Source organism: Paramacrobiotus metropolitanus, unplaced genomic scaffold (genome assembly GCF_019649055.1).
Source record: "Paramacrobiotus metropolitanus isolate TYO unplaced genomic scaffold, Prichtersi_v1.0 Parri_scaffold0000131, whole genome shotgun sequence".
NCBI classification, from domain to species: domain Eukaryota; kingdom Metazoa; phylum Tardigrada; class Eutardigrada; order Parachela; family Macrobiotidae; genus Paramacrobiotus; species Paramacrobiotus metropolitanus.
Window position 1 is genome coordinate 75,166 of NW_026570351.1, and position 133,266 is coordinate 208,431.

The window sequence follows — 133,266 nt, forward strand, 5'->3', positions numbered from 1 at the left end:
GGAACCAGGCGTACGAGCAGTCGCAGTGGATGCGGCGCACTTCCTCGATGTCCGCTTCCGTCAGTGTGACCATTAATTTCCGGCTCTCTGGAGTCGCAAATCTCTTGAATCTGGACAATTCATAAATAATTCCCTCCTCCAGCACCAGACTATTCAGATGGACCAGATCGGGAGGGTATATGGCTCCAGCGTTTCGATGTTGACCATGCAGAAATTGACCACCATACTTGCGGGATGCGTTCAAAGTCACGCTTCATGATCACCATACTGAAGCAGTCTTCCATGCGCAATGTCACTAGATTCGGCAACTGCCTGGCATCGTAGAGTTCAGCGGTGGTGATCTTGGTGATGCATTGCTCTATCGACAACTCGATCACCTAATGCCGCACCGGTTCCATTACGTCATAGTGGAAAGGATCTACCTCATCCGCCAACTCTGCTACTTCCAAGGTCACAGCGCGGTCAGGACTGACTATCTTAATGTTCTGGGTTGCTTGAACAAAGAGTGTGCTGTTTGCCAACGAACACCGCGCCTTCAGAGGTTCGGGCCAGCAGCTGGACGCTGACGGCGAAAATCGAGTTCTCGTTACTTTCTTCCAGCAGTTGAACCGGACCGCAGCGAATTGTCTTCTTTGTAGGTAGAGCAAGATACGTTAAACACTCCGTTTTGGGCAGATTGCCCGTGGGAAAGACGAATTGTGCCGGTTCAGCTGTTGTTTCGGGAGAAATACTGAGTTGCGGTGCTTGGTGACAGTAGTATCTCCAGCTTCCCTGAAAAGATATTATAGTCGTTTTACGGCAGTCGGGGTTCTATTGGTTTTTTACCTGGAAGCGCAGCACACAACGCAGCGAAGGGGAACAGCAGCAGTTATAAGGTACAGCAACTGAACTGTCAGAAATTCTTGTGACTGCTGCTGTAGTAAAAAGACCGGAAGTGTTCCGCGCTTCTGTAACTCTCTTTCAGAAAACCCTTATTTATTGTGGTTCCAGCCTAGCGAGTCTTAGTGTAATTGCTCTGTGAGTTTGATAGAGTCCGGATTTTATTTCTTAGGTTTGTGGAAAACGCAGCCATATCTGTTTTATCTTTACACATTCTATGCTGATACGATTTATTCTATTCTGACAGTGTACACGTACGTACAGAGCTAATGTATGACATAATGTTTCTGTAAGTATTATTGCGAGCTAGAGATGGCAACGGCTGGCTTAATGGCTTATCGGCTGGCTGCGGCTGGCTAAAATAGCGAGCCGGCTCGAAAGTATCAGCTCACCTACCTGAGCCGGCTCTCGGCTCGGCTCTGAGCGCGAGCCGGCTAAGCCGGCTCCGAGCCGGCTTAGCCGATAGTTTTTTAGCGCGGGAAAACACAAGTACTTTTTCACTGAAAAGCACTTTTTCCTGTTCTCTTTTAAGCAAAAACTGTTTTTGATCAGTTTTTATTGGAAAAAGTGGTCTCCGAAACAAAAATTCAGAATTTTTTTATAAGATCATCGATTTTTCAAGTCTCTAAATCGGCTTTGAACGGGTCAAAAGAGCTAAAATTAAACTTTCCAACACATTTTCGCACACAATGCGCAAGCCGTTAGCCGACATCGGCTTACGGCTGGCTCGCGGCTGGCTGAGACTCCGAGCCGGCTCAATCGGCTCGGCTAGCATCGGCTACGGCTTCAATTTTGGGTCGAGCCGGCTCAGCCGAAGCCGGCTTAGCCGCGGCTCAAACGGCTTCGGCTGAGCCGTTGCCATCTCTATTGCGAGCAGACTTTGCCCATCTTCGACTTTTCCCATCCCCATCTGTCGTGCGCAACTCCCAGCCCATCTCCAACCACCCTAGTTCACCAGCCCTGTCCAGCTTTGAGGCCCCATTTTCGGCCCATTTTTAAAAAAATTTTCAGTACTGTAAATTGTTAAAGATTAAGCAAAGTGAAAAAATTAACGCGTAAAAATCAACCCGTAGCGCAGAAATTCCAGGCGAATTTAGAATCTTAAACAGCAAACAGCTCAAAATCCGCGCCGAGCGCGGACATTTTTTATTTTTTCGACTGAAAAGATGAATTTCCATGAGTTTTTAGCTAAGAAAATCATGAAAATTTTAGAAATTTATTTAAAAATCGTTTTTCTTGATCCCATCCCATCTTCCAACATTATCAGCCCATCTCAGCCCATCCGCTGCTTGTCTTCATCCCATCCCCATTTCATCTAAAAAAATGGGATGGGCTGGAAAAGATGGGGAAATTTTCAGCCCAACCAAAAGATGGGCAAAGTCTGATTGCGAGCAGTCTGCAGTGGTATGTATTAATTGCAAGGAGCAGTTGTTCACAGTACTTCGTACCTAAGTTTTACTGCCGTTGTAAGGCTAAACAATGCCGGCATGGCATTATGCGTGTATTATGCATGCTTGTACTGCACTAGAAAACTCGCACTACTGATATTCGTAGCCTTTTTATGTTTTTGTGGTGAATGCCGGTCAGTCGCGGTGCACCGCTCTTGTTTCAACCGCCGCGTTTAGAATAAAAAAAATTTGTTCGGATAAAATCCTAATTTTTTCCAGTATGAATGGCGAGGCGGTCTTTGGACTATTGAAAAATTAATTACTCTTATTTGAAAGGGATCATTCAAGTTGGCCTTCCTCGATACCGGTGTTCAAAAGTAATTAATGTTGTGTGTGGTAATGGGTTTGTTGAACTATAGACAGGGATGTTCCACCGGTCGAGTTCGAAAACTTAGTTTTCACTGAACGAAATGAGGTGCTGCAATTCAGATGGTGCGAGACACAAGAGCTTTAGTTCTATCGTCGCGAGTGTGCCGCGTAACACTTTCTTACTTCTGAAAATTCAGTACCGTTGTGCCAGTGTCTAGCGCGCTCGGTGAAAGTACCTTGTTTAGCTGCCATTTCTGCCTTCGGTTTGAAACTGTTTTACCACCGCACAGCTTATCACACTCGCGTGCGCTAAGCAAATTTACTCTAGCCTTCGGTGGAAAACCGAAAGTGCAGAATAAACGCAGATAGTAAACAAAAGAGATTAGAAACCAAACAGTATTACAAAAGCGGGTGGAGTGTATTCAGAGTCCGTACGCGCTCTGCAGTTGATGTCGGCGAATCGGCAATGAGTACCGAGTACACATACTATTAGATTGTAATATTAAGTACTCTTAATTGCATTTTATGCCGCAATCTCGTTTTTGCGGGCACTGCACGTCCCGTGGATCCTTCCACATGCCGAGCGTCGATGTCGAAGCCCCCCCATTGGATATTTTTTCAAAAGTTCTTCTCAGTGGGTCAAATAAGCGTCCAAGCAAAGTGTTTTAGGGAACAAGGTAGGACAAAATGATTTTTCCTTCGTTGTAACAAAAACTATTCTTAACCAGGTACAGATACATCAGCTACTTAATCCTAACACGCTAGCCATAGCCGTAATGTGCTTCATGAAAGCCGCTTGCGCAGAGTAATAACGACGTTTCTTTATTTTACGCCTAAGAAATACAGACTGTAGACAATACACTTGTACTAAACTTCTTCATTCACATGACACACGTACATCAACTTTTAACAATCTATTACATGTTTTTTTATCATGTAGCAAAAAATATCCCCATTCCAGAAAACATATTAATATAAAGTTGCTCTGCAGGCAGCGCGCAGATTACACTAGCAATGACCCTGAAATATGCAGCCTGGATGCACGGCAACGCCATCCGGCATTCCAACAACTGGAACACTACGTACACGGAGACATCAGCGGTGCTGCGTCTGGGCAGTGGCAGTCGGACCGGTGTTGTCCACCTTCCGGTGCCGGCGCCCGTGATCATCGATGATAGACGCCTGCGTTTTATGTCGGTGCTGCTGCGTTACCGGTCACGCGGCGGAGCCACCGTCACCGGCTTAAGTGTCTACGACGGAGAACGCTGTGTGACCAGCGCCTGTCTCAGCCACCAAGCGGCCAACTACGACTGCATCCGGGTGGAAGTCAAGGACCAACCGCAAGTCTTGTGGGGACCCAGTCTGACGGTGCGCATTGATTTCGGGAATAACAGTGATGCGGCGGTGGAGATCGTCTCGGCTGGAATTGATTTTAGGTGGTAATTTTACACCAGTTCCTAGTTTACTGGTTTACCAATAAACACACATTATGTACAATATTGTTTGTATGTTGTCGCCGTACCGCTTGACTCGGCATTTCAGATAAAGTTTGCTTATGCGGAGCAGGCAACTTACTGGTCATTGATAAGCGATAACTCACTTCCTTATAATTCGGTTAATATACGATACAGCACTAATACTACAGTATTGTGGCTGGTAATGAATAAATATTACAAATTTTATGTATGATTGTGCGAACTAACGAACTCTGGTTCGCTAATTCCCGTGGGCTCATGTTACTAATGCGTTTCCATCACGGGATAAAAACGTCGTTTTGGCTGATCCGACTTATCCCCAATATTTATCGTGGCAGCGTGAGTAGAATCAACTTTCTTCATACTAGTACAATTGGCGGCTAAAAGATTCTGTTTCGTCGTGACTATGTATACTTCGATAAGCGCTAGACGTTAACGTTACAGATAAAAAGCAGCGCGCTTAGACCGCACTCATTGTTCCTGCACTTCAAACACCAATCCAGCGGTACCGACACAATCATCGTTTGTTCGAAGACAAACAGAATTTGATAAAGATACAAAGCGACGGCAAAATGGTGGTTGCCATACGGTGCCGACTCTACCTGTCTTACTTCGTTTTACCAGCAACCCACGACTATGAGTGCTCAGTGAGCTTTGAATTCTTACCATCTTTTGCTCGGTTATGGCTGCTTTTGTTTGTCTTTTCATCTGTTACGGAATTGGTCGAAATTTTTATTTGGCAGTCGTAAACTGGGTTGTTTACTAAACACTGTGACACTCTTCATTGCCGACAATGCCGTATCGAGTCACGGTTATACCATATTTGGAGAAAGGTACCGAATACCCGATGATTTTTTACAGCCAGCTTGTAAGACGGTGGTTACCGGTATTTGCAATGGTATAAACATTTAGGTCACTTTTCATCCCAGTTTAAATTTTCGAAATCAGTATGTGAAACGGCGAACCCCACAGAACGTATCCGCTTAGCGGTAGTTAGCATTACCATCTGCAGGAAGAAATGTGCATTAATTTGGTGTTGAGGCCCTCTTGCTTCGCTCCGTAAAGTGCTCTGCAAGCTAAAGTGCGATTTCAGTTTAGATAAACTAGCCAACAGAATCGAATTTAAAGGTACTTTTTAAGTTAAACGAGCTCCCTGCGTTTCTTTAAGATGCAGAACATCCATACAGCTTAGGACAAAAAAGACGCATAATCCCACCCACAGCAGTCCGAACGCATGCAGCGCAGTGCGCTGTACGGCTCAGCTAAAATATCCGGTTGTCGTACAAGTGCACTTGCCACGTGCGTACGGATATCTGGGTGTGGGGTTATGCGTCTTTTTTGTCCTAAGCTGTAACTTTATACGCAGCTACAAACACTATAAGCTGAAAACAAACGTGTTACAGAGCACTTTAAGGCATGCATCAAGAGGGCCTAATACATGAACACTGTACGAGGATGCACGCAGTCAAACCGACAGTACAGTTTTTCAGCGAGACCAACCGACAACCGTGCATACAGTGCAAGCGACTGCCAACCAACCACGGATGGCTGTCACCTGTTCCCCGCATACAGTGCAAACGATACCTCCCTTTCACGGGTGACTGTTATGTGAAAAAATAATTTGCCTGGTGCGCGTGGTTGTCGGTTGGTCTGACTGAAAACATTTACAGTACTGTCGATTTGACTGCGTGCATCCTCGTACAGTACGAGTCGTTAAAGAGACTAGTCGGTGAAATAACGAATAACCACTCGTGTTCTATAGCCATCGGACGCATCGACGAGTATAACAGCTCAGTGTCCCGGGTAACAACATCCACAATACCCCCCATAGCAGCAGGCTCCGCCGCGACGGAGATAGGCAACGGGTCCATTACCGTCATTGTCATTGCCTCCTTTATTTTGGGATGCTGTCTGGTCGGGTTAGTGGCCGTGGGTTGCCGGCACATTTTCTGTCGGCGCCAGACAACCGTTAAACACCGCCGCTTTCCGTCCATTTCCAAAACGAACTCCTCCGCGGATTATGTTGTATGCTTTCCTCAGGATTGACACGTGGCCAGTTGCAAATTTGTTGTAACTGTTTTCATAAAACTAACAAAAATGTAAGAGTTTTGCACCAAGGCGGATGTGAATGATGACTGATCAGAATAGAAAGTATCTATGTTGTATGCGTGCTAGTGAAAAGATTGGTTGTCGGGAATTACCTTTGTCAGGTTCTTAAAGCAGCCACGGTCATGAGATTCCTCACTGGGTCAGTTTTTGGTTACGAAATCACTATTGCGACCCCTTTTCACCCCCGTTTTATATAGCCACCCGTATCCACACCCCGTTAAATACAGGCACCCTTTTTTACAATCAGCTGAATAAGACCACCCAGTTTTGGGTTATTATAGGCACTCTTCTCATTGCCCATTTTTATGCATCTATTTTTACTCGTAGGTATATATAAATTATATATTTCACCGATGCGATAGAAGTTCATAAACTGATCTTATTTACGACCTTTCCAGCAGGCAGAATGACAATATCAACTAAAACGTTTGGATCTTTGATATGAATTTCGTTGAGTACTGTACGTGGTCCAGTATTTCAACCTCAGCTCTGCAACCTCGGTGCGTTATTTCCGCTTTGATACGAATGTTGCAATATCATCAACACTCAACAGCAATACCTTGCCCGTTTCACTTCCCATTCGAAGTTGTACGGTTGTTATACCTGTAGCGACATCCGGACTGATAGTTATTGATCCATTGTTTTTTCTCCACTGAGCTTACAGCTATCCGTCGATTTTCTGGAATCTTCTTCCAATCTTTCCTGAATGAGCGGGTAGTTGTGACCCACAACCGTGGCGTTAATGCTTAGAACTTTCGTACGCGCACTAAATTACGCATTTCGACTACAGTATCGAACAGCTACATTGCGCATGTATTAACCGCCAAAAAGGCGCCTATAAAATACTGACTGTCTGTCCTCTTTAAGGAAATTAATTACTTAAAAAAGAGTGACGTTGTAACGGGGTGTGGAAAAAGGGTGACTATAAAAACAGGGGTGTATGGAGTGGCTATAGTGTCACACATTTAATTAAACCTTGCATTTCTTCAATTTTCTTGGTGCCGATAGCAGCTGATAAAATAGATGTTATGACATTCACCGAATATTCTATTTGTATATTACCCGGCGCGCATACTTCCTTGAGCACTGCTGTGTATGTTGTTTCAAGCACAGCCCGCAGATTTCTCGTCACGATTTCTCAAAATAATGTCCCTTACGCTATTGTGAGTATTGTAGCCGTACAAATGAGATCTGTAGTGAAGATGTCCATCTCATTGGTGCTAGTTCAACCGGAAACATCTGGATGTGTACTTGTACGAAATGATCAGTTCAACATGGATTTTCTAGACTTCCGAGATTGTCTGAATGTTCTGAAATCATTCTTGCTCTTGCCCTTGCCCTTGCTCTTCCCCAATGACTTTTCAGCTGATTAAAAATGTTTGTGCACTTTGACAATCGCGCCGGTATCGGTTAACATGTTCGCAATTGCATAATTGATTTTCGGGTAATTCGCTAACTCGTAACATCACCGACGGTCACCGACGAACCATCAAACCTCGTTTTATGATGGTACGGGTGTGTAACCCACTCCACTAGTGGCAGCTTAGAAGTTGCCGTTGCAGTATGTATTATGTACAATAATCTAACCAACCGGTAGCTTATGTGGCATTTTAAATGGTGATGGAATGCAAATCACAGTTGATTTTACATCTTCTTGTGAATCAGTTTTGCTGCCATAGTCGGCTGTACAGCTCTATGAGAGAATCGGAAGAGAAACAGAGCATTGCTAACGCAAGTAAGTACTGCTAAACAATCAGGGTGACCAATGGCTTACAATAAACAGTTTAAAAGGTAGACGTGGCCGGTTGTTAAAAAATCTCAAAGGATGGAGCCATAAAAATGACAATTAACAACGTTAATTGATGTTAATGTTAGCTGGAGGATGTGTCTCCCGCTTTTCCCCTTTCCGCCGTGTGTAGGCAGCTACCTGTGTTGGTGGCGCTGCGAGTCGCTGTGGCCGCTTAGATCAAAGCGGCCGCCGGCACTCACGCGCCTGCTTTGCTCTCGGCACTGTTTCTGTGCCCGCGTCGGGTTTTGCATTTCTTGTTCGTGTGCGCGCGAGTGATTTTGAGAACCGAGATCTTCGTCTTCCTTTATCTGCATCTTGGATTTCGGAATATTGCGCTGCTACGCACACGGGTTTTCGCGCATCTGCGATAGCTGTCGTCTAGCTACTATCTGTGCGATGGCTCAGCTCAGATGCTGCCGTCTATCGATATCTAGGTTCTGTTACCATCAGAACTGGCTATATCCTCACACGAATTTCAGACTAGCTCCTTATGCGTCATCTAAATCCGACTATATCCGAAGAGCGAAGCCAGCAGCTCGCACTAGCAGCCCTACAGAGAATCATCGGTGCGAAGGGAACAGCGGACAAGATCAACCATTGCTCAGCGAAAAAGTTACATCCGTCAACAATTATGCAAGCACCACAATCTTCTTAACTCACAGCAGTGACCACGTCCAATGGCGAGATCGGTCCATAAGCTGCAGTGGCTGCGCCTAACGAGAAGACAGGCCACCAAGGAAAGCTGCACCACTTCTGCTGACGGGAGCCTTCACTGGACGGCAGGCAAAGCAGGCCTACAGGCTACAACTATGACAGCTGTACCTCGGACAGCGAAATGCCCCTACCAACGGCGGCGCTCATTTCCGACGGGAAGTTAGGCCACTGGCGAGAGCTGCACCTTCCTCTGACGGCAACATAGGCCTCCAGTTGCAGCCGCCCCTTCCTCGGACGGCTGATAGGCCCTTACCCTCGGCGGCGCACACCTCCGTCAGCAAGCGAGAGATACACCTCCCGCGGACGGCAGTTAGGTACCCTATAAATGGCTGGCGCGCACCTTCGACGGCAAGCAGGCACAGCATCAGCGGCCGGACCTTCCTCGGATGGCAGACAGGCCCCCTCGCAACGGCGGCGCCCTCCTCTGACGGCAAGCAGGCACAGCATCAGCGGCCGGACCTTCCTCGGATGGCAGACAGGCCCCCTCGCAACGGCGGCGCCCTCCTCCGACGGCAAGCAGGCACAGCGTCAGCGGCCGGACCTTCCTTGGATGGCAGACAGGCCCCCTCGCAACGGCGGCGCACTCCTCCGACGGCAAGCAGGCACAGCATCAGCGGCCGGACCTTCCTCGGATGGCAGACAGGCCCCCTCGCAACGGCGGCGACCTCCTCCGACGGCAAGCAGGCACAGCATCAGCGGCCGGACCTTCCTCGGATGGCAGACAGGCCCCCTTGCAACGGCGGCGCCCTCCTCCGACGGCAAGCAGGCACAGCGTCAGCGGCCGGACCTTCCTCGGATGGCAGACAGGCCCCCTCGCAACGGCGGCGCCCTCCTCCGACGGCAAGCAGGCACAGCATCAGCGGCCGGACCTTCCTCGGATGGCAGACAGGCCCCCTCGCAACGGCGGCGCCCTCCTCCGACGGCAAGCAGGCACAGCATCAACGGCCGCACCTTCCTCGGACGGCAGACATGCCCTCTCGCAACGGCGGCGCCCTCCTCCGACGGCAGGCTGGCCACCAGAGACGGGTCACGGCCGCACCGTCCTCGAACCGCATCGCACCAAGACGGCCCACCAGGAACGACTGTGACCTTCGACAGCAGCAGACGACCAGCGACGACTGCACCTCCTTCGGGCGGCAGGACCCCAAAAGTCACGGCGTCGCTCTGGTCTGACGGCAAAAAGAACCACGAACGACAGCGGCGCCTTCATCGAACGGCAGATAGGCCACTTGGCAACGGCGGTGCTATCCTCCGACGGCAAGCAGGCACACCAACAACGGCGCACCTACCTCGAACGGCAAAGAGGCCCCTTGCATCTTTGCCGCTCTCTTCTGACGGTAAGCAGGCGCAGCAACGACGGTCGCAATTTCTCGGATGGCAGACAGGCCCCAACGGTCGCGCTCTCCTTCGAGGAAAAAAGGGGGCTCGCTATGAATGGGGGCGCCTTCATCGGACGGCAAGCAGGTCCCCTAACAACGGCGGCTCCCTACATTTGATGGCACTGTAGGCCTTCTACTACGGCTGCACCTTCCTGGCACGGCTAGAGAAGCCCCCAATGGCCATTGCTCCACCTTTCGGGCGGCAAGGCGGCCCACCAACTACGGCTACACGTCAAGACCGGCCTCTAACTACGGCCGCACCTACCTCCGACGGCAAAGGTAGACCTTAGCGACACGCCGACAGCTCCGCGGACGGTATGGTAGTATTTCAACTACGGCTGCACCTTCTCTTAATGCCACTTGGTGGCAAGGTATGCCACTAAGGAACGCCTGCACCTTCCTTGGGCGCCAGAGCTGATTCTTTACTGAGGCTGCGTCTACCTCTGACGTCAAGATGGAGCTGCAGTGACGGCTGCACATTTCAAGGACGGCAGACAGGCCCCATAGCACCGGCGGCGCCTGCCTCCGATGGTAAACTGCGCTGTTTCGTTGGCAAAGAAGGCACCCAACTACGCCTGTACCTCCTACGAGCAGCAAGGCGGTTCCTCCATCTTCGGCTGCACCCACTTCAGCCGGCAAGATAAGCCTCCAGCAACGGCTGTATCAACCTTCGCCGGCAAGGCGATCTTCCAACTTCGGCCACACCTAATTAGGACAACAAGGCAGGCTGCCATTGACTGCGGCAGTAACTTCAACTATACAAAGCAAGACACCAACGACAAACTGCACCATTTCTGACGATAAGGTGGACGGTCCCGTTATCTAGCATGAACAAGAATCTCCCTTCGCGACATCTGTACAGCGCAGCTCACCTGCAGCACGAACGGCTTCGGACATCCTTAACATTGACTAACAGTAAGGCCGATCAGTACAGTCACGGTTACAAGCTTTCACTGCGTAAGACAGGGCGCTCAGTCAGTCCAGTTCATGCTCTTACGATATACTCGCGCATAAGACTTGAACTCGAAAGCAAGCACGAGCAGCTTTTATACTGTTTAGCAGAGCTTACCTGACTCGTCAACGCGTTGAACGCACGCTGGATCATCTTCTGCGCCTCCTGCGCCTCCTGCGCGCCATCTGCTAAAAACTGTAGAAATGTTTTTGGAATTGTTCTCCATGTATAGTTAGCTGTCTCAGCGAATGTTTTCATAGGAAAATACGTACATACGGTAAACATACTGCCCTGTGGTTCGGCTTATTATGACCAGTATTATGTGTTTGCTCATATAATATACTGTACATATTTGGCATTACTTCTATTGCAATATCGAGACTTTGGGTAGGAGAATCTGAAGAATTTTAAAATCACGGCGAAATCTATTTGGAGTGTTCCACAAAATCATGTAAAACTTTCTTAAAAGCTAAGTGGTGCTTTACTGGAACCTTGTTCCTCGTTTATGCTGCGCACGCATAATTCCTCTTTGGTGGCGACACTGAGCTCGCCTACCACTTGAGACCCAAGAAGTCTTCAAGCTTGAAACTGCCTGCTGATGTTCTTCCATGTAGTCGAATAATATTCGGACAGCTCAGACACTTATCAGGCTAATATAAATAACAGATTTTGCAGCGCAATCAGCGTTAGCTATCGCGTTTGTCTTAAATAAACCTCTTTAGTGAGAAAAATGGTATTTATCTGGCTTGTATTGTTATTCTCCATAATCCATGCAGAAGCATGCCGGGAATCCACCGTTTACAGTTATGAGGTAGGAAAGTCACACTGTATTGGCAGTAAAAAGGCAGCAGACCATGATATATACACTATACGTTCAACAAGTTCTGGTAATCGCGTTAAGGCCAAAGTCCTTCCTCATAATTTTGTAATTATAAAGTTCGTTTAAAAAGCATTTAGGGCAGTCGATGCGCTGTGAGGCAGAAGCCATAAAGTTTATTTACGTCCACCAAAATTTTCGCAGTCACTCTACTGTCGAATGACCGTATACGTTACGCTGCCCCAAAAAACTTTTGCGCGTGTAAGATGCAGTACTTCTAGACTATGGAGAATGGGGTGGTGGTTTGGTTGACCTTTTACAGAATTTTAAGGACTTTCGCGTGCATCAAAACTCGGGCTAGTTTGGGATTTTTGTTTTCATTTTCCGTAAAGGTCAAATGTTTAAGAACTATAACATCGGATAATTCTGGGCAGAACGGGTTCACTGCATTTTTTTCACAGTTTCAAACTGTAAAGGACACAGGGTTACGAATATGTTTAATCGTATTTAGGGTTTTGAAATTCATTTATAAATTTTTGATAAAGGCTGCATACGGATATTCAAATCATTTTACTGTAACGCAAAACGATACAATATGTTGAGACTGTGGAATTTTATTTGATGTTTAATTTCACTGAATATGAATTTCACTGAATATTCATATTCAATAACAGCTTTGTCCCTTTCCTTAATGCTGCATCGACTTCTAGAATTTAGGCTAATCGGCATACTATGTTTTAGTGCATGGTTAACGCTTCGTCACTCCGCTTCGGCAGCGATAACATCCGTTTGGTCGGGGCTTTGCTTGGCCATGGCGACTGTGGCCAATCGGAGCCAAAAGTGGTAGAAACCCGGGGTGACTTGCGGGTCTTCACCGAAGCCGATATCGCGGCATCAGCAATAGTTTACCAGAAAACTTTCACGGTAAGGATTCGCTGGCGTGATTTATTTTGCTTTTGTAGCTTTTATACTAATATTAAAGATGGAGAAGTAACTTTCATTGTCACAAGAAGTGTTAAAACCTAGGAAAGAATCATGACGAGAGAGTACATTATTCCACCTTAACTACTAACCCTGTCAGCAAAACATTATTTTGCTACAGCGATGCTTGCTTGCTGTGCTGTAGTATGACAGACTGTATGTTACGGTAACTCATTGATTATTTAATTAATTATAACATTATCCTTTTCACATTCATAATTCTGGTATAATAATGTTTCGTACTACATATAAATAGTGCCGTGTTTGCCAATGCGCAAATGGAGGTGATGCGCGACGGGACTGGCCGGATAAGCTGGATTGCATGTCCCATAACCATCCTTTGAAAAACCAAAATGTTTCCGATCTGTGCCAAAAATATGCCATCGTTATACAGCCAGATGGTTTGACTTTGACGGCAGACACCACTACCGCTGCCATAACCACCGCCATAACGGCTGCCACAATCACAACGGCCAGTACTGTTACTCCTACTTGTGCTACTGTTGCTACCACAACAGTACCCCCCAAATCGCACAAGTCAGGTAAAGCGTTTAATTGGTCCCGGGTAGGCACTCGTATCACGCTCGCTGTCATACCTTGCAGGCAGGCCATACTGCCAAGGAATAATGGACATCGAAAACTACTGCTGTTGGCCTAGTCTGGCTGTGCTGGTCGACCTCGGTAAATGTATCCAGAAAACAGGCTGTCAAGAATGGAGATGGGAATACGGTTTTCAGAATTACACGGTGCGCAGCGGGGAAATCCAAGTGGGCGATGTCCCTTCTGCTTTCTGGGACAACCTTGATCCCGTTCTCCCATTATATTTTTATCAAGCACTAGACGGTTTCAGCAAGTGCAGTGGTGACTACAATCATTACCGTACCGGTATCAACGATGAGCGAGGTCACCATTGTTGGGAATGCCGTGGAAAACCAAATTTCCAGGACCTGTTCAAGAAGGGATTGACGCTCCACCCTGACTCTAATCGCTACGTGCCGGGATACACGTGCCTTCCCGATCAATGTTAAACTTAAGCTCCAAAACAACGCAGCCTCTGTTAACATTAAATTTACTGCAATTTTCAGTTGTACAACGCCTCCTTTTTTGCGTACGAGGACACGCTAAGTATGCGTGATAGACAAAAAAACCAGCGAGAATTAATCGAACACAATCTAATAGATTGTGTTCGCCATACACCGACGATAGACGGTCCGGTGTACGATACGATGGAACACCGTACCGTAATCATATCGTCGGTAATTTAGTGTTCGCTCTCATCACAGCCGACAAACGATAAACGTTATACGGTCAAATGTTGCCTCCGAAGTGAATCAGTTTTGGCAGTGGCAGCTGGCACTTTTGATGTGCTAAACTGCTTTTAGCTGTGAACCCGATGAAAACTAAAATTATAAATTTTTTTTCACACCAAAGCTGCTAGATTTGAGCACTGATGAGCGTTGTTATGAACATTTGAAGTTAAAAGCAGGCGTCTACGGAGTTCGAGTAAAAAGTTCGCGCTTAGTACTCCAACGACGCCGTAAGCTTTGCATGGTAAATTCAAATGGTTGCAAAACCGTTGGTTTTTGGACAAACTGCCCTCACTTGGTATCAAAAAACTTATTTTAACCTTGTCTTTCTTCTGATTCACTCCGTTCGTTAATCAAAACCATTCGAACTTATTCTGACACCTCAAAAGTTTCGTGATTTGGCACCTGTAGTCGTTCCAATCGATGCAATCGCCACCAAGAGCGGTTGCTATTTCGCAAGACTTAACGGTAAGCTTGACGATAGCTATGCTTTCTATCGTCAATCCTATCGTCAAACGGTCCGATAAGGGTACGCCATGATGACGTGCAAGAGCCTATCGTATATCGTACCGTATATCGTAAGCATTTTTGTGCTTGCGAACACAATCTAATATGATAACCATGCCCGGTTCGTGCAACGCGGGCAACCTCCCAGGTTTGCAGTTGCTTGTAAACACAGTAAAAATAACTGACTGAAAATTATGCAAACTTCCAACGCTCATTTCTCGTGTACTCTGGAATAGGACCATTCAACCAATATACCAGAAGACGCAGCAAAAAATAACGCGATTTTTGATACCAAATAAGTGAGAATATGCGCCAATCCAAACAGATTACAGCTATTTTCGTTTTCTCATAGACTTAGCATAGAATCCACGCTCAAGGGTAACGTGTTCCCCACACAGACTCCTGTGCTAAGTCTACGAGAAACTCAAAAAGGCTATCATATGTCTTAATCGCTATGAACTGCAACTTGTTGGGTATCAAAAATCTTGTAGATTTTTTCTGCATCTTTTGCTACATTGGTCAAATAGTTTCGTTCCATAGCACACGAAGAATTAGAGCTGGAAGTTAGCATACGCGTCTATGAAGACGAGCTGTTTACTACACAGTACGTGGACCGCCAACCCTTGGTGGCTGGGTGTGCTGCACAACACGTGATTGGTTATCATTAATTCTCGCTGGTTTTTTGGTCTATCACGTACAGATATACTTAGCGTGTCCTCGTACTCATAATAAAAATACGCACGTTATAAAGTTTTACTCTTTTACTGCTCGTTTACAGCGAACACACCCGGTAAAACGTAAATTTGGAACCGCGGATAACCGTTTGACGCCATACAACCATATTTTAAACATACGGAGGCTGAAACTTCATTTGAACAAGGTTATCGTTAAGTGACGAGCCCAGCCAAAATGTTCACGAAATTTAATTTCCTAATAATGTACGAAAAGGCAGTTCAGAGTTGCGGATAGGTGTATGAGTACTCTACTGTGCAGTAAATGGTTATAAAGTTCTGACAAACTTTTCAAATGTCTTTGCATCATGAGGACGGGATGCTTTGCGCCTTTGATGAGAGCAGTCGCAATGAAGACACAGATTTCAAGATATTTTTAGCAACAAACAGTGCAATGGTAGAAGGGTACCGCTGTATCGGTACCATAGAAAGAACCCACGGTTGCCACAAGCCGCAAGTCTAAACGGGCACTGCGCTTTTTACCGATGCAGCCAGATACAGACAGTCTGTAAGTATGATTCTTTGTGCATCACTTTCCAACAGTTCGGCTTAATTATTATGGCTTGCATTGTTTTTAATGCTCAGTTACTTGCACTGTCGGCAGTTTTTGGTTATAGAAATCGCCGAATTATAAATACACAATGAAATCTACTTGGAGTGTTCCCCAAATTATATCAGTTATAAGTGGGAAATTACTGGAATCTGCTAGGTCATTTGTGCTACACACACAGGAATCCCCCTTTCTAGCGAATGGATTTCTCTAGCCACTTGAGATCCCGGAAGATTTTAAGTGTAAAACTGGAAAGTACCGACATTCTTCCACGAAGTCGACTAAGAATCCGGCTGCTTACTGTAGATATTCCGAAATTTTGTTGAGTTCAGGATCGGCGACAGCACTTCATACCAGTTTAGTCTCTCTATAATTGCAAGTGAATCAATTTTCATATAATTATCTGTATTTATTACTAGAAATTGTATATTTTCTCCTTCGCGTACGATTTTAAATATCTGTATTATAACTTGCCTCCAGTGCTTTACAACTTTACATTATGCTGTTCTACTGCTGGTGTTGTGTGGCTAAAGGATGACATGTTGTGCCAGCATGATTGTTTGTGCAGAATGTAGGAAGTACTGTGAAGTATGAACACACTAGCAATATTCCATGTTATCTCGCAAGGTGGTGCTTTTTCTTATTGCTGTATCGTGAAAAACAAACGCTTCAAATATGAGAACCACCACAAAAGCATCCTGGATGTTCTTTTTTAAAACTTCAACCTTTCAGCGTCGTTGCAGTGTTGGAATGTCCCAGAATGTGTGTAGAGGGCCTTATCTTTTGTAAAATTGTTAGTTAGCCTTCTTATGACCATCAAATATGCCGCATTGGACAAAATTACTTGTAAAATGTACAAGCAAAACTCGTGAAAAGTCTTTATAATGAAAATACTTTCGGATGATTCGGATAATTATGCCCTGTATTAATAGTATGCTTTGATTTATTTTATTATTTTTATATCGAGCATTCTTTTGCGGTATCAGCATTCGCAGTTTCAACAAAAATAAGGCAGAATTATAAGCATACAACGAAATTTATTTGGAGTGTTCTGCAAATTGCGTACAGTTCCAAGAGGTGTAACTGGCAGTTTAGTGGAAATTTAGAGGACATTTGTGCTGCAACGGCAAAATTCTATTTTAGTAGTGGCGATCGAAACACTTAACACTTGAGATCTGTAAGTTATACAGTAGGTATGCAGTAAAGTAAATGCGTTCCGCCAGGAATTATGTGAAAGGCTTAAGGGGATCACTAGCAGTAGAAAGCGGGTTTGGGAAAACGGGAATGGTTTGAAAACGATGGCCAGATATGTATTTTCACAACTTTGACTGAACGCAGAGATGATTTAGCTACACAATGGTGTGACGCGATCCTCTCTGGCCTGTGTCTAGACCGGGCTATTCATCAAACAAAGAAAAAACTTTGAAACCAACAGCTGAATGGGAAAGTTTCTTTGTTTATGATGTAATGTACACTGTTGTGTGTGTTTCTACTAAAGCTTATATACCGAAACATGTAAAGGAAAAGTTCAAAATGTAATGTTTCAAATAAAACGCAAAAAACACTTTTCGAAAAATGTTTTTTGCAGTTATTGGGAGTTCTATCTGTTGTGCAGCATTGGAGTTCGGTATATAAGCTTTCTAGTAGAAAACACACACATCAGTGTACATTACATCATAAACAAAGAAACGTTTCCTTTCAGCTTTTGGTTTCAAAGTTTTTCTTTGTTTGATGAATAGCTCGGTCTAGACACAGGCCAGAGAGGATCGCGTCACACCATTGTGTAGCTAAATCCTCTCTGCGTTCAGTCAAAGTTGTGAAAATACATATCTGGCCATCGTTTTCAAACCAGCATGCGGTAGTAGTAGCATTATTTTCTTTGCATCCTGTATGAAATATTTTCTCATTATACTGTAGAAGGAAGAATGGGATTTATCTGGCTTTTTTTGCTGTTATCGCTAACGTATCTGGGCATCACAACACAGCAGTCCATAACGCATAAATCAGGAAAGTCGTTTAACTTGTCGGTGATCTACGTTTGAATCTGTATTGTTAAGTGTGTTTTTACTGGTGGCCTATGACAAAATACAGGGTTTTCTCAACGTACTGAATGTTTTGTTCTTCGTAGTTTGTACTTCTAATATTTGATACTTCATTAAGTAAATCGAATCGTATTTTCTTCTCATCCGGTGTGCTCATCGGTTTGTTTAACAGATAGTTATTATATCTTGCAGGTCTACCATACTGCGAGGGAATAACGGACATCGACAACTACTGCTGTGTGTCTCTGGCCGTGCTGGTCAACAAAACTGAATGCCTGCAGAAAGCAGGCTGTAAAGGGTTCAACTGGGACGTGGATCCTGATTTACCTGAATATCCAAAGGTTACCGCTGCGCAAGTGGAAGTGAGTGATGTCTCACCGGCTGCTTGGGACGCTCTGGACGCAGTTTCCCTGTCACTTTTCGAGGACGGAAGGAGAGCTCTGGATGGATGCAGTGGAGACTTCAGTCCACCACTTCGGTACAAGGAGCGCTGTGAGCGTTGTCGTAATAATCAGTTCAATTTCCTGAGGCTTTTCCACAGAGGGCTTACGAAGCTGGGTAGAGGATACGGAGACTACGCGAAAGCACGCAAGTGCCATCCGAATATTGACTACTGTCCTTAGCCTTAACCAAGCCGAATGCAATTTAGCGCGAGTTTGTATTAGAACGTATTAAAGCTGCTATTCACGGTACTGAGTGTATAGTGTATACATGTACCATCCGCGACGCCGCGATGGCCACCATGCTGTAAACCCGACTGCGCCTTCGTGGCTCTACGCAGCCTTTTTCAAACTATTTTATACCTGAGAATTGTGAAAAATGATATCATTAGAAATTAAATGCCACCGGTTGAAAAGCAACAGAGGGGCTCTATGGACGTTCTATGTGTAGATTGTTCACGAGACCTGTCAGCGGCTAATGATCTCACGGTTTCTATAACCATACAACATATGCGGCACCGTTTTATATGCCCGAACCAGTAGAATAGTGTTTAATACGCGCATAACAGCACATAACAGCGTTTACTGCATAACATTCTCGTACTGTCGTACAAAACAGCTTTTAGTGCAGCTCTGCAAAAGATCCTCAAAACGTTTGCAGCTGCATCTGCTAGTTACGGTTTGTCTTTATGCAAGGTACAGCCGGCAATCATATCTATAATCTATGTAATCGTGTCCATACTAGATTCTTAACAGTATCTAATGAAATTATACGTCGCTTCTATTAGTACGTAGTGGGGTCGCTAGGAATGAAAACATATTTGTGAGTCATGGACCATGGTAGCACCCCAGTGTCAACATTAACAGGCACAAGACAATGACTACCGTATTGATGCCATAACACAGAATTCTGCTAGCATGGTCCATAGCAAGATGTGTTATAAGAAAACACCGAACCCACGCGTGCGCTATTGTACGTCAAATTACGGGCACAATCCACACTGAGCACTGCGGGCGCCAGTTTGATGGTATTAACAATCGGTGTGCGATAGTTCCCCACAACCGACACCTCGCCTTCCTCTTTACCGTCCGTAAGATAAGGTCTCCGCTTGAGAAAATTGCGGAACCACGCCAACGAGCAGTCACAGTGGATGCGGCGCACTTTCTCAATGTCCGCATCGGTCAGTGTGACCATCTGTTGCCGTCTCGGCGGGTTCGGATATTCCTGGATTCTGCGTAGTTCGTACACAATTCCATCTTCCAGTACCAGGCTATCCAGGTGCAGCAAATCGGTGAAAGTGTACTCTTCCAATGTTTCGATAGTAAACATGTAGAACGTGATCATCCGGACCGCCGGGATGCGTGCGAAGTCCCGCTTTTTAATTACCATATTGAAGCAGTTCTCCATGCGCAGCCGCACTAGATTTGGCAGCGGTCCGGCATCGTACAGTTTAGCGGTGGTGATCGTTGTGGCGCATTTTTCTATCACCAGGTCGATCACCTGGTGACGCACAGGATCCATGACGTCATGATGCAGAAGATCTTCCATATCCGCGAACTCCCTTACTTCCAAGGTTACAGCGCGGTTGGGACTGGTGATCTTGATGTTCTTGGTTACTTGAGCAAAGTTTGTGCGGTTCGCCCACGCACACCCAGCTCTTAGATACGTTCGCGAAAACAATGGGTAACTTAGGGAGTGGTCCTCGTCGCATTCTTGCACCATAAAAACCGGATTGCAAAGAATTGTCGAGTTCTTACTAAAAGCAAGATACGCCAGACACTCCGCTTTGGTCAGGTTGTCCGTGCGAAAAGCGAATGGGGCCGGCACAACCGATGCGTCAAGAGAAGCACTGGGTTGCGTTACTTTGTGGCAGTCCACTTCAAGATCCCCAACATTAGTGGCAACTTCTCTGAAAAACATTGTCTTTTTACGGCAGTCATGCTACAGTTAATGGTTTTCTTACCTGAAACTACGGCACCAGGCAAAGCAAAACGAAGCAATAACAGCAGAAATATGCAATAAATTCATTGTACCGATTTTCTACGAGTATAACTACTGTATTCGTATAACTACTGTTTACTGTATTAATAAAAAAAACTTGAAGAAGTGCTTCTCTTTTCAGGTGCCGTTTCTTAATACTTGTCGCTACCTTTCTCTCTTCTAAGCTAACGCGCCAGTCTTAATGAGTTAGAATGACTTCGGCGTAAGTAAAACATACTTGCTGATGTTTTGATAAAGCCAATAAAATTTGTTCTTCAGATCAAATGCAGTCTTCACATTCAATGTATAAAGATTTAGCAGATAGGGCTAGGCTGCACAGCCATATCTGTTCGATCCGTTACATTTCAGGCAGACGCGATTTAATCGATTTTGACAGTTTTCTCGAACATATTAGCTGTTCGTCTGCTTCCACTGGAACTTTTAAACCTAAAATGCTGTTCCACCGCTTGAACCTTCAGTTCTGTAGCTGTATACTGGCAGTTGTGTAGTTGCTAAAAGCAGATACCTACTGACAAAATGCACGTTCCGGGTTTGACCACTCACAGCTATTTTACCTGGTAGCACGACAACTCTGTGACCTTCATTTCGCTGCCCGACAGTTTGATGACCGACTTGTTGCTGACTACCACAACTTGCTGACCGACAAATCGCTGACCGACAGTTCGCTTTTTTACAAACTGGCTGACCGACATCTTGCTGAAACTAATTTGCTGAACGACATCTTACTTGTCGGTCAGCGAAATGTCGGTAATCGACAACTCGCTGACCGACAACTTGTAGAAGACGAAAACTTGCTGAGCGACAATTCGCTGACCAGTTCAACGCACATTAGCGATATTTACGCGAAAACTAGAATCTTCGTTGGTTTCGCAAAAAGGAAGCAATAGTATGATAGTTATGACTGAAATATAACCTTTTTTGCCATTTATTACGGCGTATTAAGTTAACGAGTATGTTATCGTCTCAGCCAGTATTAATTATTTATTAATAACTGTTGAAATGTTTTAATAATTACACCCATTTCTTAGGTTTCCTAGGTTTCTTAGGTTTCTTTGGTTTCTTAATTTTCTAAGGTTCTTTTAGGTTTCTTAGGTTTCTTAGGTTTCTTAGGTTTCTTAGGTTTCTTAGGTTTCTTAGGTTTCTTAGGTTTCTTAGGTTTCTTAGGTTTCTTAGGTTTCTTAGGTTTCTTAGGTTTCTTAGGTTTCTTAGGTTTCTTAGGTTTCTTAGGTTTCTCAGGTTTCTTAGGTTTCTTAGGTTTCTTAGGTTTCTTAGGTTTCTCAGGTTTCTCAGGTTTTTTTGGTTTCTTAGGTTTCTTTGGTTTCTTAGGTTTTCAGGTTTTTGAGGTTTCTTAGGTTCCTAAGTTTTTTTCTGTTTCATAGGTGTTTTATGAAATTCAATCGTACGCGCTCACAGAAAAAAGGAGAAATGGACGACTGGAATGGTCAGATTGCTGCATATGCCGGCAGCTGTTAATAACAGGAGAATTGGTTGTGGTATCCGATCATAATCACCCAAATTGAGGGTACCGTTGAGAGAGCGGAAATGTTTAATCGACTATTGTTTCTTAAAATGTTTTTAAAACGTGTTTAGGTGAAGGTATGAAATAAAAAACGCGTGATTAAAAAATTGAGTTTCACAAGGATTTGATGGGTAACAAATTAAATTTGTGGTCAGCGAGTTGTCGGTATTTTCATAAAACGTCTGCCAGTAAAACGTCGGTCAACAATTTAGTAAGGAAGCAAATTGTCGGGTAAGCATTCTGTCAGTCAGCAAAATGTCGTCAGCAAATCGTCGGTGTCAGCGAACTGTCGTTCAGCAAAATGTCGTTCAGCGATTTGTTGTTTCAACAAACTGTCGGGTCAACATTTTGTCGGTCAGCAAATAGTCGTCAGCAAGTTGTCGGTCAGCAAGATGACCGTCAGCGAGTTGTCGGTGTGCCATTTTACCTTTGGTTTTCATCGCCTCTTTATTTTTTCAATGAAGACCGGCCAGTTGTCATGCGACAATTCTATTTCAAACCGACTCATTCAGAGTTAAATTTGGACTGCTTGCACTTTAATTGACTCGTTATTTGTCGATAGAAGCATGAAGGAAAGAACACTCTGTAGGAGAAGGTTCAAAAACAGATCGGGAATTTCGGTAAACCTTTTTAGAAAGAATTAGAAAACGCATTTCGCTGCCATTGCGTGTGGTTGCAGTAATCCATGCGCCGAAATATGGTTTGCTTTTATATCATATTTCCCAAATCGTTTAAGTTTGACTTTTTCGTTTCACTTTGCTTTTATGTTTTATCACTGATGTTTGACATTTATGTTACCCGCACTTCATTGTTCCACAGTGAAATGTAGAGGAAATGCCTTATGAAATGAAGGTCGACTTATTATGAGTTATGACCAGTAACGCAGTTTTGCTCACGTAATCGATTTTTAATATCACCACCTTTCGTTGCAAAATTCTTTGAAATAATAATACAGCGAAATCAGTTTGGAAGTGTTCTGTAAATCCTACGAAACTTCCATGAAGAGCAAGCGGTAGCTCATTGGACGTATGTAGCATATTTAAGCGGCACCAGCAAAGTTCTTCCTTAGTGGCGACAACACGACTTTCACTTGAGATCCGATACGTGGCCAAGTGCTTATTCCAGAAATTCGTACTTGCATTCCACCGCGAGTTCTAGTAACAACCGAACACTTGAAACATTTAACGGACTGCAATATCAATGGTACATTTTGCAGAGGAAAAGCTCGCTGTCTTTTGCTTCTACTCTTAATATTAAATTGCTGCTTTTGCCGCTAACGCATGTGACCATCACAGTGGGGCAGCACGTGTCAGGTAAGTAAGGCTTGTAACTTGTAAAAAACTTTGGAATCTCTAGCTGCATGGACTTTGGCTTCCAGCCCATGGTCGGAACTGGGGAATATTATAGACACTTAGCACAGTAGAACCTGAAGACTCTGACTAGAACTGTGTGAGATGCTACGGCGCGCTATGCCGGGTGTACCGGCGAGTTTTGGCCCAAAAAATACTAAACTTCGACCACCAGTATTAAGTAAGTTGTGTCATTATGTCATTAATGACACAAAGACAAACCGGGCTGCACATTGAAGCAACTAATTACATGCTATAAAGGAGCGAGCTGCCGTATCTGGTGTCATTATGTCACTAAATCATTAATGACATAATGACGGGCCGGACTGGGGGCAACTAGTACACGCAATAAAGGAGCAAACTGCCGTCTCTGGTGGCATTATGTCAGTGATGACATAGCATTATGTCAGTAATGACATAATGACTGGATACTATTAAGGGTCACCCCGGTAGGTGCCGCGCTGATCCCAGAACAACTAGCCGCAAATGTTGTCATTAAGTAGGTTGCGTTTTGCACGGCCATACGATTAACGGCAAAATTAACGACGATCTTGGTGTTGTTAATTTAACGTTCCGTTGATTCGAACAGGAGGTTGCGTTATGAACTAAACAATTTACTGCTCCTGATATTAACGTGAGGAACTACTGTAGGTATCAAACATTCTCCGTCCAATATTTGTACAATTTCAAAAGAATTTCGTTTACCCGAATAAAAATTAACAACAAAGTAGATCTTTTTTATATGGTATACGCACGTTAGAAAGAAGTGAGGACAAAGTTTTCACGCAGACGTTCTAAAGAACTGTCATTTTCCATTCTAGAATATAAGCAGGTTGCGGTATCAACGAAGGGGTACGATTGACGATAGAATTAACGACGGGGTACGATTAACGAACGTTTAAACGGAATTACCCGTCGTTATTAACGAAACGAAGGGGGTATCGTTTCGTTAATGACGACGTTGAAATTCAGTAATGAACGACCGGGCTTACATAGACCATTGAGCACGAAGACTGCATAGGTGAGACAGTCAACCCAGTGAATTTCTGCCTGGGCACTCAATCCTAAGTTGCCCACTCGACTCGAATTTTTCAAAACTCGTACCAGTCTCGACAGTTGCTCTGCTGTCAGTTACTTAGCATTTTGCCAGCTACTTTGAAAGCAGAATAATTTACGTTTTCATAAGTGTGACAAAATATTGTTCCAAAAATCAAAACACAGTTGCACAAATACTTCTTTCAGGAACTAATGTTCTACAGCAACTTTGTAACCATCTTTCAAGTGTAACTGCAAGTTACGCATTCTAGAATGGAAAATGACAGTTCTTTAGAACGTCTGCGTGAAAACTTTGTCCTCATTTCTTTCTAACGTGCGTATACCATATAAAAAAGATCTACTTTGTTGTTAATTTTTATTCGGGTAAACGAAATTCTTTTGAAATTGTACAAATATTGGACGGAGAATGTTTGATACCTACAGTAGTTCCTCACGTTAATATCAGGAGCAGTAAATTGTTTAGTTCATCGAAGTGGCTATGCGCAGGAGTTTCGTACTGCGGTGCTGTACTGCGCATTGTACGTTACATAGCAACCATAATACGTATGACTATTTCCGTACTTGTACAACCCTGGTTACGAAGTGATAAGTACGAGTACCATGCATGGATGGTTGTATTGCTTACATGGTAAAGTTTTTTTTTTACCTTCCCTGAAATTTGTTTGGCCCCTGGGGGCCGGGGGGTTCTCCCATCGGAGTTAACATAAGCATCATTAGCACACGCAAAAAATGAGGTGCAATGGCAGAAAGAGTCCAAACCTCAGTTTCGCTACTACATACAGCCCTGCCCAGCCAAGTTGGGGCAGTTTCTTCAAAAAATTAGAACAAGTCAGCCGTCCTAAAATATCCTTATCTAATTGTTTCTTAGTTGCCGTGTATATCCGACATCTTTTTCAATTGGAGATTCTACGCTGAGACCGCCTTCCTAATAATAGTGAGGTCAAAATTAGAGTACACCAGTGGAAAAAAGCTGCTCGACCCACCCAGCGTGGTAGCAGTATTCGTGTTTGAAATTTGCTTACAAATTCTGACGACGTCGTTGTCCAAAAGCAATATCTCTGAGCTGTTGATCATTCATTGCTCTTGCGGAAGATACCATACATCAGCCGATTTCGGTCAAGCCTTGGTGACCTTTGCAGAGTGACTGCAAGCATTTTTGAATTGGGGGGTGGCCTAGCTCCCTTGCACGCTCCCGGTGCACGGGATGCGACAGGTAACCACTTTCGCCGAAGTCGTATTTGCGAAGCCCTGAGTGTCAATAAAAAGTTCTCCAATCGTAAAATATGCCTTAAACACTCCATCACGAGACACCGTAAGAGCAACCATACGTACTTTTTGCAACCACTTTGTTGATTTTTTGTTCTGTTCATCCGGCCACTGCATTTCTCCGCCTGGACAGTTTATGTCTGTTCAAACCTCAAAATCGCTTCAAGTGATCCACGTTTTATTCATGGAAAATATAAACTTGAAGTTACTTAGGTCTGTGCGCTAGGCAGCCGCATTCTGCGGAAGGTACGTCTTAACATACAAGCCTATGGGATGTGCACATTGCTTCGCGATCTGCCCGAGCACTGATCGCGCTAGATTTTTTGCTGACCCATAACGGACAGGCTTCGGTTAGCTTAGGAGTATCCAGAAAAGTTTACGTAAACATATCTGTTGGTATATTTTTTAGAGGGACCGTTACAGGCATCATAAAAATGGCCACTACCCTACCCCCAAAACTTGTGCTCGGCTCCCTACTGGCACACCAAGAGGTACCGGTTTTGAAATAAACGAATTCACAGTAAACATTTACACTAGATAACTGTGAATTCAAAAGCGTAACAGTGTGTCCATTTATTTTATAATTATTTAGCAAAACTGCCCCAACTTGGCTGAGCAGAGCACTTATAATAAATTATTGCATGAGTTTCTAATTTTCTTCTTGCAGCTGCCAACTGTTCGGATTTTTATTTCTATTTCGGTGCCGGTAGTGCACACCGCACTGCTCAACGAAAGGCCTAGCTGTGGTTACGACTCCCTTGTTCGAAGCCTGTGTCGTATGCTCAGATGTAGCATCCATTCCTCATTAATATTGCAAAATTTATTATTAAGTAATAACGAACAAATTTACGAGTTTTTTTATTCCGAAATTTACGAAGAGTTTATCGTTTGTGTAAGTAGTTCTTTACTGCAGCCGTTAGATGAAGGTTCACCACTTTAAGATCCGGCCGCTGCAGCTGCGTGCTCCCTGTCAGGCATCGCACACATTAAGTAGGTCGAGAGCGTGTGTTCCATTTTCCTTGTTTTTCCGACTCTGTAACACAACTTTACTGAATCCTTCTGCACCGCCGCACTTGATGCTTTTGTACCACCGGCTGACTGGCCGATTTCAAATCATTTCTGCCTTACATTGTGCCATAATATGAATCATACGTTGTGCTTAGAATCTTCAAAATTCTGTTATTACCCGGGTGGCTGAACAAAATGGCCCTCTGATTTAGCGAGGTGCGCTGAACCCGCCCAAAGTTGGACTGACTTCCTGTTAGTTTCATTTGAAAGAACAACCTTTATACTATACAAAAATTAGGTTAACCGATCAGTTTATACAGATTTGAATTTTAAACAACTTTTTTGAAAAAACGGGTAGAGTTGGAGGGTGTCCCAAAACGAAAATTTCTAATTTCTCTAATCCTACACTAAAAATTCCCATTATTCAGCGGTGCTGGTTAATGAATGTAATCTTACAATTTCTGATAGAGGAGTTGTCCCGGGTTTATTTACTGTTTAGACCTGCATTTTTTAAGGAACCGTGTTCGGCTAAGAAATGATAGAATTAAAACCTTACGATTAAAATTGTCAAGAAATCCGCGAACTGATCTTCTGAAAATAAATCTCTTAATAATGCTTAACGGAATGACCTGGGACAAACTCGTTTCTGTAAAGACAATTCCTTGGGTGCATTATTCCGTTAAGCCGACAGTTCATGTTGCTGCCTGTCGCGCAGCAAAAAATCGTAACTAAAATAGCGGAGTAGAACCAAATAAAAAACTGCATTTTTTTCGTAAAGTCACGAAACGTGCTGACGGTATAGCTCAACCGGCGCAAGCATCATGCCAACAAAATTTTTTTCTCTTGGTTAAAGAGGCTATTGTCTTGTTAAAACAGTTTGAAATATTTAAATATCACGTTTTGGAAAGAATTGCCACGAGAATTTCTCTCCAGCGAGCTGGGACACAATAATTATTCACACCATTTCAATTGGCATTATTTTTAGCAAACACAGTTTATTTCTCTAAAAGCAATTTTGTAGTTTCGAATAGTCAATAAAATTGTCTATCGAACGAGTGTTAAATGTTTGCGATGCGATAAGTGGTTCATGAGAGACGAAACGAGAACGGAGAGGGGCATTTTGTTCGGCCACCCGGTATACAGGTATAAATATATTCGGTCACCCGTCTGAAAAATAAGAACTAAAAAAAATTAAGAAGGGTAAACTGTGGTGGCTCAAGTGTCAGGTGGCCCAAGTGGCGGGACACTGTTAACAAATACAGCACGTAGATACCGATTAATTTTACGAAAATGGTTGTGCGCCCCGATTGTCGACTGTCGAGGCGCATAACACTGACCTTAATTCTAACGGAGTTGTCATGGAGATATTTGCTGTACTATACTTCCCCGTTTCCGTTATTGTATGCTCCAGTAACAGTAAATTAAATACTTAATAAAATAGGAAACCGTTAAAGGCACCCCTTAAAACCCCCGTTTATTATAGGCACCCCTTTTCGCACCGTTTTTTAAAGGCACCCATTTTGAATCAATATGGTATTATTGGTATATAATATCAAATATTAATTACATATTCTAACATTAATTTATTATTGTCTTTGACAGTTGGTGTGAACGTAAAAACTTACTATAAACAAAAGGTCAATATGGTTAGCAGTTTACAACCATATCAGGAATGCATAAGTAATTAAGTTGTGCTCATTACCGGCAAATATCATATTATGGCGGGTTCAAGCAGCCCTCCGGCGCCGGGGCCAAGGGGGAAGCTCGGGAGCCTTCCCCATAATACAATAACCTTTTTTACGAACATGTGCACCAATATTAAGAATATGAAAAGAAGGGCGTTAGCCCTTAGACTCATGGCCGACGAAACCCGTACCCAGCTCGCTTCAGGCTTGTAGGCAGCATTCGTGGCCTCGTCCTTATGCATATTATACCGGGATTTTGCGGGAAATGGTCCATAATCATTTCTCACTAACACAAGAAAGGTGGAATAATCTACCGGAAAATCGACCGCCTTAGCCAACCGAGAACCGACCGTCATTAGGGCGACTGAAGATAAAACGTCAGCGAAAAAACAGCCGTCTTAAAATTTTGTGCTTTTAATATGGCGGACTTTGAATGCTGCAGTCGTACGGTTTAATAGTTAGATAATAAGCACATTAACTTATAATGATTAGGAGCACTATCACAATTACTATATAAGCTCACTGAGAGAAGTGGAGAGAATTTGAAATCTTGACAGAGATGATTAGTATTCAACGGCAACTTCTAAGCTGCTCTCAGTGAAGTTGATTAAAACAGACGAGATAAAACGAAATTTGATGGTTCATCGGTGGCAGTCATCGATTTTAGTGAACTTCGCGAATTACCCAAAATTCAATTATGCAACTACGAACATGTTAGCCAACGCCTGTGCGATCTTTAAATGTGCACATGAGATGGTCAGTAATCAATGAGCCATTTACTCAGTTAAAAAGTCGTTGGGAAGAACAACGGCAAGAGCAACATCTCATTTGTACAAATCTCATTAGCACAACTACAAATGGCGTTGCGTTGGCAGTTGGCAGCGTGCACGGATGACCTTTATGGCTCCGCACGGGTGCTGTCTGCGTGCACGGGAAGTTGCCATGGGTTTTCGCTGTTGTACACAGAATCACAGATACTTGTATTGTAGCAGTGAGCCTGTATGACAGTGTACTAAGGGGGCATCCATAAATTAAGTACGCAAAAAACCACGTTTTCTTCACCCCTCCCTCCCCCTTCGTAGCGGTCCGTCACGTTTGCTTGACCCCTCATCCCTGGTTCGCTCAATCGTAATACATGGAGCTGACCACCCCCTCCCCCTGGGTTCGCAGGGGCCGTTACAGATTGTCACATTTTTTGGACCGTCCCTCCCTGGTTTGCTGCGTACATAATTTATGGATCCCCCCTAACTAAATTTTTCAAGGTCGTTTTGAGAAAACATTTCCCGTTCCGCTGACTGCTAGACCCGAACATGTGTAAATTTTGCAGGAACATGCCCCTTTGATTTGCAGCTTTAAAACAAATTTTCTAAGTTTTTCCCAAATCAGTCAGCAGCAAATATCGGTCAGTTGCTACATATGAGAAGCACAATTAATCGGACCACAATTATTGGAACTTTTTGTCCCCGTATCACCTCTACTATCTGTAGTTCAGATACCGTTTTGAGCTTCGTTAATTTCAGTCTGTCCGTCGTAAACACTTCGTGAACTTTAACATTAATTAACGTCGAAAACTTTTGCGCAGTGCCTTGCTTCGCCTACGCTTCCGCTTTCTGTTACTGAAGGATAAAATTTATTTCAAGTTTGGCAGAAATCCAGCTGTTAATAATAACAATATGCGTCCGCCAAGTATTAATTTCACCACTTTAGTTGTACCCAGGCGCGCCGGGGATGGTATTCCATCGCGTTTTTGAATTTTGACCTGTGATGGGTGATGACGGGTCGGATTGTACAGAATATCTGTATTTTATCCGGCGGGAAGTCAGCCCCCAAGGGCGCTATACGTTTCGTTTTTTACCGGATTTTTTATCTTTTCAATCAATCTTAGAAATATTCTCCTTTTGTTAATTTTTTGTTTCCGTAATTTTAGTAATTTGTTTTCAATTTTTAATAGCGTTTTCGATTTTTCTGAAATCCTTTTCTCGACGTTACTCCGGGTCTTTCTGACAGGGAGAAATATTGTGACCCCACTCTCTGCGGACATCCAAAATACGCGTTCCTCCCTTCCCGGCCCCCGGAAAGGAATTAGCGCCCCCTGGAAATTTAATTTCAAGCAATTTGAAAGAAAGAATTCACAAATGCACGCAGCCAAAACCGGCGCACGGACAACTTCTGACGACTTTCTATTAACCGATAAAGTGCTTATCCGACAATTTGCTTAACCGACAGCTCGATGATCGGTTGCTGACTTGCTGAACGTCAATTTGCTGAACCCTACAGTCTGCTGACTTCAAAAAACAAGATAAACGAAACAGATCATAACGGAACATATGACAGGAGACGCGTGCAAGAAAACACCAGAAAACAGAGAAAAAAATAGAAAATCGTTAGCAAGCACAGGAAAAACATATCGAGTAAAAACCATAAGAAAACAGAAGTAAGCAAACATCAAAATAAGAAAATCTGAGAAAACAAAATGTCGGCAGCAAAACTGTTGAAAAGCAAATCTGTCGGTTAGCAGGTTGTGTGAATCAGCAATACTTCGCTTTTACCATTATTTCGAACGGTTGCACTTTGCGAATTAATTATTCTAACATTCGGCCGAGTTAACAGCAGCTCTGGCGGGCAACTGTGATCAACTTAAACTGTATTATGAACTGTAGTAATATGTAAAATATTGCAGTCTGTAACTCTGTATTATGAACAGAACATGTTCATAATACAGAGTACAGACTGCTAATTTTTCGTTTTTTGTTGCACTGGCTTTTTTATTAACAGCCGCAGGAGTTGAAAGATTTACCTAGTAAATGTATAAAATTATTTTTCGTATAGACCAACACGGGCAAATGTGTGTGGTGATTCTAACAAATATTGATTCGGACAGTGCAACCGTTGGGAATAATGGTAAAATCGAAGTTTGCCGGTCAGTGAACTGCCAGGAAGCAAAACGGTGGTCGGAGAATTGACTTGCTACTGCCAAAAATAAAACCCGTTCCCGAACCCCGTGCACGCAGCCAAACCCCGTATAAACACCCGTGCCCACAGCCAACGCCCGTGTTTTCCTATGAAGGCAGCATTAACTGAATGGTAAGAATTATTATATTAATGGGCAAGTGTAACCACCGTATTTTGTATGAACAAATGACTGAAATCCAAATTACAAGATAAAGCTGGGAAGCAAAAGCCAGTCCTCATTTTGTATTACGGAGTAGTGAACACTGGTTGACGTGGTTTTGGCTAAACAAAAATGGCTATCTGCTCAGATCGCTCACATTCTGTTTCTCGTAAGCCTGGCAGTACAGATACTTTACGTAAAGTACTGGCTTTTCACCGATTCACGGAAATAGGTATACGTGGATAGATACACAAAATGTGCAGTACTTTACACAAAGTACTGACTTTTCACCGATTCAAGGAATTAGGTATATGTGGATAGATACACAAACTGTGCAGTACTTTACACAAAGTACTGACTTTTCACCGATTCACGGAATTAGGTATATGTGGACAGATACACAAACTGTGCAGTACTTTACACAAAGTACTGACTTTTCACCGATTCACGGAATTAGGTAGATGTGGATAGATACACGAACTGTGCAGTACTTTACACAAAGTACGGACTTCTTACCAATTAACGGATTCACGGCATGCGGGAAGTACAGTCTGTATTAACTAATGTGCAGTACTTTAAATAAAGTAAGGTGTAAAGTGCAACAAGTTAAGTACAAGATCGTACGACGAATTGCTTTGAACCCGAGCTTACTTTATTCGTACAATATTTCTTAGATTTTTAGTACAAATCGTTGACGTACAAGATTTCTTTAAAAATGAAAAACTCCTGCGCATAGCATTGACCTTAGTTCATAACGCAACCTCCTGTTCGAATCAACGGAACGTTAAATTAACAACACCAAGATCGTCGTTAATTTTGCCGTTAATCGTATGGCCGTGCAAAACGCAACCTACTTAATGACAAATGCACAAGTACCGCTAGTGGTAAGGCTGGTATCTGCCACGCGAGTACCCACGATAGCTGGTGGCAATGCGTCATTAGTGACATAATGACAAAGTGACCACATGCAGGTCTGCGCTGCATCTCACATATTAAGCCGTGTCACTAATGACATATTGACTAGTGCAATCAAGTGCTTCCGCAATATGAAACTGAATTCTATCAGCTATTGTAATCTAGAAGCAAATACCCAACTGTCAATAAAAATTTTTGGCAGCCGTTATGATTTTGTAGATTATAGCACAGAAATTAAAAAGGCAAAGCATGGTAAACATAAACCGCTTCTCTGTTTGAACTGCTTGAAAATTGACAAATACTTTTCGACCATCTAAAGACTCCCCGATGCCTTTTGGGCCAATACTCGCCAAGCCTCTATGCCGGTGACGGTATTATGGTGATTAGGTAACGGTGATGCGTTGGCTCTCTTCAGTTTTTTTTTTCTCACAGCGATCTGGTTTTGTTGCTGCTTTCAGCTAAAAAGATAAAGATCAAGTAAAGAAAGTGCCACAGGCTTCCTGGGACACACTTGATCCAGTTTCCTCTGATCTTCTTGATCTAGCAGTAGAAAATTTGGATCAGTGCGCTGCGGAATATCATCGGAACAGTACCGGTATCAACAATGACGAAAATACCCATTGCCGGGGTTGCCGCGGTAAATCGACTTTTCTGCACTTGTTCAGAAAAGGATTGACGTTCCGTCCTGACTCTCATAGCTTCGTGCCAGGAAACACGTCACTTCCCGATACATATTTTTCACTGACTTAAATTCAATAAAAGTTCAATAAAAGTTGTAAACAGCATTCAGTACATTATGAATTTCTGTTCTAATTGTAAGGCGCACCTTGTTTCACCATACTGAAAATAACATCTCACCCGCTGCAAAAATTGTGTCTAAAGAAAGGCAGAAGCAAGACTATTTATGGATGCTAAGGAGATGTGAACAGTGAACGTGCTGCAAAGTTATATTCTTAATGCATAGGTATTTAAATGCTGATAGCTGTGCCTTCTTTTAGTCTGATTCGAACAAAAAACGCAAAATCTGCTTAGAAGCAGAAATTATGGTAATATTTTGGCTCTTGTTGCTGTTCTTGTTAGCGTATGCGGAAGCATGCCAGACATCCACCGCTTACCGTTACGAAGTAAGTCATCAGTCTGATTCTGTCATAATAAATACACCCTGAACATTTTGTCCTGTATCCCGTTATCCCGTTGAGCTTAAAGTGTGCTCTGACACGTTTATATCATGGAGTTTATTCAGATTTCCTTTTTGCTAACTTACACTTGCGAAGGGCCATTAGCATAAGTACTGCCTGGATATATAATATGGTATTTTATTGCGTAATGTTGTAGTGTATGGTTCACAACAATGAAAAATACGACAGCGACATGGCCCGTGTGCTTTCGCCTTCGTTCAGCAGTCCAGGCTGCGTTTTACGGGATGCAACACCGGTAGTACAGAACGATGAACGGCGGGTTTTCACCGACGTGGATATCGAGCACTCTACAGAGACCACACTCCATCACATCAATTACACCGTAAGATATCTTTTGACTATCGTTTGTACTCGAGCCTTAGAAACTCAGGAATTCCAAAATTCCCAGGCATTACGTAACATAACACCGCCGCTAAAATGGTTAGTTCAGAACATTATTGTATAAACGCTAAAGAAACGGCGCAAGTAGGGCACTAATGAGTTTTCGAAAATTTCTTAGCTACACGGTTTTTCGCTTTGCGAGATTTTGTACTTTAATAATTCGAGCTTTACCAAACATTAGTGTCATTTTTTGCGCCTTGATGACCTTTGCGACAGTTTCATACTGATAATAGTGTCCAGTTTGCCACTGCCTATATGGAGACAATGCACCTCGACACCCACAAGAGAAATTGGATTGCTTGTCAAAGAAACACGCCTTGACCAATTTGACCGATCTGTGTCAACAGTATGACCTCGTTCTGCCGACAGTCCATTTGTCGACAGACAACACTGCCACCGAAACTTCCACTACGACTACGACCACCACGCCTGCCACTACCACAACTGCGGGCACTGTTACCTCGACTTGTGCCACAGTGGCCGCCACAACTGTGCCCACTAGAAAGCACCGTTTAGGTATGCAAGCGTTTAATTTGCTCTCAGGCTGACACTATTATCACGCTAACTATCATATCTTACAGGCAAACTCTACTGTGAAGGAATATTGACATTGAAGACTACTGCTGTTGGCCAAGTTTAGCCGTGCTGGTTGACCTCGGTAAATGTATCCAGAAAGCAGGCTGCCAAGGTTGGATATGGGATAACCAATTTCAGAATTATTCGGTGCACAGCGCGCAAAATGAACTGAGCGAACTCCCACGTGCTTCATGGGACAACCTGGACCCAGTTTCCCCTTTATTTTTCTATCAAGCAGTGGACGGATTTAGTCAGTGCAGTGGAGATTACCATCAGTACAACGGTACGGGCGGTACCCACAGTGAGCGCAGCACCCATTGTCGGGTTTGCCGTGGTCAATCGAGTTTTCGGAACTTGTTCAAAAAAGGATTAACTTTTGATCTTAACACTGGCCGCTACGTGCCAGGATACATGAGTCTTCCTGATCATGTTAAAACAAATTCAACACAATTTTAATCATCACTCTGTCCGCCATCAATTTGTATTGCGAAGCTATGTGGAAATGTATATGTGAATGCTGTCAGCCCTGTCTCCCTTTGTTCTAAAGCGAATAGAATTATGTACAAAATTTCTGTATATTGCAGTCTTCACCGATCTTGGGACGATAACATTTAAAACAGCTGTATAAACTCAATAAAATAGTTACAAAACCAAAAAAAAACTCGCATTTAAATATTAATGCGAGTGTGCGAGACAGTAGATAGCAGCCCGTCTTAAACTTCACAGCAGCGTGATGGCGCTCGGCTACCGCCAGCATAAACATACTTTTCCATATACTGAAACCAACCATTAAAAACTAGCCAGCCGATGAACAAAAAAATAAAAAAAGGTCCAAAAATGAGTCTACGCACTTGAAAGCGATCGATACGTAACCACACATCGCCAGTATAACACGTAAACGCACGCCTAACATGTACGCACGAATATATTGGAGATGCTGCACTAACTTTATCTGGAATGCTCAATCGGATTATGGGTCTTCCATAACACAAAATACGATCCTATCGTTAACAGCCCACACAACGAAACAACTGGGAAACGCACAGGAGCAAAACGCTACGAATATCCGACAAAACTAATATTCTCGATGGTCAGTTAAATTTAGGTGCGCAGCGCAGCGACTCTTCTTTGCTGAATTCAACTGAATGGAAAACTGAAGATGATGCGTTGGATGCAACTTCCACTTGCACAGCCAAAAAGGCTTTGTGGTAAGGAGTGACAATAGCCAATTTCTAATTTTTATCATAAAGCGCGGAAACTTTTTTGCTTTTGAAAGCTCGAACGGTGCGCTTTCCCGTGATCCTGACCTGGAAAAAAAAAGTAAAAATATTACTTTTAAATTTTATTCAATTTTCTGGTCCCTAATAATTTCCGGTAACACTACAACCGGTGGCAGTATTGTGATCGCTACCACTACCATTATTAGTACCATGGCATGGTACCACTACCAGTAGCACTTAGCAGTACCAGTAAGATTAACTAGTACTACCCTATTATCGCCACCCGAGCCGCATTATGAAATCCACTTTTCCCACCCAATCTTATCGCTTGGAACACTGCAAACAGGAAGAAGTCTACATTTACGAATGGCTGTCTTCCAGATTCGTAATTAACGGCTCCGCTCATAACGTCGTACAAGCCTTTTTTGCTCAAGCAACCAGTCTGCAATATCAACACCTACCAATGTTAAATTCTTTGAAGTAAGGGAGACAAGAGCGAAATCATCTATCTGTAGTGTTCTGTAAATCCTGTATCGATTAAACTTGACTTCGGATTAATGATCTGTTGTGATACTTTGCGTTTCGAATTCGTTTTGTTAATTACGGCACTTTTAGTCTTGTAGACATTCAAGACTCAAGAGTACTTAGTTACTTTAAGGAAAATTACCCGGTACATAGCGTCAAAAATGGGATACATACACTAAAACGTTCGATTTCGCGCACTCCGAATAAACTTTTTTGTGATACCTACTTTATATCATTTTAAAGCTAAATGATCTCTATACTCGTACATTGTTCTAAAAACCGTTTGCGCGCGCAATATCCGGTTGCCGAGATATGGCGTATTAAAATGGGTGAACAGTTTAAATGCATTGTTGTGTACCAAAAGCGATTTTCAGAGCAATGTATACAAATCATTTAGCTTTTGAATGATACGATGTATTACAAAAACATTATTCGTGGTTCGCGAAAGCGAAAGTTATAGTGTATGTATCCCATTTCTGACGCTATGTACCGGGCCATTTTCCTTAACGTTACGTATTGAAACATAGATATATACAACTGGCTAATAATATTCTGCTTTGCTACCATACGTAATGTAACCAAAACAGCAGGAAAGTAAAACACCGGAAATGGTTAGGACACTGGTTGAACGGTACTTGAAAACTACGCTGAGTCTGGTTGGCATCTCCATGAGGCTTTCCTTAGAAGAATAAGTTTTCGGCTAATTTTTACCAGTAGCGCATTTTTGCTCAGGTAATCGATTCGTGATCTGATATTAATGCTGTCCGTCGCGAAATTCGTTGAACCAATAATACACAGGGAAATCGATGTGGAGTGTTTTTGTAAATCCAGTGAAATTTCCTTGAAGTGCAAGCGGCAGCTTATAGGAATTATGTCGCACATTTATGCGACACCGGCAAAATTTTCCTTTAGTGGTGACTGGACCACTTTTTTCACTTGAGATCCGTACGTGGTTAAGTACTTGTTCCAGAAATTACATGCATTCCACCACGAATTCTCGTAACCATCGGGCACTTCAAACGTTTAACGTACTGCAATATAAATGGCACATTTTCCAAGGGAAAAAACTTACTGTTTTGCTTCTTCTCTAAATAATAAACCACTGTAGCAGTAAGCATGGTGTTTATTTGGGGATTTCTGCTTTTGTCGCTAACGCATGTGACCACCACAATGGGCCAGCCTGGCAGGCACCCGTCAGGTAAGGTTTTACCTTGTTGAAACATTCGAATAACCTTTAATGACAACGATACTGTATTATGTTATGTATTGCTTGCGAATCGGTGATCATGATAATGTTGTAGGTGGTCTACAGTGCGAGTGTTTCTTTAAATTACTATTCGTTATGCTGGAGCAATTAATTTTGGTGTTAATGCGACTTAATACAGTATGATCAGTAAATGTTATTATGATGATCAGTGATCAATGATATATTATTAATTATATTACGGTGCTTTGTATCAATGTCCCCTGTGGCTGTACAAGCCACCGGCTGCATTTGAAACACAATACTATTGCCAATACACAGCAATTCAACCCACTCGTTAATAAACCGGTTGGATGGCTATGTACTCGCTGGCCAGTTTGTCTTTGTAAAACAGTATAATTAGCGACTACCACTCCTTTCAGGTAAACCATATTGTGATGAGATACATGATATCAATAACCATTGCTGTGTGAGTCTGGCCCTGCTGGTCAACTTTGGCCCTGAAGCATGTATCCGGAAAATTGGCTGTAAAGGGTACCATTGGCCAATCGAGAATCACCTTAGCAATCTTGGACTACCATCGGTTACCACTGCCGAACAAGAAGTGGGCAAAATCCCGCAGGTTTCCTGGGATTCTCTGGAGCCAGTGCACTATTTGGTTTTTCAAAAAGCTGTAAATGCTTTCAAGCAATGCAGTGGAGAACTCGAGGCTGACCGTCGCTGGGATCTAAAATGGCAATGTATCCCATGCAGAGAAGAATCAAGTTTCGTGAACTTATTCCACAAAGGGTTAACGTTGTCTAGCAACGAGTCTGCTGGCTTTGTGCCAGCAAGGACATGCGACCCGAATTACGGATGTTCAGTGCCATAATACTCGTATCCAGTGCATATGTCCGTAGCTCTTTCCCACATGCTTTCCTTTGCGAATTCTTTTTTCATCGTATTCAAACTGTTCCACGATACCGAGAGACCAGAATCGGTCACAAAACCGATGAATTTTATGACTAACGAGTTTGTATTAACACGTACTTGTGTCCTACTTGAACGCCACTTTTTTTCCCTCAAATTTTTACTTCATGTACTTACATTTAGAATAGCTCCTATAAACTCCGTCGATATTATTGTGATTTGAAATAAAACAATAAGAATGACGCTTCTCTCTTAACACTTATTGTCGCTTTTTTACCAGATTTTGCAGCACGTGCTGGCAACGTTACGAATAATATATAACACCGTTCCATTTTCAATCTGCGGTATTACACATACATTGAAATTGTTCAATATTTAAGCGAACTTCGAATGAAACATCATGGGCAGTAATTAGTAGTCTCACCAACTTCTCCGTCAGCTGTGCCAAGTTTTGTTAATCTGCTGAGCAATCAAATTTCCTAAACAGCTTGTATCAAATGGCCAGGGTGAAAGTGCGTAACAAAATTTAATAAGGTCACTGGTCATAAATAAGAATTTGCATAAACCTTGCATAAAAAGTTGCATGAACTGCGGGATAATTATTTACATGCATAAAAGATAATGCATACAAATTTGCCTGAAATGTAGTTTTTAATAAATTTGAAGATTCTTCCATTCACGGTAGGTCAACATCACTACTATACACACTTCTGTATTAAGACCTACTAACTACTACACACGCAACACTACTATACACACTGCTGTATTAAGATACTACTAACTACCATACACGCAATACTGCTATACACTGCTATACACACTGCTGTTTGACTGAATGACTGCATAAAAAATTGCAAAAAGTGCAGCAAAAGCACCTGAATGTTAGAGAGAACACAACAAAGAGAAACTATAGCACTTTTAACAAAAAACTATCTGTAGCTGCATGCCGCATAATTTATAACTGCATGACTTTTGTACAGCAAAGGTGCGCAGCAGATTTGCGACTGATACAGCATGTGGACAACTTGACATCGACATTGTCCTAAAGTTAACGGTACTGCTAGTCTGCTACCCACCGCTTTTCTATTTATTTTATAGTGCAGGCACACGACTGACACAAACGTTCTATGAGCTTAATTACTATAAAAATGCACAGCGGCTGCAACTGCGTCCGGCTGCGTCCGGCTGACTTAACGTGTTCGGCTTATTGTTTGCTCTGACTCGCCTCCAATGCCCGTGCAGCGCTATTCGGCAGTGACCGACGGGTCTTGACCGACGTGCGTGAGATATCAGCACTCTACGGGGACCAGTCTCCATCACATCAGATACACCGTAAGACACTGCCACCGAACCTACTAGTACGACCACCACTACCGCAGCTGCCACTGCCACAACTGTAAGTATTACTGCTCCTTGTGCCACTGTGGTCACCATATAGTGCCGGCCAAAACGCACAAATTAGGTAAAGCGTTTAGCTGGTACCAAGTTGGCACTGGTACCCTCCTCGATATCCTACCTTGCAGACAAACCCTGCTGTCAGGGAATAATGGACTTCGAAGACTACTGTTGCTGGATAGTGCATGATCAGTGCATGACTGACGTGCGTTCTGGAAGTATCCAGAACGATCTGGATATGTGATGTCAGACTATTGATTTTTGCGCAGCTGCGCTGCGCTGTGGCAGTATATATGGTGTCGGTTGTGCTAGCGCAGAGGAGGCTCCTCTGATCATTTGAATAAAATGCCGGCGCCGAGTCCCGTTGTGTAGAGCGTATATACATACGTTGATTTATATGGGGCGAGCCGCCCGCACTGGCCAAGTTTAGCTGTGCTGGTTGACCTCGGTAGATGTATCAAGGCGACCCGCCAGGCGTCTACGAAAATTCGTCGACCGTCACTTGTTGAACAGACACAATGTCGACCCGTCACGACGTCGAACTAACGTTTAACTAATCCACCTCAGTTTTCTTAGCTTCCTTAGGTTTCTTAGGTTTTTTAGCTTTCCTATGTTTTTGACATTCTTAAATTTCTTAGTTTTCTTAGGTTTTTTATTGTCGCCCTCGTGACGATCGACGAAGTGCGGTCGACGAAGTGTTAGTCGACGAAATGTCGGTGAGCTGTATCCAGAAAACAGGCTGCCAAGAACGGCTCTGGAATAGTCCGTCTCTGATTTATTCGGTGCGCAGCGCGGGAAGTGAACTCATCGGCGTCCTACGTGCTTGTGGGGACAATCTGAATCCATTTTCCCCTTAATTTTTCTATCGAGCAGTGGACGGTTTTAGTCAGTGCAGTAGAGATTACCATCAGTACAATCCCGGTACGGGCGGTACCCACAATGAACGCAGCCCCCATTGTCAGGTTTGCCGTGGTCGATCGAGTTTCCGGGCCTTGTTCAAAAAAGGATTAACGTTTGATCTTAACTCTGGCCGCTACGTGCTAGGCTACATGAGTCTTCTTGATTATGTTAAAACAAATTCAACACAGTATTAGTCTGCACTCTGTTGGCCGTCCATGTGTACTGCAAAGCTACATATGTATGAATGTATGAACATATGTATAAATGAATATTTGAATGCCGTTAGCCCTGTCTACCTTTGTTCTAAAACGAATAGAAACACAAACTTACCATATACTGTAGTCTTCACCGATCTTGGGACGATAACAATCAAAACAACTGAGTTCACTAAACAACACTTACTGTATTTAGTGTTACGTTCCCTGACAACAACTGAGACAGTGTATATGAGAACTGTTAGGTTTATAATTCGGTGTATCGTAGGGCTTACGTTTAATTTTTTATCGTTCCCACTCTGCACGGATTCAACAAAACACAATAGAAGCCAACGTCGAAACGTCGGCAGAATTTTCTGCCGCCCGAACTTTTTATGTGGTCAAACCGCTCGCCGAATTCTTACGGTGTATGTTGCTTATTGATACACGAACAAGTGCACTTTTACATATACTAACCAAAAATCAAAGATTAGCGGGCCGATATACAGGAAAATAGAGATAATGTTCCAAAATTAGTCCGCGCACTGGAAAGCGATTGATACGCAACCGCACATCGGCAGAATTAACAAGTAAACGCTTGCCTAACATCTACGCCCAAAATTACTGGAGATGCTGCACTAACCTTATCTAGAATACGCAATCGGAATATGGGTCTGACATAGTACGATCCTATCGTTAACAGCCAACGCAACGAAACAACTGGGAATCGCGATGACATTGCACCACTTTTAGATTCGGGAGCTGCCTGCCTCCGATCGCGCACACGTTGCGCAGAACGTGCTGCAGCGTGTATGACGATTTTCGTATACCAGACTCTCTGGTGCAAACTTATCGCGCGGCTACAGCAGTCTTAGTTTTTATAATTATATACTACTCTGCAGTACTTTGTACGGGGTAGTGAAATTTCCCCTTTTCAGCGAATTAGGTATAAGTGTGTCATTATTGTAGGTACATGTACACGACTTTGCAAATACACGTATTCTGCATAACGTAGGAAATTTTCACCTGTTCATTGATTAGGTATAATTGTATGTGACTTCATTAAGCGGTACTTGTGTTCTGTACACGTTCTAAAAGCAATAATTTCTAGCGTTACACGACATTTCATAACTCGACATTTCACAACGTAACGTTTCGCAAAGTGCATTGCATGACCGTAACATTTCATGACCGCAACATTTCATGTCCGTAACATTTCATGACCACTACATTTCACAACCACAACATTTCATGACCAGAACTCTTCACAACCGTAACACTTCATGACCGTCAGAAACATTTTGAATTCGTATTTAGTTTAGTTTAGTTTAATCGTTAAGCAGACAAACCCTAGGCAAAATTATCATTTTTAATCACTGCAAATTTCAGAAAGGTATATAAAACACGTAACATAACCAATATTATTCTTTTGTTGAAATCGTGCATTATTATACGCTAAGAATTTTGGCATATTAATACGCATTCGAATAAGCCGATATGAACACCGACATAAACCATCCGTACCACAAAAGCAATTTAGACAAAAAAAGTTACAGTTGTGCTATTTTTTTTGGCAACCACTTTGTATACAGAGTAAAGACCCTTTTCACATACCTGTAAATTCGTGATGATCTAACCAAGCCACAGGATCAAGTAAGCTTTAACTGTGATCGCTTAGCCGTCTCCCGATATCTATTTCGTCGTGATTTATTTTTTACTTTTGCCTATATCGCAGTAATTATCAGCGGCAATGATAAGGGTATTATTTGGATTAACAGGTATTTGAGAGCGCTTTTCAGAAATAAGAGTAATACCTACCATAATCTCCGTATTTGTATAAAATTAATTTTTGAAATGTCAAATGAGAGCGCTTTTTGACTGTCAAATTAATTTTTTTATATATGGACAGCATGGTTAGGTTTGAAAAAACATTAACCTTACTGATTCTACCATTTGCCAAAAGCAGTAAAGATAACGTTGTTTTCTGCACTATGCAAAGTGTTTTCTGGCCAGATTTAAGGAGAATATTAATTAGGCATTTTCAATAAGTTTCTTTAAGTGCGGAATAGAAGTTCCGGCTTGGTCATGAAATGTTTCGGTCATGAAATGTTGTGGTCATGAAATGTTGCGGTTGTGAAAAGTCCAGGTTGTGAAATGTTACGCCATGCAACGTTACGTCATGAAATGCCGGGTTGTGAAATGTTATACAATCAATTTCTAGAAGCGCAGTCTTAAGTGCATGGTAACCGATTCGTCCAACTTTACTGAAACAGTCACAAAGTTTTCCTCTAATAACGAAAAGTTCCCACGCATAACTTTCACCTTGGTTCTGACAGGAGGTTATAGAACATCAAACTTTTGAAATGGAAAATCGTTTTTTACCAAGATGGGATTCTTTGCATCTTTGATTATAGCAGGATGTGTTATACGAGAAATCGGAACCGGCATCAATGTTATGAACGTTCAACTTCTTTGCACAGTTCACATTCAAAACGGACCGTTTGCTCCAGTCTTTGAAAAAGCCCGGTATGAAATTCTCAGTATTATAATTGTCTACATCTTGTGTTCTCTCAATGAGATGCGGATTAGCTCGCAGAAAATTCCGAAACCATGCAAATGAACAGTCGCAGTGAAGACGTGTGATTCGTTTGATATCATTGTCCATTATGGAATCTGAGTGGGTAAATAAAGGATTACCCGTTGGTTTGTGTTTCAACAGCAATCGTATCCAGCCTTCCAATCGTAAACTCTGAAGGTTTGGCAGATTGGTAAAAGTATACGGCTCCATGGTGTCAATAGTCGCTGCCCCGAACTGAATAATGCGCAGTTGTTGCATGTTCTCAAAATCTTTTCTCTTGATGACCAATCCCCAACAACCCATTATGACTAAATAGGGAAAATACCAGCCGCACTAAATAGGGAAAACTGCCCGTTTTGTATATTTTTGATGTAACCGTTTGTGTGGCACATTGGTTAATCGTCAATTCAATCAACTGGTGGCGAATCGGTTCGAAAACAATAGGATGAAGCGGATCCGTTGGGTCGTACTTTTCGTCCAGGTTTATAATCACCGCTCGATTGGGACTTGTGGCTTTCAGTTGTTTGGCCATTGCCGTCATGAAGGTGCGGTTTCGTTGTTGGCAGTTAAGCGCGATGAACGTTCTGGACATGGCTCCGTAGCGGAATTCCTCACCATTGGTTTGCTGGCATATTTGGGCGGATCTGCCAGGGTCATACATGCAACTTGTGGGTGTTGTGGTGTACACTGTGCATTCTTTCCTCGTTAAAGTGTCCGTGCGAAACGGGAAAACCAGCACGCGGGATGTTTTGTTTGGTAAAGAGTGGATAGTGTTATCAATTGGTGGGTCACTGCAGTCGGTTTCCAGTTTGTCGGGTGCTGCTATAAGGGACGAAAAAGCCATTTCGGACTTAGCTTAAGGTTTACGGAGCGCTAGTAAATTATTATGCGATATACAGCTGTTTGGAATATGTACAGCTACTTGAATGTATGTACAGCTGTATATACATAGCTGTATATGAATATATATGACACATACATATGTGACATATACATATTTCAAATTCCACGCAGGCACGCATATTACGGCCTACCTGAGAATGCCAAATGGTTGTGAACAAGTCCGCTAATGCAAAGTAGTAAAATGAAAGACGCCATAAGTACCGGTATTATTTTTCGCTAACCGGCCTGGTATTTAGGCAGAAAAATTCAAGAATTAGCATGTAAAGGGCATACAGATAATCATAATCAGTTCACATAAAACAGCTCGCTTTTTTTAATTTCTGTAAGGCGTGCTTTGAAACAATACCACGAGGTACACGAACATCTGTACTGAAAAGTCGGGCCGTATCTCAGACAGTATTTTTCCCGAAGGCTGTGTTCGAATTAAGTGACTGGAGCTCGGCTAAAACTCTGAACAGTCTAGCAACATAGAAGAAGGCAACGGTGACTGTTACTCGTAATACGATTCTTACCAACATTTTGGCCTGGAAAATCGAGGAAAAGGCTCGGAGAAACTCTGTATTTTCATAAAATACTTTGCGCCTCGAGCTAAGCTATGTACTTCACAAAGCTATAAATAATTGTCACAGTAACTCGTTCATCTCTACAGATGTCTATGTCTATGATTGTTTCTATCTCTGTCCCTTAACTAAATCTTCAAAATCTGCAAAGCTGTAGAGCAATTATATATTGTGGCAGTGCTAAATCACATAATTAGCTGTTCTTGTACACGTGAGACGCCGAGACCCTAATTATTGCAATTCGTACAATCGATTATTGAAATTAATACTAGCTGGGTTTGTACAACTTTTTCTTATACGAAATCTTGATGTAAGAAAAGTGAAGACACTTGCGCATAGCTTTGACCATAATAAATGACCAACAAACTTAATTGTTAGCCAATGAAACAAAAAGAGTTCAACAGGTTGCCGTCAATTTTTAGGTACAAACAAAAGTTTATTTATTGAAAAATCCATATGTTTCGTTCCACTTCGCAAGCTCGCTGATTGTGCCACGAGGTAAATGAAACTCCGTAACTGTTTGTCTGCGGCAGGTCTGAGGTCTGGTTGGCAGCGGCAGCGGACTTTCGAATAGTTTTAACGGTTCGGCTTGTTATGACTTGTGATATATCTTTTCTATAGCACTTGTGTTCGCTTTTAAATTTTTCGCTGCAAAATATATTTGAAGGTTTTCACTGTTAATACTTCTCGCTGCAAAATGTAATTGGAGTGTTCCGTAAACTGTATAAAACTTTACGAAGTATAAGTGTCATTTTACTAGAAAAGTGTAACACATGCGTGTCGCACCAGCAAATTTTTCTCTAGTTGGTGGCGACTGGAAATTTTTATCACTTGAAATCCGTTTTTTTAAATGCAAAAGTACTGAAGCAAGCAAATACCGGCATTTTATCACTACGAGTTACGAGGATATTCATCGCGCAGCGCGAACACTTTACAAGCTTCAACACAAATGACAAATTTCACAGCGAAATTATTGCCTCTTACGTCGTATTTTTTTTAAATACAGTAAACCATCGTAGGAGAAAATGGTATTTATGTGACTTTTATTGCTTTTCCCGTTAACGCATGCGCAAGAGGTTTGGGATCCCGCTACCTACAGATACGAAGTAAGTCATGCGTAAAACAGAATGCTGTGATTTTATTGAAGATCTAGTGAACCATTTGAATTGTTTCTACTTTAAGTTTGTTTGAAGTCGGGTCTGAAAACATTTTGTTTGTTACACCGAGCTTTGAAACGATCGGAGTAGTAAACGACCCTTCCTTGCACGATAATGCATTCCCGCTTTTTGTTTTCTCGTATTTCTATTCACGGATATTATGCAAAACGGTTCCTAGGCAAACATAGAAAATCAGTTGGTTACGAAATAACAATAAAACAATGCATAAAACGTGCGGGATGGTGCATAAAAGCATAATTTTTAGTGTGTATAAGGTACTTCAATTTGACTCGTTAGCAGCAATTCCCTTAAATTTTCGCTCTGTTTAGTACCCGTATGGTATTTCGGCGACAGTCAGAGAAACGATAATCTCGATGTTACCAATGTCTTCCTTGTATAAAAACGATTGAGAGTTTAAAAGCAAGTAATTACTTACGTTATTCGCAGAAACAGTGCGTTTCAACGTTGTTGCAATATTCAGTTTCAGTTTCATCGCATGATGTTTTAGTGTATAGTTAACGCTTCATCGTCCAATTTTGGCAACGACAGTTCCCATTCCTTCCTTTCATTATCTGGCAGTCCCCAGTGCGATAAACCGGTAATAGATTTAGTGCCTAGTGACGATGACTCACTGGCCTTTCCCGATAAGTATACATATAAGGAGTTTTATGCTACGCTACCGCATTAATTACTCGGTAAGAGATCACTACAAATTTTGTATGCTCTTTGTAAAAGCGATTATTAATAGTGCCCAGTTAACTTTTGCCTGCCTCCTCGGTTGTATGGAAATTCCCAGCTGCACAAGCCACAGCAGAGATTAGACTGCATATCTCGGAACCATCCTTTGAGAAATATGGAGCAGGATTCGTGCCGTATGTTTGAGCTCTTGCTGCCAGCTTCGTTTCTGCCGCTCAGTACTCACAAGTCAGGTGATGGTTCTAACTATTGGACTCGTAATCGGAGATGAGCAATTCTGATCACTAACTGCTCGTAAAACAGTATTCTGTCTGCTTTTGCAGATCAACCATACTGCAACGGAATAAACGAAATTAAGCCATACTACTGCTGTTCGTCTCCTGTTTCGATGCTGATCCAAGAGGCCGGCTGCCTCAGGAAAACCGACTGCAGATGGTGGAATCTTTCGGACAAATCTGGAAAAACGACAGTGAAGCGAGGGGAACATCGGGTGTTGAATAAAATCGAACCATATGATCCGGACGAGGAGGACTGGGACAACATGAGTGTAGCTTCAGCTTCATTTTCTGACTCAGTGCTAGGCAAAATACGAGAATGTGAGCGCAGAGTGACCTCTGTGAAGGAAGATATCAAGAACTCGTTCAGAGATCTTGTTCGAAGTCATCAAAATGGATGAAAGTTCGCTTGGGCAAAATCCAGGACGAATTGTTATGCAGTTATCGTAAATCTAGTTATTAATGTTTATCTTTATAAGATGCAGAAAATACCCATATTTCGCGCTGGGAAACAATAACGATAGGGATGAAACTTTTGTGATTGTTTTCACAAAAAAGACCTGCAAAATCGACTTCTGTCTCATTGTCGAAACTGACTTGGTACTGTTTAATGGCAGTAATAATGATAAATTTATTGCGTTCGTTCGACGAGTCCGTGACCTTTACAGCGATGTATAATGAACAAAGTACACGATGGATATAGAGAACATAATATTTTTGCGGGCAAACATTCAGAATACTTGAGCGTACTGCTCTTTTTCAGCAGTCTTTGCTGGATAAAATACCGCGAGTTGAATATAATTTGCGTTCTTTTATTGCGGTAATTGGGGACACAAGCATTTAACTGCAATGTTTGGCCTTCCTTTTAAAACCGAAAGGCTCTGAAAACAGCTGAAAACAGATGGTTTGGTTTTGGTGGCACGAGGATTTCGTAATGGCTTAACGGTTCGGTTTATTATGAGCGGGAATAATACTGCAATTTTCTTGTAGTACATACAGATACTGTGTGTTATCAACGTTTAATGCAGCGAAGCTCGTAAAATTAAAAATGTAAAGCGAAATAATTAATTCCATGAATTGTAAGTAGCATTTACTGGAAGCAAATAGCCGATTTGTACAGCGCTTGCAAATTTTTGCAAATTACTTTCTTGGTTAGGGGCGGCTGAAGAACTTTACCACTTGAAATCCGTACGGCTTTTAGTGCAAAATAATAAAAAAACCGATACTGTCATTCCTTCACGAACCCGAATAGCAATCGGGCATCTGGAATGCTCAAGAGGGTGCATGATAAATGGCGAATTTCACAGCGGAATGATTACTATTTGCGTTTTTCTTCAAAAAAAGCTTTGTAGCAGACCTGTAGAAATAATGACATTTATTTGGCTTTTACTGCTCTCTCCGTTAACATACGCGGAAGAAACTATGAATTTAGCTGTTTACAGCTACGAAGTAAGTCATTCGTTAAACTAAACTGGGCTTAACATTTTGTACTTTGTTACAAGATCTCGCTGATGAGGTTAAATTTAAATTTTCCTTTGCCTACCTATATGCTATAAATTTGAGCAAAACAGTCTTTGAAGTTAAAAAAGCACTTAGAGCTGTGTGGAATTCAGTGTGTGGTGTTTCAGTGTATGCATCGCGCTTCTTATTTCAAGTTCAACGGTGAGTGGTCTAATCCGCTCTACCCAACGGTCTACCCAGCTATTTCTGACCAGCGTAACCCCATTCCCAACTGCGTTAACTCAGTAGTCAATGATCTAAGGAAGGATAATGACCCGCGGGCCTTTTCCGATGTAGATTTTAGACTGCTTTACCACATACATTACACGGTAAAGTATTGGTAGATGAATTGTTGGCCAAATCAGTTCTGTCACTTACCATACAGTCACTAGTTTAATTGTTAACGTCAAAACGAAGCAAAGGAATAAGGTAGAAGACTGGAAAACTAAATAAGCGCCTCCGATTGTGATTGGTGCGTGTGTGTACATTCTGAAACACTCTGTGATAATTTGCCGTAAATAACAGTGCGAAGTTAGTCACTGCCTCAATGGAACTTACGAGCAACAGACGCCTCAACGCAGACTGGATTGTATATCTGAAGACCATCCTCTGAAAAAACAGGAGGACCTGTGCCGCATGTACGAGGTCGTGCTGCCAGCTGCGTTTCTGCCGAACAACACCTCTGCTCACAAATCAGGTGAGGCGCTGATACGAGGGGATGTCAGTAGCGTACTTAAATGATCCCTGTGCTTGCTGTGGTCACCCGGCTGGAGTGTGACGTTGCGGCAGTACATATGGCTAAATCTCTTGCGCGTTACATATGCACCATGTCCACAATGTCATACTCCAGCCGGGTGACGACAGTACGTACAGGGATTATCTAGGTGCGCTGCTGACATCCCCTCTTATATGTGGGATACCAAAATCAGAATTTTGAGATTCAAAAATAAGTGGTATACACGTTTGCAGGTCGGCCGTACTGCAACGATGTAGAAGTATTAACGGTAAAGGTAAAGATCTGTACCAGTATGGTGCATTACATTACTGTTATGGCCTAACAGTAAACTCATTAAAATTAACATGTCGTCGTCGTCGTTGCATGTTTATTGCACTATATAGCACCATGGTACAATAAGAAGTATTGTCACTGTTATTAAATTCATAAGACTGAACAATCTTTAATTGCATCGTCTGTATCGGTTTTTTCTGTATCGGTTTATTCGGTAAGGTAACTCTCGTACACCAGTACTTTAAAAAAATTACAACCATTTCAAAGTACTGCTTTACATTACATTTAAAGTACTGCAGTACTTTCCAGGTGTCTCAGTGCTCAATCGCATGTTTCGGCCTGTTCGGGGATGTTCGGCAAGGTCACATTGGTGCATCACTACTTTGGAAGTATTACAGTACTTTCAAAGTACTGTCCTACTTTCAAAGTACTGCAGTACTTTCCAGGTGCCTCAGTGCTTAATCGGCCTGTTCGGCAAGGTCACATTCGTGCATCAGTACTTTGGAAGTATTACAGTATTTTCAAAGCACTGTCCTACTTTCAAAGTACTGCAGTACTTTCCAGGTGTCTCAGTGCTCAATCGCCTGTTTCGGCCTGTTCGGGGATGTTCGGGAAAGTCACTTTGGTGCATCAGCACTTTGGAAGTATTATAGTACTTTCAAAGCACTGTCCTACTTTCAAAGTACTGCAGTACTGATGCACCAAAGTGACCTTCCCGAACATCCCCGAACAGGCCGAAACAGGCAACTAAGCACTGAGACACCTTGAAAGTACTGCGGTGTTTTGGAAGTATTACAGTGCTTTCAAAGTACTAAGCACTGAGACACCTTGAAAGTACTGCGGTGTTTTGGAAGTATTACAGTGCTTTCAAAGTACTACTTTCCAGGTGTCTCAGTGCACAATCGACTGTTTCGGCCTGTTCGGGAAGGTCACTTTGGTGCATCAGTACTTTGGAAGTATTACAGTACTTTCAAAGCACTGTCCTACTTTTAAAGTACTGCAGTACTTTCCAGGTATCTCAGTGCTCAATCGCCTGTTTCGGCCTGTTCGGGGATTTTCGGGAAGGTCACTTTGGTGCATCAGTACTTTGGAAGTATTACAGTACTTTCAAAGCACTGTCCTACTTTCAAAGTACTGCAGTACTTTCCAGGTGCCTCAGTGCTCAATCGCCTGTTTCGGCCTATTCGGGGATGTTCGGGAAGGTCACTTTGGTGCATCAGTACTTTGGAAGTATTACAGTACTTTCAAAGCACTGTCCTACTTTCAAAGTACTGCAGTACTTTCCAGGTGTCTCAGTGCTCAATCGCCTGTTTCGGCCTGTTCGGGGATGTTCGGGAAGGTCACTTTGGTGCATCAGTACTTTGGAAGTATTACAGTACTTTCAAAGCACTGTCCTACTTTCAAAGTACTGCAGTACTTTCCAGGTGCCTCAGTGCTCAATCGCCTGTTTCGGCCTATTCGGGGATGTTCGGGAAGGTCACTTTGGTGCATCAGTACTTTGGAAGTATTACAGTACTTTCAAAGCACTGTCCTACTTTCAAAGTACTGCAGTACTTTCCAGGTGTCTCAGTGCTCAATCGCCTGTTTCGGCCTGTTCGGGGATTTTCGGGAAGGTCACTTTGGTGCATCAGTACTTTGGAAGTATTACAGTACTTTCAAAGCACTGTCCTACTTTCAAAGTACTGCAGTACTTTCCAGGTGCCTCAGTGCTCAATCGCCTGTTTCGGCCTATTCGGGGATGTTCGGGAAGGTCACTTTGGTGCATCAGTACTTTGGAAGTATTACAGTACTTTCAAAGCACTGTCCTACTTTCAAAGTACTGCAGTACTTTCCAGGTGTCTCAGTGCTCAATCGCCTGTTTCGGCCTGTTCGGGGATGTTCGGGAAGGTCACTTTGGTGCATCAGTACTTTGGAAGTATTACAGTACTTTCAAAGCACTGTCCTACTTTCAAAGTACTGCAGTACTTTCCAGGTGCCTCAGTGCTCAATCGCCTGTTTCGGCCTATTCGGGGATGTTCGGGAAGGTCACTTTGGTGCATCAGTACTTTGGAAGTATTACAGTACTTTCAAAGCACTGTCCTACTTTCAAAGTACTGCAGTACTTTCCAGGTGTCTCAGTGCTCAATCGCCTGTTTCGGCCTGTTCGGGGATGTTCGGGAAGGTCACTTTGGTGCATCAGTACTTTGGAAGTATTACAGTACTTTCAAAGCACTGTCCTACTTTCAAAGTACTGCAGTACTTTCCAGGTGCCTCAGTGCTCAATCGCCTGTTTCGGCCTATTCGGGGATGTTCGGGAAGGTCACTTTGGTGCATCAGTACTTTGGAAGTATTACAGTAACGACAAGGGCTGATTATCGTTGGCGATATTGATAAAGTCCATGTTAAACTGTAGCGAGATACTGGCACTGATCAACGCCTGAGCTTTTCAAATCAAGATTCAAGGATCCGATTCAAGAACCTTCGACAGCTACCCTAGCGCCACAGCGTCTTTGCGTCTTTCAAAGCACTGTCCTACTTTCAAAGTACTGCAGTACTTTCCAGGTGTCTCAGTGCTCAATCGCCTGTTTCGGCCTGTTCGGGGATGTTCGGGAAGGTCACTTTGGTGCATCAGTACTTTGGAAGTATTACAGTACTTTCAAAGCACTGTCCTACTTTCAAAGTACTGCAGTACTTTCCAGGTGCCTCAGTGCTCAATCGCCTGTTTCGGCCTATTCGGGGATGTTCGGGAAGGTCACTTTGGTGCATCAGTACTTTGGAAGTATTACAGTACTTTCAAAGCACTGTCCTACTTTCAAAGTACTGCAGTACTTTCCAGGTGTCTCAGTGCTCAATCGCCTGTTTCGGCCTGTTCGGGGATGTTCGGGAAGGTCACTTTGGTGCATCAGTACTTTGGAAGTATTACAGTACTTTCAAAGCACTGTCCTACTTTCAAAGTACTGCAGTACTTTCCAGGTGCCTCAGTGCTCAATCGCCTGTTTCGGCCTATTCGGGGATGTTCGGGAAGGTCACTTTGGTGCATCAGTACTTTGGAAGTATTACAGTACTTTCAAAGCACTGTCCTACTTTCAAAGTACTGCAGTACTTTCCAGGTGTCTCAGTGCTCAATCGCCTGTTTCGGCCTGTTCGGGGATGTTCGGGAAGGTCACTTTGGTGCATCAGTACTTTGGAAGTATTACAGTACTTTCAAAGCACTGTCCTACTTTCAAAGTACTGCAGTACTTTCCAGGTGTCTCAGTGCTCAATCGCCTGTTTCGGCCTGTTCGGGGATGTTCGGGAAGGTCACTTTGGTGCATCAGTACTTTGGAAGTATTACAGTACTTTCAAAGCACTGTCCTACTTTCAAAGTACTGCAGTACTTTCCGGGTGTCTCAGTGCTCAATCGCCTGTTTCGGCCTATTCGGGGATGTTCGGGAAGGTCACTTTGGTGCATCAGTACTTTGGAAGTATTACAGTACTTTCAAAGCACTGTCCTACTTTCAAAGTACTGCAGTACTTTCCAGGTGTCTCAGTGCTCAATCGCCTGTTTCGGCCTGTTCGGGGATGTTCGGGAAGGTCACTTTGGTGCATCAGTACTTTGGAAGTATTACAGTACTTTCAAAGCACTGTCCTACTTTCAAAGTACTGCAGTACTTTCCAGGTGTCTCAGTGCTCAATCGCCTGTTTCGGCCTGTTCGGGGATGTTCGGGAAGGTCACTTTGGTGCATCAGTACTTTGGAAGTATTACAGTGCTTTGAAAGTTGGACGTAGGGGTAATACTTTCACCGTACTGATGCACCAAAGTGACCTTCCCGAACATCCCCGAACAGGCCGAAACAGATGACTGAGCGCTGAGACACCTGGAATGTACTGTAGTACTTTGAAAGTAGAACAGTACTTTGATAGTGCTATAATACTGCCATAGTAATGATGCACCAAAGTGATTGAGACACCTGAAAGTACTGCAGTGCCGAATAAAGCAAAGTGCTGCTACGCTTTGAAAATACTATAATACTTTGCAGCTAAGTACTAGCTTTTAATGTTTACCATAAACAATCGGATTCGAGTTAGTACTGAATAAATGTGCGATTCATTAGTAGAGTTAATCTTTGATAAAAAACACACAATGAAACCAAATAGAAATACTGTAATTAAGGTAGACTTTTCTCGAGCTGATTGTACCTCGCTTACACATTTTTCAGGTATAGAACTACTTTCTACCTTAATTTTTTTGGAAAGAATATGTTTTAGTTGTAGTGTGGTGGTACTGGAAGATTATAATGTACTGCAGTACTTTGTAGCAGGGCAGTACTTGTGCAAATGCCCCATATACTGTTCGCCTGTTTCGGGATGTTCGGCGGTGTTCGGGAAGATCACCTTGAAAATGTATTGGTAGTACTGTATTATATTATTTTGAAATAAATACTGCAATATCTGTAGTGCGTAAGTACTTACTGTAAAGTGCTTTCGCCATCGTTCACACCACAAATCGGTCGATTTACGAGGTAATTCCGACGGCTTTCAAGTTGACTTACAAGGCGCTGCTGCAAATTATACAGTATGCACCTTGGCCCAGTATTAATTTGTGTATAATACGCAGTGCAAGTATGGCATTAGCAGTTATTTAGCACCACATTTGTTTTACAGTAGTACTGCTACCCGTAGTACTCATCGTTGTCTTACAACCCTTTTACTAACTCACGGTTTGTTGGTGTTGTTGCTGTTGTTGCATAAACATACAGCAACTCATACTCATCCTTTTACTAACACACAGTTTGTTAACTCATCGCGACGAAAATTGACTAAGCACAAACTGTCTCCAAGCGACTGTTAAAGAAGCATGCGATATCAAAGAAACCATTATTGTCAGTAAAAGTACTGACTAAGTTTTTGTAATAGTTAGTATGGGCTTTATGGTTGCATGAGTACTGTACTGCCCAATAATGCGCATTCTGGTTCAAATCAGTACTGTAGTTAACTATCAATCTATTAATAACAGTTTAATAAATACACTAACTATCTAAGAAAAGCAGCATGTGAATCAGTATGACTGCAGTGCAAACAGTCTGTGTAATCACAAATAAAAAAAATTCGCTGAAAAACAGGAAATATACTGTACAGAAATTTCTGTACTATGATACTGACCGAAGTTAATGGCGCCACTGTACTCTAAAATACTTAGTATGCTGCTGCCCCAAACCCCACGTGTACGACTGCGGTTGAGTGTAAAACAATGGAAGTTATTGAACTAAGGCTTTAAATTTTAAATTGGTTTATGGGTCAGAGTTTTAGTAATGCAAAGTTATACCCTTAATATGCCCCAGTGCTCGAACACGACGTGAATTTTCTCGATGTCGATAAACAACCTGAAAAAATTTAATGAAGCGTAAATACTTGTAAATGCAATTATGCAAGTACCAGTGGTGCACAAAAATATGAACCATAATGTTCATAAACATGCACCATAATATAAGGGGCATATATGGGCAGAGTAGCAAGCGGCGAAGGGGTGACGATAGATACTATACTCTGTACAATAACTGACAATTGTGAGGTAAGTAGTGGTCAGGTTCATGGTGCACAAAACATACGGTGCATGCACCAGTGGTGCATAAATATGCACCGTTGGTACGGATCTTTACTGGTGCCGTATTAACAAATGGATTTCTGCCCTACTACTGCTGTTCGTCTCCCTTTGCCATGTTGGTCGACCGGGATGATTGTCTCGAGAAAACAGGCTGCAGATACTGGGAATATTCCGAGAGATATCCAAATCCGAAGGTGACAAGAGGTCAACATCAAGTGTTAAATATAATCGGGAGGTACAATCCGGATGAAGAGGACTGGGACCATATGGATATAGTCTTCAGTGCATTTTATAATCACACGTTTTATGAAAAACAAAAATGCCTCGAATACTAGCCTCGTTACAGAACAATGTCGGAAGACCGAACGGCAGTCCAGTCAAAAAAAACTTTGCCTGTTTAAAACGCCGAAAAGAAATTGTTATACTTGCACGATAAACTTATTTAAGCTCTGTCTCGAATATTCAAACAGCTTTCTAATGCAAAAAGCGTCCATCGTTACCAAGTGCTCGGGTACACTTGAAAAAGTCTTGTACTGTAATACTTAAGCTTTCCAATCTGTAGCATTAGGTTGTAATCCAGCTGTCAGTACTGACAGAACATCACAAGTACTTCATAAATAACTAACATAAGTATGGGGAAACCTAATTACACTAACTACAGGTATATATGCATGAACAGTATGATTGCTATCGCCTACCAGTAAAATATCGTAAACTGGAAGAGCAGATTTATGTAATCCTGCGCAGAATTGTGCTAGGTAATAATTTCATAAACAACAGCAGCTATTTTGGGTTTCAATCCCCTTGATTTACAGATGGTACTTCCGTATGCGGGTCAAAATACCGTTTAGGTTTTTCATGTTCTACGGTAAAAATAGTACGACTGGCAGTAGAATTGTCGCTTAGACTGATTTCAAGAAAACTTCGTGAGAAGTAATCAGCAGTTTGACTATCTGCAGCGCCACCTGCGCGGTTTCCCGTTCAACGAAAATCCACTCTTTTTTCATGCGAATCAGGTCGTTAACCGCTTGAAACACAGCATCCAGCCAGCCTACCAGCAGCCGTGAATAGGTTTCGTCTTGCTCACTAACGAGTCGTTCCAGAACATCCCGTATCAGTCCACCAACCGTCGACAGCGTATCCAGCACCTCCTCGGTATCTTTGCGATCCGGTTCCGCGTCTGCGGCATCGTCCACCTTAATCATAATATGAAACACAATCTCCGGCAACATGGACCAAAATTTCTTGTCTTTCCGTGGATCCTCTTCGCGCGGTGTTCGAGGATCACCACGCGCCAGCGTGGCTAACTCGATAACTTTGAGCAGCACACCGCTCTCAATGCGCTCCGACTGTGAGGGGACCAATAAAGCTTTGCCCAAGTTGAATATAGCTTCAGAAACCGGAGAAGTTGCGCCACTTGGGCGAGCCGCGCGGCCAGGTTCTGGCTCGTTCTGGGCAATAGTGGCCAAGCGAGCAATATCCCGTTTCGCTTCATCCAGATTGGTCAATCCCAAATTGGCCTACAAAACGCATCGCTGGCTTCTACGATTGAATTATTCACACCGTAAAGTAGCAAATGTTTTGTTGAAAAGTTTCGTTATTATGTACGTAACAATCAAAGCATATAAAAAAGTGAGCCGAAGAACCGCTGATTTCTCGGTTCGTGCAGATGTATCCCGATAGCGTGCATTGGTAAGCTTATATACACTGTATGCACTTATTTCTCTAACCTTCTTAATTCACAATCAAAAACTTCCTTCTGGTGTTTAATAAGAAATACAAGTTGAGAATTTTGCAATACTTACTGATATGTAAAAAGTTACAGGAGACTCACCAAAAACCGACTCATTAAAGCTCGGGGATTATCCGCTTCGAACTGGAGCACCGCATCCGCCGCATTCTTAGAGCTATACACATCCTTAATCAGAAGGTACACATGGGCGAGATTGCAGTTAGTCAGCCGTAATAGTTTCGTCCGCTTCTTTGAATTTCCGTTGCTGTGATCCAAAAGGTACTTGGCATACTCGTATTCTTTGACCGCGGATTCCATGTACCCTCGCTAGTAAATAAATCCCTTGTGAGCTATCACTTGGCATAAATATGTCAGGCATAATACGTACTGAAAGCAGCCGGTTTCCGTTCTCGTTCGATTCGGCTGCCAACTTCAGCAAGCGCGCTGGATTGTTACTCGGCCAGGATACCGGGTGATTTCTTCGGGTCGGTTCGTCAATGTCCAGTTGTCCACGCACCAGGACGTCGGCGAGCCACAGCTCATCGAACCGGCGTTGTCGATCCATTGCTTTCTGTGTCACTATTGAATTGGGCAAAAAAATGTATACACAGGCATCGGAATTTAATACTAGTAAGTAATTATTTTATAATAAATGAACAGTACCATAGCGTTTTGCGCCACTGTTGAATGGGCAAAAATATGTACATTAACACGGGCATTGTAATTAAAAGTACTAAATAAGATTTAAAAAACCGATAAAATCAGCTTATAAATCAATTAGTGCTCCAGCTTTAAATGGAGTCTCCTCGCCATGGTAAAAGTTATTTTCGAAGGATTTCTTTTTTGAAGTTAATGGACTACCCTCCTGCCAGACAAAAAAATTAGTAACCCGGAAACATTGTTGCTACATTGCAGTACCTAGAAAAACATTAGAATTTACAGCAAAGTAAATTAAATTTACTTTGCTGTAAATTCTAATGTACTCGTAATCCTAATTCTAATTACACTATGAACTTTATTGGTCAAATCATACTTGGGGGCAAAGTAAAGAAAGAAACATGCAAACTACAACAAGAAAATCTCATTTAATTTATCCAGCCCTTCCATCGTGCCAAGCACTGACGCCGCGTTACCCCGCTGAATTTCTATCGACAAGCGCTGTCTTAAAAACTCATGCGAGCGTGCTTCGCCGGTTTGCTGCTGAAGTCTCTTCCCCAATTCTTTGATAAATGCGATTCTAATTTACTCGTACTGTAAATTCATATCATCACCATAAAATTTTTATGGTGATCATATGAATTTACAGTACGAGTATGATCATTTGTAAATCGCATTTAAAAATGATTAAAAAAAGCTTCTTTTATATATTAATTTTCCTTTTTAAAATCCGTAAAATCTAATCAGCTGAAAGAGTAAACAAATACCGTTGGTCAACCACAACAGCAGATGTCCATTTTCATTCTGGATGTATAACGGCCATGATGACGTCTCGATTTGATTGGTGAAATAAACGCCGGTATCGTTCTTATCTCGTGCCTTGCGCAAACCGAAGCACGCGATATACTGGTAACCATTCTTGAAAAGCGTCTCTTCGATAACATTATGCTCCTCCGTTCGACATAATTTCCGTTCCTTTATCTGCTGCACATTAAAATCAGAAGCTACTTTCCGGATGTTGACGTTAACAAGGCCGCGCTTATCGTCTTCGCTCAACTTCACATCGATGATATCATTATGATTTATCCAGAACACCGTCAATCGTCGTCGATGCGCCAATTTCCCACCTGCATAGAATTTACGCTTACATGTGAAGATACCGTAATTTTCCCCCGATAAGACCGTCCGATGCACCGGCGCTGGGGCGGCCTTCTTCCCGAGAATCGGCATAAACTGCTGATGCACCGATTCCTTCAGGAACAAATTCTGCTGAAAATCTTCCGAATAGGAAATGAAATTCCGCCACCGCGGATTGTCTTCCGCAATAACAACCGCCCAGGCAAACCACGGATACCGCTGGGCCAGCTCCGCCCCCAGGGTCTCGGCTAATTGCTGATTGGCCGTTTTCGGTGCACAATCACAGCGGATCATGAAGTTGTCGATCAACGTAACCAGATCCGAAGGGCGGTGGTCGTTACCGACGAATGCCCGTCGTGCATATTGAATCTGCGCCGATTTCAGTGCTTTGGCAATGTCCCGGCGCTGAGCCTCCATGGTCTTATGCTGGCCTTGGAAGACCGTGTCGCTGATGGTTCCATCTTGCATAATAAGATGCAACCGGTGCAATGCGCATAGATGCGCTCGGAAAGCATTTAACGCGATCTTGTCACACCATTGTAAAAACGGCTCGTATTCGCAGCATTCGATAAGGTCGTTCAGAAACTGTCCGGTAGCGTCGGTGGTGGTTATCATTTTGTGCAAGCCGATTAATAAACCTTTCGGATCGTAGCCGCGACACGCTTCTAAAAATTCTTGTTTGTAGTGATCACGTAACGCGCCGTGGGACGACAGGAATTCCGTTAAATAGTGCGATATTGTGTGCAGTTTCAAGTCGACATCGTGATGCTGGATCAGGACGCTCAGCCGATGATTGCCGACGTGTATGGACTGCTGCAGTTCGGTCGTGGTTCGTTGTAGTTCCCGGTGGATTTCCAGAATTTCATCGCGGGCATCGAATAGGAGGTAGTAATCTAGAAAATCACCGCGGACTGTCTTGGATGCCGGGTCGATCCGGTCCAGGATTTTATTAATGGCGATGACTGTCAGACGCCCGGTTTGTGTAGCAATGAATAAGGCTAGGTCTTCGATGAGTTTGCTGCCGGCGCCGATCGCGCCATCGACAAGCCATTGTGTCCTAGGATCTCCGGTCGTCATGTTGAGAACTGTACAAGAAACTACAGCAAATTTGTGAACGTTATGTAAGGAGTATCATGTGTAATGATAACTTTATCAAAATTTGTTATAGCAAAAGAACACACTCGATACATCATGGTTAATTACAATATTCGATTTCTAAGGATATTGCTCGAAATAAATATGTGCAACGACGTGAAAGCATATGATGACTGAACTATCGTCGCATCTAATGCCCACTAATCAAATCAAATAACAGACCGAAAGCTTTTGCTATAAGACTTCAAATTATAAAATGCCAAAATATTTTACCGTTGTATACCGATGGCAGTCTAAGAATACATTCCAAGTGCCATAAATTAGGTGCATGACCAGATTAATTAGTGATTTCAAGTATCATCACGCATTCACGCTCACAACAACAACCATCGCACTCAGTACGGACTACCGAGTACGCCAGCATAACATACTACGCTACCGTTGCCAATATTCAGATGTTGGTAAACACTGAAATTTCATTATTGTACTCCGACAGAACTGTCGATGTACCAGCGTAATAGTGACCGGTCATCGACTGCATAGCCACAGTGGATGGCAGCGAATGAACAGGAAAATTATTGGGTTTGTGGGCGCTAGATAAGATATCGGAAATGGCTCATTAATCTGTCAGTGCACTTAATTTATGTCGCTCAGGATATATTGCTGCCATTATTATGCAATGTTGATGCAAAGTGTTCCTGGCTGCTTCTTTCGCACTAGCTACAGCAATTCGAGCTGGATGAACCCTTTCGGGCGATTTTTAATAAGTCTGTATAAATTCCGGCTTTACACAATACAGTACAATAAACGTAGTTTTTCACGTAATTGCACGGAGTTATTTTTGGAGAATGAGCCGAAAATCCAATGAAATCTTGGAGTGAACCTATGTTGCGCATTCTACGCAGGCCCAGTGCAAATAAACCCAGTCGGGGCTGTCAAGAATTTATCAGCGTGCATTTTCTCGGTGGAAAAATACTGCGTCATATTGCTAAATTTATTGTTCCCCTTATCAGCGCCTTTTATCGATTGACAGGTTGACGAAAGCGTACGTGTATGCCGGGTACTGCAACGTTGAACAACATCCTCATAAATCACGCACCTGTACATTGTACATAAGCAACAATAGCAGTTGCCGGCATCTGTACGTCACTAATGCGCGACAGCTGTTAAAACTGGATAAGCCAATAATCGGCGGAAAACAATTGGGAATTTATCCAATTATTTTGAAAACAGTCACATTTTTAGAAAGATCTCTTTAGCTGTGATCAGCAGCTTCAGCACTTGCAGCGCCGCCATGACGTGTTTGCGTTCGATAAAAATCCACTCTTTTTTCAAGTTTATCATGTCTTTCGCGACCTGGAGTACCGCATCCAACCAGCCAACCAGTAGTCTGTACCGTTTGGAATCTTTTTCCCAAAGCAGCTCATCGCCAACATTCCGTACAAAAGTATCAACAGCCGAAAGCGTGTGCCACAGAATCTGGGCGTCCTTACGGTCCGGTTCGGCCGTTGCAGCCTCCAAGACCTTTCCCAGAATTTTCTGCATCTCGTCATGCAGCATGGAGACAAATAGCTCGTCCTTTTTCTGTCCATCATCCACGCTGACTTCCCAATAAGTATCGCTCATTACGCCTAACTGTGTCACTTTCAATAGGATCCCGATGTCGGTGCGATCGGGTTGCAGTGTTCGTACATACAGAAGGTCCTCTTTCGCTGATTCATAATTCTCGCACGCCATATCAGCCTAAAAGGTACATTATACCGTGTTATCGAGTTTTCTGGAGAGAATTTCGTGCTTTCTTATATCTCGGGCACTTGGAAAATTATCAAGTTATTATAAGCCGGTCAACAGCGCGGTCCGGAGTTGTTGCAATTTAATATGCCAAAACTTAATAAACCAAACCAAATTGATAAAGTTATATTCAAACTAAATAATGTTCAAAGCTTTGAAATTTATAAGCGACTTGACTTTTTTTCTATGTATTAGAACCAATCTCTGAGAGAATGCCTGAGCTGGGACGCGATAATCAGGTGACTGAGCTCGTGAACATCTCTCTGTGAACATTTGTGCTCTTAATTACGGAACGTGAGCACAAAAGTGCATGGTTAGAGTGATCAAAATACCAGAATATTCAAATTGCTTAATGACCTTCTGAAGTAACAAAATACTGTACGAAATTAACGTTAACCCACTTTTTAGTATGCTTACCAGACTGCGAGTGACCAGAGCCTGACTGTTACTGGGCTCCGCATGCAAGACCCGATTAGCCATATCTTTGGCTGCATAGATATCCCTTGCCATTAAATACGCCAGAGCCAAATTGCATGTAACGATCGTTAGCAACTGTTGCCGTTGACTGGAGTAATTCATGATTGCGTTATCCAGCAGATACAAAGCGTATTCATATTCGTAAATCGCTGATTCAACATAACTTTTCTAGAAAAAAACGCCCGGGCATTGATGGAGATTCTTAATTATAAGAATTAAAGAGATAAATTACCGCAAGGAACACATTGCCAGCCTTATTGGAATCTTCCGCCAACTTGAGCAATTCGGATGCGTTATTGCTTGGCCAGGACATTTTGTTATCTCTCTGCACGGTGTCATTCAAACCGAATCCTCCTCCCAGTAATTCATCGGCTAACCATAATTCGGTAAATTGCCGTCTCCGATCCATAGCTCGCTGAGTCACTGTGTATAAAGAATTTTATTCCATGTTGTGCTGATTTGCGGAATTAATATCTGTGCTTGCAACATTTAAATTACATACACATATTCTGATTTATCTGACTATCTTTAGAATTCATTAGCTCAGTTTAGGATTATCTTCATTTTTGATTTTCGAATGTTTATCTCGTAAATTATTTTAGGTACTTACTCTCGCACCAGTTTCTGTAAACAGCCCTGTTAAACAGTATGTAGTGTCATTTTCTGACAGCTTAAAAATTTCCTGAATGGAATTTTTCTTGAATTTTTTCCTGAAATGGAATTTTTCCTGAATTAAGGACTTTAAGGTCCTTTATGCCAGTTACCTTTGGTTAGCCAAAGAAATAAATGGCCGTCTTCATTCTGAATACAGTACGGCCACAGCGAGCTCTCCACTTGATTGGTGAAAAACATTCCCGTGTCGGAGTTATTCCTGGTTTTTCTGAGACCAAAGTAGGCGACATATTGGTACCCTTTCTTAAACAGTATTTCCTCAATAACGCTGTGCTCTTCCGTGCGATGGGCAGTCTGCTCTTTTATCCTCTGCACTTTATAATCCATCGCCAGCTTTTTTATTGTTAAACTGGTCAGTCCGATATTATCGGTCTCGTCCAGTTTCACGTCAAGAATGTCCTTATGATGGATCTACATCACGGTCAATCGGCGCTGATGCGCCAGTTTCCCGCCGGTGTAAAACTTTCGCTTGCAAGTGAAGATCCCATAACTATCACCCGCCACAATGGTTTGTAGAACCGGACGTGGCGCGGCTCGTCGACCGAACAGCGGCATAAATTGCTGATGGACGGACTCCTTTAAAAATAAATTCTCCTGAAAATCCTCGGAATACGCCATGAAATTCCGCCATCTGGGATTGTCTTCCGCAATGACAACCGCCCAAGCGTACCAGGGATAGCGTTCCGCTAGCTCCGCCCCTAAACTCTCGGCTAACCGTTGATTAGCCGTTTTCGGGAGCGCGTCAGAGTTGATCATGAAGTTATCTACCAACCGGACAAAATCGGATGGTTGCTGACCGTGTGTTTTGTCGATGAAGGCTTTCTTCGCGTACTGAATCTGCGCGGCTTTGATGGCCTTGAGGATTTCCTCCAGTTGACCGGCCATCCGCTGATCCTGTTTGTGTAGGGTGCCCTTTGTGACCTTTCCGTCTTCCAGCACCACGTGGAGTTTTTGCATTGCGCATAAATACGCACACAGCGCGTTTAACGCGATAATATCACACCACTGCAAGAACGGCTGATATTCGCAGTGCTCCACGAGCTCTCCGAGGAAGTGCCCAGTGACGTCTTTGGTGGTGATGATTTTGTGATAGGCGACCAGTAAACCTTTAAAATAAACGAATCACTCTCGACATTTCGAATTTCAGAAGTCAAATCGAAGACATTTAAAAGTAATTCTATTTCGTATTATTTCGAGAAAGCCTGAAAATTGTGTAAATTTCCAGTTTTTTACCGTACCTTTGGGATCGTAGAGCTGACAGGCGTTGAGAAATTCCTTCCGGGTGAATTCGCGTGATTGATCATCGGCGGCTAGGTACATCTCTAGATGCTCCACAATCTGTCTCAGTTTTAAATCGATGTCGCGATGCTGTATTAAGATGCTCAGTTCGCGGATGCCGGTTGTGATGGTGCGCTGCAGTTGGTCCCTGGTTTCCTCCAGCCGGCGGAGCAACTGGAGGATCTCCTCGCGAGTATCGAAGACAACCCAGTAATTAAGGAATTCCCGACGGACAGACGCCGATTCCGGATCAGTCTGATCGAGAAGTTTGTTTAGACTGAGGACAGCCAGACGTCCGGCGTAGGATGCGATGGATCGAAGGACTTCTTCGACAGTTTTCCCGGCTAGATTATTCGCGGCTCGTGGCAGCCATCCCTTAATCGAACCACGCAGGCATTCGGACATGGTGATCAGCAGTTTTGAGGACAGACTATTTTACCATCAAAGAAGGCGAAATTTGGAAACCGGAAAGATCTAATTAAAGTGTATTAATTTCAGAGGTACCGGTGTATTCAGTTCCCTGCTCCCATACATGGCTTGGGTAGTCGTTTAGATATTTTCGTAAACCGCAGCCGTCTTTAAAGCGACAGCAGCGATAAGATTGTGGAAATCATGTCAGTGCAAAATTTTCATCAACGCTGACATTGTTATGCGGAGAAAAGAGATACATAATTATAGGACTACCAGTCTTTTCTGCCGACTGCCATTCGAAAACATAAACATTTCACCGGCTATCAGCATGCAGCGCAAACGTCGTGCGTCCTGGAAGTTTATTATGTACATCTAAATCTTACGTTCTCGCTAATTGATCTGACGTGTGAGTTATCTGTTTATTGTATAACGGTAACAATAAACTACCAAAAATTTAATTAATAAGGGCTGTTCCGTTTTATTTCGCAGTTTACATTTCTTTAAAGGAAGGAACGGATCATGCTGGGCTATTTGTCGTATCAAGTTATCGGTATGGCATACTTTATGATGCTTAAGTGTACGTATGTGTGTATGTACACATACCGTGACGTATGTATGTATATAATTATATACATATATACGTATAAGTATCATGAAGTATGCCGTACCGGTGCTTCTAAACCATGTTATGGTTTAGAAGCACCGGTACTTACAATTATACTGCAAATAATTAAACCAGTATGCACATGCTGCATGCATACCGTACATCTAAACTACCGCGATTGTACACAAAAACACGTTATTTCGATGTTTGTTTTTTTACTCGTACAACTGCCTCTGCAGTTATCCTTTTTTCAGAACAAACAATACGGGCTGTACAGTTATCCAAACACTTGTTCACAAGAAAATATATTTTCTCAACAACTGCATATTTAACAATTGTAAAAGACAATTAGTAGATGGAAAATGCACAGCACTACTGACACAGAAGTAAGAATGATGCGAAAATGTAATATGTAGCTGATATCTGTGTAGTGAAAGTTATGTATCTTAAAATTATGTACCATGTACTAGTTATATAGATACCGTAAAATTGTGTTTAATTTAATAATTAAAAAATACGCGCATCTGGTTGCTTTATATCAGCTGTCGTTGCTGTCATTGCTGTTGCTATTTTCGTTTACGTAGCCGCACACTAAGGGCGTTAACAATGTAGCTGAGTGCTTTCGGTGCAAATTCGTTTATTAAATAACGTATTTCCAACGAGGAAAACATGGGCGTACACCCTTGGTGTTTGTTACGCGCTGTTAACACTGCACTTGTACAATACATTTCAATCGTGTGTTGCACTGCCACTGCATTAGACTGCAGAACGTGCTCAGGATGCTTGGCGTACGGATAAAACCATTAAAAAAACTGCAAGTAATACGGGAGTGCACAGTGCACACTACATCCGGCTCCCTTTCCGCTAAGCACGTGGGATCGGTCCAGCGTGAAGGAAAATTGCCGCCGCATCGTTTCACCGAAAATCGCTGCTTATATGCAAAACGACGACAGAATGCACAAGCACATAGTTAATATGTTTACCATTCAAGCCGCATTCCGCGCGTCGCGTTCTGCTGTTCTTGCACAATCCGTGTCATTGTTGACATTCACCGGCAAATAATGCTACCGCACTGCACTACTGCACAATTTTCTCAATGGACAGCGCGTGGAATAATATCAAAGCAGCTGCCGGCGCGATCCGTATAAAACCGGGCTGCACAGTTACTAGTGTAACAATAATCTTCTCTGGTGCTCCATTGCGAAGAACTTCGGTTAAGTATATAATTTAGTTTTCTACACTTGCGGATCCGAGCATCAACATGAAGTGCGCCGTGATTTTATGCGCTGTTCTTATTGGCTACGTCCGCGGCCAGTTGGTGGCCACTACGCAGTCGCCACAGCAGCCGCCCAACTGCGTTTGCACACAGCCGACCAATATGGTGGCCAGTTCCAATTCGAATTCCGCCAGTAATGGTACGTCAGCAGTTATTGGATTGAATACTTTTTTTTATGAAAAAAACAACAGCATGAAATAAGTGACATTTTACAGGAATGGGTGGAATGAGAGGAATGGGTGGAAGGGGACATAAGTCGAAGGGAATCTGCACCAATCTAAATCAAAATTATACGACCCGTTGTGATCTGGTCAACGCCATGGCGCTGAATCAAGGTTCGCCAGAACAGACTTATTAAAAACAATTGCCAATAATTTTTAAAAAATGTATGTAAGATTTCTAAAAATACAGTTGATTAACTTGATTCTACATATTAATGGTAAAAATATTTGTTATATTAGTCTGTTAATGCGTTTGTTGCACTCGTATTAGCTGAAAAATATTTGTTATATTTTTTTATTTAGATTATATTTATTTGTTTTATGCTCTGGATGCATGTGCTTATTACCGTATACATCTGATTATTTTTTACTTTCCTTTAATACATGTCGGTACATACTGCTGTTTTACGGTGCTGAAGCACATTTACGCGTCTTGCTCATTAAGCAGGCTATCACAAGAACATTTCACATTTACAATACCAGTAAATTTCTCCTGCTTTTTCTTCCGCTTCAATCGTTCTTGAAATATCCCGTTTGTTTTCTTAGGACTGGGTACGCGTCCATGCCGCACCAACATGACCATGTCGAACAATCAAGGTAACGCACTACATCTCCGTTAATCTACCACAATATTATATGATTGTAATAAACCAATTCCCTCAATGCAACTTGTAACTGTCGTTACAGCAATGCAAAACGGGAACGGCATGAGAGGCCAGTGGAAGCAGAACGGGGGCAGTCAACGCCAAATGCCCGTCTGCTTCACCAACAACCAGTCCGGATCTTACACACACCAAGATCTCAACACATTCCTGCAGAGCAATCCCAGTACGTGCATGTTAATTCCGCTTTTAAATAACTACGGAAATTTTAACAGCTGTGGCTTCTTACAGCGGTCGGCATCCGCTGCAAGCAAGCCTGTCCGTGTCCGGCTCTGCAGTGTCCCCGTCAGCGTGGCGGTGGACGTGGCCGATGGCAGCAGCAGTAATAACCGGACACTCCGCAATACTCTAAAGAATAGCTGGAGAGCAGAGTCTTTATCCGTGTGATTTCTTCTATTTGAAAATTATAATCAGTCATTTTCGTTGAACTTAAGCATTGATCGGACTACCGTTACACGGTTGGTGTGCCATCTGCCAGTCATCTGAGGCATACACTGCGCTTTATTTATGGACAGATTTTCTGTTCTTTGATGCCTTTTTCTTGTCGCCGTTGTCCCTGTAGCCGGAAGGAGTTGCCTTGCTCTAATCGTAAATGACTGAAATGTAGAAATAAATTAAATTTCTATGCAGGAGAAAACTTGTGCCAGTAATTGCAGTACCAGAAGAAATAAAATTAACAGGAATGTTTTTTTTATTTTGTTAATATACTTGTACAAGCGAAATGCCATTTTCACTTAAACTCAAAAGATCAGCTAGCAACAGGAATATTGTTTGCACTAAATATAAAATCCATTAGCCTAATTTTCATCGTTTTCTATCTACTATCACTCCTTTAATATCCGCAAACAACAAGATCATTAGCTTATAAATTTTACAAGCTAATGATTTTATTTGCGTGGGCATTTGACAGTCCACCACAGGGGTCGCAGATTCGCAATTGACAATGCCAAAGACGTCAGGTTTTCTCTACATGTTTGACTTGCTCAGTAAAGTTACGCTCACAATATTGCTTACACGAACAACCTCACAAATGCCAGCAGAATAGAATACGGACTGAATAATGTGGAAGATCTGCGAAATATTTGCAGCCTCATATTGCCGAGCGAAACGAGGCTTTATTTAAAAAGGTCAAGTTGCTTTTTAAGCTGCACAGTTGTGTGCCTGTGGGTATGTGTTTGCGTATGTGCCTTCACGATCAAAAGCGAACGGCTGGCCGCTGGCCGGATCTCCTTGAAGTTGGGCAGGAACAGTTCATACTAAAATACGGTAGTGTTTGGGAACTGGAAGTTGACGAAGATGGCATGGTCCGATCTCCGGCAAAATGTTTTTCCCTTTTTTGGAAAAACAGTGTTCGTGGAACAAGCAACAAACCAAATGCACAGAGTAAATTCACCGCTTACGAATATTTGTTTGCCTTAAAAATAATTTCAATTAAAATTTTCTTCTATTAAGTTTGACAAGGAAATGCAGATCTCAGACACACCCCCATTTAGGAGAACGTTCAGATATATGACAGGAAATGCAGCGTTGTAAACAGCGCCATTTGAGACTTAGTAGTGACATTCAACAAGGACGACAGTCAGATACTCGTACACCATTTGCACTTCACGTTCCCATTAGCCACACTCCGTGTAGCTAATTGGATGGGTCTTCGGATTTTGAAAGATAGCCTACATCGAGCGCGGTTTGGATTTGGATGGGTGACCACTCTGAGTTCAGGCTGCGAGTGCATGGCCCGCAAGGCTGTGTGCGAAGTGGTTAGTCGGCATCAGCGCTGACCGTACGGAGTGGCGTGTACGTTTCCTCGACGCCTGTGGTCAATACGGTTTCTACGTGGATCAACTCACCACTTCGATACCGTACGTGGACGTACGAAGGGCCTCAACTTCGACTCAACTTTGATACGGATGCGATATAGAATGATACTGATCTTGTTGTTCTGTGGCTTTGTGCCTTGTGCATGACGTACTCTGTAGCTTTGTGCCCGTATTAGCCTACAGCAATGCTGTGACGTGTTGCTTCTCTAGCGTACGTATTACTGGTGTTTAACGAGTTGTGGTGACTTGACTAGCCTTAACATATTTGATGTTCTTCAACGGATAAGGATATGTGAGAGTGCCCGTTTACGGGCTTGGCTACTCGAAATTAAATCAATCAAATCAATCAATCAATCGCACTGGCCGCGCAACTGATGTGAGTTATCTTGGCGCCTGACGGGGCATAATGCGGGATCCTGTAACACGTCTGTTATGGTAATCGGTGGCACTCGGAATTACGGATGGACCTCCTATTGGCGCCAGCTGATCAGCTGCTGTCAATCGTCGCAGTGCGTAAACCATGACATACCGCAACTGCAGTCGGTAGTCGGCTTTCATTGCAAAACACACAACCTAAAAAACAGAGGTGACGTGAAACGGAATGCATGGAGATCTATAATAAAACCGCAGTTTCTGCCGGTGACAGTAACCTGCGCATTAAAATTACTGTAAATATCAAATACAGATAATGAAGGCGTAGTGCTGCTCCTGCTCTTTGCCAGAGTTTCTTTGCATAGAAAATTTTTTATTTGCTATAACGCTTTCCAGCTGACACCGTTTCTCTGGGACTTTAATTTCGTAATGGTTTGTTAATATTTTGCCAAATGGCAAATTGATTATTTTAAATTCCCAACTGCTCGATTGCATTTTGTACCGTTAGGTTTACCGGACTTGTTGCGTAACCAAGCACTTGGACAGCCGCCATCCATAGGATAAGCAACGGATACTGAACATCGTCTGGGGAAATTTTGACGAATTCCGTTGTCACCGGCAGCACTAGGGAACATGCGGCCGTTACGGCAAACGAAACACACATCATGTTGGTGGTAGTCATCCGTTTTTGTCCCTTCCATTCGCCTCTTTGACTCGCGGCATCCATCGGGATCGGCATTATCCGCGACCTTCTATTAAAGGTCTTCGCGTAGATAATACCATAGGCTGCCGCTGTACCACATCCGGGAATATAACCGCCGGTGATATAAATCAGCCGTCCGAGTTTTCCTTGCGGTACTACAGCACACGTTCCAATGGGGATGATGACGTAAAACAGCCCAAAATCAAACCAACCAAAGCCCGAATAAATCAGCGCTATCGTCCATAGTAATAATACTACCACAACTTCGTTACGGGAACGAGAAAATTGCCGGTATCTGTACGGGAGATACAGCGCTACGATCCGGTTGAATGCAATATAGAAATCCAACCAGAAAGCCGCGAACCGACATCCCAACTGGATCCACTGCCAGGCTTTACAGTATTTGGCATCTATTTGCCAATGCCAGATTTGTTTCATATAAACACTGTAGCAGACTAGAGGATAACCGAAACCGCATAATACGGCATAGGGGATAAAGCAATGCGCGATGAGTAATCCGCAACCAGCGCGGAGTTTCGGCGTGCAGATTATCAGGCTGATGAGAAGAAGACTGCCAAGGGCACCTTCAACGCATAGGAACAAATACACGGCGGCCCATGCATCTATCCAGTTGACAGGAATTGAATGAGTTGAGGTATTAATTGTTGTTAAAATGATAGCGGCATTCACCGGCGCTGCGGTGTGGTTCATTTCAAATTTTCAGTACATACTACAGTGCGTTTAATAAAATTAAATTAACTTATATTGAATTTATTCAGGCAAGAAAATTTAAATTTGAATTTAGCGCTTGGCGCCTGTTAATCTGAAAACAATAAGAGTTTTGGCAGGAACTGATTGTAAATCGCAGTTCTGCCGAATACTCAAAATAAAAAGAAAGGTTACATAATGACAATCCATCGGTTGAACTTGAACCCGAATCACACTGCACGATACTCCCTCTCTTGGAACAGATTCTGAGCCTAACGTGACTGGTAGATAATTACTGAAGGATTCCAGCAAGGAACGCCGTGCACTGTCAGAATGCACGCTGATCGGTAAACACGGAGCGCGTGTTTCGGAAAGAATATCGTTAGACTGCGCATTGAGGACATTATACAAACATTTTAAGCCGCCAGCTTTTCTCCAAAATCCCTCGGGAAAATATTTTGTCGGTAACCGCACACGCACCGTTGCCGGTCATTCCTGACGTCGGAGCTTTTGCGGTTCAAGGCGGTCATGCGTTTTGATTTCTGCTCTCTCGACATGGACGGTAACGCTGATTTTCCGGTTATAATAAACACCTACGCCTAGTTCGTTCAATGTATAGGAAATTAAATGCCTGTACAGTTCAGTGAATCGAGTTTATATGCATGACGGAAGTCAGGATAAGCGGCTTCTGTTTGTTGTGTAGCATGCTGCGCTGACAGTATTAAAACTTATGCTTCCTCTCCTCGCAAGCTACCCTACTCGTAGCTTTTGGTATAAGAATGGATGCTGGATATTGCTTGGTTAAGAGTGCTTACTGCGTAAGTGGAGCATGCCAGCAAGGGTGTGTTTCGCCATAGCGAAATCTCGTTCATAAATAATTAAATTCCGTTTAGGCGGATTTTGTACATTTGACATGATGGATAGGGTTTTGAGTTTTCATGCGCACAAACTGCGAGTCAACGCATACGAGAATACGAGTACATTTAAAGCATACAAGTATAGGCATAAGTATAGCTTTTTCGTATCTTTTCTCTATTTCACCTGCTGCCGATACCGACGTTATGGCAGGGTTTTGCAAACAACGATAAACAAACCATTTAGAAATTATTGTGAAGGATATTGATGGAATAGTACATTTTCCTTTATTTTTTCATAGATAAAAATGCACGTATCTGGACGCAAGCAAAATGGCGACGGTGAAACGAAGAGAAAAAGTAAAACGATACCTGAAACCCTCATGATGAAAGCAAAAGCACCAATATAACTGCATTAGCATGAAACTGCAAATTGCAAGAACGAATATCTGTAATCCTTCGTTTAAGCAACTGCATTATGATGAGAAATACAGGCTACATAAAATCTGCGAGAAGTACGAGTAACTGTTTGCTTCTGGCATTTTTGCGAGTGCTATTAATTTTGTATCTGCGTAAAAGATTCTCCCACCGCCAGTACTCACGGTACATGTTCGGCGTATCATCGTAAGATATTAATTTTTCCTTCACGGCATAATTTTAGCGCGTACTTTAAGGCATACAGTAGCAACTGTCAGATATCAGCAGCCCGCTTGTATCTGCGACACGACTGCTGCGCACGTATATGTTACTCATCTTTCTTCTATGACTAAGAGAAAAAACTGAAATATGTTCCCACCAGTGATAACAGATACACGAGTAGAAAAAAATACCATATCTGAGAGCACCGTGAATTCTGCAATAAATCAGCCTTCATTGCCGTTTATTGCCATGGTCAACGCAACACAACAAGTTCAAACTTAATGAGAAAAATAATTTAAGCTTAATGACATGCAATAATTAAGTTTTTCTTCATGTGGGCAAAATTTGCTAATTAGGTGCTAAAAATTCAGGTGCAAAATTACTACTACTTAAGTGCAAAATTAATTATTAGGTGCTAAATGTTCTAATTAGGCGTAAATGATTCTAGTTATAACTGTTCATTAAAGTTTGCTTAATTAGTAATTAGTTAATTAAGTTAATTAAACCATATTATCTCAACACTTAATTACGGACTATAGCGTAATTTCATACAGTTTAATGCAGCACGGAATCATCACGAACATTTATAAGCAGCTCAGGATAACTTTAACGAGTTGATGTGCGGTCGTGAATGTGGCCACGAATTATAAAACCGAGCTCAACAGCTCGGTTTTATAATTCAGCAACTGATTCTCCATCTGACCAATGCGCGCAGCGTTATCAGTGAATCTGTCTGACTCACAAATCAGTGCGTGAGTTGGAGCGCGCTCGAGCGTTTTGACATAGATACAATTCGCATCTGAATCCCAATACGTGGTAAATTTGACAGTTGCTAGTATAGAAATCACACCGGCTGTACTTCTGACGTATGGGCAGCAAAGATCTTTTTTAGCTTATGGGAATCCGCTACTTTCAATCTTTAGTGACATGGTTTTGGAAAAATAGAATTAATAATTCAATTAAAAAAAGAATTTCCAGCGTGGAAAATAGGAATTAAAAATTCAATTAGGAAAATCGTGATTGGTCGGTTCCAGTTAGCTGCTGGGCCAATCACATCACGCGACTCACTTTTGAATCTACCATGGCATTTTTGCTTCTCCAAAAGGTCTGAGTTCTGCAGAACAACTTTTTTAAAGTTTGCCACGGAAATCAAGTGGGGAAAACTGTAATCTTCGCTTTCGTGCTAGAGTCAGCTCTATCAACCAAGTCTACAAAGGCTAGCTTATCGATTTGCAAGTTGAATTGGAGTGCAGTATACTAGGTGAACGTACGTACTGGTAAGAACGCAGAGCGAGCGAAGCGACGGCTGTCACAACTTTGATTGTAATTCTGTTACCGCAGCATTCAAACACTCCACAGACTTTGCGCCCAGAAAATTACATTTCCCCGAATGAAAAAGAACAGCAGTACATGAAAATAAGCGAATAGGTAAACCAGTAAATAATTCCGGAGTATAGGATAATTGCAGGCGATTACTGATACTTTCCAGATTTAACTTTTGACCAAAGTTAAAGGAACCAATCATATTAACAATACGATAATTTGTAACCATACAGCGATAACCATACTGACGTAATACACTAGTAAAATGATGCAACAGCGCAGGACTCCCGTCTGGACGTGCCGCCGTTGACCGTAATCCGTCCATTAGCATACAGCTGACAATGACCTTTCATGGGGTGCAGTGTCCGCAGGAGTAACCCGGAAAATCTATGCGGTAGGTACTGGGCCATCGACAGTGTCTTCTCCAACTGGGCGAGGTCCAGGATACAGTTTAGCTCCGCAGTCGCCACAACATTGGTCACCTTCACAATCTGCTAATACGAGTTCGATTACTACCACGTATGTGCAAAAGCCGGCTGGTTATAATGACTACCGATTCGTAAGCATTGTTGCGGTATATACGAGCGCTCTTACCGATCCAGTGGACGGTTCCGCATTCGCATTCATCTTGGGTCAGCTCTTTCTTGGTATCCGGTCGCTCTCTCATGCAGGTCGTGCAGGTCTTCTGGTTCAGGTACCCCTCCAACCATCTGGCGTACGCAACAGGCTTATTCCACTTGTCTGGACGTTCACTGGACAGCTGGCAAAACGGTGGACACTTCAAATCGTCCAGGTTGAGAACGGTCGCTGGCTTCAGAATGCTGGCTAGGACGGCACACTTGTCTGCACCCTTTGCATAAAACTGCACATCGTACTGACGCTCGCCCTTACAATGAGGATGACCACAATCGTGTTCGTCACCGAAATCGTCAAACATAACAGAGTACCAGGTGTCAATCGTACTACGTAAGCTGCGAATATTTTCAGACAACTGCATGCCAAATATAACACCCTTATTAACATTACGTAATCCATATTCTTCAACAATATATTTCTTAGATGGATGGAAAACTGTCGCGAACATACTCTTGCCTTTCTCAGGACAAATAATAGCAAAATGCTTAAACACTTTAACATTTTGAATCTCAACATATTTAGCATCCACAACACAGTGAACAGCCATTTTGACAGCACTCTAATAAGACAAGTGAACATCAAATCCAAATGTGACAACTGATTTTGCTGTAGCTCGCTTTTGAAGTGTGTTGGCAGTGCTCCTGTGGCTAACCTACACAATGGTATAGCTAGCCGACGCAGTGGCTAACATACGCAATGGTGTAGCTAACCGACGCAGTGGCAACGTACACACTGCAGTGGCTAACGTACACACTGCAGTGGCTAACTTACACAGTGCAGTGGCTAACTTACACAGTGCTAGCCTAACGACTAGGTGGATAAGCACTAACCACTTATCAGTATAAAATCAGTCTACAGCCAGAGCCCTGAAAAGCAGTTTTCAGTTTCGTTTTCCTTTTCTGATCTGACTTTTGAAAATTGCTGGTGACCTTTTAGTTAACATTTTTCAATAATGGAATTTCTCGCTAATATCCCGTCGACCTCGACCCCGGCCCGGAAGAATCCTAAGCGCAAGATCACCATGAAGATCTCCAAGGACCGGACGCAGCTGGAACCTATCAAGCGCCAAAAGAAATCCGACATTGCCAGCAGCAGCAGCGCCTCCGCTCTTACCGGCAAGCATGCCCGCTACGCCTGTACCGAACAGGGTCTGCCCGTCTACAAAATCGGATTCGACAAGTTCGCCCTGTTTCGCTGGTTGGAGGGAGGGACGAAGGTGGTCCTAGCCGAATTCAAAGAGCAGCCGGATGGTACCTTTAAGCCTGTGGATGCCAACAAGTACATCGCCATGACCATCAACAACTTTTTGCGCCTCTGCGGATTAATGCTGACTGGTAAAGCCGACTTGGTCTCATCGTGCCCGCCATTGTTCGATAATGGAAAGCTGTCTCCTCACTACTGCCTGGACGACAACCTGTACTTCCAGTGGAGCCGCTACAACAACATGGACCTGGCCACTGTACGCCGCTTTAACCTGTCGCCTAACAAAGATTTATATCCAACCAAGGTCGGTATTTCTTTCGGTCGGAAGGCCTACGAAGGACTCAAGGAACTGGTGGTGGACTTTACGCTGCTGAAGGAGATCCGGGACACCAACGAAGCTCACGATGTCGCCGCGGATCCCAAGCCTGGTCTCGCTTCCGTTTCGTTGAAACAGGTTAGTTGAATACGTACAATTATTTTAATTTTACTTGTTGCAAATTACAATGTCGGTTTTTAATTGTTGATTTTTAACAATGCGTAATTTTGCGTTGCTTGTTTTTTACAACATGCAATTTTTGAGCTGTCAATTTTTGCACTTTGTTATTTTTAAACCGTCAGATTTTCACACTGGTCCGATTTATTTGTTAGGAATTGGCTGAAATTATGTTTCGCAATATTCGGGAGCACCGTGAGAATGCGACTGGTCGTACGCCGATGCGCGGAATCGCTACGGATGAAGAATGGAACACTGCCGAAAAGGACGTTCTGGAAAAGAAGCAGATTCATGGTGTGTTGTTGTTGCTTAATCAGCTTGATGTGGGTCAGTGTATTGATTTAGATGTTGATAGCTACTTGGCACAGTTCCGTAAGGAAGTGCGTGCCCAGTTGGATAAAATGATGATGTAATGCGTAACGCTGCATGCCGTAATTACTGGTTATTTATTTCATATTAATGCACGAACAATCTGTTTTTCTAGAAATTTGCTATTGCATATTTCTGTATTAAGTTGGAAATGATGATTAACAGTTCGGCAAACCATCTTGTCATTGCTCGCCTTATTTTCAGTAAACATTTTAACAATTGAGCCAAATGGCTGACCACTGCATCGCTGTAGAATAAAAAACATACAATACTGTCCACACACAGTAGAAAATTCAGATTGCAAACACTTCGCCTTGGGTCACTAGTCTAACACTACCAGAAAATCTTTGCTTGAGTGCGTTGCTGTAATACGCCGGTAACTTCCCATTCGAGTCGAAAAATTCAATGACACTGGCTTGGTCTTGGTATATGGCCACCCAGTGCTCGCCCGGCTGCTTTGCTGGATCCGTATTGACGATACATGATGCAGGATAAGGCTGTAGGTCCATTGGTACTTCATCGGCAGCAAACACACCACGGAATGTTGAGCTAGTAATAGGGTTAGCCCGCATGGCCGCCGATAATTGTTCCGAGTTCATGTTGAGAAGTCCGCAATCAGTTGACGATGCTGGTTAAACTCAATAATACTATCAAACACCATCATGCACACCATCATCAGCGATTTAGCATGTGACTTTGCAAAGGTCACCGACACACTTAAATTTCCCTGTTTGATTAAAGTCAACGGTCCACGCCCCGTATGACCAGGTGTCAAATCAAAACCAAAAATAGCGTATCCTTCGTTATAGCCATTACGATTGACCGACCAGCATCCGGTGGGATGGTTTTTTGCGCCCAGTGCATCCAGCAACCCATCGTAACATTCCAATGACTGATTTTTCGCAAAATCAGCATTGTATGGTTTGGTCGGATAACTTTGTCCATCCACTTCCACACTTATTTGCCGTACGTCGAAATGGTGAAAATTAAATGGATTTTTCTGGTAATTGCCGTGAAAATCTTCGCTGTCCAGGAAACCAATGAATACCACCTTAGGAATTTGACCAATCTGCAGATTGGTCACTACAGTACTTTGGGTGTTCTTCGGAATGTCGGCCACCCGCATGACAATCCGTTCAATGTGGTATTTAACCGTGCGATTCAGTAACTGGCCGGCTACAGCGGTCATAAAGTCCGGAGCCGGAATATAACGGCGTACCGATAACCGAGCATTCCGAATGAATGGTTTGTATGTTTTGGTATCTTTATCGGCATCCCAAACGCGTAGGCAAAATTCTGGCCGGTTCATAACTAATCGTATTTGGACAGGAATACCCGTACAGAGCGGTTTGCTTTGGTCAAATAAATCGGCAAATATTTTTCCGGATAATTGTACATATTCTCCCTTCCCAAAAAGGTCATACCGCCATACTTCACCAGTGTTATCGGTCTGATTATTCATTTTTCCCGGCAAATCCAGTGCATAGCCCGCTGAGCTTAATTGCGAAAATTGCGCTTCCGGAGAATGAAATAACAATGATTCAAAATAAGCGCGATACGGATAAAATGTTGCCGCATCCGAGATGAGGCGATTAGCCACCGTTACATGAACCGATTGGAATAATGAATGCAGAAAATTGTTCACCGGGGCCACCCCCTCAGCGGCAGTGATTATTTCAAAATTATTCTGGTTATTTTTCTTGACCTTTATTGCCACTTCCAACTCCAGTACCATGTCACCTAAACTCAACAGTCCAGCCGTACTTGGAGGAATGTAGAAGTTAATATCGCCAGCCGTCCCATCCTCGGTAAATATCGTTGTAGGATTAAGTTTCTCGTGTTCAGTGCGCCATCGGTCGGTCAATGTTGCAGGCAAAGCAAAGAGCTGATTTTCCAACTGCATTGCTGGCTCCGAATTGGGCATCATCATCATTGCCATGATTACAGAAAATCAGGAATATTTGTCGGGGGAATTCTACGGGCACGCTTCGTTGTTCTACGGGTTTTTCGAGTACGCTTTTTTCGCACACCTTCGCCTTGCTGCATCCGTTTACTAATAGCTTCGCTAGCTTGTGCAGCGACGTCTTTAATAGCTCCGGTGGCTGCTTCTTGCAAGTGCGGTGTTGCTGCTTCGAGTGCTGCCTTAGCATGCGGTGCCGCTCTTCGTATAATCGGTTTAGCAAATGAAGAAATCTTAGCAATAATATTCTTTAATACTTGCGCAAAACCAGAACCATTCTGCAAGGTACCACGATAGCGCAGAAGAGGGCTACCACCAGTCTGCGCCACGAAAACGTCTTCATAACGCCGCGGATCAGGAACATACGGTACTAAAGGCATTTTAGAACAGCTTCTGCGGTCGGAAATGCAATTTCACCAACGACTTGCCGTTCTCAAACTTGGCGTTTTCTCCCAGATCATCCGCCAGTGTTAAGTGCACTGTCTCAAAATGCTGAGCAATAACAGGGACATAATGGGCCTTGTCGAACCTTGCTTCCACGAGAGGATCCGTACCGCCTCTAATAGGTACATTACGCAAAAACTGCGCTGCCGTATCGCCAATTAAACTGTAATCAGCCACATCACAATAAACAAATAAATTCTGATTTTGCAAATGGGCATTAGCCGCTTGCTCAGCGATGAACTCTCGGGTTTCAGAATAATTTTCATCCTTGCATTTTTCCATAAACGTTTCGACAACACCATCAACGGCCAAGAAATCTGCGCTTTGTGGGGTGAGATCCCAAAAGTCCGTTGTTAGGTGTGATTTTCGAAATCCCAGTATTTTCTGCAATGCCATGGATTCCGGAGGAAAATACACGGTTGTTCGCGGTGTTCCCACAGTAATTTTGACCCGTTGATTATTATGGCTATCGAGTTGCATTTGCACATACTTATTTTCTGGTAAAATGCTCAAGTTCTTGAGATGGCTTCCGTTGACGCGGAAATAAGGGCTCTTCATGCTCATCACTGGCGCGTTCTTATTGATCACCTCCAGTATTGCCGCCACATTTTTATAATTACCAGCAGGGACAACTATGTCATCAGTATAGGTACTCCGCCCTAGGAATTCTACTAACCGATCCGTATTAGCCTCTTTCTCTTTATCCCAGACTCTAGTGTACTCCAGGCCATATACAGTATCCAAAATAATATGCTGGTCATGACTCAGAGTATATAAAGAATTATTGCACTGAAATTCCACCAAAGCCATTTCCCAGCGCCCTTTGAGTGATATGGGATGCTTAAGGCGTGTCGTCCAGTCCGATGCAGTATTTTCGGTGAAACTGTTGACATCGCTGGGCAGCGTTAAGTAGAATGGCGATCCTTCAAACATTTTTCAGAGATCCAAGTATCGTGTTCTGGCCCGTATCCCAACCACCGCACGAGAGCTTTACCTTTTCGTCGTCTGATTACAAAATCAATGGTATGCTCTTTATTCTCCACATTCCGCACGCGTGATAATTCTTGCCCGTAAAATTGCCCTTTAATAATTACGCCATGCTCATCTTTCAGCCGATACACAGGAATGCTGTGCCGTACTACTTTGGCAATGGTGAATATTTCTTCTTTGAAATTATAATTATATCCTTTGTCTAATTTTCCCTTGTTAACGGCCAGACGAACCGTATCGCCCACTTTAAACTTGGGTTCTTCGGCGACAGTGTCTTTGTACAGCTTGTTAAATACTTCCAGTGAATTTTCCTCGGTGACATCAACAGGCCGCATGCCGTGAGCGCGATGGACAGAGTGGTTGTACGAATGCACCAGGTCATTGAGCTTATCGGTATAGCGTGTGGACACTCGGTGTCTGAATAGCCGGACCATGCGTGATTTTATAGTGCGTATTACTCGCTCCACCATGGCACATTTGATGTCTTCATTCTCGGATGTAAAAAATTCCACTCTTTTGGATTTCAGAAATGACTGAACAATATCGTTCACAAATTCGCGCCCTTTATCAGTCTGTACACGCATCGGTTCACCCAAGTCATCAAACACTTTTTGCAAAGCATTTCTTGTTTCCGTAGCATTTTTGCTTTTCATTTGAACCACACATAATTTTTTAGAAAAGCAGTCTATAGCAAACAACAGATATTTTATACCATCATTCTCTTTGTAATATTTAGAAAAATCAGCCAAGTCAATTTGATACTGCATTTGAAGGTCCGTGACCACAATTTGATTGCGTTTAAAACGTTTCGAACGGTCCTTTGTTACCGTGTACTCATCCAGTTCTTCCAACAGCTCCTTGGCCTTCGCACGGTTCAGTTTGTGTTGCTTTGTCGCTTGATAAAACCTTTCTACGCCGCCAAAGCTTCCGGGATTTTTTGCGTCCAGATATTTCTTCAGGAGTTGATTCATTGCAACACGTTGAGACACAATTTATCCGGAAGACTCGGCAAAGGCGTAGAACTGACGGCAAAAAAGAAGACATGCTACGGTAAAGTTATCCACTTGGCTCGTGGATTGCCTGCGCCTTTCTGCCCTCCTTTCGTTTTGCGGGCACGCAGTCGACCGGAAGGCGGTGCATGGAAAATCTCCTGGTGGTCAACTTCTGCTGGTGTAGTTGGCGGACTCAACTGACGCCTGGGTATTTTGCGTTTGGGCTCTTTAGCCGGCTCGGGTGGTTTCGGTGCAACGTACTTAGGAACTTGGATGGGGTTTTCTTCAGGAATCGCACGTGGCTTAAGGGCTAGAAAGCGCTCTAACGTGGAAGATAGCTGGTTGGCCTTCTCGTACTCGCTTATATCATTACGGTTAACGATCTTGGCAACTAAATTGTCCAGGGATATCACTTCTACCGCCTCCGGGGGTTGCTTATTCAACTGAATTTTACTGGCCAGGCGGTCGTCCATTATTCGCTTAGGTACAATTAAAAATTCATCCATTGCCGATTAAACTGCCTAGCACACCGGCAATGACGGGTAAAGTGCTCCAATAAATCCGCCTTGCTGCTCCAATAAGTGCTCCAATAAATCCGGATCTTTCGCTTTTTCTTGGACGGGTATCGGCGTAGTGCCAAGAGCCTCAGGGACTTTCGGTGTCGTTTACAGGTATCCAGATGAGCCGGCGGCAAGGTAATGGTATTTTTAATAATATTGACTGCAATCTCCTCGAGCCCTTTCAGCTGGTTCCGATTAACATACTCTAATAAAACCTTCCGCTGTTTCGGCCTCAGACTCCGTAAAGTAATAATGTAGGGCGCTAAGGCCTTCACTCTTTCCGACATGGCTTAGGCAGAGTACTGTTGTTCTTTCTTAAATAAATCCGCATATACTGATCCGGCATCACATGAGACCGCACCCTTAAATAGTCGGGGCAGTTGCTTCTCAAGTCCAGAATGATTGGCTGGTACGCCTCCGAAGTGACCTTTCGGTAAGCGTCCACCAGGTGCGGTAGATCCATCTGCCGAGCTAGCGTACTAATCTGATTCACGTCACGCACATTCTTAAACAGCACTAGATACTGACAATTTAGCATAATGTCTCTCATAGCTTTTCCCTGTTTATACAAGTTTTGCAGGATTAAAATCACGGATACATTTTTGTGATGTATGCCTTGCGTAAATAACTTTGTACATCGCATATTCTTGTTAATTACGTGTGACAAGTCGTCAATAATAAGCAGTGTTTGTTGATTAGTATTAAAAAAATCATCGTTGGCCAGTACTTCTTCTATACCCTTAACAAATTCCACTTTCGGCTCTGCCTCTAGTAGCAAATCAAATCCTTTCTGATATTCACCATAACAATACACAATGCGGTCTGGCGGTCGGTCCATCATCTGCTCTCGATTTTTAATTAAATTAAACACAAATTCACTTTTTCCCGACATGGTCGGCCCGCACACACAACAGCCGAAGCATGCCTTAAAACGTGGATCACTATCAAGCACTGAATACATGTCTGCGCATAAAAACTAACAGTTAGACGTACAAAAGCACTTTCACACGCATACTATTGGTCGAAAACACTTAAATGTCTACGTCCACCAATCCAAAGGCTGGGCTCCACCCCATGCCAGGTCGTACACTCGGTCCACCCACGCCCGTCCACGCATGGCCCTCACGTATCCGCAGAATGGATTGAGGTACACGTGCTTTTTCCACGCATCCATCCCATCCTCCCAGTCGTCCGACAGAGTGCGCTTGCAGTGGAAACACGTTGCAAAGCATGTGGCCGAATATATGAAGCCTGCCTCCGCTAGCGAGCGCGATCCGTTAAACCTGCAAGGATGGTACCAGTCACTATACGTTGCCAGTCGCGCCTCATACGTGGAGTACTCGGAAGAGCCAAAACTTTCCATGAAACTCATTTTTGTTTATTATTAAAAATTAAAAGAAAGCAAGGAAAATTACGGCTTTTATTTCGTTTGTTTACGGTGGTACAGTGGCTAACCGACACAGTGGCTAAGCGACACGGTGGCTAAGCGACACGGTGGCTAACGTAGACAGAGTCTTACCGACACAGCAGAAGAGTATTTCAAGTTCAGTTTGTAATTATTTAAGTGAACAGTGAACGCCTAAAGGGAGCAAAATGGCGAATTTACAGGGCATGATTCCCAGGCTGGACCTGGTCGAGCGCATCGACAACCGCCTGGGAAAGTTTTGTATTGGTTTATTGTGGTTAATGTTGATAGTTCTTTTAATAACGTTTGTCTGCCTTGAAAACATATTAAAAGTTATCGCCCACCGCCCCCGGCTGTTGGACCTCTGCGTGAACGACACAGCATGCAATGCAGCCGCTATCTACAACATTACGGGCTAACCTTTTGTAAACTTTCTCCTCCAATTTGTCCCGGCAGTCATTTCTGAAACAAAGCGGACTTGAGATCAAAACAAGACTTTGGAATCCAAACCTTACATTGGCAATTCTCCTTCCAACCAGTGGGAGATGGGGCAGTCGGAAAATGGATTTAATGTTGTTGATTGTTCTGACTTTAATAGTTGTTAACTGATTTTACAGTGATGATGTGCTGCAGTCTGGGCTGTGCTTTTGTTAACCTACTGTAATTACTGTGGTAAAAATGAATTAAAATTTCCGACGAAAAGGTTTACTTTTATTCACTTTGGTACATAGCCAAACGGTAAAGTGTTCCAATTCTCAACAATTCGGCGCTTGTCATAGGTCATTCGAAACTTCTTAGATATATCGCGCTGCCCTAAAGTTAAAGTGGGCTTATGGCGCTGTATAGTGTCAGGATAGTTAACAATCACTTCTTCTGAAGTGTCTAACATGGACAACATGCGTTCAAAATTAACTGCTTCACTGGTGGCTCCATTAAGAGTGAATCCCTTAAGCTTAACAGTGTCAACACCATCATTCGTCCTATACGCATACGTCTTCGGACCCAGGCTAACGAATTCAGCAATGTGTTGTCCGGGTTTCAGTTCGTCCGTAAGGTCACCCAAAAACTTGCCCGTTTTCGGCTTGGGCTGGTCGGGCCGGTCCACGAAGACGATAGAATCTGCAATACGACAGTGCAATTGCGGAACGTGCATAACACAGCATGCCTTTGACTGACCCGTATCAAAATATAGCAGTCGGTCCTGGACTTGTTCCATGAAATGCAGTAAATGCAGCCGAGCCCAACAAGTTGTAAACCTGCGGTCAGTCAAAAACAGGGAAAGGTCACGGTCAAACAAAACAAGAAAGGTCATGGCTAGTATCGTGCTAGGTCACTAGTACTTACGCAGCAAGTACCACATTCGTGCTAGAATTATCTTCGATGAAGCCTTCCTCCTTAGTGTACATGACCTGCAGGACTTCTTCCCCGAAAAGGTCCCACGAGTGGACATGGTACTGGCCGGACAGCAACAGCTCATAAAAACGGGCTGGGTCACTAACGTATTCCGTGGTCAACTTGTTGTTCTGCATACCCAAACGGCCCCAAAAGCTACAAAAAGACATAAATGTTGTTCGTGCACCCGGAGTCATGTAACTAGAATACCTGTTCAGCATCAGTTTGGCCAACGAGCGCAAACCCGGATTTTCGTGCACCTTCTCACGGTCCAACTGTATACCTTCTTTGGCTTGGTATTCCTGGATGTACTGGGTCTTTTGGTCTTCGGTGGTTACGTCGGTCGGCCACCCACTGGCTTCGGTCTTAATCTTTAGGAATTTGTTGATGTATCCCTCGAAGAGACGGTCTTCGTGCTGGTCAAAGTGCCATACTTCGTACATTTCAACCAATATATAACCACGGTCCAGCGCTGCCACGATTTCCGGTGTACACCAAGTGCCAATCAGTGCGCGCTCGTCCGGCTCGTGCTCACAGGGGGCGTTGATGCGCTGGTCGGCACAGGTCCGACAAAGTGGAAAGGTCAACTTGTCCTTGCTACGGTACGGAAGGATGGGTAAGTACAGATCTTCGGGCGGCAGCACCTTGCAAGACATAAGGCCGAAGTAACTGCGCGGATCCGCAAAATCCTTGGTGATGATGACCGGATGTCCGGTGGGATACCGTTTGGTCTTGTTCACGAACGGATATTCGCTGCAAACGTCGTAGTAACAGATCCGCTCATCCTCGGCCACCTTGTGATGGAGCTTGACCGCGTTGGTGCGTCCACCGTAGAAGGCATCCCGGGGATTGATTCCGGCTTGAATGTTGATGGTGCGAACATAATCGTTGAAGTCGGGGTCACTGACGCGCATCCGGTCGTACTCATGTTCCCAAATAACAACTACGTTATATCCCGTATCTTTAAAATACTGGTCGCGGTCCATGGTTTCCCGGTAAATGTCCGACATCTTTAGGCCGCGGTATGGATGGACAGTATTGCCGGCAAAACACTGAGAACAGCCGTGGAACCAGCAGCCGTGAAATTCGTACACTGTATTGGTCTGGGCACAAAATCCATCCACAAAGTACGAGCCGATCTTGTGCTCTGAGCCGGTGACCTTTGACTGAATTGCACACAGACCTTCGGCTTCCATCCACTGCAACCAGCGCAGGGCCTTGGTGGACTGTGGGCGGTTGCGTCCGAAGCCCTGGTTGGGAATCAGTCCGATCTGCTCCGGCTTCAGCAGGAAGGTCCGCCAGTAAACGCTGCAGACTCCGGCAATGGTGGCGGCCGAGACGAAAGGATTCAGTCCATCACTGATGTCTGTAAACAGCTGGGCAAACTGCTGGCAACACTGACGCAGTACCGTGACGTCATTCTGGCAATACTGGACAAACTCCTTCCGAAAGTCAAAGATCCCGCCCTTGTCCGCAAACTCCGCATCGTACCACCGGTCAAAATCCAGCCGGTCTTTCATCTTCATACTGCCGTAGCCGTACTCGTTCTTGGAAGGAAAGGGCTCGACGCGGTTCCAGTTGTCGGGCCGATTGAACCGGTGGGGGAAGGTTCCCTTGCTGGCATTCTCCAATCCAAAGGTCGCCGGCCACTTAGACAAACTTTGCGGATTGTAGTTATAACTGTCGCGGAAGTGGATGTTGTATGGTGCCGGAACGTCCAACATCAAGATCTTGCCGCCGTTCATGATGACCTTTGGGACGATGCCGTTCCGCAGCAACCAATTGAGGATAAAGTATCCATCGAACCCCTACAAAAGTCGGCCGAGTGTATAAGAGTGATTTTAAATGAATGGTCTAAATAAATTACCTTAAAATTGTGGGCGATGACGTAATAGCCCTGGTGGTCTTCCTGGAACAGGAATGTGCAAAGGTCATCGGTAACGTCCTTGCCAATTTCGGTCGCAGAGTCCGGGAAAATCCATTCATCGCCTACGTCATTCTGTACAACCTGTCGCAATACCCCATGTTACAACATAAAAATTAGGACACAATGGACAACCTACCGCTAGGTTGGGCACAAGGTCGCCGGACGGAGAAACGTAGGTCTCAAAGTCGAAATACAAGAATTTCGCCGAGGAGCACTTGGCCATCCGGTCCAGAGTAAATGGCTTGGGCCGCATGTAGCAGCGATGCTCCGCGGGAAGATCAAAGACATCACACCTCTTACATTTCGTCTCGCCACAACGGTGAGGATTGTCCGGCTTGCGCTGGGCATTGGAATAAATGCAGCGGCATTGTACGCAGAGCTTAACGGTATCACAAAGAGCCTTACGCCGATAACAGGGACCTTTCTTTTTACCGAGCTTGTGATAATTGAAGCAATCCTGTCCAGGAAACGTACGATTACAATCCGGACAGACGACGAGATTGTTGGCATCTTGTGGGCAAGTAACACGGAGACACAACGAACACCTCGCACGGCAGCGGTGCTTTACGCAATTATCGTACCCCTTCATGCACTCAAAGCACCAGTAGTTACGCTTAAAGAATGCCGGCAACGACTTCAGCAAATCATAGTGACCGTCATGATGCAGCAAAATTATATGCTTCTTATGCTTGTAACCTTTATGGACAATGGCGTTAGCGTGGTCAACGCTGACCACAACAATACGATATTCGAAAAGAACCTTCTCGAAGGCCGATACATCCCTTAGAGTATACGCCCGCTCTGGCAAACCGGCACGTTTGATAAGCTGCTTGGCTAGCTTGGTTATCATTCGCTTACCCTGCCGCAGGCTCCGGAACAGCTTCCTGTTGTTGTCGGCCAACGCTTTGCCCATCACCAATGCGCGCGCCATGCAAAGGTCATCATCGCCATTCACAATCGTCACGGACCTCATCCTCTTCAAGCGACGCAAAAGAAGTGCCGGCACATCCTTCACACAACGACCGAAGGGCAGCTCCGTATGCTGGGCAAAGATCTGGAAGGAATCGTCCAGTTTGAATTCTTCATGGCTATTCAAAACGCGCTGAATGTCCGCCATCCAGCGCTGGACACTCAGTTCCGTACGCAGAGTCAACGATGTATAAAGAGGACGATCAAAATGACGCGAATCAACACGCAGACGCACCGCATCGCTGTCGTTCACACCGGTCAACACAACAGCCAAAATATACTCTAAAATACTACAAATGGTTTGCGGAATGTCACTGATCGCAGTACCATTCAAATCAGAAACCTTAACGTCAAAAGTGTTCAGATGTACACGAAATTTTCTGGAATATTTACGACCAATGCAACGAACATCAACTCTATCTGCAATATCAGAACTGCCGCCCCACTGGGGCATAGGCTCATCCAAAACCAAATCATCCTCTGCCGCTAGCATCGCAGCATCACGCAATGTTTCGCTATCTAACTGCATGGGATCGTCGTCATCCCAATCACCATCCGCTATTAAATCAGCCATATCAACATCAGATAATGTCTAATCCATGATTGAAATTTATTAGTAAAACTTCCAAACAAAAACATGCCAACTGAATTTTATTCAGAACCAGTGAGCTTGATATGAAATACTGACAGTGGCTAACGTACACAATGGTGTAGCTAGCCGACGCAGTGGCTAACGTGCACAATGTTAGAATGCATAATTGTTCACAGTAAAGTTCCACATCTGACACTGCTCACGCACGTAATCAATACTGGCAAAGCATGTAAATGAACAATCAGAATACACAGGCATCAGCTCAAGCAAAATACTGTAGAAACTGGAAGCCTGCAGTTTAGACAGCATCACCGACAACTGCTCCTCCGTTGGTCCAGCGATGTCCATAGAGCGCGCAGCATGGACGGCTTCCATAGCCAGGTATGCTCGGAAGTCCTTCCAAAACTCTTGCGGCAACGCTAAAAAAATGAAAGATGAATTCAATTCGATTCAGTGAACAATGAACGTAAAAATATGAATACCGAACTTTATTGAACATTGAAATGAATTTAATGAACACTGAACTTTAGTGAACATTGAACTTTATGAACGTTGAACTGAACTTGTTGAAAAATGAAATGAACTTGAATGAACTGGTGACCTTACGTTTGATCCCATGGGAGAAGCCCGGGAAGAGCTGCGGGAGGAGCTCGTACCAGTTCTTGCATCGCAGGCGCTGCAGGGTGGTTTGGCTGATCTTGGGAGTGGCTACGCTGCGATGATTGTCGCCCACGCGCGAAATCCGCAGCTGGAAGTGCTTGCCGAGTTTCAGGGAGATCCAGGCGGCGTGCAGGGTGAGGGAGAACCCCTTTCGAAACATCGGGTCGACGAGTTCGCCCCTCTTGACAGGTGGCGATGCGCGGTGGATCTGGGCGTCGCACTCGGTAGAGAGGAGAAAGCGCAGTACAGCACGCAGCTCCCCCATGGTGGTGGCACAACCGGCCTTCTCTTTCCCACGGCAGGTGTGCAGGGTCGCGAACTGCGGGACGCCATTCTCACGGTGGATGTTAACCGTCAACGCTCCGCCGTGCGTCAAAGTCACGGTATCCACATTGGCATACATCGATACCGATCCGCTAGGTCGAACTTGAAGGAACTCGTGCAGCGTTGCCTGCTCACCGAGCGTAAGCTGGGATGGAGGAGCCGGAGGTGCTGGGTCGAACGTTGGCACGAGCTGGCATGGCGGCTGAAATAGGGCAGTATGGCTGGGTTCAGGCACGTGGATCAGGACAGGCTCAGGATCCGCTTCGGCCGGCGGCGGCGGGGAGATCGCCTCGTACCGCGGTAGGTAACGGTCCTTCTGTGTATCCGGATCGACAAATCCCTCGCGCACTTCAGGAACCACACCTGCTTCCCGCAAAATCTGATCCACGATATCAAATTCAGCGTTAAAGGACGCTACACTTTCATGAAAATTACGGCCCCAGGCCTCCCAATCCATAGGTGAAAGATACTCGGACATTTTAGAAAATACGTCAGATAAAGAAATCGTGCAAGTCAAATATTACAAGTTTGTAAGTGCAGACAAGCGCGAATAATTTGCATGAAGATCGAATTGCATGGATGAACCCGCGAAAGGCTCTGCAGTTAAGAAACAAGTTGAATACACTAGCAACTAGCTGGGTAGACTAGCAACTAGATGGGTAAAGTAGCCACGGAGCGTTGCTCTGGCAACGAGTGAGATCGTTTGTGTGTATGCCAATACTATTATCAACAATAAACTGAATAAAGAACTGTAATATGTGTATGTGAATGCATTTGGGAGCACCTATGATTATTATCTTGTAACGTAAAGCCACACCGTAGCCCACTCGCATTTATTAATTTCATACAACGATGCTGAAAAAAAAAACACAAGTAGCGCAAAAACAACCAACTAATTACAATTCCGAATCCGCAGAATCCTCGGAGCACGAGTTGCTCACATGATCCATCTCCCAATCCGGATCTACGAATAAAAAGAATTATAAGCAAATAAATAATAAGTCAGTTCGAAAATCAGGTTCACCTTCTTCCAGCGCCTTGACGGCGGCTGCCATTTCTTCCGAATCCTTGGTCGATTCCTCCTCGAATTCTAGTAAAATTAAGTTTGATTAATAAACTACAGCATTACAAATATTATCACTAATTATTAGCAATAATAAAATCACTACCCGTATCGGAAACGTATAGTTCCCCTTCCTCCTCGCTGCTGCTGGAGTCCTCCTGGACGATGTGCCCGGTCACCTGGATGTCGGTGTTGGGAAACAGCAGGTCCAATGCTTCCTGACAGGACGAGCTGCGGGTGATCGGGTTGTACCCGACATCCAGCAGATCCAGTGGCAGGTTTCGGATCGGTCGGAAGTCATCCGCCGACTCAAACAGGTTGTCCGGAAGGTAAAGCTGTCGGAGCGAATGACAGTCGCGGAGGGCCTCCAAGGCCGATCCGGACAGAGCGTTGCCTTCCAGGTACAGCGACTGCAGCGTCGCTTTACCCGGGAGGTTGGCCAGCGATGCTAGGCCACACTTGGCCGCAGTGATGGATCTATATATAAATTTCCTTTTCATTAATTTACGTTTTCCTTCGATTTAGAATTTTAACAGAATTATTGCAATTTTTTAGAAATTATTATTGTAACGGGATCTTACTGGATATTAGTAAATCCGGCGAACAAAGGTGTTGCTGGAATTTCGACCATCTTGATATGGTCAAAATACAGCGTCGACACCGCCGGCGCTAAGGTCTGCAGGTATGCTTCGACCTGGGTGGTGGCATCCTGGAAATAATCGACGGCTGCGGGGTGAACGGGGTTATTATCCATAGCTGTACTATTCAGCAACACGTGAAAAAAAGGAAAATTGTGTAGCTGGTAAATTTGTTGGAAAAAATGGTATTTATGGAGACAATCCGGCTTTAACATCCTGTATTTATTTGGAAAAAAGGGGTGCAAAATGTAGCGCTTAGCCACTAGGCCAATGAGAAATTTTCGGACTACTAGTTCGATTTTTATACGCAGCTGCTGTGGATTTGGCATACAACAGTGCCATGTGCTTCATCTTCATTCAACGCAGTAGCGTAACAGTTAACGGCATATGCTTACCTACAACAATAATTAACGTTTAGATGTTTTTTCGAGGCGTCTCCGAATTTCTTATAGTTTTTTAGTATCCTTCTGTAACGTAAAGTGGTTAATATTTAATGAACAAAAGCGAAACAAAAAGCAACAAAACTCCCCGACAAAAATGGGACTTCCAACGCATTCAAAATCCCAGTCAAAAAAGTAAACCACGTTTTTTTTCAGTGCCAGAAAAAAGGAACAAAGATACCGCACTGCGTAAAGTACATGCATCTTGGCTGCATCTTTATCAGGTGGCAGGTTTATTAGCAAACTGTACATCTTTATGGGTGCTGGGTGCTGCTTCCAATCCCGGTCCGGTGACGGTTCAGGCCGGCAACATATTCCTGTGTCGCACTCCTTCGTCCCTTTGCTCGGGTTTCACCCGGACTGAACTGGGTGATTTCGGAGCGTCGCCGTCTACTTTCTTTTGGGATCCCAAATTTTTAACCGGTTTTCGATCTGATTTGAGGAAAAACGGCAGTACGAACACCGCCAGAAGCGCCAGGACGTGAAAATGAAAATACAGGGCTCTGCAAGAAAATAACAAGTACTTCTAAGTTCTAGAAAAGCAGGTTACGGTTAAAGACTATGCCGGTACATAAGCAACTAATTGCTATGTTCGTACAAACATTAATGCCAGCTTATACTTGTAGAAAATGTAGCTGCTCTTGGACGTACTACAAAATTAGAGGTGCAACATTTCATGAAAATTCACAGAACAAGCATTTATTCGCAATTCGGAAAAAAAATGTTCCATAAACGATGTTCCTTCGATAAATGATCTTGTTCCATAAACTCACTTGTAAATGATCCAAGAATATCTGAATTCCAAGAGCACGAAAGGGAACGTAACATAGGTTAAGCAGAGGCGTATCGTTAGGAAAGTCATAAAATCATACACAACACGAGTTTTTCCATTTCTGAAAGGGTGGACGAAAGACTCGGCGAGCCTGGTGAAAAGAAAACCATGACATTAAAATTAAGTATCTTTTATCAAAGCGATGCGTTGTGCTTACCCATCTGGCCGCTTCCGTGAACAGCGCTGCGGAAATGAAGGTAACATAGTATCCCGGATAGAAACCTAAACAAAACAGTACATCATACACGTAAATCAATTTCGCATACACGATAGCGTTTAAGAGGAACAGCATGTGATGAATTCTGTGTTTATCGTGCGAAAAAGCGGACAACGTGTAGGTTGCCATCATAGGCAGGAAACGGGCCCGATCGTAGGCGACATATGGTAACCAGCGGGCAGTACAACTGTTCCATGCGGTCAACGCACTGCGCATATTCTGGTTGAACTGTACGGGCAGAACAAAACAATCAGGATAATTGGGCAACCACCACAGATTACGCAAATACACGCACCTCAAACTCGGTGATATCCACATTGCTAACCAAATCAAACTTGGGTTTCGCCAGCTCGTCGTATCCATTAAAACCCAAGCCGGAAGCATTGACCATGGCATCCGCTACGATAGCAAAATACCAGTTTGTTTTAGTTATTTAATTGCCGAATTTACATTATAATCAGCATCATGCTCCTCTTTCGAACATACCGCCATTTTCTAAAAGAGTGCTGTCTGAAAGCAAAAAGTGGATGTAAAATTTTACTGCACTTACAAAGCAGCCACGCCACAGAATACTTGAATCTGACAAACGTAGTCCCGATGAGCAGATAAAACATCAACTGGATCACAGACAGTTTACTCAAACTGCTTTCCTCTGCAAAAACATAATTACACTAGTGCAATTTATCCCCCGAACCAATTGGTAAAATGAATAAGATCAATAAATCACTCATCCTACCAGTCAACAAATCCAAAGGCACACCCGGCACGAGCATGATGTGCAAATAGCAGGCGAAAACTGCAGCCAGCACTTTCTTTGTCACTGCCGCACATCACGTTCAATCAGACTCCCTCCAAACAAATCAACACACAGAAAAAGATAAAGTATACCCTATCCGGCCACAATGGGGATGGATGGTACTGAGGCGGGGGCAGCATCTCGGCTTCCGTCACCTGCTCCGTGGACTGACTGGCTTTGCTGCCTTCCGACAAGGTCGGCACTTTCTTGACGGCATCCTCCATTTTCTTGTACGAACTAGGCTCAATACTATTACCCTCGATGAAGTCCATGTATTCATCGTAAAAACAGAAAGGTCCGCATAATAGGGACTGGAAACTGAAGACATAGGAAAGAAACTCCCAGTAATTGGGAGTTCTGCAAACGAAATGTAGAATATAAGGTCCAAGCTTCCAAGCTCCAGCGAACTGCTGCAAAAATGTAGTACCTAATGGCATGACGAGGCTGATCCGGCAGCATGAGTCTAGTGGGATCCTTCCCACCATCTGCGCTTCTAAAAAACAATTTTTTGAATAACAATAAAAAAAAACAAGAAACGAAACAAAACGTGCGCAGCGAAAACATAGGCCGTTATCTTCTGGACAATCACCATCATCGGCCTGTTTAAAGTCACCCTGCTATGTAGTATAGAACAGGAGTTGAAACAAAGGAAATCACTCCGCATGCAAAACGCAAGGAACGCTAAAGAGGATATAAACGGGGTTAGGGGCGTCACAATCAGCCTACACAACAGCAGGGGGCGAAAGTGTTAATCAAGTACACAAATTGCGTAGTGATTAGTGCAGTGTCTACCGCGATACTCAGCGTTAACTATTCACGAAATATGGTTATGCGCATGAAATCAATTAAGTTAGTTTGTAGTATTAGCAGATAATAAAGCCAGTGTGTGATTAGCACAAAGCATACGTAGAGCATCAACTTCAAAGGAGTATTAGTACTTATTTATTTTCTCAATATGTACAAGGCGAGCTTCACTCAACAAACATTATCAAATGAAGAATTTGCCCCAGTTAACATGGGAAGGGACCGTGCACAAAACACTCATTGCATTACCGCGCATAATCTCCAAACTTAAACGTTGAAACAAAAAACAAGTAGAGCGAAAAGTCTCACATACAAAAGCGATAAAATTACAGTGATCAGTAAGGAATATCGCAGGCCACCATCCAGCGAACTAAAATTCATCGTTGGCCTCGCCTTGAGGCCCCGGATTTTGCTGGCCCCTGTACACGGCAGGGGATTAAATTTCGATTAAAAATTAGCAGTAATAGTTATTTCGATTTTTATTCTTTTTACGTAAACACTATTTACGCAAATTTAGCCATAATTGTTGATACACTACTTGATAATTAAAATTTAAAAATTAGGAAATAACCATTTTTGTGCACTGACACATACCAGTTCAACTGATCATCCGGATTTGGTTGACCCTGTTGCAGCAGCTCAATTTGCTGCCGAAGTCGCGCGATTTCCGCATCTCTTGCCTGCACAGTAAACACACCAATCATTTCAAACCAAAGTACACTTCATCCAACCTGCTACCGATAGAGAAGTTTTCATGAACACAAGCAGCATTACTTCGCATTAAAGCAACACTGATTCTCTGCTTCAGAAACTGAGTGGACTGTTTCTCCTGTGTTCTCAAAAAGTACTTGTTACCAGGAAAATTTTAAATTTTTTAACGCATCGTTGACACGCAGAGCTGCATTTTAGCGAAGATACGTAAACACTGCAGCACTTAAAGCGGTTATTCCCGTGACGTACCGCAACTTCTCGCTCCCGGGACTCCAAAATATCCCGCAGTTCAGAGCTTTCTTGGTAAGCTTCTTCCAGGTCATACTCCTGATTGACCTCCTGCCGCTTAAGCGCACGATGTGCAACAAATGCCTCCATGGCTCGCTTGGACTGCTCGGCGGGATCCACCGTGGATTTCTGACCCCACGGCTCTGGACGTCGCTGCAGACGACGATACTTGAGGAATATCTCCATAAGATATTCCTCTACCATATCTTCAGGAAATAATGGAGCAGTATCCATGTTACTCCAGATAAAATATTTCAAGCCAAAAAAAAAGCAGTGAGATCAGAAACCTACTCCGTTGAGCAAAACAGATAAAACCTCAAAATAAAAACAAAAATTTTACCGGCGTTGAATTTTTGACTACTAGTCTACTGCTCTAGTTTGTGACAAAGGAGTGCACCAGGCACACAACTTTTCTTGTTACAGGGTATTTTAGGGTTGCTTCTCATTTATAGTTAACTACATGTATACTATATTTACAAGCGAATAAACAACAACGTTCTGTAATCAGTTCTTTTATTCCATTTTTAACAAGAAATTGGACTAATTGTTCTTCACGAACAATAACAAATTGCCCGCCTGACGGCGGCATGCACCACACACACAACAAATAATTTTATGGGAACCATCCAAGAAACCAACAAGTTTACCGCATTTGCATACCGCTCGTTGGAAATTGCCTACAAGAACAGCATTAACAGCTGTAACTTTGGTGATGGTCCGCGGTGCTGCCGGCGCAGCCGTCGTTGGTGCAGGCGTTGCAGATCCTTCCGTCGCACGGACCACCTTCCGCGGGTGCGAAGACTTTCTTGGTCTTTTCCCAGCCGGTGGCTCCGGTGCCAACGGAATCGGTCGAAACACTCTCTGAGTGGGCTTCCTTGGGTTCTTTTCCGGATGGCAATTCTCTCGCTGATGGCGGAGTAGGCCTCGTCGCACCATTTCATTCTTGCAGGCCGGGCAGGTGACGCGATCCATGTCGGCATGAACCTCCTTCTTATGACGCCGCATGTCATCCGCGCGTTGAAAAAATTTTTTACACTCCCCGCATTGATGCTTGCCGGGATTCATTGTAAAAAATAGAAATACTGACTAACACAAGTACAACAACTGACATTTCGAATTACTCACACACACTGATTTGGAATTTGAAGAAGAGCAAGATCGCAGGTGTTTGCACCCGGTACCAACGGTGCCAGTTTCCGTTAGCCACTGGACCAATTGCGTAATTTTGAATTTTGAATTTTAATATTCTATTGTTCGGTTTGGGGGGCGGGGCTTATCCGCAGCCAGCCAATCACGATTTTTCTGTCCGAATTATCGAAATTATTTTTTTCTCGCTGGAAATTCATTTTTTTAATCGAATTATTAATTCTATTTTTCCAAAACCATGTCACTAAAGATTGAAAGTAGCGGATTCCCATAAGCTAAAAAAGATCTTTGCTGCTCGTATGTAATTTGTAGTTGGATTTAACTAGCCTTAAATGATTTTTTTTCGTATCAAACTTCTCTTGTTGTGTGCGCGAAATTTTTAGGCAATACCCATCCAAATCAGACGCACGACGCCGGCATGCTTTAGAAATTAAAGGCTACGAAACAAACTACTGGTCCACGTTGTGTTTGAAGTACCCTTAAATATCAGCTTTACGGTTTGTTGTTTCTTTTGGGTATCAAATGCCTGGCGGAGAGCGTATTACGCTCAATGCACTCAAATATGTAATAGGAAAGGTGAGAATACTCTCGCTAATATGCTACGAATACCTTCTAAAATTTCTTTGCGGTGTATAGTAAAGAGCGTGTCGTAAAGTAAGGATCGATAATAAACGTAAATTCATGAAACTCGGAATTCGACAGCGGTTCTACCTGCATTATGTACTTTAAGCCTTTAACATCAACGTTAGGCCGGGGTAGGGAGCATTTCCAAATGACGCCATCTAGAAATGGTCAATTTTGTATACCCCGAATACCGCCTTCCAGGGTTCACCCAGTGGCGCAGGTGCCTGTCCCATAAACCGTACTCTCCCCCGTTTTTCATACTTTCGCAACGGCACAGCTTACCATTTCTAAATCACGTTTGGCCATAAATTTGCGAGGTGCCGCTCCTTAAAATTGTTGATGTGATTTGGAAATGTTCAAGGTCAACATGGGCATTTTGTCGGAGGACGATGTAAAGAGTACGTACGTACACACCGCTGGTCCGGTGCAGTGTCTCGCTGTCTGTTTTTCACTCTTTGGGGTGCGCTAGCTAGGACTGGCTCAATCCGCTAGCTCAGACTGCGCCGTCTGGCCTGCCACGTACTGTACAGTGTACAGTACATTGTCACGCATGAACACGTTTCCATGAACAATACCGTGTCCATGCTCACATCACTTTCGTATTCACTGTACAATTGTATGGGCAAAACAGTTCACGAAAATCCGGGACCCGATGTGTGTTTAAGAGTTTTGATTAGCAGATTTAGCTCGCTCATTCATAACTGCCACGCCAGTAGCATCTATCCAGACTTAAATTTTGCGAAGTTTTCAAGGGCCTTCTGAAATCTCTGTTTTCAAGGTCCGCAAGTAGCGAACCATTCATCACATCCATCCGCAAGTAGCGAACCATAGCTTACCATCTGTATGATTCATCAACAGCTTAACAGCGACATCATGAGCCAAGAACCGCGTTTGGAGACTGCGGGTCAGACAGTAGCCGCCGGTGATGTCATCATGGAGCGCGATCCATGGGTGTGGGCCTTTCACTGGGATGGTTACCAGGAGTATTGTGCCGGTTGTTTTTATGCGGTTTCGTTGCGAACGTCTCAGTCGTTGCTCTGTCCAGGATGTCAGGTCCATCGGTACTGCAGCGTGAAATGTCAGGTGCGTGCATTTGTTTATGCTTCAGAGAGCCTCAAGTGTTATGACTCCGATCCGCTGTTAATTCGTGATTTTTCCTAGAAGATCGTTAGTACTTCTGTTTAACAACATTTATCCGGGTACATTACAGGATACTGATTGGAAAACGGAGCATAAACATGAGTGCACGCTGATGAAGCGCCTGAAAGACTATCGTCTGCAGTTAGAGCGCCAACGGGAACAGCATTCTGCCAGTCAACCACAAGGAGATAAGACGTTCTTGTTCTCCATGTTCACCGTCATGAACCTCAAAATCCAGAACAAAATTCAGGTTCGCGTGTTATTTGGCTATTTCGTATGTACATAATAATGAGAAAAAATTAATGAAGAAAATTAATGAAATCTAATAATGTAAGATCTAATGATTAAGAAATAATTATGTGAACGGCTTACGCATACATATAATTCAGTATTAATGATTATAGATAGTACTTTTTACCGGCTGTTTACTACTGGTTTATATCATTAACTGTACATTGACGTAATGCGACACTCATCGCCGGTTATTCACTTATTACTGCCCCGCTTAGAAATCCGTTAGCGACCGGGTTCCCGGGCTGGACGGCACACGATCCGCCAAAGAAATCCTGCAGCTGTTTGACAGAGAACTATCGGCGAAGGAAGCGCCGAAATCCACGGAGTAAGTTTTCGATGGACCCGGACTCATACTGCAACGGTGCCGATTATCTCGCAGTAGCTTGTCAATAAAACCGTTGGGTATGATTTTGTAGGCTCATGCAGTCCGAGGTCTTCAAAGGCCTGATCAGTGCGATGTACCCAAAAGCCGCCGATCGACCAGCTGCGAACGATTCCATCGACATCCAGCTGCGCATCCTGCAGCACGCTTACCCGTTACGCGACTACCTCAGCGGTGATCGCACTCCGCAGCCCATTGGCGCGGGACTGTTTGTGGGGGTGAAAAAGAGCGACACCACACCCCCTTGTCTGGATTACAATGCCCTGCCGACTTTCCAGGGAAAGACATTGCGTTTGGTGGCTATGGATGACATTGTGGGGTTCCGCGAACTGAACGATGTACGATGACAAAATCACTGGGTTCTTCCCTTTCACGTCAGCTTTAACTAATTTCCAACCAGGCGTTTTTTTGCAGACTCGTTGGTGCAATCCCATGGCGCTTGACTATATACTCCCCCTAAAACAGCGCCGCGAGTACTTTCTGCGCATTCACGGAAGCCCTTGTCACTGCCGCAAATGCACACCGGGATACGTAAGAAATTTTTCAAATACCGTACTGTAGATATCGAAATAAAAACTTTGGGTGATAAAAATTTGGAGAACCTCATGAGTCATGGGCTTATTATACTGCGCGGCTCTAATACTTTTCGAGCGAACTTTCTAGACATGGGTTGATAACTTGATAGAGGTACTCTCAGTTACATATCGTCATCGAAAACCTTCACCGGTGTAATTTCTTCAACTGCAGCACGGTTTTGTAGATTTTCTTGCGATTTTTGTACATCCGTATAGGCATTTAAATTGAAGTTTACTTTAACTGCAGTGATAGTACCATAAAAGTACGAGCGCAAGGGATTACAAAATATTTTGCCATGCTTTTAAGTGTAGCCGTTCGGCTTGTATTTCGGGAGAGCATATAATTTCCGAGCTTTCTCTAGAGGGGGATGTAATTATGGAGAGGGGCTTATAACACTGCGAAGTTGATACGATTTGCATTGCTTTTAACTGCCAGTATCTGTACTAAATATTTGAATGTCTACACGTTTTGCAGGAGGCGGAAATCAACCCGTTGAAATGTGTCACCAAAGACTGCCAGGAACGCATTCCCAGTGACGAGCGCGCTCTGCTGCCGTGTGCACAGTGTGGCGCGGTCAATGACAGCCGGCTGCGGGCGCTGCGTAGTTTTATGGAGAAGTACGAAGATGTCTTCCAAATGTGTCTTACCGCCGAATTCACGAGCGATAACCGGCTGAACGAGGTGCTGCAGTTCCGCAAACTCGGGGTGCTCCAGGAGATGGACGCCGGCGAGCTCTTACATCCGGAAGCGCATCTGCGTTTCATCTGTGCCTGGGCGGTGACGGATGTGTACGACAAGCAGAAACAGTTCGCCGAGAACTGGGCGCTGTATCAGGACTGTATGCGCTGTACACGGTACGAGAACAGTAAAGCACGTCCATGTTTTTCGGATTAGGGACGTGAGGTACATGACATTGTATTTATCCACCATGTTCCACAAGACAAACGATTTTCAGAAACTGATTATATATGAAATTATTGTTTTTATATCAGCTTATATATTTTTTTACCAGTACACGAGATTCATAAACATTATCAGGTCGTCTACAGTGCAATAACCCAGAGCATACCGCGTCTCTGGTGTTGATATTGGGGACTCACACGGAATGCGGAAAACATGGAGTCAGTTGCATTATTACAGTTATAATTGACAGTATTTTCTGGCTTAGTGTTGAACTTAGAACATTATTATCTTAGACTGACAGGCAGGCGATGATTTGTGACGGAAACTACGTATTATCGCTGTATGTATTCTATAAATTCTAGCGAACTCCGTTTTTGGTTGCAGGATAATTTTTCCCAAGTACCATCTTACGCGAGCGCACTTTCTGGCTTTCGCTGGTGGATTCGCCATTACCTATGCCGACAGCGTGACGAAGGATCCCCGCCGAAAACCGGGGAGAAACGCCCGTATTGTAGAGATTATCGGAGTGGGCATCGAGTACCTGACGGAAGCATCGGACATCTATACCAAGTTATTCGGGACGGTGTGCGACTTCGTCTTCGACATGCAGATGAGAATTCGTGAGGCCCAAGATATTCTCCGAGTAGCAAGACGTGGCTAACTGGATAATACTGTAATGGACAGTGTTAGGCGGCCAGTTCATGGTTTTATTAACTAGCTGTTTGAATAATTGCATTTTTTCAAATCCTTAATGCGTCGATTTAGATGATAATCAGAATATTATAAACCTAACTAGATAGTAATAAGTAATTATTCTAAAAACTGTGAATTTGCGTGGGAATCGCACGCAGCGGTTGGCAAAACGTTCTGAACTCGTGAAACGTCTTTAGTTGTGTCGCACATGTTATGGTTAGATATTATAGCAATAAAGTTACTTCAATGTGCATCGGTATCTAGTGACTTGATATAAACCGCTGCGATGCAGCGGCCATATTAAGAATTTCAGAGAAAAGCGAGAACGAAAAATCCATTATTTGACGGCTTTAACTTGGAAAAAAAGGGAACCTATAAAAATGATAAATCAGGAATTAGCAGCCGTCAGCCGATATGATTCTTTGCAGCAGTTAATTTTATAAGGACAAGTGCCACACGAAAGGTTTAGTTAAACACAACTCGATCGCCGGAAGACGCATTTCGCTTAGATGATATGCACACTATTAGCGGCCTAACACTTGCCGCAGAAACAATAATTCTTTTTGCCTTTTATTTCGATCCAGATTTATCAAAGTCACGAAGAATGTTGGGTTTTATATGGCTGCTGCTTAAGTGCTTGTTGCTGCTAATGCTGTGGATGGCTAGGTTTCACTTAATTTTCTCTTTACTCAGGAGGTAGGCTCCTGATTAATTTTTGTTTCTACATGCCGTGTTTAATGAATAATGAGCCAGCGATACTATTTTTTCCTAAGGGTTCTGAGAGGGGCTCTTTTTTCGGGTAGGGTTTGTGATTCAGAAAGGGTTTGTATTAGTTATACAGGCTAATACTGTAGACTAGAGTATCGTTTCGCAGATTTCGTTCGACTCTTTTGTATCAAAATAAAGACTTTGTCGATAATTGCTCTTCGTAAAGTCCGTAATAACCATTACAATGTAAAAAACATTCGTTATGCTTCATTTGTAAGTCTGATAACTTACTGTAAGATTTTGTTCTTGTGATTAAGTGTTTTCAATCTGTTTTGTGTGTAGTATTGTGTACCCCAAAATAAAGCATCTACTGTAAGTGGTAACGGTATGGCTTCGGTTTTGTATTTCGGGAAGGGCTTGAAAATCAGAAAGGCCACGAACTGATGAATCACAAGACAACTATAGTCTATAGACTATACAATGTACGACAAAAAGAGGTTGAACCGATCAGTCGGTCCGCGGTTCAAAATAACCTCGCAACGACACGCCACCACTAAAACTTGGACGCTTACTCACTACTTTCAGACGCTCGCGCTCCGTGAATATCAAAGTGCAGCTATACTAGTTGCATATCAAAAGGTGTAGAAACAAATTTTAAACTTTTTGATACTAAACCTGTGGCTGTTTATGGCGAACAGCACAAATTCTAGCCATTTTGCTTTCCCATAGACTTAAGCATTGATTGCAAGCCAAACGGTTATGCGCACAGATCCTATGTTGTGCCTACGAGAAAGCAAAATGGCTAGAATTTGTGCTGTTCGCCATAAACAGCCACAGGTTTAGTATCAAAAAGTTTAAAATTTTTTTCTACACCTTTTGATATGCAACTAGTATAGCTGCACTTTGATATTCACGGGGCGCGAGCGTGTGAAAGTAGTGGTGGCGTGTCGTTGCGAGGTTATTTTGAACCGCGGACCGACTGATCGGTTCAACCTCTTTTTGTCGTACATTGTAGTCTATAGTCTGTTGACAACTATAGTCTATAGACCATACAAAGGTGAACTAATATGTTAAACTACCCGGCTCTTTTAGCTTTTACTGATACCATCATTTCAGGGTATATCGTTGATTAGTTTGTTTACGTGCAAATTTTCAGCATCATCTTCTTTCTACTAAAGTGCGGTCATGCAGTTCCGTGGATTAACGTCAAATAACGGCACCGCCCCACGTTTCTCTGTTGCGTGGCTAAGTATCCTTTGACTAATTTATCTAATCAAGATTTTGCTGTGCTTTGCGTATGTGCTGCTCTATGTATCTGTACTGAGTGCACTCAGGTGTGAAGAACTTACGACTGTCCGGTTACGCCCACCCGGTCCGCATTAATAAAATGGCGGATAATACTTCGCAAGTGAAGGCATAATAAGTACTGTAAAACAATCCTAATACTGTTACGACAAAGATGATGCTTGCAATTTTGCTTTTGATCAAAGAAGCTTGCAGATAAGGGGATAAGCTTTCGTAGGCATCAAGTCCTGCGGTAAATTTGATTTGGGGGAACAGTTCATTCAACAAATTAATCAGTGCAAAGATTGTGTTCTTTTTCTGCAAGCTATGCGCTAATTCTGTGTCAACGTGCAGTACATAATGTCTCCGCCGACTTTCCGGCTTCTTTGGAAATTCACTTATTACAATATTGCACACATATTTCTCCGGATTACGTATATTAAGTAATTTTTACTAAAAAAACCGTGCTATCTGCAAAAAATGTCTTGCACCACTGTAATAAAATGTTAAAAAATCTTTAAAGCCAAACTGTTTAAATTTACTAAAATCCTATATATGCCGGATAGCCATCTCTATTTGCGTATCGGGTTTTGCGTGAGCTTTGGTGGCACTTCTCAGTGCCGTACGTGACCCGGCTCTTCCGGTGTGCCATCGGGAAGATGTCTGTCGTCCAAGCGCTGACAGTATAACGTGTCGAAGCCTGTATCGGTAATCGGCTTTCATGGCAAAACAAACCGGCTGCAAAAACGACATACGAATTTCTGAACACTTACAACTTGAGAATTGTTTTGGCCGGGCCTTCAAAGCGTCCACCTGCTTACCGGATTCGTAGCGTAGCCAAGCAGCTGAACGACGGCCAGGCAGATTACCACGAACGGGTAATGCACATCCTCCTCCGTGACCTTTATGAATTCCACCATCACCGGGACGATCATGGAGCATGCTGCCGTCAGTATAAACGAGGCGCACATCATATTCGTCGTGTTCATGCGCTTCTTCAACATATCTTTCTGTGCCTGGCTCTCCGCCATCTCGGTCTCAATACGAGTCTTCCGGCTCCAGATTTTTACGTAGATATACAAATATAATCCCGCTGTAGACATCCCGGGAATATAGAAGCCGGTGACATACAGAAATTTGCCCATTGCGCCCTTCAGATAAGAGCAAAATTTCAATTTTCGGGCCATGTTTGAAATACATGTAGATGGTAAAATTGAAATTCTTGAGATTAGCGATACTGCGCTCGAATTTAAATTTTATTTACAGTTTTGAGCTTTTTGACGCAGAAACCATATTATTTAATTACATTACTTTAGTAATTATATTACTTTGGTAGCAGTCACCTCTTTACTTTGGAAGTTGTATTGTCACCCTTGCTACGTACTTTGGTACTGTAGTTTGGTACTCGTACTCGTTTGGTACTTTGGTACTCGTACTTTGGTACTGTAGTCATATTACTTTGGTAGCACTTTGGTAGTTGTTATAACCTTGTTAAAACCACGTTATTTCTTCTCTTAAATTTTCTCGCAACAAGCCGCTTAACTTGGAATTTATTTAAAACTGTAAACTGAATTTTTTTGCTGTCTTTCTTTTGATTAAAACTATTTCAAAACAATTGCGTGGGTCAAAGGTAGCCGTTCAAATAAGGAAATGATTTAAAAATAATACGGAGCTAGAAACGTAGGCATGTGATTTCAACCATACCTTCGGCAAACCAGCGCATGTTATGTCTGTTATGTCTGTTATGTCTGTAATACTTATATAGATCGAAATGGGTGCTATAATACTTATATAGATCGAAATGGGTGCTACCTACCTGATACTAGCGTCCGCCACTCCCACTCTGACCCACCCCAAAAGTTCCCGTCATTGAAGCGGCCGGTACTAAATGTGACCTTACATTTGCAAATCTGAAGATTCATTGCGTTCACCCGATTTCGAGGTTTCGATGAACCGGCTGAACCGACTATCAGACCAAAAAACGAACTATTGAACCTTTTTTTTCACGTCAAATCATTCTGGGTAGTCGGCAAAGACTTTTTTCAAAAGGTCACCAACCAGAGTTATACACTATAAATGGTCACGTGACCACCGAATCTATGGTTAGGAAAGGTCACCCAGGTGACCTTTTACCAATTTCTGACTCAGGAAGAAAAACTAATAGTATTTGCCCATAAAAAACAACGTTGAAATTTGAAATTACCGAAACTCATTAAGCCACGCCCAAAAACCAAGTTACATAGGTAACACGTAACCAAAAGATGTGACCGACATGTATTTCATACTATTTTTGCTCAAAAAGACGTGACATTTCAAACAAAGAAGAAATCGTCGCAGTTACAAGTAACTTACACGGTAACCGACTATATGTCATGGTAACCAATGCAGTAACAGGTGCCGTTACAACGGTAGTAGCTGATACTGCTATCATTTTGGTACCGGTTTTAGTAGTTACATTAGTAGCGGGCACCGCTACTAATTTAATAACGAAAATTGGTACTACAGTGATAGCGGGTACCGCTATCACTGTAGTAACGGGTACCGTTACTACAGTGGTAACGGGCACCGTTACCATGTTGGTAACGGGTTACCAACAATGTTTACAGAGCAAACTGTTGCAAACAGCGTCGCAAATGAAGCTAACGACTTGGCAATTACAGCAGACTGTATGGGATGTCAAATAGGGGTGCTTTGGACTTGGTTACATATGGTAACCATATATATTACAATGGTAACGCTACCGTTACCAAAGGTCATGGGGTCAGATATCAAAATCTTTTACTTTTTTGGACTCAGGAAGAGAAACTGATCAAAACCGTCCATAGAACACGTAGTTTTTGTGCCACCCGGCCATTTTCACTTAAACCCCGCCTCCCAACGATCCGGATTGGTCGGTGGGCGTTATTATGTCTGTAATACTTATATGATTAGGAAGGGGTGGTACCTACCTGATACGAACGTCCGCCACGCCCATCCTGACCCACCCCAAAAGTTTCCCTCATTAAAGCGGCCGGTACGATCGTTTTGTTCAAAATATTTACTGCACTGGAACGCTCGTATTTTTTAATGAAGAAACCGATCGAAAAAACCGAAAAATTTTGTTTTCGACGATCGTCTGAATCTTGAATTTTTTAGTGTTGTACAACATAATAATCTTTTTTTATTTATTATAAATTGAAAAAAAATGCCTCCCGTTCACCGAAATGTGCACGGTCAGTTCGCGGCTGCTGAGAGCTCGGTCCCACTCGCCCGGGTGCCGCGGTTCCGCGTCGGTCGAGACGCCCGCCAGCGCACGCCGCCAAGACATCGGCGGCGTGACCGGCATGCGGACATCAATGCCGCGCGGGCGGAGTCAGCCACCGCAACCGGCGCCCGGGAAAGAGTGCGTGCTGCGTGGCGAATGCAGCAGGCTGTTATGGCGGAGGAGAGGCGGGACTTCAAGGAAACACCATCAGGTCCACGCCGGCGTCCGGGAAGACCGGTGTTTTCCACGACCAAACACCGGCGGACACCGGAACCTGTTCCGCCTCTCCTGCCGGCCCGTCGGTCACTGGCGGTCAAACCAAGTGCCGGTTCGCCGGAGCCGCAAGCGTCGCCAACAAGTGCTGCGGACCCACCAGTTGTCCCGGTGCACCACCCTGCGGACATGGACGAACTCCTTGAGTTCGAGCCTGATGTAGGAGACCAGGAAGTTCCAGGCGCCGTCCACTCCACAGTCCTACGGGTGGTCCGCCGGGACCGATGGGTACACAAATAGGTTTTATTTTTGTTTTTTTGGTAGTTATGTTTTTTTCTTTTCTTTTTTTTATTTTGTCATAATTAAAATAAAATAAAAATAATAAAATTGCAAAACTGCCCAAAAAAAGCAGTTTGTTGTGTTGGTGTTTGTTGTGTGGTTTTTATGTTGTTTTTTTGTTCAAATGTTCAAATAAAATTAAAGTAAAATAAAAAACGAAAAAACGGAAAACTGCCAAAAATATGATGTAATTTAATTTTCAAAATATTTTGTTGTTTTGTTTATTTGCTCTTTTGTTTACCTTTTTGTTTTTTGTGTAAAATTTGTGTTCATTGGTTAAACTGAAGATAAAAACCGAAGAAACCATAATACAGTCAACATGAAGTTTGAAGTGCATTCCTAGATTATTCAGAACCACATCACATTACAAGTGCCTTCCCACCCACTTCCTGGTCCGCTTACTTTCTATCAATACCTCAAATATCTAGCAAGGTTTTTACCTGCCAATTACCTGGAGCCTGTCAATTGCTGACTAAAAGTGTGCGACCATTTGAATTAACAAATCCAAAAGGAAAAGACTAAAACAACTAATTCGTTGTTGCTGACGGTCAACAGTATTACAGACAATCGTATGCACCGGAGGTGCATAACGAGGCCCGCCCTTACGAGGCCACGCTGTCGGCCGCAGTCTACTTGTAATACTTATATAGATATGAATAGAAAAATTGGTAGATACGAAGGTCCGCCACGCCCACTCTGACCCACCCCAAAAGTTTCCGTCATTAAAGCGGCCGGTACTAAATGTGACCTTACATTTGCAAATCTAAAGATTCATTGCGTTCACCCGATTTCGAGATTTCGATGAACCGGCTGAACCGACTGTCAAACCGAAAAGCCACCTGCTGATCTTTTTTCTCGCGTCAAATCATTTGGGTAGTCGGCAAATACTTTTGCAAAGGTCACCGAACAGAGTTATACACTATAAATGGTCACGTGACCAATGAAACCATAGTACGGAAAGGTCACCCAGGTGACCTTTTACCATTCTGACTCAGGAAGAAAAACTAATACATCCTGTCCATTCAAACGGCGTTCAAATCCAAAATTACCAAAACCCTTTAGGCCACGCCCACTAACCAAGTTACGTAGGTAACACGTAACCACTAGAAGTGACCAACAAGTACTTTATACTATTTCTGCTCAAAAGACGTGGCAATTCAAACGAGGTAAAATTCGTTGCCATTACAAGTGAATTACACGGTAACCGGCTATGTCATAGTAACCACTGCAATAACAGGTACCGTTACAACGGTGGTATCTGATACTTCTATCATTTTGGTACCCGTTATAGTAATACATTAGTAGCGGGTACCGCTACTAATGTAATAACAAATCGGTACTACAGTGATAGCGGGTACCGCTATCACTGTAGTAACGGGTACCGTTACTACAGTGGTAACGGACACTGTTACCATGGTGGTAACCACTAACCAACAATGTTCACAGAGCAAACTATTGCAAGCGGCGTCGCAAACTAGGATAACGGCTTCGCAATCACAGCAGACTGTACTGCAAGTCAAATAGGGTGCTTTGGACTTGGTTACATATGGTAACCATATATTACAATGGTAACGCTACCGTTACCAAAGGTCACGGGTCAGATATTAAAATCTTACTTTTCGGACTCAGGAAGAAAACTGATCAAAACCGTCCATAGGACACATAATTTTGTGCCACGCGGCCATTTTCACTTAAACCCCGCCTCAACGATCCGGATTGGTCGGTGGGCGTTATTATGTCTGGTCCGCCACGCCCACTCTGACCCACCCCAAAAGTTTCCGTCATTGAAGCGGCCGGTACTAAATGTGACCTTACATTTGCAAATCTCAAGATTCATTGCGTTCACCCGATTTCGAGATTTCGATGAACCAGCTGAACCGACTATCAGACCGAAAAACAAACTAGTCAACCTTTCTTCTCACGTCAAATTATTTTGGGTAGTCGGCAAAAACTTTTTTCCAAAAGGTCACCCGCCATAGTTATACACTATAAATGGTCACGTGACTACCGAATCTGTAATAAACAATGGTCACCCTTTCGATATTTTTACACTTTCAGACTCGGGAAGAGAAACTGAGTCGACCAGTAGGTTAAAATCAAGTTTGAGTTCATACCTGGACCGAAATCCAGAAACACTTCCGGCTACCGGAAGTACACCCGCCTGAACCGCGGTACGATTGCGTTACTGGACAATTCAGTACCGCCGGACCAGGGACCAGTCTCCGGTCCCCGGAATTACTGTATTACTTGAATCCCGTACTTCCGCCGGCCCGGCCGCCGTCCCGGTCCGCGCGGTTACTGTAATACCGGGCTGCGGTACTTCCGCCGGACCGGGGGCCGCCCCGGTCCGCGGGGCTACTGTGATACCGGACACCAGTACTTAAGCCGGACCGGGGCCCGCCCTGGTCCGTGAGGTTACTGTAATACCGGATTCCTGTACTTCCGCCGGACCGGGGGCCGGTCCTGGTCCCCGGTCCTATGGTGTGCCGTTGCTAAAGGTCACGCGGTCCGATCTTAAAATTTCTCGCATTTTCGAACTTCCGAAGAAAAACTGAGGTAAACGGTCCATATTACGCATATGCTTTACTGCTATGGGGCCGAGACCCGATAAACCCCGCCTCCCGACGATCCGGATTGGTCGGGGGCGTTATGTCTGTAATACTTATATAGTTAGAAATAGGGGTAGGGTGTAAGATACTAGTGTCCGCCACGCCCACTCTGACCCACCCCAAAAGTTTCCGTCATTGAAGCGGCCGGTACTAAATGTGACCTTACATTTGCAAATCTCAAGATTCATTGCGTTCACCCGATTTCGAGATTTCGATGAACCAGCTGAACCGACTATCAGACCGAAAACAAACTAGTCAACCTTTCTTCACGTCAAATTATTTTGGGTAGTCGGCAAAAACTTTTTCCAAAAAGGTCACCGCCATAGTTATACACTATAAATGGTCACGACTACGAATGGTTAACATGGTCACCCTTTCGATATTTTTGCACTTTCAGACTCGGGAAGAGAACGGAGTCGACCAGTGTTAAATAGTTTGAGTCATACTGACGAGAAATACTTTCTGCTACCGAAAAGGTTTGAATCGCGGTAGATTGTTACGATTATTCAGGTACTGCCGATCAGGGATCAGTTCGGTCTCCCGAATACTGTTATTACGGTTGCTGTCCGCGGTTATTGGTCCGGGCTGGTCTGCCAGCCTGTCTGCGGGTTGTTGTAGATAGCCGATACCAGTAATTTGGTGCTGACAGGCTCGCCTGTCCGTGAGGTAATAATGGATTCTCAGCTCGTTGCCGAGTCAGTTGAATCCCGGTTCTATATGCCAGGTCACGCTGATTCTATTGCATGAATTGTTAAAAAATTGTAACGAAACGCGCAGATATAAGCATTGCTATACTCGTTTCTGACGATCTGATTGTCGGGGGTAAAAGCGTTGAATTGTAATACTTATATAGTTAGAAATAGTAGTAAGATAATAGAAATTTTCTGACCACCCCAAAGTTTCCGTCATTGAAGCGGCCGGTACTTGACGGAAAACTTTTGGGTGGTCAAGGGCGCAAGTGACATTGCATCTAACACCCTACCCTATTTCTACCATATGGGCATTACAGACATAATAACGCCCCTGACCAATCCGGATCGTCGGAGGCGGGGGTTTAACGGGTCTCGGCCCCACAGTAAAGAAGTGCATATGGACCGTTTACCCCAGTTTTTTTCTTCGGAAGTTCGAAAATGCGAGAAATTTTAAGATCGGACCGCGTGACCTTTAGCAACGGCACACCTATAGGACCGGGCTGACAGGACCGCCCTCATGGTCCGGCGTGGAAGTACAGAATCCGGTATTACAGTAACCTCACGGACCAGGGCGGGCCCCGGTCCGGCTTAAGTACTGGTGTCCGGACACAGTAGCCCCGCGGACCGGGCGGCCCCAGTCCGGCGGAAGTACCGCAGCCCGGTATTACAGTAACCGCGCGGACCGGGACGGCGGCCGGGCCGGCGGAAGTACGGGATCTGCAATACAGTAATTCCGGGGACTGAGACTGGTCCGGTCCGGCGGTACTGAATTGTCCAGTAACGCAATCGTACCGCGGTTCAGGCGGGTGTACTCGGTAGCCGGGGCACTGGATTTCGGTCCAGGTATGAACTCAAACTTGATTTTAACCTACTGGTCGACTCAGTTTCTCTTCCCGAGTCTGAAAGTGTAAAAATATCGAAAGGGTGACCATTGTTTATTAAACTTACCCGAATCATACCATTCTGATGCGATGCAAAAACCGCGGTTAACTACACCACGACCAGAGATACCACCATAACGCATATAATCGCAAACAATATTTCACTGGGTTGCAATAAAGCTCAATCAGCAGTGATATTTATATTACTTGAAAAAACTGATATTTTAACGTTTCAAAAAGTCAAGTATTACGTTTTTGACTTTAAAGGTCACAGAACCGCAAAGATTCAGATCCTGTCCAAGTGTTTGTTTAACTCAGTTTTTTTTGCTCTTTCCAACGGTGTATATTTATCATAGGTTTGTAACAGCCGTATGCTGATAAAATATAACTCACATTTTATCCCGATTTTTTCGGGAATTTTCTTCCCGAATTTTTATCCCGGAAACGTATGGTCAGAATAATTCTGCACTTCGCAGAAATTACAACCACCATGTGGACTAGCTTTGGTAATTTTTTGGTCGTCGAAAGCCGGTACACGCCTCAGCCTCATTTGCGCATCATACAAAAACCACAGCTAGTGGATACGCGTCTGCAGGTACGGGGGAGACTATTGAACTTTTGGGGTTTATTTTAAAAACTTTTCTTTGCTTTTCGGTTTCTTTTCTTTTCATTTTCTATTTGAAAGCTTTTGAAAATAACTGATAAGTTTTTGAAAACTTAAATAACGAGCCAGAGTCAGGACTGCCTTAAGCACTTTCCCTTTTCTAAGCTAAGTCCTGTGCTACCTGCGCGGTGAGATCTGGAGGTGGGAAGCAATTCCTACCGATGAAGGAATATCCCGGAGGGGGTTCCGTGTCGTGCGAACGGTTCTTTCCGATGAAGGGAGCGAATGTCGCCAGAAGCCCAGGTCCGGCGTACCCTGCTCCGTTGGGGATCGAATAAGCCAACTGGTGCGACCGCGTTAATCATCTTCCCACATGATCGGTAGCTATGGATACGGCAGTGTTTTTTCTTTTGAAAATTAATTGCCAGTTCCTGGCGGGCGTGTTCCAGTCGTGTTCCTGATCCGTCTGGGTTGGTCCCGGTAGCTGGTGACGAAAAGTCATAAAGTTATCAGTTATCGGGACCGGCTTGGGCGGGCGCCTGCAGTGGTTGGTCAACGGCGAGACACCGGTCACCCCCGGTGTTAACGACCCGGCATGCACTACCCCTCCTTTGGGCAGCTACACGCGTGTGACCGTGTGATACCTCTTTGAGGATGACACGAACGCGTAGTGTACGCCAACGAGACGCGTGAAGTTTCGGCGGCACCCATCGGTCAACACAGGGGCACACCGACGGCAGTAACCGCCTGTCGTTGCTGTGGTGCATGTGAGTCTCCCTGGCTGTCACGGGCTAGTAAAGGGGGGCGCCAACCCTAGCCATTCGCCGTGCTGTGGGCCACTGGGTGTTCCTGAGCGGGCCAGATTTCCCACAGCCAGCACACAGCCCCTCGTGATGGATTTGACGGGGCAGCCTACGCGATGGTTTGACAGGTGTGTGCTGACCGGTCTCGTGGGCCGGGCGGTAAGCGTCCCTGTGTCAGTCCTCCTCGGCCAGGTTGTCGTCAGTGTAGTGGCACCCTTAGACGTGACCCCTTCAGGTGTAGACCATAGTGTGGGCGTGTGCATGCGTGTGACCGTATCATGCCTCTCAGAGGATGATGCGAACGCGCTGTGTACGCTGTGTCAGGCGCGAGAAGCTTGCACGGCACCCATGCTTTGGCCGCTGTTGGGCGATTGCGGAGGCGATTGCCGGAAACGGCAGCAGTAGAGCGCAAGCTCGAGTCCTCCAGTCGGTTGGGGCCAGCCTTGGCAGGAGACACATACGCAGCGTTCCTGACTAGTGAGAAGTTCGTGTGAGTGGGTGAGCGAGATAGTTAGCTAGCAGCTCGAGATCAGTCGTTCAATCTCTGTTCAGGTTAGCAAGAGCTCCAGAAGTGAGCAGTTCCAGATCAGTCCAAGTTCAGTCCGCCGTCATACCGGGTCCGTCAGTTCAGCTCCGTCATGTCAGGTCCGTCAGGTCAGCTCCGTCGCTTCAGAAGGGCGATTTTTCAGTCGCGGCAAGTCAGTCCCGTCAGATCAGTCACTGCAGTTCATTCACGTTAGCTTAACCATGTCGGCTCAGTCACGGCAGGTCAGTCAAATCCGTTCGGCTACGTGAGTCAGTCACGGCAGGCCAGTCATGGCAGGTCATTTACGGCACGTCAATCACGTCAGGTCAGGAACATCAGCCTAGTCACGTTAGGTCAGCACGTTAGGACAGTCACGTCAGTCAGTTACCCCAGTCCGTGAGGTCGGGTCCGTGCATACTTGGACCGTCATGTCAGTTCCGTCAGGTCAGGTCCGTTCGTCACGTGAGGTCAGCCACGTTGAGTTAGTCACGTCAGATTATTCACTCCAAAAGTAATTTCATGTTAGCCACGTCTGTTTAGTTACTTCAGGTCGTCACGTTAGGTTAGGTCCGTCAAGTCCGTCATGCTAGGTCCATCCGGTTTGTTCAGGTCAAGTCGTAAGGTCAGGTCAGTTAGGTCATGTCAGTCAGTTCAGGTCCGTAAAGCAGTTCAGTCTGGTCAAGCCATTTCGAAAATGGCAATTTTAGTTCCGGTCATTCCAGTGATGTTCACTTCAGAAGTGACGAGATGAGATTTTTAGCACGGCTCACCCACTCAGTCGTCGTTTGGTTCGTTCGTTTCGAGTTAGCGCTATCCAGGATAGCGGAGTTATTGGCCTGGCTCATTATCTTAATTAATAAATTAGAATGTAAAAGAAAAGCGGCCGAAAAGCAAAGAATGAATTACTAAATTTGAATCAATAAGCCGTACCTTCTCCGTACCACCATTTGGTGACCCGTATAATGTATACTTTTAGTATCCTCCGTCTGAAGATATTTTGGTAATGCCACGCTGCTACAATGGCGCCCCCGGTAAAATACAAGTGGAATGAAGAGGGAAAAACTCTTTTGGTTTCCTGTTTCGCATCAGCAAGCAGATTTGCCAAACCAACACAACAGTATAATGTGATGAAATCTGAATTTGTGGCAATCGATCCAACGTGTGTATTAAACGGTCAAACGTTGCTCAAATATGCACACGCAGTTCTACGAGGCGAGAAACTTCCTGGTGAAGACGTTCCCCAAGCACCCATTTGGACAGAGGAAAAACTGCAATTTCTTGGACAATGTGCAATCGAAGCAAAACAGCAGTGTTTCATAGACGCTCGAAATGGGTTTGTTCGAAAGCAAGAGCGTTCTTTTTATCGTCGGCTTGTGAAGTTGTTTCGAACACGGTACGAAGATTTTCAAGGAAATATTGTCGACGCGTACAAGAATCTGCGACGGGCTGGACAGTACTCCGACCCTCCAAATCTTTCTGTGGATGCTGACAGCGAACAACGCTTCCATCGCATTGTTGAACAGTGGGAGAATGGACACACCTTTCGCCTCGACCCGATTTACGAACATTGTTGTTACAAGTGTTCCCGTCTCTTAAAGAAAATGGATGCGAAAGCTTGGGACAGTGCAAAGGAAGGACTGGATATTCCGATCGAACGGCATTATCATCCGGACATGTTGGCAAATGCACCTATTTACTACCGTTGTGAACCAAGCAAACCGTTGATTCCTTCCGCTTATGTTCGCTGCAAGGGATGCAAGAACCGATCTCTGCTTGACGCTTATCCTTTGCTGCCCGATGACCGCTTGATAAAAGCCGGCATTGATCCTGATCCTGAAATAAATAAAGAGTACTCTTTTCCTCGCCCGCCAATGTTTGATGGACTGTCACCGCAAGAAAAGGGTGAACTTGCACTGGTTGTGATCTTCAGCAATACATTGAAGTACCGCGGAAATTTTCAGTTCCAGCAAATGGCCGGTGAAGTTAACGTCCTTAAGAGACCAGACGCAACGTATCATCACATCTATGCGATGTTGATTGACGCCGACGAGGACTTGCAGCCGTCTGAACTTGACGAACGGAAGAAAAAGCTTCGCAGTTGCTTCTCTTACCTTAAACGGAATAACTTCCTTTACCAAAAATTTTACGCGTATATGGAGACACTGTACTCGTACATACCAAAAGAAGTTCGAAATGGAGATCCTGCATCTTTTCCGGTACAGTTATGCAAATTTAAGTTTACGAAATGTGCCGTTGCACCTTTATATATTTCAGATCATCTCTGACGTCCAATGGGTTCCTTCCAATCGGGATGCAACAAAACAGGGAATGCTGGCCGGCGAACACGCAGCCGTCATCCTTCCAGACGAAGATGTTCCTGGCCGAGGAGTGGTTATGGAAGACATCGCTTGTGCCAAACTGCATCCGATAGCAGCGGACCTAACTAAGGTAAGCTTAGCAACATTGGGCAGCATGTTGTAATTGCATTAATTCTCTACTGTTTCTAGACAAAATTGGAGATGAGTCGAGAGTACCGGCTGCACTATGGATCCCCACTTCTGGATGAAAAGACGTGGCCTCATATCTACGTTAATGGATGTGGGGGTTGGGATCCATCAGCTCTTAATTGCGGAGGATTCAAGTCGCGGAAACAGTACGTTCAATGGCGTCTTGGTATGCTGGCACCATACTGGCGACAGAACCACACTTTCGGTTTTATTTCCTGGACTTTTTCACCAAACAGCAGATTCAGTATTATAACTTCGCGACTGTCAACACGAAGGACCTCGCAGAGCCATTAAAAAAGTCCGATATAAACGAGGAATCTGCAGATCCTTACGATTTTTACGGCCGCGAAGTGCCTGCAATTATCCCTAACTCGAGCAAGCAGATGTACCTGCAGACTAAAGGCCTAAACGCACTGGTTGAGCGGCTCGGACCGGCGACACTATTTGTCACTTTATCTGACAATCCACACGATCCCACGTATGAAGCCATTCACGATTACACGGACAAGTACAATCCGGCCGAACATCTGAGCGGACAGTGGATGCCGACAGCGTCTGAAGAAGTATCTGAAGGGCTTCTTGCCATGTTTAAAGAGATCCTTGACTCCGAAGAGGCTTATGCTGCATACAATGCCCAACGCGACTGTGTCAATGTCGAGGAGGAAATGGACCAAATTGAGTCTGCCATGAATGGAAAACCATTGAACGATCCTAACGTAACCGCGGATAACCGGCACATGTACGCCATGTACCACCGTTTAGGACTCCGGTTGCGCAAAGAGTTTCTTCCATTGGACACTGCCAGTAAGAACTCTCCCCACAATTTTGCCTATACGGTCGCCGAAAATTGGCAGCGAAAACAACGGTTTTTCATCGATAACTTCCTGAAAGTTGAAGATGGTGGGTGTTTAAACAATATATATCGTTACAATTCTTAATTATTACTTTTTCTCAGGCCCCCTTGGCACTGTTACGGATTACTTTATCCGAGTCGAATACCAGAAGCGAGGGGTTATCCACATCCATTGTCTTTTATGGGTTAAAGACGGGATTGATGGATTGCCAGCTGACGTCCTGAGTGCCGAAATGCCGAGGTTTGACCACCCATGTAACTACATCTGGCGGGACAAGGTTAAGCGACGGCAGACGCATGGATGCATTGCTCAACGTTGTTTCGAGCTTAGAGACGGGAAGCGGCTGCGAGTCTGCCGATATGGATTTACTGATCCGCCAATCCAACATGAGCCGTGGAAGCTAGACGACACGAAGATCCGATATACGTATCAGAAACGCGAAGACGAAGATAAGCTAATCTCTCCGTACAACTTGCCTTTGCTCCTGTCCCTGGATATGCATTGCAATGTACAACTGGCCACTGACAACGGTCTCAAGCAGTACCTTACCAAGTACGTTTGCAAGGCGCCGTACAAAGATCCAGTTGGACTTACAACTGCACAAGAGCGCGGCATGTTAGAAGCTGCCAAGCGGAAACGTGAAAGAGAGCGCAATACTGGTAGGTTTGATAAACATGGCGATCGCATGGCGCTACAATGACTAATCCGTACGTCTTTACAGTTGGTCAGAAAATCCAAGAGGCAAAACGGAAGACATCCACCACCAAAGATCCAAACTCGGGCAAGTTATTTTTCGCTGTAAACAATGCATCCATCTTTCCATAACCTACTTACTTGTGCAGGTGATACCAATGACCGCGAGCCCGACGAAAAATGCGAATCTAACCCGGCACCGAATGCGGTTAGCCATGTCCACCGATTTCTTCGAGGTCGTACTGTGGGACAGTTGGAAGCCATGAATCTGCTGATGGGGTATCCACATTTCTTGTGCACTCGCAAGCGATTGTTCCTTCCGATTGTCATCGATCTCGAGAAAGGAGCCCAGTTCCAGTGCCTGAAGCGGAGAAAACACCGCGAGGGACTTGATGCGGACTCCAAAGATCTTTACTATGACGGCGCTTTCGTAAAGTACCTGGACCGCCCTTTGGAGTGCGAGACCGAAACTTACCGCACCTACAACGAGATCTGGTACGCCCATGGGTCCGAAAGATTTGCCGACGCTAACGACAAAGTTGAGTCAGATAAGCAATGCGATTCCGACTCGGACACCGATTATCTTCCTAGCGGAACCGCAAAAAGTGCTTGCAAAGCAGGGCGTCCAGCTGCGGCCCAAATTTTCACTGACCTTAAAGGTCGTCGCATACGTCGAAGGGTTGGCCCGCCCGCTGTTGCTTACTTCAAGAACTACGAGCCTTACGGTCCACAGGTCGAGGAATACTGCCTGGTGCAACTGCTCGACCGATTTCCTGTACGGCGCGATACTTTTGCGGGACTGAAAAGTGCTGGGACGTACCTGGAAGAGTGCATTAACCGCGGGTTGATGCAGAACCGGAAGGCCGAAAATCTGCTCTTTCTTCAACAAGTTGCCGGCAGTCGTCCATACCGAGAAATTGAACGAATGGCCCAACGCGTTATGGACCAGAATGGATTAGAAAAGAAGACTGGGCATTCGACGAATTGATGGAATTTCTGATTCCTGGTGGGAAAGAATTACAGGAAGCGTGGGAAGCCCAGGTTATGGATGACGAAGAGGAAATGGAAGCTGCTATCAACTCAAATTTTCCGAAGTAAGCGCTCACAATTAAATGCGTTTCTTGCTGCATTACTATAGTATATATCAAGCAATAATACTTACAAGATCTTCCTTCCGCAGAATGACCTTCGCCGAATTAGCCGAAACATTCACGGAGTGCCAAAAGCGAGCATTCGGTTTCATTCGGGAACGCCTCGACCGCAAGGAATCTTTTCGAGCTCTACTTGCGGCAGCTGCAGGATGCGGAAAGTCCCACATAATCAAGGCTGTGGCAGCGTATTGCCGTGAGAACGAGATCTGCATTGTTCGTTTGGGCACAACTGGTCAGTTTTACCTTGAAAATGTGACTGCGGTCCACTCTAACACTCGAGGTTTTACAGGCAATGCAGCGAACCAAATTGGCGGCGTCACCATCCATTCGTTCTTCAACTTGTCTGTTGATTTTCGTGGAAAAGCGTGGCAGAATCTGCCGGAGAGGAAGAGCAAAACCGAGTCTCGGATCAAGTCTGCCGAGATCATTGTGATTGACGAAGCATCGATGCTGGAGTACGATATTTTGCATTATATCCAGTGGGTACTTCAGTACGTTCACCGCGACCCGAAGACCGGTGCCATGGTCCCATGGGGTAACGTTACGGTACTACTCGTCGGTGACCCTGGACAACTGCCGGCAATCGGTCGCCCAATCTGGGACAAAGAGTACGTTACCTTTTGTACTGTACAATAATGTATTATTTACAACCGTTTGTTTTGTTTAGCCAAATCGGTAATGGTCAGTGGGATGTAATGGTTTTGCGTGAACCAGTGCGGCAACAGGACAGGTCCTTCTCCGATATGCTAAACCGGATCCGACTGGGAGAGCAGACGGAAGACGACTATAAAGTTCTTGAGTCGCGAGTGGTTCCGTTGGAGAAGATCCAGCAGCAAATCTTGGATGAGAATGGGATGATTATGGCACCCACTATCCGTCAGAAAAAGCTGTACAACGGAGTAATGTTGAACCTTGTGCAAGCCGAAAAGGACGAGACATACGAAATCAATGCTACCGATATGGATGCCGAGGGAAAGCCACTGAACACCTTCCGACAGAATAAAGTCGACAAATGGGAGCATTGGTTGAAGATACCCGAAAAGAAGCTGAATCTGAAGCGGGGTCAGACAGTCCGGCTAACCCGCAACATTGACGTTCGCAACGGCTGGGTTAACGGAAGACGGTGCCGACTTCTTGGCTGGAACGGTTGTTACCTTCGGCTGCAATCCCTTGCTGATCCCCGATACATGACGGTCACCCACCAAATCAAGATCGAGATTCCGTACATCAGCTCCCACACCCATAAGTACTTTCGCGAGCAAGTGCCCATCGACCACGGTTATGCTGCTACGGTTCACGTTGCTCAAGGGATGACCTTAGACACGGCTGCTGTTCATGCGGAAGGAATGTTCGCCCACGGCCAGGCGTACACGGCGTTTTCTCGCACCCGGAATCTCGAAGATCTGCACTTGCTTCGGTTCGAGCGGGAAAGTATTATCTGCGGCGCCGACTATAAGAAGCTGTATAAATGGATCGACGCTGTTGATGCTATTCGCCCGGACTGGCCACGAAAGTACGGAGAACCGCGTCCAGTTATCCCGATTCCCTTCATACACTACACGCCGAAGAGATTTCTCGTGCCACGTTTCGACAAAGGTTACGATCGCGACGACGTTGTTGGTGATGAGCCGGAAGAAGACCTTCGGGAGTGTATGCGTATGCAAGGTGACGAAGGATCTCCGGAAGAAATCGAGCGGGGACTATCTCAGTTTCGTCGGGAACTGGGTATGTGCTGATTGGGTACATTCTTTTATTATCTTGCATGACTTCTTCAATGCAGGTGAAGCCGGGTGGTTGGCAGACAGCGGTTCGAAGGAGGACGTTGAACTGCGCGCGGCTATGCAAGGCGACGAAGCTTTCCCAGAAGAAGTGGACCGGATCATGGAAGAGCTTGTGAAGGAAATGGGTACGTTTATACCTTATATTGTAACTATGCCTTTCATTAGCACATGTTGTGTTGCAGAGAAAAGTGGGAGCTTATCCGATAAACCGACAAACGTTGTGGTCCTTGACGATGTCGAAATGGAAGGTACTTGCCAGTACATTAACTTTGACCTCTGAATATTTACCTTTACTTACCTTTACGTTCTTGCTTCTTAGAATGCGTACCACCACGTCGACCCCAATTGGACAGCCCTATGAAACGACTGGCGTCAATGTCCGTCAATGAAGTCGAGACGGCTGGAAAGGTAGTTAAAGCAAACGTTTGCGAGCAGTTATTTGTTAATAGGTGCAGTAATCCAAACCGTGTTACAGGACAAAGTAAAGCGATCGCGCAAATTGCCAATGGAACCGCCAAAAGTTACGTTGGGAACCGCTCTCGCAGTAACGACAGCACCATCCGAGCTGGAGCAAGTCATCCCTACAGAGACCGTGCGGGATGTGTTGCGCAGCATTCGGAATATCGGTTTCAATTGGCTACCTACCAATGACGAAGTGGAAGCTCTTGAACAAGCCCAGCGCTTTGCTGTAAGAGTAATGCAGGTACGTACAAAAATATTTCTTAAAGAACGTCACATATCACATATCTACTGTCCACAGGAACTTGAGCCGTACCTTGGCGAAATTGAGCGGATGCAAATCATTATGCAGCGCCGCACAAGGATCACATTTAGCCAAGCCAAAGGCCGACCGCAATCCGAAAATTTCAACGCAATGATGCTCCTGTACAAACCGGACAAAGGTTGGGTCAACGAAATGCCTCTGCGCTTTTGGTCCGGCTACCTTCAACACTATCGCGGGATTAATGTCAAAGGTGACGGACATTGTCTGTTCCATGCCATATCGATGGCTATGACCGGCAGTGCAGAACACCACTTTCACCTCCGTTTGGCCTGCATTTACATGTTTGTCAATCGTTGCGTGGACTTCTTCTTTTTAAATTACCGAGTGGGAGAGTATACAAGCTTCTTCGATATGGTGACCTTTACCGCCGAAAGCGCATCCAAAAGACTGGATGAGCGTCGAACCTGGGGAAACGGTGTGCATCACGCCGCGATTGCTTCATTTACTCGACGGCCACTTTTCCATTATCGTAATCTGAGACCCGAGGTCGTTCCGCGTCAGACTGTCGCAATGGACAGCCAGGAGGTGAATACTGATCTATAGTACCTGATGGTTTCTCTGTTATTGTATGATTTCCCCTTTATAGACGGCCGACGCGATCCGTACTTCCCGCGACGTCGACGTTTTTTTCCACCTGAGGTTCGACGAAGTGACCGGTGAAACCCTAACCGGACCGCCATTTTCAATTTTCTACAACGGTGGTGAACACTATCTAGTTTTCCTACCTATTACTGCGGACGCGCCAGAATTTCCTCCACACGTCAGTTTCGTCCGACAGGAACACTGACCCCAATGCGGAGATTATGAATCTTGGTTGAGTGATACTGTTTTTGTTATTCCGGTTCTGTTCATAATCACCGGGTTTGTGATTTTTTGTTGTGATTTGTTTTGATCTTTTGGTTATCTGTGATTTTTATATTCTAAATTTATTTATTTATTTTGTTTTATTTTGGTCGATCTGTTAACCGGACTACTGTCTGACCAGTAGCTTAGCGCACAATGGCTTCGAACCGAAGTACATCCCACTGGAAGATCAGTACTTATGTTTTTAGTCGGTATCGCTAATGTTCCCATACTTAAATAAATTATGCAAAAACCGTTGTCCTGATTGGCATTACCATAATTACGTTAAAACCATTCCACACATTAACGAACAGTCGAAAACAGATAAATGAAAGTGATCCCATAGCCTTCTGCTTATGGCATGTTCATAACGTCCATAGGTCAGTTGAACTTTCACGGACTTAGGTGCCCGATTATCTTCCACGTAACTAGTTATTGCATGTACTTTTTTTTAGCTGGCACAAATGTAACAGCCAAAGTTTGCATTGATCAACTGGGCATTTCCGTAAATTAATGCTTAATGCAAGCCAAACGTTTTGTTCGTAATGCGAGTGTCACATCGACATATGTACGGCATGCCAATACTAACCACCACCAAATAACAATATCATTCTGTAACCTGAAAAAATTCCTATTAGATCACAATTCATCCGCAGATCAGTACCAAATCAGCAAAGTATGTTATTGCTACAAGCAACCGCTACAAATCTACTACATAAATCAACGGTTATACAGTATTCCGTGGTAACCGAACTTCCGCCGGAACGGGTTCCGGGTTTCGGTCCCGGTGCTACAGTTTAACTGGGAACGGTAGTGCAACCGAGCAAGGGGCCGGGCCCATGTCCAATTATATTAGGATCCAAGTCTATCAGCACGCAATTTCTATCGGACACATGTACTGATTTTTGTACAAATCTGTCGATTACGCATTAAGACGGAGTAATCATTTAAAGGATATTTTCCTGAAAAAAAAACAAAAGAAAATGACTTATAGGCTACCTGCCGACGGTCTACAGTATTACAGACAATCGTATGCACCGGAGGTGCATAACGAGGCCCGTCCTTACGAGGCCACGCTGTCGGCCGCAGTCTACTTTAATACTTATATAGATCGAAATGGGTGCTACCTACCTGATACTAGCGTCCGCCACTCCCACTCTGACCCACCCCAAAAGTTCCCGTCATTGAAGCGGCCGGTACTAAATGTGACCTTACATTTCCAAATCTCAAGATTCATTGCGTTCATCCAAATTCGAGATTTTGATGAACCGGCTGAACCGACTATCGGACCGAAAGACCACCTGGTGATTCTTTTTTCTCGCGTTAAATCATGTTAGGTAGTCGGCAAATACTTTTTTCCAAAAGGTCACCCGCCATAGTTATACACTATAAATGGTCACGTGACTACGGAATCTGTAATAAGCAAAGGTCACCCTTTCGATATTTTTACACTTTCAGACTCGGGAAGAGAAACCGAGTCGACCAGTACGTAAAACCCAAGTTTGAATTCAAACCTGAACCGAAATCCAGAAACACTTCCGGCTACCGGAAGTACACCCGCCTGAACCGCGGTATGATTGTGTTACTGGACAATTCAGTACCGCCGGACCAGGGACCGGTCCCCGGTCCCCGGAATTACTGTATTACTTGAATCCCGTACTTCCGCCGGCCCGGCCGCCGTCCCGTTCCGTGGACTTAACGTAATACTGCATTACAGTACTCCAGCCGGACCGGGGCCCGCCCCGGTCCGCGGGACTACTGTAATACCGGACCCCAGTACTTCCGGCGGACCGGGGCCCGCCCCGGTCCGCGGGACTACTGTAATACCGGACCCCAGTACTTCCGCCGGACCGGGGCCCGCCCCGGTCCGCGGGACTACTGTAATACCGGACCCCAGTACTTCCGCCGGACCGGGGCCCGCCCCGGTCCGCGGGACTACTGTAATACCGGACCCCAGTACTTCCGCCGGACCGGGGCCCGCCCCGGTCCGCGGGACTACTGTAATGCCGGACCCCAGTACTTCCGCCGGACCGGGGCCCGCCCCGGTCCGCGGGGCTACTCTAATACAGGTCTCCGGCATTTCCGCCGGACCGGGGGCCGCCCCGGTCCGTGGGGTTACTGTAATACCGGATTCCTGTACTTCCGCCGGACCGGGAGCCGGTCCTGGTCCCCGGTCCTATGGTGTGCCGTTGCTAAAGGTCACGCGGTCCGACCTTAAAATTTCTTAAATTTTTGAGCTTCCGAAAAGAAACTGAGCTAAACGGTCCATATAATGCATATGTTTTACTGCTATGGGGCCGAGACCCGTTAAACCCCGCCTCCCGACGATCCGGATTGGTCGGTGGGCGTTATTATGTCTGTAATACTTATATAGATCGAAATGGGTGCTACCTACCTGATACTAGCGTCCGCCACTCCCACTCTGACCCACCCCAAAAGTTCCCGTCATTGAAGCGGCCGGTACTAAATGTGACCTTACATTTCCAAATCTCAAGATTCATTGCGTTCATCCAAATTCGAGATTTTGATGAACCGGCTGAACCGACTATCGGACCGAAAGACCACCTGGTGATTCTTTTTTCTCGCGTTAAATCATGTTAGGTAGTCGGCAAATACTTTTTTCCAAAAGGTCACCCGCCATAGTTATACACTATAAATGGTCACGTGACTACGGAATCTGTAATAAGCAAAGGTCACCCTTTCGATATTTTTACACTTTCAGACTCGGGAAGAGAAACCGAGTCGACCAGTACGTAAAACCCAAGTTTGAATTCAAACCTGAACCGAAATCCAGAAACACTTCCGGCTACCGGAAGTACACCCGCCTGAACCGCGGTATGATTGTGTTACTGGACAATTCAGTACCGCCGGACCAGGGACCGGTCCCCGGTCCCCGGAATTACTGTATTACTTGAATCCCGTACTTCCGCCGGCCCGGCCGTCCCGTTCCGTGGACTTAACGTAATACTGCATTACAGTACTCCAGCCGGACCGGGGCCCGCCCGGTCCGCGGACTACTGTAATACCGGACCCCAGTACTTCCGGCGGACCGGGGCCCGCCCCGGTCCGCGGGACTACTGTAATACCGGACCCCAGTACTTCCGGCGGACCGGGGCCCGCCCCGGTCCGCGGGACTACTGTAATACCGGACCCCAGTACTTCCGCCGGACCGGGGCCCGCCCCGGTCCGCGGGACTACTGTAATACCGGACCCCAGTACTTCCGCCGGACCGGGGCCCGCCCCGGTCCGCGGGACTACTGTAATGCCGGACCCCAGTACTTCCGCCGGACCGGGGCCCGCCCCGGTCCGCGGGGCTACTCTAATACAGGTCTCCGGCATTTCCGCCGGACCGGGGGCCGCCCCGGTCCGTGGGGTTACTGTAATACCGGATTCCTGTACTTCCGCCGGACCGGGAGCCGGTCCTGGTCCCCGGTCCTATGGTGTGCCGTTGCTAAAGGTCACGCGGTCCGACCTTAAAATTTCTTAAATTTTTGAGCTTCCGAAAAGAAACTGAGCTAAACGGTCCATATAATGCATATGTTTTACTGCTATGGGGCCGAGACCCGTTAAACCCCGCCTCCCGACGATCCGGATTGGTCGGTGGGCGTTATTATGTCTGTAATACTTATATAGATCGAAATGGGTGCTACCTACCTGATACTAGCGTCCGCCACTCCCACTCTGACCCACCCCAAAAGTTCCCGTCATTGAAGCGGCCGGTACTAAATGTGACCTTACATTTCCAAATCTCAAGATTCATTGCGTTCATCCAAATTCGAGATTTTGATGAACCGGCTGAACCGACTATCGGACCGAAAGACCACCTGGTGATTCTTTTTTCTCGCGTTAAATCATGTTAGGTAGTCGGCAAATACTTTTTCCAAAAGGTCACCCGCCATAGTTATACACTATAAATGGTCACGTGACTACGGAATCTGTAATAAGCAAAGGTCACCCTTTCGATATTTTTACACTTTCAGACTCGGGAAGAGAAACCGAGTCGACCAGTACGTAAAACCCAAGTTTGAATTCAAACCTGAACCGAAATCCAGAAACACTTCCGGCTACCGGAAGTACACCCGCCTGAACCGCGGTATGATTGTGTTACTGGACAATTCAGTACCGCCGGACCAGGGACCGGTCCCCGGTCCCCGGAATTACTGTATTACTTGAATCCCGTACTTCCGCCGGCCCGGCCGCCGTCCCGTTCCGTGGACTTAACGTAATACTGCATTACAGTACTCCAGCCGGACCGGGGCCCGCCCCGGTCCGCGGGACTACTGTAATACCGGACCCCAGAGCCTGGCGGACCGGGGCCCGCCCGGTCCGCGGGACTACTGTAATACCGGACCCCAGTACTTCCGCGGACCGGGGCCCGCCCCGGTCCGCGGGACTACTGTAATACCGACCCCAGTATTCCGCCGGACTGGGCCCGCCCCCGGTCCGCGGACTACTGTAATACCGGACCCCAGTACTTCCGCCGGACCGGGGCCCGCCCCGGTCCGCGGGACTACTGTAATGCCGGACCCCAGTACTTCCGCCGGACCGGGGCCCGCCCCGGTCCGCGGGCTACTCTAATACAGGTCTCCGGCATTTCCGCCGGACCGGGGGCCGCCCCGGTCCGTGGGGTTACTGTAATACCGGATTCCTGTACTTCCGCCGGACCGGGAGCCGGTCCTGGTCCCCGGTCCTATGGTGTGCCGTTGCTAAAGGTCACGCGGTCCGACCTTAAAATTTCTTAAATTTTGAGCTTCCGAAAAGAAACTGAGCTAAACGGTCCATATAATGCATATGTTTTACTGCTATGGGGCCGAGACCCGTTAAACCCCGCCTCCCGACGATCCGGATTGGTCGGTGGGCGTTATGTCTGTAATACTTATATAGATCGAAATGGGTGCTACCTACCTGATACTAGCGTCCGCCACTCCCACTCTGACCCACCCCAAAAGTTCCCGTCATTGAAGCGGCCGGTACTAAATGTGACCTTACATTTCCAAATCTCAAGATTCATTGCGTTCATCCAAATTCGAGATTTTGATGAACCGGCTGAACCGACTATCGGACCGAAAGACCACCTGGTGATTCTTTTTCTCGCGTTAAATCATGTTAGGTAGTCGGCAAATACTTTTTCCAAAAGGTCACCCGCCATAGTTATACACTATAAATGGTCACGTGACTACGGAATCTGTAATAAGCAAAGGTCACCTTTCGATATTTTTACACTTTCAGACTCGGGAAGAGAAACCGAGTCGACCAGTACGTAAAACCCAAGTTTGAATTCAAACCTGAACCGAAATCCAGAAACACTTCCGGCTACCGGAAGTACACCCGCCTGAACCGCGGTATGATTGTGTTACTGGACAATTCAGTACCGCCGGACCAGGGACCGGTCCCGGTCCCGGAATTACTGTATTACTTGAATCCCGTACTTCGCCGGCCCGGCCGCCGTCCCGTTCCGTGGACTTAACGTAATACTGCATTACAGTACTCAGCCGGACCGGGGCCCGCCCGGTCCGCGGGACTACTGTAATACGGACCCCAGTACTTCCGGCGGACCGGGGCCCGCCCGGTCCGCGGGACTACTGTAATACCGACCCCAGTACTTCCGCCGGACCGGGGCCCGCCCCGGTCCGCGGGATACTGTAATACCGGACCCCAGTACTTCCGCCGGACCGGGGCCCGCCCCGGTCGCAGGGCTCTCATACAGGTCTCCGGCATTTCCGCCGGACCGGGGGCCGCCCCGGTCCGTGGGGTTACTGTAATACCGGATTCCTGTACTTCCGCCGGACCGGGAGCCGGTCCTGGTCCCCGGTCCTATGGTGTGCCGTTGCTAAAGGTCACGCGGTCCGACCTTAAAATTTCTTAAATTTTTGAGCTTCCGAAAAGAAACTGAGCTAAACGGTCCATATAATGCATATGTTTTACTGCTATGGGGCCGAGACCCGTTAAACCCCGCCTCCCGACGATCCGGATTGGTCGGTGGGCGTTATTATGTCTGTTATGTCTGTTATGTCTGTAATACTTATATAGATCGAAATGGGTGCTACCTACCTGATACTAGCGTCCGCCACTCCCACTCTGACCCACCCCAAAAGTTCCCGTCATTGAAGCGGCCGGTACTAAATGTGACCTTACATTTCCAAATCTCAAGATTCATTGCGTTCATCCAAATTCGAGATTTTGATGAACCGGCTGAACCGACTATCGGACCGAAAGACCACCTGGTGATTCTTTTTTCTCGCGTTAAATCATGTTAGGTAGTCGGCAAATACTTTTTCCAGGTCACCCGCCATAGTTATACACTATAAATGGTCACGTGACTACGGAATCTGTAATAAGCAAAGGTCACCCTTTCGATATTTTACACTTTCAGACTCGGGAAGAGAAACCGAGTCGACCAGTACGTAAACCAAGTTTGAATTCAAACCTGAACCGAAATCCAGAAACACTTCCGGCTACCGGAAGTACACCCACCGAACCGCGGTATGATTGTGTTACTGGACAATTCAGTACCGCCGGACCAGGGACCGGTCCCGGTCCCGGAATTACTGTATTACTTGAATCCCGTACTTCCGCCGGCCCGGCCGCCGTCCCGTTCCGTGGACTTAACGTAATACTGCATTACAGTACTCCAGCCGGACGGGGCCGCCCGGTCCGAGATCTGTACCGGACCCCAGTACTTCCGGCGGACCGGGGCCGCCCCGTCCGCAGGACTACTGTAATACCGGACCCCAGTACTTCCGGCGGACCGGGGCCGCGGTCGCAGTTCTAATACCGGACCCCAGTACTTCCGGCGGACCGGGGCCCGCCCGGTCCGGGATTCCTAATACCGGACAGTACTTCCGCCGGACCGGGGCCGCCCGGTCCGCAGGGCTACTAATACAGGTCTCGGCATTTCCGCCGGACCGGGGCCGCCCGGTCGTGGGGTTACTGTAATACCGGATTCCTGTACTTCCGCCGGACCGGGAGCGGTCTGGTCCCCAGTCTATGGTGTGCCGTTGCTAAAGGTCACGCGGTCCGACCTTAAAATTTCTTAAATTTTTGAGCTTCCGAAAAGAAACTGAGCTAAACGGTCCATATAATGCATATGTTTTACTGCTATGGGGCCGAGACCCGTTAAACCCCGCCTCCCGACGATCCGGATTGGTCGGTGGGCGTTATTATGTCTGTAATACTTATATAGATCGAAATGGGTGCTACCTACCTGATACTAGCGTCCGCCACTCCCACTCTGACCCACCCCAAAAGTTCCCGTCATTGAAGCGGCCGGTACTTCGGTTTTTTCGAAAAACGTGAACATACGCATGGGATGGTTTTCAACCGCTTTGTACTTTTTCGAACAGCGAGCTTTCTAAAACAAATAAAAACTGTCAAATTGGATATAGCTTGGTTTACTTGGGCAGCACTGGGACGTACGACTCGGTATTGTTATAACAATAATGCTCATGAGACTCCAATATACGCAGGAGATGGTATTCAACGGTTTTGCACTTTTTTCAATAGCGGAGTTTTCAAAACGAATAAAAACTGTAAAATTGGACAATGTTTGGTTTGCCTGGGTAGTACCGAGACGTACTGCTCGGTACCGTTATAACAATGATGCTCATGAAATTTGGTTATACGCATGGGACGCTTTTCAACCGCTTTTCAGTTTTTGTTTAGCAATGTCTCTAAACTTGATTGAATTTGGAAACTGTTGTATGTCCGAGTTTTTGGAGTGTGCCGGGACGTAACACTCAGTAACCGTTGTAACGAGCTCGTTACCAACATGTTACCTGTGCAAATCTGTCAAATGAATACAAGTAGTTGTTTAATTTAGATAAAGAAAGTACTTCTCATGTCAGTAATACTGATATACTGCAAAGTACTTCGCTGCATTACTTGATACATAACCACCAAATTGCTTTATACTAAAGGGAATACTGCTTGGCCAATCGTTGTGTTCAAACAATAACTCAACTGGAGTGCTCATATTTTTAATAGAGAACCCAACCGAATAAACGGCTACAGCGTATGCACTTTGAGATCCCAGGAGATATCACTCGGAAGTTTCAGTACGCATGGGATGCACCAATGATTGAGCGGAACATTGCCATTCTTATGTCTAGTACAAAGGAAACAAACGTAACAGGGCTGTCTTGCTGGCTGCACGAAACAAAGACTCTGGAGCCTGGTTGAATGCGTTGCCCGCTCCGTGTCTGGGAACATTCCCTACAAACGACGATGTGCGAATAGGTATCGCATTGCTGTTTAAAATAAGAAAACCAAAAAACGTAATACTGCCAAAACTATGTAGTTTAATTTTGATAACTTTCGTTGTTTTGTTTAATTGCTATATTTTTCTCATTTGTATTCCTTTTGTTTTTGTCAAAATTCTGTGTTCATTCAAAAATTTTACATTGTTCGCAGAATAAAAATGGCAACCAGTTATATTTGGAACCAAAACATATCAACACAGAATTTCAATCGGAAACATGTCCTGTTTTTTCTAGAAATCTGTCGATTACGCATTAACACGGAGTAATCATTTAAAGGATAAAATTATATTTTCCCGAACAAATCAATAGAAAATGACTAATGGGCTACCTGCTGACGGTCTACAGTATTACAGACAATCGTATGCACCGGAGGTGCATAACTTACGAGGCCACGCTGTCGGCCGCAGTCTACTTGTAATACTTATATGATTAGGAAGGGGTGGTACCTACCTGATACGAACGTCCGCCACGCCCATCCTGACCCACCCCAAAAGTTTCCCTCATTAAAGCGGCCGGTACTAAATGTGACCTTACATTTGCAAATCTGAAGATTCATTGCGTTCACCCGATTTCGAGGTTTCGATGAACCGGCTGAACCGACTATCAGACCAAAAAACGAACTATTGAACCTTTTTTTCGTCAAATCATTCTGGGTAGTCGGCAAAGACTTTTTCAAAAGGTCACCAACCAGAGTTATACACTATAAATGGTCACGTGACCACCGAATCTATGGTTAGGAAAGGTCACCCAGGTGACCTTTTACCATTCTGACTCAGGAAGAAAAACTAATAGTATTTGCCCATAAAACAACGTTGAAATTTGAAATTACCGAAACTCATTAAGCCACGCCCAAAACCAAGTTACATAGGTAACACGTAACCAAAGATGTGACCGACATGTATTTCATACTATTTTTGCTCAAAAGACGTGACATTTCAAACAAAGAAGAAATCGTCGCAGTTACAAGTAACTTACACGGTAACCGACTATATGTCATGGTAACCAATGCAGTAACAGGTGCCGTTACAACGGTGGTAGCTGATACTGCTATCATTTTGGTACCGGTTTTAGTAGTTACATTAGTAGCGGGCACCGCTACTAATTTAATAACGAAAATTGGTACTACAGTGATAGCGGGTACCGCTATCACTGTAGTAACGAGTACCGATACTACAGTGGTAACGGGCACCGTTACCATGTTGGTAACAGGTTACCAACAATGTTTACAGAGCAAACTGTTGCAAACAGCGTCGCAAATGAAGCTAACGACTTGGCAATTACAGCAGACTGTATGGGATGTCAAATAGGGTGCTTTGGACTTGGTTACATATGGTAACCATATATATTACAATGGTAACGCTACCGTTACCAAAGGTCATGGGGTCAGATATCAAAATCTTTTACTTTTTTTTGGACTCAGGAAGGTCAAAAGTCCATAGAACGCGTAGTTTTAGTAACCGTTTTCATAAACCCCGCCTCAACATACGATCAGTTGGTCGATTGGCGTGGCCATTTTCCCAACTATGATCGGATTGGTCGGTGGGCGTTATTATGTCTGTAATACTTATATGATTAGGAAGGGGTGGTACCTACCTGATACGAACGTCCGCCACGCCCATCCTGACCCACCCAAAGTTTCCCTCATTAAAGCGGCCGGTACGATCGTTTTGTTCAAAATATTTACTGCACTGGAACGCTCGTATTTTTTAATGAAGAAACCGATCGAAAAAAACCGAAAAAATTTGTTTTTTTCGATCGTCTGAATCTTGAATTTTTTAGTGTTGTACAACATAATAATCTTTTTTATTTATTATAAATTGAAAGATGCCTCCCGTTCACCGAAATGTGCACGGTCAGTTCGCGGCTGCTGAGAGCTCGGTCCCACTCGCCCGGGTGCCGCGGTTCCGCGTCAGTCGAGACGCCCGCCAGCGCACGCCGCCAAGACATCGGCGGCGTGACCGTATCACGGACATCAATGCCGCGCGGGCGGAGTCAGCCACCGCAACCGGCGCCCGGGAAAGAGTGCGTGCTGCGTGGCGAATGCAGCAGGCTGTTATGGCGGAGGAGAGGCGGGACTTCAAGGAAACACCATCAGGTCCACGCCGGCGTCCGGAAGACCGGTGTTTTCCACGACCAAACACCGGCGGACACCGGAACCTGTTCCGCCTCTCCTGCCGGCCCGTCGGTCACTGGCGGTCAAACCAAGTGCCGGTTCGCCGGAGCCGCAAGCGTCGCCAACAAGTGCTGCGGACCCACCAGTTGTCCCGGTGCACCACCTGCGGACATGGACGAACTCCTTGAGTTCGAGCCTGATGTAGAGACCAGGAAGTTCAGGCGCCGTCCTCCACAGTCCTACGGGTGGTCCGCCGGGATAACCGATGGGTACACAAATAGGTTTTATTTTTGTTTTTTTGGTAGTTATGTTTTTTTCTTTTCTTTTTTTTATTTTGTCATAATTAAAATAAAATAAAAATAATAAAATTGCAAAACTGCCCAAAAAAAGCAGTTTGTTGTGTTGGTGTTTGTTGTGTGGTTTTTATGTTGTTTTTTGTTCAAATGTTCAAATAAAATTAAAGTAAAATAAAAAACGAAAAAACGGAAAACTGCCAAAAATATGATGTAATTTAATTTTCAAAATATTTTGTTGTTTTGTTTATTTGCTCTTTTGTTTACCTTTTTGTTTTTTGTGTAAAATTTGTGTTCATTGGTTAAACTGAAGATAAAACCGAAGAAACCATAATACAGTCAACATGAAGTTTGAAGTGCATTCCTAGATTATTCAGAACCACATCACATTACAAGTGCCTTCCACCCACTTCCTGGTCCGCTTACTTTCTATCAATACCTCAAATATCTAGCAAGGTTTTACCTGCCAATTACCTGGAGCCTGTCAATTGCTGACTAAAGTGTGCGACCATTTGAATTAACAAATCAAAGGAAAAGACTAAAACAACTAATTCGTTGTTGCTGACGGTCAACAGTATTACAGACAATCGTATGCACCGGAGGTGCATAACGAAGCCCTTACGAGGCCACGCTGTCGGCCGCAGTCTACTTGTAATACTTATATGATTAGGAAGGGGTGGTACCTGATACGAACGTCCGCCACGCCCACTCTGACCCACCGCAAAAGTTTCCGTCATTAAGCGGCCGGTACTAAATGTGACCTTACATTTCAAATCTCAAGATTCATTGCGTTCAGCCGTATTCAAGAATTCGAGAACCGGCTGAACCGACCATCAGACCGAAAACGAACTAGTGAACCTTTTTCTCGCGTCAAATTATTTTGGGTAGCCAGCAAGACAAAAATTTTACATTGTTCGCAGAATAAAAATGGCAACCAGTTATATTTGGAACCAAAACATATCAACACAGAATTTCAATCGGAAACATGTCCTGTTTTTTTCTAGAAATCTGTCGATTACGCATTAACACGGAGTAATCATTTAAAGGATAAAATTATATTTTCCCGAACAAATCAATAGAAAATGACTAATGGGCTACCTGCTGACGGTCTACAGTATTACAGACAATCGTATGCACCGGAGGTGCATAACTTAGTAGCCACGCTGTCGGCCGCAGTCATACTTGTAATACTTATATGATTAGGAAGGGTGGTACCTACCTGATACGAACGTCCGCCACGCCCATCCTGACCCACCCCAAAAGTTTCCTCATTAAAGCGGCCGGTACTAAATGTGACCTTACATTTGCAAATCTGAAGATTCATTGCGTTCACCCGATTTCGAGGTTTCGATGAACCGGCTGAACCGACTATCAGACCAAAAAACGAACTATTGAACCTTTTTTTCACGTCAAATCATTCTGGGTAGTCGTAAAGACTTTTTTCAAAAGGTCACCAACCAGAGTTATACACTATAAATGGTCACGTGACCACCGAATCTATGGTTAGGAAAGGTCACCCAGGTGACCTTTACCAATTCTGACTCAGGAAGAAAAACTAATAGTATTTGCCCATAAAAACAACGTTGAAATTTGAAATTACCGAAACTCATTAAGCCACGCCCAAAACCAAGTTACATAGGTAACACGTAACCAAAAGATGTGACCGACATGTATTTCATACTATTTTTGCTCAAAAGACGTGACATTTCAAACAAAGAAGAAATCGTCGCAGTTACAAGTAACTTACACGGTAACCGACTATATGTCATGGTAACCAATGCAGTAACAGGTGCCGTTACAACGGTGGTAGCTGATACTGCTATCATTTTGGTACCGGTTTAGTAGTTACATTAGTAGCGGGCACCGCTACTAATTTAATAACGAAAATTGGTACTACAGTGATAGCGGTACCGCTATCACTGTAGTAACGGGTACCGTTACTACAGTGGTAACGGGCACCGTTACCATGTTGGTAACGGGTTACCAACAATGTTTACAGAGCAAACTGTTGCAAACAGCGTCGCAAATGAAGCTAACGACTTGGCAATTACAGCAGACTGTATGGGATGTCAAATAGGGTGCTTTGGACTTGGTAACCATATATTACAA

The 133,266-nt window shown here is 44.4% G+C and overlaps 10 protein-coding genes and 1 long non-coding RNA gene across 15 annotated transcripts; 5 read left to right on the forward strand and 6 right to left on the reverse strand.

The window, feature by feature from the left end:
* Window positions 1–3,084: 3,084 nt before the first annotated feature.
* On the forward strand, window positions 3,085–4,304 carry LOC129598872 (uncharacterized). The gene is made up of 2 exons (XM_055496958.1): window positions 3,085–3,313; window positions 3,628–4,304. The coding sequence occupies exons 1-2, from the start codon at window positions 3,226–3,228 to the stop codon at window positions 4,077–4,079; spliced, it is 540 nt and encodes a 179-aa protein (XP_055352933.1). The 5' UTR covers window positions 3,085–3,225; the 3' UTR covers window positions 4,080–4,304.
* Window positions 4,305–19,025: 14,721 nt separating this feature from the next.
* Window positions 19,026–20,638, reverse strand: LOC129598868 (uncharacterized). Its single transcript, XM_055496954.1, has 2 exons — window positions 20,394–20,638; window positions 19,026–20,339 (listed from the first exon to the last, which is right to left on the reverse strand). The coding sequence occupies exons 1-2, from the start codon at window positions 20,456–20,458 to the stop codon at window positions 19,343–19,345; spliced, it is 1,062 nt and encodes a 353-aa protein (XP_055352929.1). The 5' UTR covers window positions 20,459–20,638; the 3' UTR covers window positions 19,026–19,342.
* A 16,607-nt stretch (window positions 20,639–37,245) lies between these two features.
* LOC129598874 (uncharacterized) lies at window positions 37,246–38,567 on the forward strand. The gene is made up of 2 exons (XR_008691825.1): window positions 37,246–37,440; window positions 37,869–38,567. It is a non-coding gene; the product is annotated as an uncharacterized LOC129598874 (long non-coding RNA).
* A 17,234-nt stretch (window positions 38,568–55,801) lies between these two features.
* Window positions 55,802–60,478, reverse strand: LOC129598855 (uncharacterized). 5 transcript variants are annotated; one of them, XM_055496936.1, is made up of 5 exons: window positions 59,990–60,478; window positions 58,242–59,696; window positions 57,206–57,396; window positions 56,920–57,144; window positions 55,802–56,605 (listed from the first exon to the last, which is right to left on the reverse strand). In XM_055496936.1, the coding sequence occupies exons 2-5, from the start codon at window positions 59,686–59,688 to the stop codon at window positions 55,988–55,990; spliced, it is 2,481 nt and encodes an 826-aa protein (XP_055352911.1). In that variant the 5' UTR covers window positions 59,689–59,696; window positions 59,990–60,478; the 3' UTR covers window positions 55,802–55,987. The 5 variants fall into 5 exon arrangements, with proteins under 5 accessions (XP_055352911.1, XP_055352910.1, XP_055352908.1 ...); XM_055496935.1 differs by having other exon boundaries at window positions 58,242–59,708; XM_055496933.1 differs by having other exon boundaries at window positions 59,980–60,477.
* Window positions 60,479–60,772: 294 nt separating this feature from the next.
* On the reverse strand, window positions 60,773–64,455 carry LOC129598857 (uncharacterized). The gene is made up of 5 exons (XM_055496937.1): window positions 63,885–64,455; window positions 62,739–63,752; window positions 62,207–62,397; window positions 61,915–62,142; window positions 60,773–61,449 (listed from the first exon to the last, which is right to left on the reverse strand). The coding sequence occupies exons 1-2, from the start codon at window positions 64,327–64,329 to the stop codon at window positions 63,058–63,060; spliced, it is 1,140 nt and encodes a 379-aa protein (XP_055352912.1). The 5' UTR covers window positions 64,330–64,455; the 3' UTR covers window positions 60,773–61,449; window positions 61,915–62,142; window positions 62,207–62,397; window positions 62,739–63,057.
* Window positions 64,456–66,071: 1,616 nt separating this feature from the next.
* Window positions 66,072–67,735, forward strand: LOC129598870 (uncharacterized). Its single transcript, XM_055496956.1, has 5 exons — window positions 66,072–66,354; window positions 66,431–66,550; window positions 66,983–67,033; window positions 67,124–67,264; window positions 67,330–67,735. The coding sequence occupies exons 1-5, from the start codon at window positions 66,201–66,203 to the stop codon at window positions 67,422–67,424; spliced, it is 561 nt and encodes a 186-aa protein (XP_055352931.1). The 5' UTR covers window positions 66,072–66,200; the 3' UTR covers window positions 67,425–67,735.
* Window positions 67,736–73,753: 6,018 nt separating this feature from the next.
* On the reverse strand, window positions 73,754–74,717 carry LOC129598890 (uncharacterized). Its single transcript, XM_055496976.1, has 2 exons — window positions 74,109–74,717; window positions 73,754–74,005 (listed from the first exon to the last, which is right to left on the reverse strand). The coding sequence occupies exons 1-2, from the start codon at window positions 74,695–74,697 to the stop codon at window positions 73,902–73,904; spliced, it is 693 nt and encodes a 230-aa protein (XP_055352951.1). The 5' UTR covers window positions 74,698–74,717; the 3' UTR covers window positions 73,754–73,901.
* A 347-nt stretch (window positions 74,718–75,064) lies between these two features.
* LOC129598888 (uncharacterized) lies at window positions 75,065–76,393 on the forward strand. The gene is made up of 2 exons (XM_055496975.1): window positions 75,065–75,807; window positions 76,002–76,393. Exons 1-2 carry the CDS (start codon window positions 75,103–75,105, stop codon window positions 76,257–76,259), a joined length of 963 nt encoding a protein of 320 aa, XP_055352950.1. The 5' UTR covers window positions 75,065–75,102; the 3' UTR covers window positions 76,260–76,393.
* A 417-nt stretch (window positions 76,394–76,810) lies between these two features.
* LOC129598883 (uncharacterized protein F54H12.2-like) lies at window positions 76,811–77,404 on the reverse strand. Its single transcript, XM_055496969.1, has one exon. The coding sequence runs from the start codon at window positions 77,402–77,404 to the stop codon at window positions 76,811–76,813; it is 594 nt and encodes a 197-aa protein (XP_055352944.1).
* Window positions 77,405–90,869: 13,465 nt separating this feature from the next.
* On the reverse strand, window positions 90,870–94,453 carry LOC129598884 (lysophospholipid acyltransferase 6-like). The gene is given in 13 exon segments (XM_055496970.1): window positions 90,870–91,074; window positions 91,345–91,455; window positions 91,457–91,494; window positions 91,561–91,626; window positions 91,717–91,848; window positions 91,916–92,019; window positions 92,171–92,272; window positions 92,357–92,432; window positions 92,509–92,773; window positions 92,844–92,906; window positions 92,959–93,015; window positions 93,815–93,900; window positions 94,181–94,453. Coding segments are annotated over 13 exon segments (1,578 nt in total).
* Window positions 94,454–96,671: 2,218 nt separating this feature from the next.
* Window positions 96,672–100,048, forward strand: LOC129598879 (uncharacterized). Its single transcript, XM_055496964.1, has 7 exons — window positions 96,672–97,072; window positions 97,200–97,379; window positions 97,639–97,748; window positions 97,840–98,143; window positions 98,220–98,336; window positions 98,856–99,235; window positions 99,669–100,048. Exons 1-7 carry the CDS (start codon window positions 96,833–96,835, stop codon window positions 99,943–99,945), a joined length of 1,608 nt encoding a protein of 535 aa, XP_055352939.1. The 5' UTR covers window positions 96,672–96,832; the 3' UTR covers window positions 99,946–100,048.
* Window positions 100,049–133,266: the final 33,218 nt, after the last annotated feature.

Coding starts and splice junctions, on each gene's coding strand:
- LOC129598872 (XM_055496958.1), top strand. CDS start 3,226: ATGTCGAAGCCCCCCCATTGGATATTTTTTCAAAAGTTCTTCTCAGTG. Junction 3,314..3,627: donor AAAGTGTTTTAGGGAACAAG/GTAGGACAAAAT, acceptor GTTGCTCTGCAG/GCAGCGCGCAGATTACACTA.
- LOC129598868 (XM_055496954.1), bottom strand. CDS start 20,458: ATGAATTTATTGCATATTTCTGCTGTTATTGCTTCGTTTTGCTTTGCC. Junction 20,340..20,393: donor GCCTGGTGCCGTAGTTTCAG/GTAAGAAAACCA, acceptor AATGTTTTTCAG/AGAAGTTGCCACTAATGTTG.
- LOC129598855 (XM_055496936.1), bottom strand. CDS start 59,688: ATGACGACCGGAGATCCTAGGACACAATGGCTTGTCGATGGCGCGATC. Junction 57,145..57,205: donor ACGGAAACCGGCTGCTTTCA/GTACGTATTATG, acceptor TTTATTTACTAG/CGAGGGTACATGGAATCCGC. Junction 56,606..56,919: donor CTTTAATGAGTCGGTTTTTG/GTGAGTCTCCTG, acceptor TGCGTTTTGTAG/GCCAATTTGGGATTGACCAA.
- LOC129598857 (XM_055496937.1), bottom strand. CDS start 64,329: ATGTCCGAATGCCTGCGTGGTTCGATTAAGGGATGGCTGCCACGAGCC. Junction 63,753..63,884: donor TCAGCTCTACGATCCCAAAG/GTACGGTAAAAA, acceptor TTTATTTTAAAG/GTTTACTGGTCGCCTATCAC.
- LOC129598870 (XM_055496956.1), top strand. CDS start 66,201: ATGAAGTGCGCCGTGATTTTATGCGCTGTTCTTATTGGCTACGTCCGC. Junction 67,034..67,123: donor GACCATGTCGAACAATCAAG/GTAACGCACTAC, acceptor CTGTCGTTACAG/CAATGCAAAACGGGAACGGC. Junction 67,265..67,329: donor ATTCCTGCAGAGCAATCCCA/GTACGTGCATGT, acceptor GGCTTCTTACAG/CGGTCGGCATCCGCTGCAAG.
- LOC129598890 (XM_055496976.1), bottom strand. CDS start 74,697: ATGGCTGTTCACTGTGTTGTGGATGCTAAATATGTTGAGATTCAAAAT. Junction 74,006..74,108: donor CGGAACCGTCCACTGGATCG/GTAAGAGCGCTC, acceptor TCGTATTAGCAG/ATTGTGAAGGTGACCAATGT.
- LOC129598888 (XM_055496975.1), top strand. CDS start 75,103: ATGGAATTTCTCGCTAATATCCCGTCGACCTCGACCCCGGCCCGGAAG. Junction 75,808..76,001: donor CTTCCGTTTCGTTGAAACAG/GTTAGTTGAATA, acceptor TTTATTTGTTAG/GAATTGGCTGAAATTATGTT.
- LOC129598883 (XM_055496969.1), bottom strand. CDS start 77,404: ATGACCGCTGTAGCCGGCCAGTTACTGAATCGCACGGTTAAATACCAC.
- LOC129598879 (XM_055496964.1), top strand. CDS start 96,833: ATGATTCATCAACAGCTTAACAGCGACATCATGAGCCAAGAACCGCGT. Junction 97,380..97,638: donor AAATCCAGAACAAAATTCAG/GTTCGCGTGTTA, acceptor TGCCCCGCTTAG/AAATCCGTTAGCGACCGGGT. Junction 99,236..99,668: donor GACTGTATGCGCTGTACACG/GTACGAGAACAG, acceptor TTTTGGTTGCAG/GATAATTTTTCCCAAGTACC.